This window comes from Zea mays, chromosome 4 (genome assembly GCF_902167145.1).
Source record: "Zea mays cultivar B73 chromosome 4, Zm-B73-REFERENCE-NAM-5.0, whole genome shotgun sequence".
NCBI lineage: Eukaryota > Viridiplantae > Streptophyta > Magnoliopsida > Poales > Poaceae > Zea > Zea mays.
The window spans coordinates 70,992,819-71,130,841 of record NC_050099.1 but is presented as its reverse complement, the minus strand read 5'-3'; the positions used below and the strand labels follow the sequence as shown (position 1 = coordinate 71,130,841).

The 138,023-nt window shown below is 47.8% G+C and overlaps 3 protein-coding genes and 1 pseudogene across 3 annotated transcripts; 1 reads left to right on the top strand and 3 right to left on the bottom strand.

Moving 5' to 3' along the window:
- The first annotated feature begins 25,606 nt into the window (after window positions 1–25,606).
- LOC109945745 (uncharacterized) lies at window positions 25,607–79,382 on the top strand. The gene is made up of 3 exons (XM_020552089.1): window positions 25,607–25,853; window positions 76,928–78,802; window positions 78,967–79,382. Exons 1-3 carry the CDS (start codon window positions 25,607–25,609, stop codon window positions 79,008–79,010), a joined length of 2,166 nt encoding a protein of 721 aa, XP_020407678.1. The 3' UTR covers window positions 79,011–79,382.
- A 4,836-nt stretch (window positions 79,383–84,218) lies between these two features.
- LOC103653378 (ectonucleotide pyrophosphatase/phosphodiesterase family member 1-like) lies at window positions 84,219–85,632 on the bottom strand (annotated as a pseudogene).
- Window positions 85,633–125,417: 39,785 nt separating this feature from the next.
- Window positions 125,418–126,375, bottom strand: LOC118477059 (uncharacterized). Its single transcript, XM_035967601.1, has one exon. It carries the CDS (start codon window positions 126,315–126,317, stop codon window positions 125,418–125,420), a length of 900 nt encoding a protein of 299 aa, XP_035823494.1. The 5' UTR covers window positions 126,318–126,375.
- A 1,660-nt stretch (window positions 126,376–128,035) lies between these two features.
- On the bottom strand, window positions 128,036–132,212 carry LOC103653377 (Enhancer of polycomb-like transcription factor protein). The gene is made up of 4 exons (XM_008680299.4): window positions 130,724–132,212; window positions 129,239–130,645; window positions 128,907–129,021; window positions 128,036–128,565 (listed from the first exon to the last, which is right to left on the bottom strand). Exons 1-4 carry the CDS (start codon window positions 131,456–131,458, stop codon window positions 128,348–128,350), a joined length of 2,475 nt encoding a protein of 824 aa, XP_008678521.1. The 5' UTR covers window positions 131,459–132,212; the 3' UTR covers window positions 128,036–128,347.
- Between the last annotated feature and the right edge of the window lie 5,811 nt (window positions 132,213–138,023).

Below are 138,023 nucleotides of genomic sequence, written 5' to 3'. Positions count from 1 at the left end.
CGAACGGGGAATCGATGGGGACGGTTGTCATGTGTGGGGTCGGAGTACCCTGACATGCCGTGTGTTTAGGTTTACCTTGCAAGGTTTAAAACTCGATTCGAATCGTCTGCTTCTCGCAGCTAATGAGACTGCTTGATTCCTTGTACTGCATCGAGTAAGAAGTGAAATGTGGATTACATGAGATAACTTGTTGATTGAACTAATTGCTTGTTACCATGTATGCTTAGAAGGAGCAATTCTAGCTAAGTTAATGATGGTAGAAATTGAAAAGCTAAAAGTTGATTTTAGAAACAGCTAGTGCTTTTGGCAAACCAAACCCCTCAGCCAAACAGCTGCATAGTCTAGAGGTAGAGGAGTAGACTCCTCACACCGGTTAAGTCTAGCTGAGTATTAGTATACTCAGCCTTGCTTGTGGCACCATTTTTGCAGGTACCATGCAGGATGTAGTTGATGGTGTGACTTGGCCTACCACCCTGCCACCGGGTTGGACGGTCGAGTGGGATGTTGCTCTGGCAGGAGAGGAGCATGAGGAGTAGTGGGCTAGGCCTTGCCCATTTCCTCGTTACCGACGACATCGATTATCCGCTGCACTTTAAGTTGTGAACTTTATTTGCTACTCCAAAAACTCCGATTTATGTAATAACTCCGTACTTAATTTGAGGTTTCCTGTTTTATTGTATTTCTTCTGTGACTCACCTTCGAGTGAGATTGTGGAATTTGATCCTGGTTAAGTGGCTCTATCAGACTAGATCTGAGGGACTGACGGGTTATTCCGATTTAAGTGTGCTACGGCCCCTGAGGCGTGACTTAGGCACTTAAGCTGGAATAATTCGGGTGGTTCTGCCACAGCTGGTATCGAAGCAAATTCCACCACAGAGAAGGACAATAAACCATGAATACCAAATTTTAAAATCTAAAACCTGCCTAGAAACTACTACGGATCGTCAGGACTAGACCGCTAGACCCAGGACGAAAGGCCTTAGGTATAGAGGGAGAAATAGGTGGCTAATTAATTAGGCCCTGTGGGCCAATACTTATATTTTAGGATGCCCTAAAAAGGCACCCTATTTCCCTTTTGAGAGGCAACGTTTCTTTCCGCATGCATGCATTATAAAACACAAAGAGGAATTAAAATTTGAGCTAACCCCTTTTCTTTAAAAATCATCCAGGCTCTCTTTTTCTTTTTCCTTCCACCATAATCTTTATCTTGATTCCCTTCCGCAGATGAATTCACCTACCCCCGCCAGTGGAAGAGACTCTTGTTTCAGTTCTGACTTCCTTTCTCGCGATGGCTTTCCTTCCATCTTGTGGGAAGTGCTTAACTCCGCCGGTTACCCTACGCCCCCTATGTACACGGTGCAGTTGTATGAGGAGCATCGGGTACCTCGTTGTCGGGTCTGGCTAGCTTTGGAGGCTCATCCCCTTCAGCCGGGTTGGCGTTCTCTTGACTCTGAGACGATTGGACTCAGGACGGACGACACCGTTGAAGCAACAGCCATGAAGACTCTGACGACTTTCTGTGGCTACCATCCCCTGGAGATGGTGATGCACCCCTTGGGACTCTTCCCTGCTGAGAAGAAGGATGATCCCATGTGGTGTAACCGCGTGAGCCATGTGAAGGATGTGTGGGCAATGTATCCTGACTTGGTTGGGAGGGTCACTGTTCAGTGCATGAGTGCGCTGTACCGCCTTCAGGCCCTTCAGAGCGATGCTATGACACTTCTTGCTAACACCGCTCAGGCTGCCAAGCTCACTCTCGACAATCGGGAAGATTTTGTGGTCGACCTATCCACAGAGTTGGTGGAGAAGGATCTGCAGGTGGAAAGGCTGAGCCAGCGTATTACCACCCTGGAGCAGCAAGTGGAGATCCGAGATAACACTATTGATGTCTTGGAGAACCAGCTTCACGACGTGCAGAGGGAACTCGAGGAAGCCAATGACCACTTGGACATGCACCACCTGGAGATGGAGGCCAATGAAGCAGGAAGCGAGGGAGAAGAGGCTCCCGAGGAGCTAGGACCAGCCCCTGGTGCCAATGGGACTACCTCCGCGATACCTCCTTCACCCGTATCCAGTGTCGCTTCCACCGCTCAGGGTTAAGCAGTCGCTTTGACATTTCTTTAGGCGGATAGAAACCTATGCGAGCTTAGTAGTATCACATTTTGGACTAGGCTTATGGGTACTTTCCCCCGATTAATGTAACCCTGTAAACTTTTGATATCTGTGGGATCCTTGTCACCATGTTATCTTCATTTTCGAACCTAATATTATGATTATGGCCTTTTCCTTCCATATGAGGTGATATCTTGTCATTCGGAAATATGAGTCGGGATAACATTGGCGACAATCTCTGTTTTCAGATGGCAGCGAGGCAGCGTCGCGGGCAGAATGAGCAAGCTCCCCCGCCACCTCCTCCAGCTCCCACAGTGCAGGAGCTGATGGCCCAGCAGAATGAGATTCTGCGACAGCTCTTGCAGCGCCAGCCCCACCAACAGCATCATGGTGGAGGCCAGCATCAGCGACCTCCGGCTATGGCAACATACCAGGAGTTTCTGAGCACGCAGCCGCCCTTGTTCACCAAGGCAGAGGATCCGTTGGACGCCGACGTGTGGCTTCGCGTCGTCGAGTCCAAGTTTCCCCTCCTCACGGGAGACTGCCCTGATGAGGCCAAGGCTCGCTTCGCCGCACAGCAGCTTCGCGGCCCAGCTCGGACTTGGTGGGACCACTTCCGTGCTATGCTCCCCGCTGATCGTGAAGTATCTTGGGAGGAATTCAAGACTGCCTTCAGAGGACACCACATTCCAGCTGGCATTCTTGATAGGAAGTTGAATGAATTCCTGGCCCTCAATCAAGGAACCCGCACGGTACTGCAGTATGCGCAAGCCTTCAACGACTTATGCGAGTATGCAGGGTATCATGCTGATTCTGATGAAAAGAAGAGGGATCGCTTCCGCAGGGGTCTCAATACCAAGCTGCGGGAACGACTCAACACTGTCCGGGCCGATAGCTTCAATGAGTTGGTCAACATGGCCATCTCTCAGGAGGATTGCATTGTTGCTCACCGGGCAGAGAAGAAGAGGAAGGCACCAATGGCAGCACCATCCGCTCAGGCTCAGAGGTTCCGGATTGTTTCTCACAATCAGAGCAGGGGTTTTCAGCAGCAGGCAGGCAGATGGGTGATCAGGCCACCTCAGCAGCAGCAGCAGCCGGCACCCAACCGCTATCCAGCTCCCGCCCCAAGGAACAATCAGCCTCCGCAGCAGCAGCAGTTCCGCCAGGGCAATGGGAACAAGTGTTTCACTTGTGGCAATGTGGGCCACTATGCCAAGAATTGTCCCAGGAACCAGCAGAGGCAGATGCCAGCACCGAATCAAGACAAGGGAAGAAAGCAGAAGGTGCAAGTCAGGCAAGGGAAGCTCAACTTCACTGCTCTAGAGGAAGTGCCAGAAGGAGTTCCTATCATGACCGGTACCTTTTCAGTTTATAATCAACCTGCTTTAATTCTGTTTGATTCTGGTGCATCTCATAGTTTCATTAGCCAAAAGTTCAGTGCTAATTGCAAACTGCCATTCTCTCACTCAAAGGGTCATTCATGATAGTCACACCTGGGGGTAAAATTGCAACTAATCAATTAAACCAAAGTGTGCCTATTCAACTGGGAAGCCACATTATCAAAACCACTCTTCTTGTGTTGGGATTGGAAAATGTGGACATTATTCTAGGAGCAAATTGGATGACCTTGCACCAAGTTGTACTTGATGTAGCCAGTCGTACCGTGGAAGTTAATTCTCCTTTCTGCGTGAATTTCACTTTGATTCTGCCTAGTCAGGGTTCTTCTCAGTCATGTGCTTTCTCTATGACGGAGTTACCCCTGAAGAAGATCCCAGTGGTCTGTGAGTATGCAGATGTCTTTCCTGATGAATTGCCAGGAATGCCACCGGACCGGGATATTGAATTTGCCATCGAGTTGCAACCGGGAACGGCCCCAATTTCCAAGAGGCCCTACCGAATGCCACCCGCTGAGTTGGCAGAGTTGAAGAAGCAGTTGCAAGAGTTGCTGGATAAGGGATTTATTCGCCCAAGCACTTCGCCTTGGGGATGTCCAGCGCTATTTGTAAAGAAGAAGGATGAAAGCTTGAGGCTGTGTATAGATTACCGCCCTCTTAATGCGGTAACTATCAAGAACAAGTATCCTTTGCCTCGTATTGATGTTCTCTTTGACCAGTTGGTCGGGGCCAAGGTGTTTTCCAAGATAGACCTTCGCTCTGGCTACCATCAGATCAAAATACGAGCAAGCGATATTCCGAAGACGGCATTCTCAACCAGATATGGGCTGTATGAATTCTTGGTGATGTCATTCGGGCTGACAAATGCACCAGCATACTTCATGTATCTGATGAATTCTGTTTTCATGCCAGAATTGGACAAGTTCGTAGTGGTTTTCATCGATGATATTCTGGTGTACTCGAAGAACGAAGAAGAACATGCCGGGCATTTGCATGTAGTGCTTCAACGTCTGCGAGAGCACCACCTTTATGCCAAGCTATCCAAGTGTGATTTTTGGCTAAAGGAAATCAAATTCTTGGGTCACACTATCTCTCAGGATGGAATAGCTGTTGATCCTGATAAAGTGCAAGAGGTGATGAATTGGAAGCCACCAACGACTGTTCGCGAGATTCGGAGTTTTCTGGGATTGGCCGGTTATTACCGAAGATTTATTCCGGACTTCTCTCGAATTGCGAAGCCTATTACTGAGTTGCTGAAGAAAGAAGTCAAGTTTGTGTGGAGTCAGAAGTGCGAAGATGCCTTCCATGCGTTGAGGCAGCATCTGACCACAGCACCAGTATTGGCGCAACCCGACAGCAGCAAGCCTTTTGACGTGTATTGCGATGCCTCTGGCACCGGGCTAGGTTGTGTCTTGATGCAAGACAACCGAGTCATTGCTTACGCCTCAAGAGCACTCAGGCCTCATGAGCAAAATTATCCCACTCATGACCTTGAGTTAGCAGCAGTGGTTCATGCATTGAAGATGTGGAGGCACTATCTAATGGGAACCCACTGCAACATCTTCACTGATCATAAGAGCCTTAAGTACATTTTTACTCAGGCTGATCTCAACATGAGGCAGAGAAGATGGCTAGAGCTGATCAAGGATTATGACCTAGAGGTACATTATCACCCAGGGAAAGCTAATGTAGTAGCTGATGCCTTGAGTCGGAAGTTGCAATGCAACTGTATTCTGATGGATTCTCGTGTTAACACCTTGTGTGATGAGTTGAGCAAGATGCAAATTGAAGTGATTCCTTCTGGTTCTTTGTCTCACATTTCTGTTGAGCCAGCTTTGCAAGACCAGATTATCAGGGCCCAGCTCAGTGACAAGGGAGTGCAGATTATCAAGAAGAATCTCCATCAGAAGGTTGAGAAGTATAATTGTTTCCGCCAGGATGAGAAGGGTGTGTTATGGTTCAAAAGCAGATTGGTAATTCCTAAGGACCAGGATCTCAAGAAGAAAATTTTGGATGAGGCTCACCTCTCCAAATTCTCTATGCATCCGGGAAGCACCAAGATGTACCATGATTTGAAGCTTTTATACTGGTGGACCAGAATGAAGAAGGAGATAGCCCAGTATGTATCAGAGTGTGACACCTGTCAGAGGGTTAAGGCAAGCCACTTGAAGTCCGCTGGAGCTTTGCGACCACTGTCCGTACCTTCGTGGAAGTGGGACGATATCAGCATGGATTTCATTGTGGGTCTACCCAACACCTCTCGTCATCATGATTCAATTTGGGTTATTGTGGACCGATTGACGAAAGTGGCACATTTTCTTCCTGTGCACACCACTGATAAGGCTCAGAAGTATGCAGAATTGTATATCGACCGAATCGTGTGTTTGCATGGATTACCTCGGACCATTGTTTCTGACCGAGGAGCCCAATTTGTTGCCAGATTTTGGGAACAAATGCAAGAGTCTTTGGGAACCAAGCTAATCAGGAGTTCAGCTTACCACCCACAGACTGATGGTCAGACGGAAAGGGTAAACCAGATTCTAGAAGATATGCTGAGAGCTTGTGCGATCGATTGTGGCAAGAACTGGGATAAGCACCTCTCCTTGGCAGAGTTTGCTTATAACAATAGTTATCAGTCCAGCCTAAAGATGGCACCTTTTGAAGCTCTCTATGGAAGAAGGTGCAGGACACCACTCAATTGGTCTCAGCCTGGTGAAAGAGAAGTTTTTGGACCTGATTTGGTAACTGAAGCCGAAAGGAAGGTCAAGCTGATCAGGAAGAATCTAGAAGCTGCTCAGGCCAGGCAGAAGAGCTATCATGACAGAAGAAGGAAACCTCTCCAGTTCGAGGTGGGAAGTTTTGTATACCTCAAGGTATCACCCACCAAGGGAGTGCAGAGGTTTGGAATCAAAGGCAAGCTAGCCCCTCGTTACATTGGACCTTATGAGATCATTGAAGCATGTGGACCAGTGGCATACAAGCTGAAGTTATCTTCAAAGATGTCTGCCATTCACAGTTGTTGGGGACTTGTTCTCAAATGCTAAGAATTAAGAACAAGGCAACACAAAAAATGTTAAGTGTTAAGGTCCTTCGTCCTCCATAACGATATATCCCTTCGGGATATAAAGCATCTTGGACGAAGGTTACAAAGGACATACCTTCGTAAGTATAACAACGAAGAATGAAGCATTCACATAAATCATAGAATATGAAATAAACATTTAAATATTGTCGTAGAATTATCTCTATTTGTACTAATGAATATAAGTGACTTTGAATTACAAATGTACCTTCGGTCCTGCGGAAGGCAAAAGTACAAGCGTGATGCGAAAGCAAATGACAAATTCCCGTGAACAGTACGGGGGTACTGTTCACATATTTATAGGCACGGGGTACAACCCATACAAAATTACATACATGCCCTTCACATTTGGTGATAATTCTATAGCATTCTAACGAGGTCTAAATGGCCTTTTCATCTTTAAGTCGGTTCCCCCTTTCTGCGAACATGCCGAAGCTTTCCTGCTTCACAGCTTCGGCACTGTGTCAACCTTCGTGTCTTTTGAGCTTCTCCCTTTCTGATTCAAGTCCGAAGATACCTGTTCACACATTATACTCCAGAAACATTGTTAAATCATGTTTTTGAGGACCTTCGGAAGCCGAAGGCCCCCAACAGTAGCCCCTCGCAATATTAATTTGTTTGAAATAATAAATTCAGATTGCGATATGAACGAAGGCTTTATGCCGAAGGTCCGAAAAAAACACCTTCCCTTTGCTAGAATAGCAACATTCAATGACAAGTGGGGTCTTTCAACTTTCAACGCATCAAGCGTATAAATACGGCCATGCCGCAAACTTATTTCGCACGCTTTCTGGCCAACCACTCCTGCTCATTCATTTTTTAGCTCTTGTGCACTGTGATCTGCTAAGTTTTTAGCTTTGAAGCTTCGGCTTTTAAAAACAGTTTTTAGCGCTTCCGAAGATGTCTGAAGCTGCTAAGAAGGCTGCTGCTGAGATGAAGTTGAGTCTTGATGAAGAGAAGAACCTAGGGTTTCTTATAGCGATGTCGGAGTCCAACACAGAAAAGATTACCAAGGAAATTCTGGAGGGGCTGTCTGAAAATACTGGTGACAGTGAAAGTTATGATATGGACAGCGGTGGCGAAGACTCCGAAGATCGCCCCTGGCGACCAAGCCATTCAGTTTATGGTAAATCAACTATCAAAGAGAATCATCTTGTTAATATGAGAGGAAGGTATTTCCGGGATCTGTCTATTGTGAGGGTGGACGAAGGGGAAAAAACTTGTCCACACCCTGAAGAAAATGAAGTTGTGGTGTACCGAAGCTTTTTGAAAGCTGGACTGCGATTCCCCTTGAGCAGCTTCGTCGTGGAGGTGTTGAAAATCTTCGAAGTCTATCTTCATCAACTTACTCCCGAGGCAATTATAAGGCTAAATATCTTCGTGTGGGCCGCGAGGAGTCAAGGTCTGAAGCCTGACGCAAGAAGCTTTTGTAATGTTCATGAATTATTATATGAAACAAAGCCTTGGGGCAAAGAACAGTACCATAACAACTTTGGCTGCTACAGCTTCGTTTCTCGGTCCGGGGCAAGCTGTCCCGTACCAACCTTTCGGAAGAGATGGCCCGGGGATTGGATGACAGAATGGTTTTATGTGAAGAATGACTTATCAGCACGAGAAGACATCAAAGGTATAATTATGCGTCCTATTTGGCAAAGCTTCGGCCTTCGGAGGCCGAAGGTTGAAATGAACGAAGCCGCCGAAGAGTGCCAAAGAGCCTTCGGCGTTGTCTGCTCTTTTATAGGAACGAGGGACTTAGTGCAAGAACATATCGCCTTCAGGGTGTGGCCGCTTGCTGAGAAATGGGAAATGCCACAAGAAACCATAAAAGAGGCCGACGAAGGTGAGCTTGTGAGACTGAAGTACACGTTCAAATTTGGAGATAAATTTATTGAGCCAGATGATGAGTGGTTGAAAAGTATTGACAATTTAAGTGATGAGCTACTCGGGACCTACTCGAAGGCTGAAGATAATGCAATGTCAGCAGCCTTCGGAGGCCGAAAAAAGAAGAGACTGAATCGGGTATTTGATGCCATTGGGTTTGTCTACCCTGATTACTGCTATCCCATTCGAAGGCAGAAGAGAAAAAACACAATCTCTGCAAAAGAAGAAGCTGCAGCTGCTCCTAGCGAGCCAGAGCCGAAAAGGAAAAAGATAAAGGTTCTTACGCATCGGCCGCGTTATATTGAACCAGCTTCGGTGCCGGAGTTTACCGGGAAAACTTCTTCAGCCACCGAAGCTGAAAATCTAATCGAGCCAGCCTTGTTTCCAGAGATCGCAGAAACGGCCGAAGTGCCACTAAAGATAGAATCAGAACAATCAAACATTTTGTTGTTAGAAACAAAAGAGAAAACCGAAGCGCCGCTCACAGAAAAATTTGAGGAGGTAAGAGAAGCAACTGAGGGCTCCAAAACATCAGAAGTTTTGAGTCCTACAGCAATCATTGGGACAGCAAAAAACCAAAAGGGGCCATCAGTGACCCCAAAAAGGAAAAGAATGGTAAATGTACTAGACGTCTTGGAGACAATTAAGTCTTCAAGCACAATTCCAAAAAAGAGTGTTGAAGTTGCTGAAGCTTCTACTGAAGCTTCGGCTCAACAAGCTGAAGCTGAAGCTGGGCCTTCAGAGCCCTTCAAAGAACATCCTTTTGAAGCCGAAGCAGTAAAAATTCCGGAACCAATATTAGTTGAAGAAATTGACACCGCCATCCCCGAAGCACCTGCCAGCATGCGTGATTACATGATACGACATGCTTCGGGGAAGAAGCTATCTGAAGAAGAAACTCATGAAGCCATCCATTATGCAAAGGAACTAAAATATCCGAAGGGGGCAGTAATATTCAATGGAACAAATGAAGATGACTTCTTATACTGCCTGCCTGATAACAAAGAGCTATCCGTCTGCCGAGAGATGGCGAGAAGCATAGGCTTTCCGAAGCTTGAAGCTGGGTTAAGTGCCATGACGAAAGAGGATCTCGCAGACAGCCTTGCGTACAACAGCCTGAAGGTACGAGAATTAAACACTTGAGAAAAAACCCCCTATCTTTTTTTTTACGCAACTCATTCCTTTTTTCTTATATGAATTCTTTTTTCATATAGGGCCTGATCCTAAGCAACGCGTTAAGAGCGCAAAAGAGCGCCGAAGATGAAAGTTATGAAATTGCGTTTAATAATTTACGCTCCGAAGTTATCAAACTGAGAAACGAAGCTTTGGAAAAAGATAAAATTCTACTTACACTGGTAGATAAAGTGAAAAAAGACGAAGCTGCTTCAAAGGCCCAGGCCGAAGCTCAAAAACGCGAGATTAAAGATCTTCAGAAACAGCTGGCTAGAGCTAAAGAGGAGCGCGCGCTTGAGGAAACGAAACGAGAACTTAGTGATTTTATGGTCAACAAATTGGAATCAAAAGTTAAGGAGCTTCGCACATCTCAGGGGAAATGCTATGTCAAATCTGTAGAATGCGTGAATAAAATTAAATCCAGCTTCGCCAGCGTAGGCGCCTTTTCCAGCGAAGAGAATTTCTCTCGAGGCAATCCCGAAGGTCCGCTGGAATGGATTAGCCACGAAGCAGAGGCCTTCGAAGAGATTCTGAACAGTCGCGGCGACATATGTGCTTTTTCGGGCGCCAGAGGAATTGCTTCCGTCTTAGAGAAGAAAGGTTGCGAACATGTAAAATTTTTAGCTCAATCCGAAGCTACCTTATCTACCGAAGACATCAAGAACCCCTCGGCCGAAGCGAGCGTGGTTGGTGGCAAATTTTTTACTGATATCTGGAACGACGGCGGCCGAGGAATGGCGCGAGAGATCATTGAAAGGAGCGAAAAGGGCATTCACGATGCTAGAGGAGTGGCAGACGCTGCCGAAAGGAGTAGGGAGCCCGAAGGACAGTTAGGTACCAACTAGTCGTTCTTGTTGCGTTGTAATTTTCATTTTAAACTTTGCTCACGATTTGTAAAAGTACTGAAGAAGTGTTCTCCTCGCTCAGAAACTGTTGGACGATCCGCCGACCCCCACACAAAAGGGGATGAAGAAATTAATCAAATGGCCGAAACTATCATGGACAAGGTTGTTGACCAACTTCTGAATGAAGCCGCCGAAACAGTATTCAGGGAAGATTAGGTGCTATTTGGAAAAAACATTTAAAGTGTAATCTATGCAACACTTTGTACATTTGAATGTAATATACAAGTCTCTTTTCATTATTGAATTCTTTACGATGCATGAAACTTTGAATACATACCACTTTTGAGCCTTCGGCGAAAAAAACACCTTCCCTTCTTTTCATGCGTCGTGAAGAAGATAGCCTTCGCCAAAATTATTCTGATGAATGACATCGATGTCTCGTGAAAACATTTTCCGAAGCTATGCAACTTTGATATTGATCTGATAAAGTTCGCCCATGTTTCGTGAAAATATTCCCCGAAACTGTATTCCGAAGCTATACAATTTCAATGTCACTTTTTCAAAGCATCCCTTCGAAGGTTAAGAGTGTCCCCTTCTCTTGCCAAATGCGATATGATGTATGATGCTTATGCTATGCAAAATGATGTGATGATGTTATGTTATGCATGTGACATTTGTTCCGAAGATACACATAAATATATTCGTAAGCTCTGCATTCCCTTAGGAACGTCTTTGGAGCTTCTTCGTCTTTTACTTAGACGGCATCAGCGTTGACTTTTCGCTGTAAGCCTCCCTTAGGAGCTTCTTCGTCTTTTACTTAGACAGTATCAGCGTTGACTTTTCGCTGTAAGCCTCCCTTAGGAGCTTCTTCGTCTTTTACTTAGACGGTATCAGCGTTGACTTTTCGCTGTAGGCTCTGCATTCCTTTAGGAACGACTTCTGAGCAGAAAACTTACGCTGCGCTCCCTTTGGAACGACTTTTTGTGACTTTATAAACTTACTCTGCGTTCCTTAGAACGACTTTTTGTTACTCCGAAGAATTTTTAGTCCGAAGGTCCTTCTCGGTAACGGAAGAAATTTTAGGCTTCGGCAACTTAGGCCTGTGAATAAATTTTTCTTGTGGAAACAACGAAATTATTACATGGAAACTATCAATGTTTTTTGCTTCACAGAAAACAAAACTGAATAGAAAAGACTGCTATCAAAGGTAGGATATGTCAATAAATGTGCTTCGACTCTGGCACAGTGCTGTTGACTGTGCGAGCTTCGGACTGTTCTCTGAAGTCCCTCTGCTGTGGAGCGTATTGACTCCCTTCTGGCTGTTGACCTTGCTGCAATGGAGGTGGAGGCGGAAGCTGCTGCCAGGAAGCTTGAGGTTGACTTGCCGAAGCTACAGAAGCCGCAGGGTGGTTGTCTATGTATTGTGGGACATAAGGCGGATGAAACGAAGCAGTATGCATAACCTGCTTCGACTGGGCTTGTTGAGATGCAGCTTCGGCTAGTTCCTTTTGCTTCTGGATTGTAACATGGCACGTCCTAGTGGTGTGGCCCTTGCCCTCTCCACAGAATAGGCAAAACAGTCTCCTTGGCTGATCTCCGAATCTTCCGCCGAAGCCCCTGGCGCCTCTGCCTCTTGGAGCTGGTGGCCGAAAGAAAGTTTGTTGTTGCCCCGAAGCCTGTGAGGAGCACAGCGGCCTGTTTTGCTGACTCCCCTTATCATCATTCTGAGTGTTGTGGATGGAACGGACATGCCTCGGGTAGTATCTTCCTCCGAAGCCCCTGGTCATCTCAGAAAACCTGAAGGCCTCCTCCCTTCTTTGGCGAAAGTCATTGTCAGCACGAACGTACTCATCCATCTTTTGGAGCAATTTCTCCAAGGTCTGAGGAGGCTTCCGAGCAAAGTATTGAGCTGCAGGTCCAGGACGGAGCCCCTTGATCATGGCTTCGATAACGATTTCATTGGGCACCGTTGGTGCCTGCGCCCTCAATCGTAAGAACCTTCGGACATACGCCTGAAGGTATTCTTCGTGATCCTGAATACACTGGAAGAGGGCTTGAGCTGTAACTGGCTTCGTTTGAAATCCTTGAAAGTTGGTCAGTAACATATCCTTCAGCTTCTGCCATGAAGTGATTGTTCCTGGCCGAAGGGAGGAATACCAGGTCTGAGCAACATTCCTGACGGCCATGACGAAAGACTTCGCCATGGTTGCAGCGTTGCCCCCGTACGAAGACACTGTTGCTTCGTAGCTCATCAAGAATTGCTTCGGGTCGGAGTGGCCGTCGAACATGGGGAGCTGGGGTGGCTTATAGGATGGAGGCCAAGGAGTAGCCTGCAGCTCAGCAGACAGAGGAGAAGCATCATCAAAAACAAAATTTCCCTGATGGAAATTATCATACCAGTCGTCTTCGTTGACGAAGCCCTCCTGATGAAGGTCTTTCTGATGAGGCCTTCTGTTCTGCTCATCGTGAGTGAGATGGCGAACTTCCTCAGAAGCTTCGTCAATTTGCCTTTGCAACTCAGCTAGGCGGGCCATCTTCTCCTTCTTCCTCTGCACTTGTTGATGTAGCATCTCCATCTCTCTGATTTCTTGGTCTAGCTCTTCTTCCTCAGGCGTCGGGCTAACAGCTTTTCTCTTCTGGCTTCTGGCCTCCCGAAGAGAGACGGTCTCCTGGTTGTGGTCCAGCGGTTGTAGTGCTGCAGCCCCAGCCGCTGAAGCTTTCTTCGGCGCCATAGCGAAGGTCTATAGCTTCCGAAGGTGTTCACGAAGACTCGAAGTGGAAGTGAGTTCACCGGAGGTGGGCGCCAATGTTGGGGACTTGTTCTCAAATGCTAAGAATTAAGAACAAGGCAACACAAAAAATGTTAAGTGTTAAGGTCCTTCGTCCTCCATAACGATATATCCCTTCGGGATATAAAGCATCTTGGACGAAGGTTACAAAGGACATACCTTCGTAAGTATAACAACGAAGAATGAAGCATTCACATAAATCATAGAATATGAAATAAACATTTAAATATTGTCGTAGAATTATCTCTATTTGTACTAATGAATATAAGTGACTTTGAATTACAAATGTACCTTCGGTCCTGCGGAAGGCAAAAGTACAAGCGTGATGCGAAAGCAAATGACAAATTCCCGTGAACAGTACGGGGGTACTGTTCACATATTTATAGGCACGGGGTACAACCCATACAAAATTACATACATGCCCTTCACATTTGGTGATAATTCTATAGCATTCTAACGAGGTCTAAATGGCCTTTTCATCTTTAAGTCGGTTCCCCCTTTCTGCGAACATGCCGAAGCTTTCCTGCTTCACAGCTTCGGCACTGTGTCAACCTTCGTGTCTTTTGAGCTTCTCCCTTTCTGATTCAAGTCCGAAGATACCTGTTCACACATTATACTCCAGAAACATTGTTAAATCATGTTTTTGAGGACCTTCGGAAGCCGAAGGCCCCCAACAACAGTGTATTCCATGTATCTCAGCTAAAGAAGTGTGTTCGATTGCCGACTGAGATTCTAGCAGAGCCAGAATTGGAGATAGAGCCAGATCTCTCGTACCAAGAGTACCCCTCCAAGATTCTGGATTGCAAGGAAAGATCAACTCGGGCTAAATCGATCAAGATGTTCAAGGTCCAGTGGAGTAATCACTCAGAGGAGGAAGCTACTTGGGAAACCGAGGAATTCTTAAGATCCAACTTCCCCGATTGCCTACCTAAGGAAGCTGGTATGTAATCACCCCCAACCCCTCCTCCTGCCTTTCGAATCTAATTCCCAAAAATATGATCTTAATTCAGAATGAAGTAACTATAAAGTAAAACTTAAAAGGACTTCCTTCTGAAGTTGCAAAGAGAATGACATTCGAAGAGCAGTTTATCCTAATAATAACAATCATCACCCTTTTTCCTATCAGTCTCACCCTTCGCTTCACCCCGAGAGGACTCTGGCCTGAATCTCGGGACGAGATTCCTTTAAGGGGGGAAGGCTGTGACACCCCAGTGTCACCTAGGGTTTCTCTTAAAAAGCCACACCAAGAGCCATTATTTTATGTGAACCAAAGTAAGCATGAGCATCAAGATAACTTAAGTGATAAAGAATTCACCAAGTATATGTTTAAAAGTGTCATGATCAAAACAATTGAGTCTTTGAAAAGATAAGAATGTGCAACCCTAATTAAGAACTCTAAGTGAACCCCATGAACAAAATTCAAGAAAATAAGCAAAAGGGAATGAAAAGTTTAAAATTTTGAGTTAAGCCAATTATATAAGTTAAAGTATATTTGATAAGCAACAAAATAGATTGAGAAAGCTTAGCCAAAATAATTCAAGAAAACCCCCAAATCAAGCTTCTTTTGTTGGGACTCATTGGGAATTCTGAATTTCAGAATTCTGAAATTCAGACCTTGAGCCAAAGATCAGGGATGTTCACCTTGATCCCTAACTCGAATCCTAATGGCCCCATTGACAAATTTGTGTCTAACTAACCCCTCTGTCGTGTGCCAGAAGATGGCATTGGGACGCGAGCCCTAGACACGACAAAACTTGGGATTTGCCTCGGGTTTAGGCAGGGAGACAGACCAGATTTCCTGGCTCCATATCTCTGCAACCAGTAGGCAAAATCCTATGACCTCCACACAAGAATGGTAGCTTGTAGGGAGGAGAAGAGGTTTCGTGCACTGACCAAGGCGAGAGCAGGCTCGGATGAGCGACCACACGCGCCAGAGCTTGGGCAGAACGCACGGGCACACGTGTTCGACCCTGGTCGGCACGCCAGAGCTCGCCCAACCCGCGCGCGCGCTCGCCCCGGCGTCCGGTCAAGTCCGCCGCGCGCCCACGCCCTCGGCCGTGCCCGCCCGCGCCTATAAAGCCTCCCCGAGCGCACCTCTCTTCGCCCCGCACTCACCCTCACCGGCCAGCCACCGTTCCTTAGCTCCGGCGAGCATATTTCCGCCCGCCATTGCCGCCAGAGCTACGGCCACCGTGGCCAGCCCACTCCAGCCGCCCTCCAGCCCAACCTGTGCTTCGGCTAGCTCCGCCAGTAGCCCGTGAAGCTCGCCAAGCCCTCGGACCCGACCGGACTTCACCGGAGGCCCGAGATCAACCTCATCGGACTTCGGTCTTCCGCCGCCGCGCGTGGACCGAGCTATCCAGTGAGTCTCCGCCCAATTCCTTTCGCTCATGTCTTCTTTGGCATCCCGTGGACCTCTCTGACCTATTTGATTGAACTACCTCGCCGTGACCAGGCCGGTCTCCTCGCCGCCGACGAGCATCCCCGCCTGCGCGCGTGGACCGACCAACTCCGGCCATCTCCGTCGACGTTCCGCACACCGTTGTGATCCCCGCGACCTCCCCTTCATCCTCGACCACTTCACCGGAACAGTCTCGCCGCCGGTAAGCCCCTCCGCCCTTTTCTTCGCCGCGGCTACTGTTTGAGGTAGAAGAAGGACCTCGGGTTAGGTTTTGTAGAACCCGAGGGGTTTTCTGTAATGTCAGCGACCCATATGAATAGTAACCTAAGGACTGATTCGCGAGGAAAACCTAGAAAAACCGCCAGGGACCCCAGTGCAAAGTGGTTTTCCCTTTAATCAATTCTATTATTCTTTTAAAATAACCAGAGAACTTAGAAAATTCATAACTCGATGAAATCTTAATGAAAAACTGTCAAACCAATTTTGCTAGCTCTGGAATATTATGATCTATCATTTAAAATTATTAAACCATATGCTTTCTGTTCTAAATTTTAGAGTTAAAAATTAAAAACAGAAACCCCCTAAACCTTGTTTAATTAAGGAAAATTAGTTTTTCTTTTGTGCTGAGCTTAAGAAAATTTGTAGATGCTTATACCCTAATTAGACACTGTTTAAAAATAGTAGGATCCCCAGCACTAGAGATTATGATGTAGTTTTTCATTTAAAGCCATTTTGTCCACAATTTAGAGAAAATCAGAAAAGCATTAGAAAATGTTGAACAGTGATTAGTAATATTTTTCCTAGTTTACTTATGCAACCAAAAACCTAGGAAAAATGTAGAGACCATTAATTAGGACTAGTTTCTAATTAAGATGCTTTAATTAGCCTTATGTAGACTGAAAATCAATTATTAGAATTGCAAAACTATAACCAAAGTGGTTAACAAAAATCCAGTGAACTTATAACCACCAGAGCCCCACTACAAAAATACAGAGCACCCCAGCCTAACTTTTTAAGTAAGGAAAATAAATATAAAGTGGTAATAAGGCATTTTCCCAATAAATCATAAACAACCTCAAATAATGAGATAATGGGCAACCAAAAATTAGCTAAGTCCATGATGAGATAAACCACCAGAGAAAAATACAAACCCATGAAAAAGAAGTGAACCCATGCCTTTTGCTAGCAATTTGTGAGAAAGACCATTTGACTTAAATAATGCAAACCACCCCTTCCCTTAAGCAAAAAGAAACCAAACTTTAGAATGATTGCTCTTGCACAAAATACTAGCTAAGAAAAATAAGAACTCTGTTGTTTGATGTTTTTCAAACATAGTGGTAGTAGAAAGCACCCCTTTGGCTAGAAACCTTAAGAAAATCATAGGGAAAGAATTAAAGGGTATTAATGACTAGAAATTTGTATCAAGTCATGTTATGACACCTAAAAGCCAGCAAAAATAAGTTTTAGAGAATTACTCACTGTTAAATAATAGTTGTAGTTCAAAGTACCCCTTCTGCCCTAAAATTTGGTAATTTTGTCCAGAGAAAACCATTCACTTTCTGAACCCCAAATTTTGTGACAGAGAAGCACACACCAGTAGCAAGCCACTGTAATTTTTTCAGAATTTTTGGAATTCTATAAAAGCAACTTGTAGTTCAAACCTACTCCAAAACATTAAAGAGAATAAAAGAAAAGAGAAGAAGGAATAAACCTCATCCCATTAAAACCAACCCAATTTACTAAGTATACCACTAAAAGGGTTTTACATAAGTAAGGTTAACTTGTTTAAATTCAAAAGACCCTACATCTTTAAAAGTTGTAAATTCTAAAGCACATATGGTATCATGCATATATCTTACGCATTACATTCATTAGATTGTAATCTTGCCGACGGAGAGTACGTGCTCATCCCCGAGCAAGGACCTGTCCAAGAGGAGGACCAGGAGCAGGCTTCAGAGGCTGCTATTGAGGATCTCCCCGCAGCCCCAGCAGTTGAAGGCAAGCCCCGGTTTTATGCATAACCATGTTATTATATGCTACTTTACTACACTTAATGCTTGTAGGACTGTAATGTGCACTTAAGTGTAGGAGTTGCTTGAAACCTCTAGTTGCATGAACTTAGGACTCCTTTTTGAGATGAATACTAGTATGCTAGGTCGAGTAGCTGCTTGCTAATCAGGATCTCGGTAGAAGTCGAGTGATTTTTCTAGCACTCGCGCGAGGTCAGGAATTGATTGTATTCATCTTGATAATGGGATATATGTTGGTCTATGGACTTGGATCCAGGGAGGATGCCTTGTCCATGAGATGGGAAAAATGAATTAAGGATTAATGTGTGGATACCTGAGTCAAGCTTTTGAACGTACTAAGCACATGCCGGGAAAAATGGTAACCGGTAAACCTAGTACCTGAGTGAAGCCGGGCGCGGACTTTATCCCTCATGCGACCTGAGACTGGGTCTCCCATGCTAGCTATGGTGGATACAAGTGCGGTCACTGCACGGCGGCAGCCGGGGTCAGTGGAGCATTGTATGCCAAGGCGGTGAGGCCTGGACGCGAACGGGGAATCGATGGGGACGGTTGTCATGTGTGGGGTCGGAGTACCCTGACATGCCGTGTGTTTAGGTTTACCTTGCAAGGTTTAAAACTCGATTCGAATCGTCTGCTTCTCGCAGCTAATGAGACTGCTTGATTCCTTGTACTGCATCGAGTAAGAAGTGAAATGTGGATTACATGAGATAACTTGTTGATTGAACTAATTGCTTGTTACCATGTATGCTTAGAAGGAGCAATTCTAGCTAAGTTAATGATGGTAGAAATTGAAAAGCTAAAAGTTGATTTTAGAAACAGCTAGTGCTTTTGGCAAACCAAACCCCTCAGCCAAATAGCTGCATAGTCTAGAGGTAGAGGAGTAGACTCCTCACACCGGTTAAGTCTAGCTGAGTATTAGTATACTCAGCCTTGCTTGTGGCACCATTTTTGCAGGTACCATGCAGGATGTAGTTGATGGTGTGACTTGGCCTACCACCCTGCCACCGGGTTGGACGGTCGAGTGGGATGTTGCTCCGGCAGGAGAGGAGCATGAGGAGTAGTGGGCTAGGCCTTGCCCATTTCCTCGTTACCGACGACATCGATTATCCGCTGCACTTTAAGTTGTGAACTTTATTTGCTACTCCAAAAACTCCGATTTATGTAATAACTCCGTACTTAATTTGAGGTTTCCTGTTTTATTGTATTTCTTCTGTGACTCACCTTCGAGTGAGATTGTGGAATTTGATCCTGGTTAAGTGGCTCTATCAGACTAGATCTGAGGGACTGACGGGTTATTCCGATTTAAGTGTGCTACGGCCCCTGAGGCGTGACTTAGGCACTTAAGCTGGAATAATTCGGGTGGTTCTGCCACAGTCAAAATCTAGGGTAACCTATTGGGTCCCAGCAAAATTAACCTATGTAGATCATTATGATTAATAAGAACATGAATGGGTAAAAGAAGAGATCAAGGGAACAACTTGCCTTCAATGAGCTCCTGCTCAGCTATCTCTACTTGTTGAACCTCAGATTCCACAGTGGATTGCTCGTCTACTCGCATCAACACAATACATACATAGCATAGCATAAATTAACATCACATCAAACATGAAAATAAAATATACAGTAAAAATCTACACATTAAAATGAGATCATAGGAGCTGGAATTATTAATTTTGGAGGTATAGATTTTAAGTTATGATTTTTCCTAGGTTTTATGTATTTAAAACAAGATTAAGTGCTAGATAAATTTTAAATCATCTTTCATGTTAAAACAGAGGCACTAATGGTTAGACAATAATATTATAAAAATTTAGGAACTGGAATGGTCCAAATTGGAGTTCATAAGAATTTTCTACAAATTAAACAAGTTTTAACATTTATTTATGCATTAAAAATCGATTTCTGTGATTATTTCCTATTTTCCCAAGTCTCTGGATCGGGCCCCAAAATCTGTGAAGCGCAGGGGTCTCTGCGAAATTAATCCAAGACACAGTCTACACTCCTTATGGGACGGCGGGTTTATTTTCACTTTAACTAGGGTCTCTTTAGCAATTCGCACCCGCGAAGGGGTATACATCAATCCTGGCCGTTGAATTAGATTTGAACGCGTTATATCAGATCTGTTAAACTGAAGTATTCCACGCCATCCTAGCCACCCGTGGTAGGATCAACGGTGACTGGCCATCTGACCACGCGCCCAATTCGAAACCCTTGGATCTCCGATCGACGATCATGGGTGAATATGGCCGAATCGGTATCATGATCTAATCCTACCCGCACATCTAGATCGGACGGTCAGGAGTTGTCCGCCCCCTTCCTCCAACGCGACGGCGGCGCCGCCCACGGCATGCGGCGGAGCCCCGCCGGAACTAAGCGATTACGCGCTCCCCGATCCCAACCTCAAGCTAAGCGGGTGCTACACGAAGAGAAGAACATAGTGATTCGTATGGGCAGAGGCTCACCAGAGACGGCGGCCGAGACGGCGCTGCCCACGATGAGGGGCAATTCCGCAGCGGAGGAGGGGCGCGGTGAGGAATTATCGTCACACCGATGGCTCCGAGTGCCGAAGTACGAGCGCGCACAGCCACCCGCCCGTTGGCGAACCTCACTTTCTTCTCTGCGGGCACCGGAAGGAGCAGAAGAAGGAAAGCCAAGGCGGCGGCGTGAGCGCCTACTCCGGCGCGTAGGGCAATAGGCGCAGAGCAACGACTTTCGGGTAATTCGTGATGGAAGAAAGAGGCGAGAGCAAGGAGGGATGTTGTGAGGCTCAAGAGCCCCGGCCTTTAACCCCCCGAGCGTGAAGGAGGCGACCCGGTCATGGCGGCTGTAATCGCGCCATCCGTTGCGCGAGTTAGGCGTAGGAGACGCCTCCGACCGGCCGGGCCTACTGGTCAGCGGGCCACGCCGATCGCGCGGGTGGATCATAGGTGTGGCTGGTAGTGGGTCCCATGGGTCGGCGCTGTCGCCCAGTGCGCGCGGGGAGACTGGTGTGATGACCCCGCGTGTCAGTGCGAGTGGTGCGCGTGTGAGGGTGTTGGTCTTGGCTCATCACTTCACCTTATATTTGTGAAATTAGGGATATTAATTCTGAATATATTTATTTATATATATATATATTATTTATATTTTTTTATATCCCTTCTCTTTTTCTTATTTCCAAACTCTAATTTCCATTTAGGGTTTGATCCAACCTTTAGAATTATTATCTCATTGTTATTATCCTTATTATTTTATTTAATGTGCAAACATATAAAACTCCAACATGATGCATATTCTTTTTATCATTTGTTTTAATTCATCTCCAACTTTTATGTATGCTCTTTTTATGATGCAAATATGGCACATAAAATAAGGAATTCACTATATAATCCTTTTATACAATTTTGAGTATTACAACAACCTACTTGGCCATTGCAAAGATGGGGCCTGGATTTGTTAGGCCCACTTCCACCAGCGCAAGGTAATTTGAAATATGTTGTGGTGGCTGTAGAATACTTCTCCAAATGGATTGAAGCGAAGCCTTTGGCTATAATAACTTCGGTTACAGTTCAAAAATTCTTCTGGCAAAATATTGTTTGTCGCTTCGGCGTACCGAAGGCTATAACAGTGGACAATGGAACACAGTTTGATGCCGAAACGTTCAAGGATTTCTGTGACCAAATTGGCACGAAGATTCATTTTGCATCAGTCAAACGGGCTGGTAGAAAGAGCAAATGACATTATAATGACGGGAATAATGAAGCTAATCTTCAATCAGCCCAGAGAAAAGTGGCCAGATGAGTTAATTAAAGTGGTGTGGAGCCACAATACAACCATATCAAGATCAACAGGTTTTACACCTTTTAAATTATTATTTGGTGACGAAGCTATAACTCCAGAAGAGGCTAAAGCGGGGTCAATAAAAACAGCAGCTTCGACAGAAGACGAAGCTAATTACCACGTAGCAAAAGACACTATAGAAGGGACTAGGCTTCAGGCTATGGAGAACATCAATAAATACCAAGCCGAAACAATAAAATGGCGTGACAGAAAAGTTCGGTTGAAAAATATTAAGCCAGAGCATTTGGTGCTTCGGAGAGTGGCTAATCCGGACACAGTAGGTAAATTGTAGCTGAAGTGGGAAGGACCTTTTCTGGTGCTATCTTCGTCAAGGCCCGGTTCTTACAGATTGAAGGATATGGACGGCAACGACATACCTAGATCTTGGAATGCGGATGAGCTTCGATGATATTATGTGTAATCTGATGTAATTGTCGGCGTTTCGACCTCGGGGGGTCCCTGGACCGACGAGTAAATTTGTCGCTGCGTGTCCCAGCCCAGATTGGTTGGCGCGAGATGGAACACAAGGGGGAAGAACGAGGCTCGTGTTATCCTGCGCCAGGGGGATGCGCTCGTAGTAGGGGTTACAAGCGTTCGTGGGGGAGAGAGAGTGAGCCTGTTCGTCAGCCCATCCTCCCGCGCGACCCTCTCGCATGAAGGCCATGGACCTCCTTTTATAGATGCAAGGAGAGGGTCCAGGTGTACAATGGGGGTGTAGCTATGCGCTAACATGCCCGGCAGAGAGGTGCCTGAGCCCTGTGTACATGCCAACGTGGCTGTCGGAGGGGTGCTAGAGCCCTGTGTACGCGGTAACGTGGCCGTCGGAGGAACGCTTGAGCCCTGTAGAAGCACAGCTGTCGGGGCTGCTGGGATCTTGCTGACGTCTCCTTGCTTCCGTAGGGGCTGAGAACCGTCGTCGTCATGGACGCACGCGGGGAGCCATCATTACCTGTTACCGGGGCGAGCCAGATGGGATGCCGGTCTTGTTCCCCCGTAGCCTGAGCTAGCTAGGGGTAGGGTAATGATGTATCCCTGTGGCGCGGTCGGTCCGAGCCCAAGGTCGGGCGAGGCGGAGACTCCTCCTGAGGCCGAGGCCGGGATCGGGCGAGGACGCGATTCCTCTCGAGGTCGAGGTCGAGGCCGAGCCCTGGGGTCGGGCGAGGCGGAGACCACCTTCCGAGGCCGAGGTTGAGGCCGAGCCCTGGGTTGGGCGAGGCGGAGACCACCTTCTAAGGCCGAGGTTGAGGCTGAGCCCTGGGGTCGGGCAAGGCGGAGACCACCTTCCGAGGCCGAGGTTGAGGTCGAGCCCTGGGGTCGGGCGAGGCGGAGACCACCTTCCGAGGCCGAGCCCTGGGGTCGAGCGAGGCGGAGTTTCCTGTTGCGCCTGAGGCTGAACTTGGCTGTTGTTAGCCTCATCTTGGTGGGTGGCACAACAGTCGGAGCGGAGCGAGCGGCACTGTTTTCCTGTCAGGTCGGTCAGTGAAAGGGCGAAATGACTGCGGTCACTTCGACCTTGCCGACTGAGGCACGCGTGTCAGGATAAGGTGTTGGGCGATCCTCGCATTGAATGCGCCTGCAACACGGTCGGTTGGTGAGGCGATTTGGCCAAGGTTGCTTCTCGACGAAGCCTGCTCGTGTTGGGCCTCGGGCGAGTCGAGGGTGCGCCCGTTGCTTGAGGAGGCCCTCGGGCGAGGCGAGAATTCATCTGGGACTACTGTTCCCGCCCGAGGCTGGGCTCGGGCGAGGCGAGATCGCGTCCCTTGAATAGACGAAGCCTTGATCTGAATCGTGCCCATCAGCTCTTGTGGTTTGTGCTGATGGTGGTTACCAGCCGTATTTAGGAGTGTTGGGGGTACCCCTAATTACGGTACCCGACAGTAGCCCCCGAGCCTCAAAGGGAGTGTTGGTACTCGCTTGGAGGCTTTGTCGCACTTTTTTGCGAGGGGATCGGCCTTTCTCGATCACACTTTGTTCCGGTGGGTGCGCGCGAGCGCACCCGCCGGGTGTAGCCCCCGAGGCCTCGGAGGAGTGTTTTGACTCCTCTGAGGTCTTAATGCCTTTCGTGATGCCTTGGTCGGCCTGGTTGTTCCCTCATGCGACCTGATCGTAGCCCGAGTGCATGGTCGGGTTCCGGGTTTTTAGGCTGGTTTGTTGACGCTATCAACGGTTTGGCCTTAGCCGGGTTTGCGAGAGCAGCCCCCGAGCCTCTGCACAGAGCGAGAGGACGATCAAGGACTGTCTCGACTTTTATTATACGCCCCTTCATCGCCTTTCTGCAAGGACGAAGGGGGGGAAGCGCCATGTTGCCCTCGGAGGGCGCCGAACATGGTGTCTCCAGTGAGTTGCTAACGGGTGATCCGAGTGGACGCACGTGCCCCGTTCGATAAGGGTCGGCTAGTGGCCTAGAGGCGTGCTCCAAAAGTACCTGCAGGTGATTTGCCGGACCCGGACCCGTTCGATAGGGTCCGAGGGCTCGATGCCTCCCTCTGATGGGATTCCGTTACAAAATCACTCATGCTGGTCTCGGAAATGTCCTAGGGTACCTCGAGAGCGTAGCCCGAGCCTCGGCCATGTAACGGACGTACCTAGAGTCATCCCTCACTCTGCGTGCTCTGGGGCGGCTGTCGAACCCTTCCGAGGGGCCAGTCTTCGAACCCCTGATCAGTAGTGGGCACGGAGCCCGAGTGCTCTGGGGCGACTGTCGAACCCTTCCGACGGGCCAGCCTTCGAACCCCTGATCAGTAATGAGGGCTTGGGGCCCGCTTCCTTCGTGGAGAAGGATCCCTTTCGAAATATCCCCTTTCCCGGTCCCTGTAGCAAGAGAGAGAAAGGGGAAGAGGAAAATGATATGAATTTAAACGGTGTGGCGCACCTTTTTTGACGCGGTCATCATGGCGGAGGTGAAACGACGCCTGCTTCGCCTGCCAAAGGTGTTGCTTGCCTTGCCGCAGAGTTAATGCGACAGGACAGGTGGTTCGCTGGGCGGCCGTCGCGCGTGCTCGAGTCATTCGAGGAACGGAACACGGGCGCGTCGTCTTCACGCCGTGGGAGAGGGCTCCCCTGCCGCTCCAGGAGGGGACGTGAGCCTGCAGGCGATTTAACCGCTGCTTCCGCTCGTCTGCTGCCGCCATTACTGCCGGTCCACTTTTGGCCATATCGACCGTCATGCCTCCTCCCGCGGCTGACTGACCCGTGATCGTGGTGCTCGATTGGCACTGTTGGGCCATGCGCAGGGTTGCCTCGAGTTGCGGCACTGGTTCCGCAGTCGAGAAGGCGTGGCATTGGCGCATGTGGCGGTGCGGTTGCTTGCTCGTAGTAACCGGCGCGCCGGTTACATGACGTGTGGGCCTTGGCCTCCATGCTGGATGCGACAAAGCCGAAGGGGTGCGCCACTGCGGTGCGGTTGCACGCCACCTGCATGGCAGTCCGCCCTTTCGACTGCTGGTTTCGGTGAGGACGGAGGAGTGCCTGTAACCGCAGGGCGGTTACACGCTCCGCGTGCGGCGGTTTGGCTTCTTCCGTCTCGGGTTAGCTTGCATGACATGTGGGACCCAGCCCCCGTGTCGTAGGGGGAGGACCTTGGAGCACGTCGGTGAAGACTTCGCCCGCAACACTTGAGGACGCGAGTGGGGAGAGCCGTCTTTAAAAAGGGATCGATCCCCTGGGCGGTAGCCATGCCTTCGCACTCTCCTCATGCATCGCGCCCCTCCACCTTCCGAGCCCCCGGATGGGGAGCGCCCGTGTTGCCTTCATCTTGCTGCTGTTGGAGGACCACGACCTTGCGGGGGTTGGCGCCTTTCAGCCATCGCTCGGCTTCAAGGATTTTCATCATGCAGCCCGGCTGCACTCCCTCACCAATGGTCATCCAGGATGATGACCACCAGTTCGGTGGTGGGGAGAAGCAAGCCGGGTTGCGGCCTCTGCCTCGCCCTTAGCTTCAAGGATCTTCATCATCCTCGCTGGGAAGGAGGGCGGGGCGAGTTGGGGCCTACCTCCGCGTGGGCCGGCGACCCGCTTCTTCCTCTGGCATCTGGGGGAGGAAGACATCCTCCAGCTCTGCAGAGGAGGCGTCCTCCAGCCATGCGGGGGAAGGCGAACTGCTGCTTCCTGGACAGGGTGCAACTATCTGTCCTCCACCCGGGCGACTGTGGCCGGCTGCACCGGAGGGTCGCACAACACGTCGTACGCCGCGAGGGCGGTACTCATGTTCTGGGACAGTCCCGTTCTCGTTCTCGTGGCGAGAACGGGAGTGAGGACCTGCCGGTGCACTTTGGAGCGGCCGCCGCTTGCTGGTGCGGTGTTAGTGGGCAGGTGGCTGCCGGAGAAGGTTTCTCCGCCGACAAGACCGTCGGCGCCACCTTCGGTCCGGGCCTCCGGCTCTTTGGCTTTAATGGCTGGTTCTCGTCCCTCGCGAGGGGACGTGAACGAGGGCCTTTCAGCAGCAGCATTTGCCCTGAGGCCGTCGCTGCAGCTGTCTTGCTGCCCGAGATGGAGGACGTTGTCGCTGCTGCAGTGGTCGACGGTGAGCCGCCTGGAGTTTGTTATCCCGCAGGCCCTCTGGTGTGGAGGTTGTTCATACCCGCGGGAGTGGAACCGGAGTTCCGTTTGTAATGGCACCCTAAATGTGGGTGTATGTTCATTATGGCTGTCGAGGCCTGAACATCTCGGTATTTGAGTGTAATACCGTGTTTCATCCTCATTTCGAGCACTAGGACTCGCCTGTCGGCTAGCTGAACTGCTTAACCGAGTGTGAGTTGCCCTGCGCGGAAGGTGACGAGTGAGGTATCCGTATCCCGGAGGCGTAGGAGTCCCTCGGCTCGGTCGGCCTTGCCACTTAAGGCCTCTCTTGCTCAGTTATAGAACCTTCGGCCACTCTGCGATGAGCTGGAGCCGGAGGCAGCGATGTTGGCGTGGACAGAGGCAGAGTCGACTCGAAAAGAGGCTTCGTCGGCCCGGGAGCACGTGGCTTCCCTGGTCGAGGAGGTGCAGCAGCGGCGGCAGGAGCCTGGCCAAGTTGTCCGCTAGCGGGACCAACCCCGGAGTCATGCTGCCGAGGCCGTGAGCCGGGCTGAGGTCCTCGGGGGACAGCTGGCTGCGGCTACAGAGCGACCAGCCGAGGTGTCTGCTCAGGTCGGGACCCTGGAGGAGACCCTGGCTGCGATGGCCCAAGCGTGGTGCTGGCGTCCTCCTTCGAGGTGGAGATCCTTCCGCCCGTGTCGCCGTCGGAGGCCGGGCCAGATTCCGCCGAAGGTGGAAATGATGTCGAGGGTGCTGCTGCTCCCTCTGTCGACGTCTGAACCTACAGGAACAGTTTGTCTGTAGTATGCGTATGTTTTTTGCGGCCGCCAAGGCCTAAACATCTTATTGTCATGTTATAAAGCTGTGTTTCCTTTCCTCTTGTTTCGAGTATCAGGACTTGTTCGTCGGTAGCAGAATCGCTTATCTGAGCGAGAGTTACTTTTTGCGGAAGGTGATGAGTGAGGTATCCGTATCCCGGAGGCGTAGGAGTCCCTCGGCTCGGTCGGCCTTGCCGCTTACGTGCACTCTTACTCGTTCGCAGGATTCTGTTATCGATATAGTCAAGAAGGCACGAAAAATCGTTCTGGCAGAAAAGTTTTCGAGCGTTAGGACTTGTTCGGCAGCAGAATCGCTTATCCGAGCGTGAGTTACTTATCACGGAAGGTGATGAGTGAGGTATCCGTATCCCGGAGGCGTAGGAGTCCCTCGGCTCGGTCGACCTTGCCGCTTACGTGTACTCTCGTCGTTTTCAGGATCCTGCTATCGAAGCAGTCGAAAAAGCGCGAAAGACGTTCTCGTAGAAAGACCTTTTTCGAGGAAAATTTTGACGCAGAGGAGGGGGTTCCCCCCTTCTAGCCCCCGATGGAGGGTCGGGCTTTGCCGAGGCAAGGCTGACCCTTCCTTGACGGTTAGACTTTATTTTTGTGTGTAAAGAGAACGAGGTATATGAACGACTTGAAACATCTTAAGGGTAAAAGCAACGTAGCTGTTGGATGTTCCAAGCGTTGCTGTAGACCTCGCCTTGATCGTTGGCTAGCTTGTATGTTCAGGGCTTCAAAATCTTGGCGATGATGAATGGCCCTTCCCAAGGAGGAGTAAGCTTGTGGCGCCCTCGGGCGTTCTGCCGCAACCGAAGTACCAAGTCTCCCACCTGGAAGCCTCGGGATCGGACCCCTCGGGCGTGGTAGCGTCGCAGGGACTACTGATACTGTGCCGAGTGTAGTAAGGCCATGTCCCGAGCCTCTTCGAGCTGGTCCAGTGAGTCTTCTCGGCTGGTCTGGTTGCTTCGGCCGTCGTACGCCTTTGTCCTCGGGGAACCGTATTCTAAGTCTGTGGGTAAGATAGCCTCGGCCCCATAGACTAGAAAGAACGGCGAGAAACCCGTGGCCCGGCTCGGCATTGTCCTCAAACTCCAGACCATCGAGGGTAGCTCCTTCATCCACCGCTTGCGGAACTTGTTGAGGTCGTTGTAGATCCTCAGTTTAAGTCCCTGTAGAATCATACCGTTGGCATGCTCCACCTGCCCATTCGTCATGGGGTGAGCTACGGCGGCCCAGTCCACACGGATGTAGTGGTCCTCGCAGAAGTCCAGGAACTTCTTCCCAGTAAATTGTGTGCCATTGTCGGTGATGATGGAGTTCGGGACCCCAAAGCGATAGATGATGTTGGTGAAGAACGCCACTGCATGCTCGAACCTGATGCTGGTTAGGGGTCGGACCTCGATCCACTTGGAAAATTTGTCTATGGCGACCAGCAGGTGTGAGAAGCCCCCGGGTGCCTTCTGCAAGGGACCGACGAGGTCCAGACCCCACACAGCAAACAACCAGGTGATGGGTATTGTCTGCAGGGCCTGAGCAGGCAGGTGCATCTGTCTTGCGTAGAATTGACACCCTTGGTAGGAGCGTACAATCCTAGTGGCATCGGCCACCGTGGTCGACCAGTAGAAGCCTTGTCAGAAAGCGTTTCCCACGAGGGCTCGAGGTGCTGCATGGTGACCGCAAGCCCCCGAGTGTATTTCTTGCAATAGCTCCTGTCCTTCAGCGACGGATATGCATCGTTGGAGAATGCCCGAGGGGCTGCGGTGGTAGAGCTCCTTTTCGTCCCCCAGTAAGACAAATGACTTGGCGCGCCGCGCCAGTCGCCGAGCCTCGACCTTGTCGAGGGGTAGCTCTCCTCGGTGGAGATATTGCAGGTATGGGGTCTGCCAGTTTCGATTTGGCGCAACCCCATTCCACTCTCCCTCGACACGCAGGGCCTCACCTTCGGCGGCCGAGGGTGCCTCGGGCTGGGCCGAGGCCTCCTCGGGCTCGGGCGTGCCATCGATCTTGACGGAGGGTTGATGTATGTCTCTGGAGAAGACGTCGGGGGGAACCATTGTCCGCCCCAAGGCTATTTTCGCCAGCTCATCCGCAGTCTCGTTGTACCGTCGAATGATGTGGTTGAGCTCGAGCCCGTAGAACTTGTCTTCCAGGCGTCGAACTTCGTCGCAGTAGGCCTCCATCTTCCGGTCACGACAGTGGGAGTTCTTCATGACTTGGTCGATGACAAGCTGTGAGTCGCCACGAGCGTCGAGGCACCGAACCCCTAGCTCGATGGCGATGTGCAACCCATTAACCAGAGCCTCATACTCGGCCACGTTGTTTGACGCCGCGAAATGGAGGCGTAGCACGTAGCGGAGATGTTTCCCGAGGGGTGAGATGAAGAGCAGGCCAGCACCTGCTCCTGTTTTCATCAGCGACCCATCGAAGTACATGGTCCAAAGCTCGGGTTGGATCGGAGCTATTGGCAGTTGGATATCGACCCATTCAGCCACAAAGTCCGCCAAGACTTGGGACTTTATGGCCTTCCGAGGAGCGAACGAGATTACCTTGCCCATGAGTTCCACTGCCCACTTTGCTATTCTACCCGAGGCCTCTCTGCACTGGATGATCTCCCCCAGGGGGAAGGATGTCACCACAGTCACCGGATGAGACTCGAAGTAGTGTCGCAACTTTCGCCGCGTCAGAATTACTGCGTACAGTAGCTTCTGAATTTGCGGGTAGCGGATCTTGGTCTCGGATAGCACTTCACTGATGAAGTAGACCGGCCTCTGGACGAGTAGTGCATGCCCTTCTTCTCGTCTCTCGACTACGATCGTGGCGCTGACCACCTGAGTGGTTGCGACTACGTAGATCAAGAGGGCTTCTCCCGCAACGGGGGCACCAAGATGGGCGCATTTGTAAGGAGCGCCTTTAAGTTTCCGAGGGCTTCCTCGGCCTCGGGGGTCCAAGTGAAGCGCTTGGTCTTCCTTAAGAGGCAGTACAAGGGTAGGCCCTTTTCGCTGAGGCACGAGATGAAGCGGCTCAGAGCCGCAAGGCATCCCATGACCCTTTGTACTCCTCTCAAGTCTTTGATAGGCCCCATGTTGGTGATGGCCGCGATTTTCTCCGGGTTGGCCTCGATGCCCCGCTCGGAGATGATGAACCCCATGAGCATGCCTCGGGGGACTCCGAAGACACAGTTCTCGGGATTGAGTTTCACGCCCTTCGCTCTCAGACACTTGAATGTCATTCCAAGGTCAGAGAGGAGGTCAGAGGCTTTCCTCGTCTTGACAATGATGTCATCGACGTAAGCCTCGACCGTTTGGCTGATGTGCTCTCCAAACACGTGGTTCATGCACCTTTGGTATGTTGCACCTGCATTCCTCAAGCCAAATGGCATAGTAGTGTAATAGTACATGCCGAAAGGTGTGATGAAAGAAGTCGCGAGCTGGTCGGACTCTTTCATCTTGATTTGGTGATAACCTGAATAGGTGTCGAGGAATGACAGGGTTTCGCACCCAGCAGTGGAGTCCACAATTTGATCGATGCGAGGCAGAGGGTGGGGAACCTTCGGACATGCTTTGTTTAGACCAGTGTAGTCTACGCACATCCTCCACTTCCCACCTTTCTTTTTTACAAGCACAGGGTTAGCTAGCCATTCGGGATGGAATACCTCTTTGATGAACCCTGCAACCATCAGCTTGTGGATCTCCTCGCCTATGGCTCTGCGCTTTTCTTCGTCGAAACGACGTAGAGGCTTCTTGACGGGTCGGGTACCGGCTCGGATGTCCAGTGAGTGCTCGGCGACATCCCTCGGTATGCCCGGCATGTCCGAGGGACTCCACGCGAAGACTTCGGCGTTCGCGCGGAGAAAGTCGATGAGCACTGCTTCCTATTTGGGGTCGAGCTCGGAGCCGATCCGGACTTGCTTGCCGGCGTCGTTGCTGGGGTCGAGAGGGACGGACTTCGCGTCAGGAACCTCCTTGGAGAGGCACTCTAGGTCGGCGATGAGGGCCTCGGACTCGGCGAGGGCCTCAGCGTACTCCACGCACTCCATGTCGCATTCGTACGTGTGTCGGTACGTGGATCCGACAGTGATGACCTCGTTGGGGCCTGACATCTTGAGCTTGAGGTAGGTGTAGTTAGGTACGGCCATGAACTTGGCGTAGCACGGTCTCCCCAGCACCGCGTGGTAGGTTCCTCGGAACCCGACCACCTCGAACGTGAGGGTTTTCTTTTGGAAGTTGGAGGGAGTTCCAAAGTAGACGGGCAGATCGAGTTGTCCAAGGGGTAGGACGCGCTTCCCGGAGATGATCCCATGAAAGGGCGCCGCACCGGCCCGGATCGTGGACAGATCAATTTCCAAGAGCCCGAGGGTCTCAGCATAGATGATGTTGAGGCTGCTGCCTTCGTCCATGAGGACCTTGATGAGCCTGACGTTGCCGATGACGGGGTCGACAACGAGCGAGTACTTTCCTGGGCTCGGCACACAGTCGGGGTGGTTGCCTTGGTCGAAGGTGATGGGCTTGTCGGACCAGTCTAGGTAGACTGGCGCCGCCACCTTTACCGAGCAGACCTCTCGGCGCTCCTGCTTGCGGTGCCGAGCCGAGGCGTTCGCCACATGCCCACCGTAGGTCATGAAGCAGCCGTGGACCTCGGGGAACTCCTCTGCCTTGTCGCCCTCCTTCTTGTCGTTGTCTTGGCCTTTGCCATCTCCCGTCGGTGGCCCGACCTTATGGAAGTAGCGCTGAAGCATGACGCATTCCTCAAGGGTGTGCTTGACGGGGCCCTGGTGATAGGGGCATGACTCCTTGAGCATCTTGTCGAACAGGTTGGCCCCTCTGGGAGGCTTCCGAGGGTTCCTGTGCTCGGCGGCAGCAACGAGATCTGCGTCGGCGGCGCCGCGCTTCGCTTGCGCCTTCTTCTTCGCGCCCCGCTGGGCGGACGCCTCGGGGACGTCTTCCTGCTGGAGCCCCTGAGGCTGCTTGTCCTTCCGGAAGATGGCTTCGACCGCCTCCTGACCAGAGGCGAACTTGGTGGCGATGTCCATCAACTCGCTCGCCTTGGTGGGAGTCTTGCGGCCCAGTTTGCTCACCAGGTCGCGGCAAGTGGTGCCGGCGAGGAACGCCCCAATGACATCCGAGTCGGTGATGTTGGGCAGCTCGGTGCGCTGCTTCGAAAACCACCGGATGTACTCTCGCAGGGATTCCCCTAGCTGCTGGCGGCAGCTTCGGAGATCCCAGGAGTTCCCAGGGCGCACGTACGTGCCCTGGAAGTTTCCAGCGAAGGCTTTGACCAGGTCGTCCCAGTTGGAGATCTGCGCAGGAGGCAGATGCTCCAGCCAGGCCCGGGCGACGTCGGAGAGAAATAGGGGGAGGTTGCGGATGATGAGGTTGTCATCGTCCGTTCCACCCAGCTGGCAGGCCAGCCGGTAGTCCGCAAGCCACAGCTCTGGCCTCGTTTCCCCTAAGTACTTAGTGATGGTAGTCGGGGCCCGGAATCGGGTCAGGAACGGCGCCCGTCGTATGGCCCGGCTAAAGGCTTGCAGACCTGGTGGTTCGGGAAAGGGGCTCCGATCCTCCTCACTGTCGTAGCGTCCCCACACCTGGGGTGGTAGCCTCGGCGCACCTTCTCGTCAATTCGGGCTCGACGGTCGCGGCGGTGGTGCTCCTTGCCGAGGCGACCTAGGGCTGCAGGCGTCGCGTCCCGCGGGCGCCCGGTGTGGACCGAGGCCTCCCGCATGAGTCGGGAAGTCGTTGCACGATGCTCCGGGGGGCACCCTTGCCTTCGGGAGGCAGAGCTTTCGGCCCGTCGGACCGTGGCATCCTCCAGGAGATTCTTGAGTTCTCCCTGGATACACCGCCCCTCGGTGGTGGATGGCTCCAGCATCGCTCGGAGTAGTATCGCCGCTGCAGCCAGATTCTGGCCGACCTCGCTGGAGGCCAGGGGCAGCCTTGCCCTGGCATCATCAATGATACGGCGCTGGACGTCCCGAGCCTGATGACGTGCTTCTCCGGCGAGTGCTCGGCCTGCCCATTCTTGCTCGATGTTTTGCTGAAGCTGCACAAGTTGCCTTGCTTCCTCGTCGAGCTTGGCCTGCATCTCGCGGATTTGCTTGAGCTGTGTGTCATGACCCACCGTAGGGACTGGGACCACAGCTAGCTCCCGCAGGATGTCAACGCGAGGCGCAGGCCAGGGGGATTGTCATCCTCCGGCATACCGAGGTGGTTTCCTTCGTCGTGACCCCCTAGATCGACGTGGAAACATTCGCGACTTGGGCCACAACCCTCGTCGTCAAGGTTGTGGCCATCATCGGAGCAATTGGAGAGGCAGTAGTCACATGCGGTCATGAAGTATCGCATGGCACTAGGAGCGCGGAGCCCGGAGAAATCCCAACCAGAGTCAGGCACGTCTTCTTCCTCGGAACCCGGGGGTCCGTAGGTTGAGACGACCGTCAGTTGGTCCCAAGATGACCACATATGGTACCCCAGAAGGTTAGGGTATGCCTTTACGAAAGCGCTCACCGAAGCAGGGTCGCTTGGTGGATCGAAGCTGAATCTAAAAGGCACAGAGTGGAAAACGGACGGTACCTCTTGATCGATGGACGGTGATGAAGTCGCGTCGGGGACGGACTGCACCGTTATCTCAGGTACAAGGCTAACGCCCAGCAAGCCCTTTGCGAGTGTGCTGGCGTCATCTGCCCGCTTGGGGTTGGCACGTTGCGGGGAAACAACATCCGTCGTTGTGTCAGGCGCGAGGACAACGCCCGACATGTCCCCCGCTGGGGTGCCGGTGCCGTCGACTCGGTCGACAGCCGATGAGGTGCCGCCTCCTGCCTGGCCACGGTTGCCCCGCCTCCTCCTCCTGCGGCGAAGAGGGTGGCGGGACAGACCCGGATGCTACTCTTCTACCATAGGAGAGAGACGTCATCGAGTTCGCCGCCGCCGGGCGAGCTGACGGCCGTCGTGGCTGCTGTCGCGCTAACGTGCCTGGCAGAGAGGTGCCTGAACCCTGTGTACATGCCAACGTGGCTGTCGGAGGGGTGCTAGAGCCCTGTGTACGCGGTAATGTGGCCGTCGGAGGAACGCCTGAGCCCTGTAGAAGCACAGCTGTCGGGGCTGCTGGGATCTTGCTGACGTCTCCTTGCTTCCGTAGGGGGCTGAGAATCGTCGTCGTCATGGACGCACGCGGGGAGCCATCATTACCTGTTACCGGGGCGAGCCAGATGGGACGCCGGTCTTGTTCCCTCGTAGCCTGAGCTAGCTAGGGGTAGGGTAATGATGTATCCCCGTGGCGCGGTCGGTCCGAGCCCAAGGTCAGGCGAGGTAGAGACTCCTCCTGAGGCCGAGGCCGGGGTCGGGCGAGGACGCGATTCCTCCCGAGGTCGAGGTCGAGGCCGAGCCCTGGGGTCGGGCGAGGCGGAGACCACCTTCCGAGGCCGAGGTTGAGGCCGAGCCCTGGGGTCGGGCGAGGCGGAGACCACCTTCCGAGGCCGAGGTTGAGGCCGAGCCCTAGGGTCGGGCGAGGCAGAGACCACCTTCCGAGGCCGAGGTTGAGGCCGAGCCCTAGGGTCGGGTGAGACGGAGCTTCCTGTTGCGCCTGAGGCTAAACTTGGTTGTTGTCAGCCTCATCCTGGTGGGTGGCACAACAGTCGGAGCGGAGCGAGCGGCACTGTTTTCCTGTCAGGTCGGTCAGTGAAAGGGCAAAATGACTACGGTCACTTGGACCTTGCCGACTGAGGCACGCGTGTCAGGATAAGGTGTTGGGCGATCCTCGCATTGAATGCGCCTGCGACACGGTCGGTTGGTGAGGCGATTTGGCCAAGGTTGCTTCTCGACGAAGCCTGCTCGTGTTGGGCCTCGGGCGAGTCGAGGGTGCGCCCGTTGCTTGAGGAGGCCCTCGGGCGAGGCGAGAATTCGTCTGGGACTACTGTTCCCGCCCGAGGCTGGGCTCGGGCGAGGCGAGATCGCGTCCCTTGAATAGACGAAGCCTTGATCTGAATCGTGCCCATCAGCCCTTGTGGTTTGTGCTGATGGTGGTTACCAACCGTGTTTAGGAGTGTTGGGGGTACCCCTAATTACGGTACCCGACAGTAATCTTTTTTCATTTTTTTCTATGGCTCCCTTTTCCTTTCCAAAGGGGGAGAAAGGTTTTTAATGGGGCCATAGCTTGTAATTTTTTCTTTCTTATTTAGCTCCACGAGAGCCAAATCCCCCAAAAGAATGTAAAATGTAAAATCTGAGCATGCACCATCGAGTGCAGAAAAAGAAAAAAAAGTAAGCAGGGAGAAGCTCAAAAGTCATCCCCAAGAGGATGCAGAGCACGATGAAGCTACAAAAAGTCGTTCCTAAGGGAGCGCAGCGTAAGTTTTCTGCTCAAAAGTCGTTCCTAAGGGAATGCAGAGCCAAATACCGCTGAAATATAAGGCGAAGAAGTTCAAAAGTCGTTCCTAAGGGGATGCAGAACTTATACCGCCAAAATAAAAGGCGAAGAAGTTCAAAAGACGTTCCTAAGGGGATGCAGAACTTATAACACCGAAATAGAAGGTGAAGAAGCTCAAAAGACGTTCCTAAGGGGATGCAGAGCTTAAGACTTAAAAGGCGTTCCTAAGGGGATGCAAAGTCTAGGTGTGGCTTCGTATGCGTGCGTTTGGACATTCATTTGTGTTGGAACTTGCTCTCAGTAGCAAGGGGATCCAACAAGGGTGAACAATGACGTTAACAGGGTTCTCGCGTAAGATGGCAATAGCTCTGTTAATCTGGCCTCTCACGGGCACTGTGCGGGGGTATTTATAGGTATCTGAGCGCCCAGCGTCTTGTGTCAAGGACGCATGTGCCCTCAGACACCTAGGTTATCCCCAGAATATTCCCATAAAGCAGGGTTACAGACTGTAATTACAGGAATGCCTTTACAATTTAGGCCCGTAACACGCAGCGGCCACGCAGGGCCCGTTACAATGGGCCGGATCGTACGTGGGCCTCCGAGCTGGACGAGGCCGCATGGTAGGATGACCTCGTCGCAGGCCTTCGTCTGATGTCGTATTCAGCGAAGGGTGTCCCTGCCCGTTTTGTCTCTGTCGGACCAACGACTGCAGCGAAGGCCTCGAGCGAAGGGTGGCGTCTTTGCCTTCGCCCCAACATTTGCCCTCCGAGGGACCAGTTCGACAAAGTCATCTGGTGCCGAAGACGTCGCTAGATGGTGGAGACGCTGCCCTCGCTCGAAGTGGTTCCGCGGGGGTTTTTGACATGACCGTTGATTGGCACCGTACTGTTGGACTGCGGGTTTCCCGAAGCGCCGCGCCCTGTGTATAAAAGGGGGCGGGGGTCAGCGCTTTTTGGACTCCACTTTCCACGCTCCGTGAAAACCCTAGCCGCCTTTTCCACCGTCTTGCTGCTCGTCTGCCCTCCCTGCTCCTGTTCGCCGGAGATCTGGCTCGAGTGAAGCAAACCGCCCGCCGCCGCCGACGGTACGTAGCGATGCCGACCTCCTCTTCTTCTGCTGCCGCCACGCCGCCGGCCGACGCCTCGCCGCCGGCCGACGCCTCGTCTGAGGAGACGCTGAGTACTTTTGTGGCGGAGGAGTTGCGCGCCGGCGACACGGTGGATTTTGGTGTGTCGCGGATGTCGTCGGTCCGCGTGCAAGATATGCAGCGGCTGGGTTACTTTGGCGGCGGAGTTGCTCGTGTCCCGGGGACGGAGGAAGTCCCCGAGCCGGAAGGCGAGTTTGTTGTGTTCGAGGCGTTCTTCGCCGCCGGTCTCCGCCTTCCTGCGCACCGATTTGTTGGAGAAGTCCTGCGCAGATTCAACGTTCAGATACATCAGCTGACGCCGAATGCCATGGTGGCTCTGTCGAAGTATGTCTGGGCGACGACTTCGTACGACGGAAAGCCATCAGTCGAGGTCTTTGCGAAGTACTATTGCCTGCACTGGCAGAAGAGGATGATTGGAGACGAAGTTGCCCAGTTTGGGTCCTGTACGTTTACGCCGAAGACCGGCAAGACCACGATGGACGTAGTCGAGTTGGTGCCTTGCGCCCGCAACAAGTGGGGCAATTGGAATGAGTTTTGGTTTTACGTCGCGGAGGGTACCGTCGAAGGCCATGAGGGGCTCCCCGTGTCCGAGATGTGTTCGCACTTTTACTCAGCGTATCCGCCCTTTGAGGTGGCGGAGGAGGATGCGGACGAAGGGGCCCTTCGGTGCGCCGCCGGCCTGAGCAGTGGGCGCGACTTGGTTGAAGAATTTGTGGCGTACGGGGTATGGCCCTTGGCGCATGGCTGGGCGTTGGGCGAAGTGTGCCCTCGCCAGATGCCTTCCCATGGTGGGAAGATGGTGTGAAGTCCTGCCTGTGGGAGGACTTGGGGTTTCCGATGTTTTTGCTAGAGAGTTGATGAGGACATGCGCGACCCCGGGGGGAAGGATGTCTTCGCCCGAGCTCCGGGAGTCTTCGGCGCGGATGCTGAGGGTTACCGGGGGTTGGTGGCCTAGGAATGTTCCTATCCCCCGCGCGGCCGGCGAAGACTTTTTTACATCTCGCATGGTTCGTGAGTGGAAAGTGTTTCCTTACGGGCGGAATATTGCTGCTGTTGTGTCGGCAGTGATGGACAAGGATCGCCAGGGAGCTGCTCAGAAGCGCCAGGCGGTTGTCAGGCTTCACGAAGCCAGGCCGAAGAGGCAGCGAGGGGCTGCGAGGGCTGCTGCCCCCGGTGGAGGCAAGCCGCCGCTAGCGGAGAAGTCGGCCGTTCCTGCATCCAGCAAGGCGCCGGAGCCTGCGGCTGGTGCCGGTGGCTCCAGGCTCACGAAGGCTTTGCCGGCGTCCAGCAGGGTGCCGGAGGTCGCGAAGGCGGCCCGAGGGTTGTCGTCGCCGGGCAAGGCCGTCGCCGACTTCGCCACTGATATTAGCGTGGACGACTATCTTGGTGGTAAGCCACCGCTCGTCGTTTTTTTTCTTTTTTTTAATTCGTTGATGCGTCGCAGGGTCGGACGAAGGCCAACTTTTTATAGTTGCGCCTGCCGCGGCGACCATGGCGGCCGCCGGAGTGTCGAAGGCAAAGGGCGGTGCTCTTAGTGCCGGAGGCGAGATGCCGGCACTCGCGGCTGTCAGGGACGAGGCGGGCGCTGTGTCCCGCCGGCTGAAGGAGATGAAGGAGGCGCTGAGTCAGGTCCGTTGAGCTAGACTTTGGGTTTTTTTACCGGCTTTGTTGGGGCCGCGGTCTTACGTGTGTTTTGCAGGCGACTGACTTCGCAGACCGCGCGGCGTCGGGGGCCCTCACGGCAGTTGTGTCTGCCGAAGTCGAGAGACTTCGGACGCAACATGCTGACGCCGTCCGGGAAAAATCGGCCGCCGACAGTAAGTGTCGCAAGCTGGCGGACAAGGTGGCCGCACTGGAGGGGGAGAAGACTGACCTCCGGCGCCAACTGGCGGGGGAGAGGAGGGAGGCCAACGAGGCCCTCGCCAAGGCGCAGGCTGCGCAGGCGGAGGTCAATCTGGCGCGGGCGAAGGGCAATCTTGCCAGGGAGCGCGCCGAGCAGTTGCAGGAGCGGCTCAGCGCCCTGGAGAGCCGTGTGGAGAGGGCCGAGGCCGCGTCACGCGCGGAGGCTGAGCGGACGCGCAAACAGCTTATGGATTCATACCATGAGCTGGGCGCGCGGACCGGTGACTTTGAAGTGCTGGACCGAGAGCCCGGACTTCGCTGCCTGGAGTGGGTACAGGAGGAGTTGTAGGCACTCCCCACTATCGTGGAGGGGTTCATGTCGTATGCCTCCCTGGTCACCTGCGAGGGGGCGATGAACGCACTCTCTCGTGAAGGGTGCCGGCACTTTGAGGTCTTCGACCAAGCTGATGAAGATTTTGAGCGAGATATCTACAAGGTCGAGGACCCCATAGTGAAGGAATCCGCTGGAGCCATCTACGACCGGATGTGGGGTCCGCACGGTCGCGAGGTGGTCAGGGAGCGGGCCGAGACGGCGAGGGCTCAGGTAACGTTTGGCTTTTGTTTGATGTTTGCTGGATGTGGGCTATGTGCGGGTTTCCTAAATTTGTGTGCTGTGTCTTAGGCGGCGCGTGGCGAGAGGGTGGATGACTTCGGGGCGTTGAACAGCGCGCTGCCTGACCCGGAGCCGATCCCGGCGGAGGCCGTGTCCGGGGCCGCCCTAGAGCCGCCCCGGAGACTGCGGAAGGCGCTCCGGATGCCCCCGCAGCTGCTGCGGCCGGCGGAGACCCGCCCCCAGAGACCGCCGAAGGCGCTCCCGATGCCCCCGCAGTCGCTGCGCCGAGGGCTGAAGATCCTGCGACGGTGGCGGTGGAGGCGACAGCGGAGGCAACGGCGGAGGCTCCCGCGACGGCTGGGTCTTCGCAGGTGGCGTAGTGGGTGTGGATAGTTAGGGAATTTTGGATATGTTGCTGAATTTTGGTTGCTGCGCAGGTTCAAGATTTTGGGCCTGCGCACGCAACCGCCACTACTAATTTTTTGGCGGCTTCGACCGTGGATGGTGGTAATAAATATGATGGGTCTGCATCTGAGTTTTCTGATTTTGCTGACTCTGGGAGCTCGGTTGAGTGGTCTGAGGAGTCGTCAGAGGAGGACTTGGACTACTTTGCGGCCTTGGATGTGGCAGCGGTGGAGGCTTCGCCGCACGCTGCGGACACAGAAGATGTGCCCGGTCCAAGTACTGGGCGCAGGCGGCGAAGGGCGGTTGCGAAGCGTAGGGTGAGCGGGGTGGAGGGCGGTCAGCTTCGTGTGAGTAGGGCTGGCCGGCAGGAACTATTGTCCTTGCCTGCCGCCGCGAGTACAGGTGAAGGGGAATTGCGAAGTCTTTTTGCGGGTGAGGAGCTTAGGATAATGTTATTTAACTATAGGGAGATGGTAATTATTCCGAAGGTTGAGCCGATGTAGAGTGTGATGCCCTCGCTTGTACATGTGTAAAGGATTGTGTGATGAAGTTGTGTGCCCTCGCACATTTGGCTATGCTCGTGAAGGCGTTACGTGCTTGGTCAGGTGTATTTGTTATGCTGGGCTGGTGCGTATGTATTAGGTCTTGGCGCGGACAGTTTGGTGTGGTCGTTTTTGCTTTTGTTGCGCTTTGTCCGGCTATGCCCTCGGGCAACTTAGGCGTGGATAGTCTTTGCAGTGGACTTCGGTTTTTCGTACTTGCTGTGCTAATCCGGCTGCACCCTTAGGCGACTTCTGCACGGTAAGTCTTCGCGGTAGACTTCGATTTTTCGCACTTGTTGTGCTAATCCGGCTGCACCCTTAGGCGACTTCTGCACGGTAAGTCTTCGCGCTAGACTTCGATTTTCCGCACTTGTGCTAATCCGGCTGCACCCTTAGGCGACTTCTGTACGGTAAGTCTTCGCGGTAGACTTCGATTTTTCGCACTTGTTGTGCTAATCCGGCTGCACCCTTAGGCGACTTCTGTACGGTAAGTCTTCGCGGTAGACTTCGATTTTTCGCACTTGTTGTGCTAATCCGGCTGCAGCCTTAGGCGACTTCTGCACGGTAAGTCTTCGCGGTAGACTTCGATTTTTCGCACTTGTTGTGCTAATCCGGCTGCACCTTTAGGCGACTTCTGCACGGAGTTGTCGCACGCGAGGGTGGCTAGCACTGAGCCTCGCGGTGACGTGGTATTGGTCGAATGTCGAAGACCGTCGTCGCGGTCTTTTTTCGACGCATGTTTTTGCGGGGGATTTTTCACTTGTATATTACATGGCTCCGCCTCGTTAAAAACCTCACCCCCCCGGGAGGAAAAGAGTGCGGGCCAGAATAAAATTGTTTTTGCTAATTGAATCAGCCCTGATGAGTCAAACAAAAAATTTGCGGAGGTTGTCAATGTTCCAAGAGTGCTCCAGGTCTTCGCCGCTTGGCGTTGTGAGCCTGTAGGCGTTGGGGGAAGCTTTCGTCTTGACTATGAAGGGGCCCTCCCACCTGGGCTCTAGCTTGCCCCTGGACTCTGTCCGGGCTGTTCGGACGAGTACGAGGTCCCCTTCGCTGAATTCCCTTGGGATGACTGCATGGTCGCGCCATGCTTTTGTCTGGGCTTGATATTTGTTTAGAGCTTGCAAGGCGAAGACTCGGTCCCCATCGATGAGATCCTTTGAAGTGGGCTCATCCACATCGGGGACTGCTGAAGGAACTGTTCACGGGGACCCATGTTTAATTTCTTGTGGGGTCATGGCCTCCGATCCGTATAGAAGGCGGAAAGGAGTGAACCCAGTCGCCCTGCACTCAGTCGTGTTTAGTGCCTAGACCGCCTCGGGTAACAAATCGGCCCACTTGCCCTTTTTTCGTCGAGGAGCATCTTTTTGACAGCTGTGAAGATTTTTCCATTGGCGCGTTCCACAACCCCGTTGGACTGCGGGTGATAGACTAAGGCGAAGGCAAGCTTAGTGCCGATGGAGAAGCAAAAGTCCTTGAAGTCTTGGCTATCAAACTGTTTGCCGTTGTCGACTGTTAGTTCAGACGGTACTCCGAAGCGGCAAACAATGTTTTGCCAGAAGATTTTTTGGGCAGTCTTTGATGTTATTGTGGAGACAGCCCTTGCCTCGATCCATTTGGTGAAGTATTCAACAGCGACGAAGGCGAACTTAAGATTCCCCTGAGCCGTGGGTAGGGGCCCGACGATGTCTAGGCCCCAGCGCTGGAGAGGCCATGTGTGGGCGATCAGCTTTGTAAATTGCGAAGGGCTGCTTGATCGAGGGGAAAACTTCTGGCAGGCTTCGCAGGACCTTGTGACCCGATTTGCGGCGCAAATCATTGCGGGCCAATAGAAACCTTGGCGGATCACCTTAGCAGCTAGGGCCCTTGGCCCTGCGTGAGAGCCGCAGGTACCACTGTGGACTTCGCGTAGGATCTGGACACCTTCGGTTTCGGTGACGCATTTGAGCATTGGCTGACTGATCCCTTCTTGTAGAGCTGGCCCTCAATCAGTGCGAAGTCCCGGCTTCGATGTTTGAGGCGCTTGGCCTCGTTGATGTCGGTTGGGTGATAATACCCCTGTAGGAACAGAGTTATTGGTGCCCGCCAGTCTTCGGTCATGGTAAGATTGACTATTCGGTGGCCCTCGCTGTCGTTGGTTATTTGGAGCCCTTCGGGGCTCCGGACGGCTGGTGTGTCGATGACGTGGTAGAACACGTCGGAGGGCAGGGGCTCGCCTCTGGCAGCGGCCTTGGCCAATTCGTCGGCCTCTTCATTCTTGGCCCGGTCCACATGCTGCAAAGTGAATCCCTTGAACTGTCTCTCGAGACTTCGGATGGCCGCGAGGTATTGCGTGAGTGCGGGGTCCTTTGCTGCATAGTCTTTCTCGACCTGGCCAGCAACTACCTTGGAGTGTGTTCTGATGATGCAGGTGGTGACCCCAAGGGCCCTCAGCTTGCGGAGACCGAGGATGACTGCTTCGTATTCTGCTATGTTATTTGTGCATCTGTCGGATTCCAGAGCGAAGCTGAGGCGAGCCGCATATCTGTGCTTGACTCCGGTTGGCGAGGTGATGACTGCCGCGGCGCCTGCCCCTGCATGGCACCATGTGCCGTCGCAGTGGATCGTCCAAACCTTTTCTGCGGGCGGTTCCGGCTGTGTGATTGACCCAGTCCAGTCGACGACGAAGTCAACCAGGACTTGTGACTTGATGGCTGTCCTGGGCTCGAAATTGATGTGGTAGCCGGAGAGTTCGGCCGCCCACTTGGCAATCCTCACCGATGCTTCCAGGTTTCTGAAAAATTCGTCGAGTCCCCTGTCTGAGGTGACCCGGACCTTGAATGCTTCAAAATAATGGCGCAATTTGTGCGAGGACATAACGACTGCGTAGGCAATCTTCTCTAGCTCTGTCATGTTGCATTTGGACGGCGTCAGCACTTCGGAGACGTAATAAATTGGGCACTGCCTGATCGCGCCCTCAACTATCTGCTCCTGTACCAGTGCTGCGCTGACCGCATGCGGCGAAGCCGCAACATAGAGCAATAGAGGTAGTGAAGAGTCGGGGCTTGTGAGGACTGCCAACTCCGACAGGTACTGTTTTAGCGAGGCGAAGGTCGTTGCCTGCTCTGGTCCCCAAGCGAAGTCTCTTGCGCCATGGAGAGTTTTGAGGAAAGGGAGACTTCGCTCAGCGGATCTGGAGATGAATCTGTTGAGGGCGGCCAATCTCCCCGTCAAGCGCTGGACGTCTCTGGCGGACTGCGGAGGCCTCATGTTTATGATGGCTTGAATTTTGGTTGGGTTGGCCTCGATGCCGCGGTGCGATACCAGGTAGCCCAATATTTTGCCTTGGCGAACACCGAAGACGCACTTTTCCGGGTTTAGGCGGAGTCGTGCGTCTCGCATGTTCGCGAATGTCTCGGCGAGGTCAGCGAGATGGTCCGCCTTGCTCTTGCTATCGACGACGATGTCGTCCACATATGTGAATATATTTCTGCCAACCTGCCCGTTGAGCACTGTCTTGGTAAGCCTGGAGAAGGTGGACCCGACGTTCTTGAGTCCCTCCGGCATTCTGATGAAGCAATATGTGCCGAAGGGTGTTATAAAGCTGGTGCTAGCCTTGTCTTCCTCCTTCATGTATATCTGGTGGTAACCGGAGAAGCAGTCGAGGAGTGACATGACTTCGCATCCAGCCGCGCTATCGACTATTTTGTCGATCCGCGGCAACGGGAAATTGTCCTTTGGGCAGGCCTTATTGAGACTGGTGAAGTCGATGCACATTCGCCACTTCCCGCTCTTTTTCTGCACCATCACAACATTGGAGAGCCACGTGGGGTAAGCCACTGGCTCGATGAATTTGGCTTCCAGGAGGCGGTGGACTTCTGCCTTGGCGGCCTCTGTCTTCTCGTCGGACATCTTGCGAAGCCACTGTTTTTTCGGCCTTACCGAAGGGTCGATTCCCAAGCTGTGCTCAATTATGGAACGGCTGACCCCGACCAGATCGAGGGCTGACCAGGCGAAGACATCTTTGTTCTTGGATAGGCAGCAGAGGAGCTTCTCCTCTTCATGCGAAGTGAGGTCTTCGCTGATAGTGATTGTCTGCTTGGGCGTGGCCTGGTCGAGGGGGACAGTCTTGGTCCCGTCGTTGCTCTGCAGCTGTGCCTTGTCGTGCTGCTTATTGGTTGGGCTGGCGGGCGCAGGGACCTCACGCTGGGCCGTGAGGTAGTGCACGTTTCTCTGACCGGGCACGAAGTCCCGCTCTATGTTGCGCGCAGTCTGTTGATTGCCGTAGACCGTAATAACGCCTAACGGACCTGGTATCTTCATACATAGGTACAGTCCGTGAATGGCTGCTTCGAACTTATTGATGGAGCCCCGGCCCATGATGGCATTGTATGGATATACCATATCCACGATATCAAAGGTTACTTGCTCACTTCAGGCATTGGGTGCTACACCGAAGGAGAGAGGCAGCTCTATTTTGCCGACAGGAAAGGTGCCCTTGCCGCCGAAGCCATACAACGGGTTGTCCGAAGGCTTGAGCAGGCTGTGGCTTATGCCCATGCGATCGAAGGCGTGGAGGAAGATGATGTCCGCCTGACTGCCATTGTCAACTAGGACTTTGTGCAGGTCCCAGTCTGCCACGCTGCAATTGATAACCATGGCGTCGCAGTGGGGGGCGTTGCGCAGGTCGACGTCTCGTGCGTCGAAGGTTAGCGGTATGTGGGACCACTTTGTCTACACGACTGGGCCAGTGACGGCGACGTGGTTGATGCTGCGGTAGTGGTCCCGCTTCTGCCGCTTTGTGTCGAAGTCAGTGCTGGACCCCCCAGTTATCATGTGAATGACTCCGCGATATGGCTGATCGGCGAAGTCTTCCTGCTTTGGAGCATGGGGGATGTTTTGATGTTGCTGGTGTGGTGGTGGGGGTGGGGGAGGTACGATTTGTACTTCCTGATGGTGTTGGTAAGCGTGGTGCGGTGGATGCGGGGCGGGGGCGTGTATATATGGTGGAGGGGGTTGCTGGTAAGTGTGTGCGACAACTCTGGGGTTGTCGGCTGGTTGCGCCCGTGCCATCCTGTCTCTGGTGGCCTTCGTTTCTGGGCAGTCTTTGGTTTGGTGGGCGCAGTCTTCGCCGTGGAAGAGGCAGTAGAATCGGCGCGGCGGCTGCGCATGCCTCCGACCCCTACCGCGAGTTCCATTTCCGCGGCCCTGGGGGGGATACTCCTGGCGACGAGGGGCGTCAGCAGCGGGGTGCTGGTTGGCGATGGTATGCACTTGCTGTTGATTGCGGCCGTCTCGACCGGAGTCAGACTGCGGAGTCCTCATCCACGTGCGGCTGGACTGTGGAGCATCTTTTGGCTTCCTTTGGGACTCAACCTTGCGCTGGTGGAGCTCTTCGGATTTGGCGTATTTTTCAAACAGCTAATATAATTCCTGGAGGTTCTTGGGCGGATCTCTGATGCAGTGGCTGTAAAGGACGCCGGCGCGAAGGCCACTGATAGCGTAGTGGATAGCGATCTGGTCATCGACTGAGGGCAGCTGTGACTTGAGTGTTAAAAATTTGCGGTAATACTCCCGCAGAGTCTCCTTTTCCAGCTGCTTGCAGAGCGAGAGTTCGGCCAAGGCGTCGGTGTCTGGGCGGCACCCTTGGAAGTTGAGCAGGAACTTGTCCCGGAGGCTTCTCCAGGAATCAATGGACAGCGGAGGCAACCTGGTGAACCAGGTGAGAGCTAGGCCCTCTAGGGCGATGATGAAAGACTTCGCCATTGTGGCGTCGTCCCCTCCGGAAGATGCAATGGCGATCTGATAACTCATTATGTATTGTGTCGGGTCGGTGCTGTCGTTGTACTTGGGATAGGTCCCTGCTCGGAAGTTAGTTGGCCAAGGCGTCACTTGCAGGTGTGGCGCCAGGGGACTTCGCTCGTCGAGATAGTTGACCCCTTGGAATGGTGCGGCGTGCGGGAAGGTGTGGTCGCGCTGGGGGAAACGCGGGTCTTCCGGTTGTGCGCGGTGTTGCAGGGGTGGCCCATGCAGGTCGAGGTGGCCTTCGCGCGTGTCTTCCAGTTGTGCGCGCTGCTGGAGGGGTGGCCCGTGCTGCAGGCCAAGGTGGCCTTCGCGCTGCATTAGCGCGATCTCCCGCTCGAGGTCCTGGGCCTTCTGCTCTTCGTCGCGTATCATTTGCCGCACTTTGGCTAGTGCGGACACGCGCTGGTGCTTGGCCTCCAGTATCTCTTTCTGCCTCTGGAGATTGCGGTTCTTGAGGCGCAGGGCGCGCAGCTGTAGTTGTTCTTCCGCTGAGACGCCGAGGACTTCACCGTCCTCGGTGAGGTCCGCGCCCTCCAGTGGTGCGAAGCCTGGGGGTGTCTGCGATTGTCCTTTAGGGCCGCAGGTGCGGAGAGTGTTGTCTTCGCAGGTGCGGGGAATGTTGTCTTCAGTGGCCTCTTGGTGGGTGGATTGGGTGAGGGCGAGGGCCTTGCCCTTTCTTGCGGCAAGCAGTGCTGCCTTCGCAGCCTCGTCAGCCTTCGGGTTAGCTCTCTTGGGTGCCATCGCGGGTGGTTTTCTCGTAGCACGAACGGTGGGCGCCAAATGTTGGAACTTGCTCTCAGTAGCAAGGGGATCCAACAAGGGTGAACAATGACGTTAACAGGGTTCTCGCGTAAGATGGCAATAGCTCTGTTAATTTGGCCTCTCACGGGCACTGTGCGGGGGTATTTATAGGTATCTGAGCGCCCAGCGTCTTGTGTCAAGGACGCATGTGCCCTCATACACCTAGGTTATCCCCAGAATATTCCCATAAAGCAGGGTTACAGACTATAATTACAGGAATGCCTTTACAATTTAGGCCCGTAACACGCAGCGGCCACGCAGGGCCCGTTACAATGGGCCGGATCGTACGTGGGCCTCCGAGCTGGACGAGGCCGCATGGTAGGATGACCTCGTCGCAGGCCTTCATCTGATGTCGTATTCAGCGAAGGGTGTCCCTGCCCGTTTTGTCTCCGTCGGACCAACGACTGCAGCGATGGCCTCGAGCGAAGGGTGGCGTCTTTGCCTTCGCCCCAACAATTTGCACATTACATCACATCATTCATTGCATTCATACACATTCATTTAGACATTCGTAGGATCATCATCATCATAACATATAGTACAAACATATGCTTCGACTCTGATGGCAAGGCTTCGATGAAGTATAAAAGAAGCAAAGTTATGCTTCGTTGTGTACGAAAAGAAGGGAAGGTGTTTTTCGCCTTCGGCTCAAAAAGTATAAGTTTCGTCCACATCACAGCAATCCGTACAAGGATGGAAAGGTAAAAATATATTACAAGGTATGGATAAATTTACAGAGCAATGTTTGATTCCTAAATTACAATATTTGTTACGAAGATAATTCAAATTTCTCTAGAGCCTTTTTGCAGCAGCTTCGTCAGTATCCGTCAAGCTTCGGATCATTGACCTTTGGCTTCGACATCCTGTACACAACAAAGCAGTATAAGGTAAAAAAGAAATCTCAGGAAAAGGTAAGCAATAGGTGCAAAGTTTAATACCGGCTTAAGATGACTTCGAGCTTCGTCACCAGCTAAGTCTCGCCCACCCTTCGTCTAAATTTGTGTTATTAATCTATTTCCAATGCTTTGGGCCAAGCTGGGGATATCAGTTAAGTCCGCTGGTGATAAGCTAAAGTTCGGTCTGTTGACAATCTTCCCATGCGTGCAACCAGCCTTCATGAAAGCTACAGCTGTGCCGCGAGAAGCTAGCAGGGCACAGAAGTCACCATGCCCAGCTATAACTTCGTCAAATGCCTCAACTTTGCCCTCAATATGTTCGAAGGTGCTTGACAGGTCTTCAACCGAAGGTTCAAATTTTTTAGAACTGGCTCCCACCGAATTGAAGACCTGTTTCAGCCGTTGCACGCACCGGTTGCCGAAGTTTAGGCATTTGTCCTGAAGCTCCTTCAAAGATTTTTGCAAATTCAAACTTTTTTCAATTTCGGCTACAAGCTTCATATCAAAATTCTTCTTTTCTTGCTTGAAGCTTTCCGACTTTAGGAGGAGTTCACTGTTTAATCTGGCAATTTCAGCTTGGGCCTCTGCCAATGAACTCTCCATTGTTTGAAGAACAAAATCTTTCTTTTCAAGATCAGCTTCATGGTCTTTGATTTTACTTTCCAAGCCTTCAATTATAACCTCATTGAGGTCCTGTTGCATCCTCAAGGCTTTACTTAGTAGCATACTTTGTGCAAAATAACCTTCATAAAAAATCACCTTCATCGCAAAATAATAAAAAGTTGAGGAAAAAACTTTACCTTAAAATTAGAATAGAATAAGCTGCCGACGACATGCTGTCGTCGGTAGTGACTGATGTCGGCTTCAAGCTTCGGAAAGCCAACACTCTTCGACAGAGTGTTGATAATCTTTGCTCTAGTTCGATCTCGAATACATCCTAAGGCTTCTTCATTAATTCCGCCGAAGAGCATCGCTCCTAGCTGGTAGCCACAGGATATAGCATATTCCTGTAGCTCCTCCTTCTCAGCCCTGGATAATTCTTGACCAATTATATTATGAAAGTTGAAGCCCTTTTCTTTCGAAATATCTTCGGCAACTTCCTTCCCTTTTTTAGGCACTGTGGCCAGGACTTCTTCTGCAGAAGCAGCAGCCTCCTCCGCAGCCAAATCCAAGAGCACTTTATCGATATCAGATAATGTACTTTCCAGGTTGGTAGCTTCGGCAGTTGCAGCTTCGGCAGAAGCAGCAACTTCGACAGCTGGTGTTATTTTTGATGCTGAGGTCGGCGGTGGCGTTTCCTCAATAGCTTGCATAATGGTAACAATTCTTCGCCTTTTTGGCCCAACCGCCTTTTTTGCTGCCCAAGGCTCGTCCTTCTTCTGTAAAAGCTTCATCAGTTGTGGCCCCAGAGAACTTAGCATCTTGATAGGTAAGGATTCGGTCATTACCTTTAAAATTTCTTCTACTTCAGCAGCAGAAGGCATCGAAGGAGCTTCCTCTTCTATCTCAGCTATCTTCAGCTCTGGAGTTGCAATTTTTCTCTTCTTCGAGGTTGCCACCTTCAGCTCAGGACTGGTTTTCCTCTTTTTCAGAGTTTTTTCATCTTCTTTTACCATCCTAGCAGCCTATCTACTCAAAACACTAACAACTCTCTTCCTTTTTGCCCCTTCGGCACCCTTGTTGAGACGCTCGTAATCAGGATATTCAAAATTCAGAGCGTCCATTACGCGGTTTAACCTTCGTTTTGGTCAGGTACCGAAGGCCGCAGTCATTAGTTGATCCTCTTTTTTGGTGTAATTTCCTAGCACTTCATTACACACTGTTTCAATCATTTCCAGCCATTCTTGGCAAGGTTCTTTAAACTGTTTCTCAAATTTAAACCGATAAGGAAGTCGCACAAGTTCAAGTGCCTTCTTCGTTCCTTTTAGCTTCGGCATGTTAAATTCGCTCAAAGTCGGAGACGTTCTGTTAGCCAAATATTCTTGAACTAGATCTTTGGTGCTGATCTGTTCGGCTACCACCCTGAATTCTGCTACAGCTTGTTGGCATGGTGACCCCGACATCATGCGGCACAAGGGCCTAGTCAGCCCGAAGCTTAAACTCAGTGGGCTCATGACCATCGTCTTCAACTTCTCCCTTTTCTTCTCATCAGCCTTGATATAGAATCACTCACTTTTCCAGCCAGTTGGCCACTTGGTACGATAGCTCAACACTAGAGCCTTCATATCTTTGCGATATGCAAAGTTATAACAGCCAAAATTTTCATGTAGACCGTCTTCTCTGGCCTTTGTTTGGTAATATAGTTCATGAACTCGGTAAAAAGCTTTGGCATTTGGGTCCATCCCTTGGCTTCGAAGGGCCCAGATGAAAATGCTGAGCCTAAGGATAGCGTTAGGGGTCAGCTGATGAAGATAGATTTCATAATTATCCAAAACTTCCCCAATCATCTCGTTCAGGGGAAACCACAAGCCCGCTCTGAAAAAACTTTTGAAAACTACCACATCATCATCTTTCGGTGTCGGAGTGGTTTCTTCCCCGGCAAAGCGAATCAGCTTCTTCTCAGCTTCTCTGAAGTAACCTAGCTTCATCATCATAGGCATATCAGCTTCAGAAACGGTAGATTTTCCAAAATCCAAGTGGCTGGGTTTTGACGGGATCAGAATGCTATAATCTTCTTCTTCTTCTTCATCAGCGATTTCTTCCTCAACATCTTGTTCAGATTCGGCAGCAGGTGCACCTTCTTCAATGGCTCCCTCTGTCACAACTAGTCCCGATTGTCTCATCATTTCGGAGATCGGAGCAGTCTCGGTGGCTTCGGCCTCCTCTCCGTCACGGATCACCCTTGCAGTTGAGCGTACTCTGGCCATCTGATGTTGAATTTCTTGCAGTTCTTACGAAGTTGATGTTTTTTACAGTTTTGTGACTGTTGGGACTATGCTTCGTCGCTGAAGGTCTGGTAGGAAGAAACAACTTCGGCTGAAGCTGTCTGCATGTGATGACCGAAGGTTCCTCTTCATGAAGCTTCGGAATTACAAACCGACATAAAAGTAGAATGACCTTTTAGTCCATAAATGTTTGAGTCGCTGTTGTAATCCCTTATGAGGGGCATGATTGTAATTCCTCACAGGCTGTGTCCTGTGCCTATAAATAGTGAACAGTATTCCTTTACTGTTCACGCATTCCTGTAATAGTGATCGCATCATTTGGGAATCAACCTTTTGCCAAGGCAGAGGTATTACTGTACCTAATGCTTAAATATATTAAATAAATATAATATTAAAGTAATGTTGTTCGTTTATAATTTATTCATCTTTGACGCTTCATATTTTATACTACTTTATTCAATCTGTTAGAATTCAATTACGAAGATTTAACCTTCGTAATCATATTGTCTTTAACCTTCGTCCAAAGTTCATTAATCCTTAAGGGAATAATGCTTCGTTGGACGAAGGGCATTAACATTTAACATTTTATGTTGCCTTGTTCTTGATTCATAGCATTTGAGAACAAGTCCCCAACATTGGCGCCCACCTCCGGTCAACTCACTTCCACTTTTTGAGCTGATGGCTTCGATTAACGATCAAGTTGGAGCTGCTTCGGCCCCGAAGCTGGTGCTCCCGATAACAGGTGGTTCGTGCTCAGAACCAGCCAACAAAAAGCAGAAGAAAGAGGCGCAGAGAAGGGTACAACATGTTGGAGTGCAGGGACCCTTCATCAAGTCACGATGGTCCCACATTCCAATCACCTTCTCCCAAGAGGACCTTCAGCTCAAGGATTTTCCTCATAACGATGCTATGGTTATTTCTTGTGTTATCAAAGGGTTTCTGGTCCACAATGTTTTGGTTGATATAGGCAGTGCAGCTGATATTATATTTGCTAAGGCCTTCAGACAAATGCAAGAGCCAGAAGATAAGATTCATGATGCTACACACCCTCTCTGTGGCTTCGGAGGAAGACATATTGTAGCACTGGGCAAAATCACCATGCCAGTGACCTTCGGATTCATCAACAACACCATAACTGAGCAAGTTGTGTTTGACATTATTGACATGGAATACCCTTACAATGCAATTATTGGTCGTGGCACCCTCAATGCTTTCGAAGCAATTCTTCATCCTGCTTACCTTTGCATGAAGATACCTTCGGATCAAGGACCCATTGCTATTCATGGAAGTCAGGAAGCTGCCAGAAGGGCCGAGGGAAACTGGACTGACTCAAAAGCAATCCATAATATAGATGGAGCTGAAGCTTGTGAACAGTACAAATTCAGAAGGGAGAAAGCAGCTTCGGCAGATCAGCCGAAGCCCATGCTCTTATATGAGGACATAGCAGAGCAGAAGGTGCTGTTGGGCTCCCAATTATCCGAAGAACAGGAGAAAACCTTGATAAGGTTTTTGTTCAACAACAAAGATGTTTTTGCATGGTCAGCCAATGATCTTTGCGGAGTTAACAGGGATGTTATTGAACACTCGCTCAATGTTGACCCATCCTTTAGACCCAGAAAGCAGAGGCTTCGGAAAATGTCTGAAGACAAGGCCGAAGGAGCTCGGAACGAAGTCAAAAGACTCCTCAGTGCAGGAGTTATCAGAGAAGTAAAGTACCCAGAGTGGCTAGCTAACACTATTATGGTAAAAAAGGCCAATGGCAAATGGAGAATGTGTATCGACTTTACGGATCTCAACAAGGCCTGTCCGAAGGACGAATTCTCATTGCCAAGGATAGACTCCTTAGTTGATGCTGCAGCTTCGTCAGAGCTTATGAGTCTTCTAGATTGTTATTCAGGCTATCATCAAATTTGGATGAAGAAGGAGGATGAGCCGAAGACCAGTTTCATAACCCCCAGTGGAACATATTGTTACCTTCGGATGCCCGAGGGGCTCAAGAACGCTGGAGGAAGTTTCAGCCGAATGACTGCGAAGGTTCTTCAGTCTCAGATAGGCAGAAATGTGCTAACTTATGTTGATGATATCATTGTAAAAAGCACGAAACAAGAAAATCACATTGCTGATTTGCAGGAGACCTTCGCCAGTTTTAGACAAGCTGGTCTGAAGCTGAATCCAGAAAAATGTGTCTTTGGAGTAAAGAAGGGGAAATTTCTTGGATGTTTGGTTTCAACAAAGGGAATTGAAGCTAATCCAAGTAAAATTGAAGCTATACTTCGAATGGAGCCACCAAATACAAAAAAGGGGGCCCAAAGACTGACGGGGAGGTTGGCATCTCTCAATAGATTCATATCCAGATCAACAGAGAGAAATTTACCATTCTTCGAAGTGCTGAAATCAGCCGAAGTCTTTCAATGGGGACCAAGCCAACAAAAAGCCTTTGAGGAACTGAAGCAATATTTGATAGATTTAACAACATTAACTCCACCAACACCAGGGGCTCCTTTGTTATTATATGTGGCAGCTTCGTACTCAGCGGTAAGTGCAGCACTTGTCCAGGAGAAGCTTGATGGCCAAGTCAAGAAGCAGGTCCCAGTATATTTTGTATCTGAGGTTCTTAGTTTATCGAAGAAAAACTATACAGAATTGGAGAAGGTGTTATATGCTGTTTTGATGGCGTCCAGGAAGCTTCGGCATTACTTTCAAGCATACAATATTGTTGTTCCTTCTTCGCAACCGCTGAAGAATATTATGAGAAATAGAGAAGCTACTGGACGGATTGGAAAATGGGCTGCAGAGCTCAATGAATTTTGCATTGATTATGTGCATAGATCTTCGATCCAGTCTCAAGCGTTGGCAGATTTCATTGCTGACTGGACGCCAGGGGCTCAGGATGAAGAAACAAATAAAGATGCCGAAGTATGGACAGTGTTTTGCGATGGGTCTTGGGGAACCTTCGGAGCAGGAGCAGCCGCTGTGTTGGTCTCACCATCCAAAGTTAAAACTTGTTATGCGGCAAGACTCGATTTTAGTTGTACAAACAATATTACTGAGTACGAAGCCCTGCTTTTGGGCCTTCGGAAGTTAAAAGCAATGGGAATCAGAAGGGCCATTCTTAAAACTGATTCCCAGGTTGTTTCGGGTCATATCGACAAGAGTTGTAAGGCTAAAGATCCGAAGCTTGAAAAATATCTAGATACGGTCCGAAGGATTGAAGCTTCCTTCGAAGGATTTTCTGTCAAAAATATCCCTCGAGGACAAAATGAGCATGCTGATTTGCTAGCTAAGTCAGCAGCACAGGGGCTGCCCTTACCTTCGGATGTGTTCTTCGAAACAATAAAGGCACCTTCAGTGGAACTTCTTGAAAGAGCAGTCCTCAATATATCTCCTGTTTATAGTGAAGACTGGAGAACTGAGATCATCTCTTACCTTCAGGGTAACTTCCTTTCAGATGATGAAACTTATAACAGGAGTATAGAGGCAAGAGCTCGTCCATATGTCATGATAGAAGGGGAGTTGTACAAACATGGAGTTTGTGCTCCATTACTCAAGTGTTTATCTAGAGCCGAAGGCATAGAATTGATGAAAGAAATACATGCAGGCCTGTGTGGATCTCACATTGGGTCTAGGCCGTTACTTGGAAAAGTTTTCCGTCAAGGGTTTTATTGGCCGAAGGCAGCTTCGGATGCAGCGGAATTAGTTCAAAAGTGCGAAGGTTGTCAGAAATGTGCAAGAGATCAAAAACAACCTTCGTCTCTAACTCAGCTGATACAACCCATCTGGCCATTGCAAAGGTGGGGCCTTGACTTGTTAGGTCCGTTACCACCGGCCCAAGGAAACTTAAGATATGTTGTAGTGGCTGTGGAATATTTTTCTAAATGGATTGAGGCAAAGCCTTTAGCCACGATAACTTTGGCCACCATTCAAAAGTTTTTCTGGCAGAATATTGTTTGTCGTTTCGGGGTACCAAAGGCCATCACTGTAGATAATGGAACACAATTCGACTCCGAAGCTTTCAGAGAATTCTGTGATCAAATTGGCACGAAGATCCATTTTGCATCAGTCAGGCATCCGGAGTCAAATGGACTTGTTGAAAGAGCCAATGGCATCATAATGACAGGAATAATGAAGTTAATCTTCAATCAACCCAGGGGAAAGTGGCCAGATCAATTAATCAAAGTGGTATGGAGCCACAACACAACAACATCAAGGTCAACAGGCTTTACTCCATTCAAATTATTGTTTGGTGACGAAGCAATAACTCCGGAGGAAGCTAAAACTGGATCAATAAGAGTAGTAGCTTCGACAGAATCAGATTCTGAAGCTGATCATTCTGTGGAAAAAGATGCTATAGAAGGGATCAGGCTTCAAGCTGTGGAGAACATCAATAAATATCAAGCCGAAACAATCAAATGGCGTGATAGAAAGGTTCGGCTAAAGAATATTGAGCCAGGACATTTGGTGCTTCGGAGAGTAGCTAACCCAGATACAGTGGGCAAGTTGCAGTTGAAATGGGAGGGACCTTTTTTGGTAGCATCTTCGTCAAGACCCGGTTCATATAGATTGAAGGATATGGACGGCAACGACATTCCTAGATCTTGGAATGCGGATGAGCTTCAGCGATATTATGTATAACTCGATGTAATTTTTTATATTTTTTATTTTTCTTTCATGGCACCCTTTTCCTTTCTAAAGGGGGAGAAAGGTTTTTAATGGGGCCATCACATGTAATTTCCTTTTTTAGCTCTATAAGAGCAAAATCCCCCAAAGATGTAAATGTAAAAACTGAGAACGCACCATCGAGTGCCGAAAAGAAACATGGAAGAAGCTCGAAAGCCGTCCCTAAGGGGATGCGGAGCACGACGAAGCTACTAAAGAAGTCGCTCCAAAGGGAGCGCAGTGTAAGTTTTCTGCTCAAAAGTCGTTCCAAAGGGAATGCAGAGCTTACAGCGAAAAGTCAACGCTGATACCGCCGAAAGTAAAAGGCGAAGAAGCTCCTAAGGGAGGCTTACAGCGAAAAGTCAACGCTGATACCGCCGAAAGTAAAAGGCGAAGAAGCTCCTAAGGGAGGCTTACAGCGAAAAGTCAACGCTGATTCCGCTGAAGTAAAAGGCGAAGAAGCTCCTAAGGGAGGCTTACAGCGAAAAGTCATCGCTGATATGTGATTGTTTCTAAGGAAATAACGGTTGTGATTATGGCTTCGGATATGTGTTTGGACATTCATTTGCACACCACATTACATCATAACATTTGCATTCATAAACATTCATCCAGGCATATGTAGGATAACCATCGTCATAGCATAAGTGGTTGCTTCGGCAAAAAGGAAAAAACTGTCTTTTGTGCTTCGTTGTGTACGAAAAGAAGAGCTTCGGCAAAAAAAAAAGCTGTTTTTATGCTTCGCTGTGTACGAAAAGAAGGGAAGGTGTTTTTTCGCCTTCGTCTCAAAAAGATAATTTCGTCCACATCAAAGCACCTCATACATTAATGGAAGGGTAAGAGCATATTACAAGGTATGAACAAAGTTCATTAAGAACTGTTTAGCCATATTTACAAAAGTTATTTCAAAAGTCTCTTGAGTTTTTCTACAGTCTACTCCTAATGATCTTCATGGGGCCTCAGCTTTGGCGTCGTACTCTAAGCATCGGTCTCGGCTTCGTCATCCTACATGAATTAAGTTGTTGAGAGTCAAAACCAAGTTTGAAGGAAAAGGTAAGCACAAGGTATGATTTCTTACTGGTTCAAGATGACTCCGAGCTTCGTCTCCAGCCTTTTCTCGCCCGCCTTTTGTCCATATCATCTTTACAAATCTATTAGAAATGCTTCGGGCGAGGTCAGAAATATCATCTAAAATTGATAGTGATAGAGTGAAATTGGGCCTATTAACAATTTTTCCATGGTCGCAGCCAGCTTTCAGAAAAGCTGCAACAGTGCCCCGAGAAGCTACCCAGGCACAGAAGTCACCGTGCCCGGCTATAACTTCGTCAAGCTCATCAATTTCACCCTCAATATGTTCGAAGGTTTTTGGTAAATCTTCAGTTGACGGGGTGAACTTCCCACTGCTAGCCCCGACTGAGTGGAAGATTTTTCTCAGTCGTTGAATACATTTATTGCTAAACTCCAAACATTTTTCTTGAAGGCTTGCCAATAATTTTTTCAAATCTGAATTTTGTTGGACTTCGGTTTCAAGTTTCGCATTAAGTTCTTGCTTTTCTTGTTCAAACTGTTCAGATTGGCAGAGAAGCTTCGTATTCAATTCTGCTATTTTAGCTTCGGCTTCTGCCAATAAGCCTTCAGTTGTCTGAAGCTCGAAGTTTTTCTTTTCAATAGTATCTGATTGCTCTTTTAATTTGCTCTCTAAATTTTCAATTATAACCTCGTGTTTTTTGTCTTCCAGATCCTGCTGCATTTTCAAGGCTTTACTCAACAGCATACTCTGCACATAAACAACCTTCGTTAGAAATGTCTTCGTTATTAAAAACAATAAAAGTCAAGGGGAAAATAGTTCACCTTGAAATTGGAATAGAATAAACTACCAACGATATGTTGTCGTCGGTAGCGGCTAATATCCGTTTCTAGCTTCGGAAAACCGATACTCTTTGATAGAGTACCGATAATCTTAGCCCCAGTTTGATCCCGGATACAGTCTAATTTTTCATCGTCAATACCCCCGAAGAGGAGTGCTCCTGGTTTATATCCGCAAGATTTGGCATATTCTTTAAGCTCTTCTATTTCGGTTTTTGACAATTCTTGTCCAACTAAATTTTGAAACATGAAGGCTTCGTCCTCTGAAGTTTCGTCAGAGATTTCCTTTTCTTTCCCAGACACTGCGGCCATGGTCTCCTCGGCGGCAGTCGTAGCTTCTTATGTCGCCATGTTTAGCAGTATTTTGTCGATATGTTCGATTGTGGTTTCCAAGTTCAAATCTTCGGTTGAGGTAGCTTCGGTAGCCGCGATCTCCGAAGGTGCGACTTCAATATTTGTTACTTCCTCAGCCGCTGGTATCTTCCGAGCTGAGGCTCTCGGTGGTGTCTTGTCAATGACTTCTGTCACTGCGATGATTCTTTGTCTCTTTGTTTTAGTTGTTTCCTTCGTTTTTTCGGGCTCCTTTTCCTTCTGAAAAAACTTCGTCAGTTGAGGCCCTAATGGACTTAGCTTCACAGGCAGGGATTCAGTCATTACCTTCAAAATCTCTTCCACGTCAGTGGCAGAGCGTGATGCGGGAGTCTCTTCTTCGTCGGATACTTTTCGCTTCGGAGATGATACTTTTCTCTTCTTCGGAATTTTCTTCTCTTTTGGTGGTTCTTTCTCACCTTCATTTAAAGCTTCGGCTACCCTTTTCCTTTTCCGGCCTTCGACACCTTTATTCAGTTGTTCGTAATCAGGGTATTCAAAACCCAAGGCGTCCAGCACTCGATTCAGTCTTCGCTTCGGACGGGTACCGAAAGCCGCAGTCATCAACTGATCTTCTTTTTTGGAGTAATTACCGAGTATTTCATTGCACATTATTTCAATTGTGTCCAGCCACTCTTGGCAAGGTGTTTTAAAGTATTTCTTAAATTTGTAATAGTAAGGTAACCGCACAAGTTCCCCTTCTTTCTTCTCCCCCTCTAGCTTCGGCATTTCCCATTCTTTTAAAGTAGGAAAAACCCTGAAGGCCAAGAACTCTTGAACCAGGTCTCTTGTGCCGATATGCTCTAAAATAATTTTAAACTCACCCAGTGCAGCCCAAGTGGGACCTTCTAATGACATTTGGCATCGCGGTCTTGTTTCTCCGAAGATCAATTCAAGAGGGCTTTGTACCAGCTTCTCTTTGTCTTCGTCAACTTTCACATAAAACCATTCCGACTTCCAGCCTGCCGGCCATTTGCTTCGGTAGCTGATTACAGGAAATTTTGTGGTTTTCCGATAAGCAAAATTATAGCAACCAAAGTTATCATGCAATCCATCTTTTCTAGCCTTCGTCTGGTAATGCAGCTCATGAACTCGACAAAAGCTATCGGCAAACGGTTCCACCGCTTGGCTTCGGAGGGCCCAGATATAAACACTAAGCCTAACGATAGCGTTAGGAGTCAGCTGATGAAAGTAGATCCCAAACTTCTTCAATACATCTGCAATAATCCCATGAAGGGGGAATCTCAACCCAGCCTTTAGAAAGCTCTTGAAAATGACTATTTCATCCTTCTCCGGCTTCGGAGTAGTTTCTTCCCCCCTGAAGCGAAGTATCTTCTTCTGACTCTCACTGAAATAACCCGACTTCACCAATTTTGGAGAGATCAGCTTTAGAGACAGTCGACTTTCCGAAGTCCAAGTGGCTGGGCTTACTGGGCATGGCAATATGATAATCATCTTCGGAATCAGTTTCCTCAATGTCTCCTTCTTCCGCTTCGGCAGTTGCCTGTTCTGTTTCAGCAGTGGGGATTTCTTCCGGGATTACCAGTCCGGATCGTTGCATCGCTTCGGAGATGGGAACAGTCTCCGATCCTTCAGCTTTGCCTCCCTCACGTTCAACCCTAGCGGTAGAGCGCACTCTAGCCATTTAATTCTGGATTTTTTGGGAATTAAATACTTTTCTTCCGAAGTTTTTCTTCTTCTGACGAAGTAGGCTTCAAGCTGGAGCTTCGTTTGGTTTCGAGAGTCAAGCTTCAGCTATGGTTAAAAATTTTGGCAGCAAAACAGTGCAAATAGCAATGAATGCTGTGGTAACTTCACACCTACCCGTCTGTTTATATAGTGATGCAGGTAAGAAGGTGAATCGCCAGGATTTTTACACCAGGCGAACAGCTGCTCGCACCCGCTGCGCGGTAGACCGCAGAGACCAAATAGTAACTCTGCAAGGTGGGACCGTTACGCGCTCGGAAACTGAATCGTTTCTTGACAACGAGCTCAGGGAAGGTGTTTTTTGGACCTTCGGCTTCCTGAAGCCTAAGATACTTTTTTCACGGATCAAGCTCGTTACGAAAAACGATCTAGCACCGCGAAGGGGCTACTGTTGGGACTATGCTTCGTCGCCGAAGGTCTGGTAGGAAGAAACAGCTTCGACTGAAGCTGTCCGCATGTGATGACCGAAGGTTCCTCTTCATGAAGCTTCGGAATTACAAACCGACATAAAAGTAGAATGACCTTTTAGTCCATAAATGTTTGAGTCGCTGTTGTAATCCCTTATGAGGGGCATGATTGTAATTCCTCACAGGCTATGTCCTGTGCCTATAAATAGTGAACAATATTCCTTTACTATTCACGCATTCCTGTAATAGTGATCGCATCATTCGGGAATCAACCTTTTGCCAAGGCAGAGGTATTACTGTACCTAATGCTTAAATATATTAAATAAATATAATATTAAAGTAATGTTGTTCGTTTATAATTTATTCATCTTTGACGCTTCATATTTTATACTACTTTATTCAATCTGTTAGAATTCAATTACGAAGATTTAACCTTCGTAATCATATTGTCTTTAACCTTCGTCCAAAGTTCATTAATCCTTAAGGGAATAATGCTTCGTTGGACGAAGGGCATTAACATTTAACATTTTATGTTGCCTTGTTCTTGATTCATAGCATTTGAGAACAAGTCCCCAACAGTGACGAAGGTCCCTCTTTTGACGAAGCTAATTCAAGACGATGGCTTGCTCGAAAATGCAGTGAAAAATCTTCGGCTATGGTTAAAATTTTCAACAGCACAACAGTGCAATGGCAATGAATGTTGTGGTAACTTCACACCTACCCGTCTGTTTATATAGTGCTGCAGGTGGGAAGGCGAATCGCCAAGTTGCTCGCACCCGCTGAACAGTTACTCGCACCCGCTGAACGGTGGACCACCCAGAGCTTGGGAGGAGAATCGCTAGACCGTGCGTACCCGCCGCATGGTGGGCCACCTCGTACTCGGAATATTTTAATCGTTTCTCGACAATGAGCTCAGTGAAGGTGTTTTTTGGAACTTCGGCATTCCGAAGCCTTGGAGATATTTTCATGGATCAAGCTCGTTACGAAAAATGATCTAGCACCGTGAAGAGGCTACTGTTGGGGGTCTGCTTCGTCGCCGAAGGTCCTTCAAGAAGAAACACCTTCAGAAGATCAGCATAGAAGCAAACATAGCGCGAAGGTACACGCCGAAGCTACCTTCCAGGGAGCTTCGGCATAGCAAATGCCTTAATACGAAGGGCTGCACCGACTTAAAGAGGAAAAGACCGCTTAGTCCCTGATAGTTTGTGTCATGGTTATGATTAGTTATCAAGGACATAAATGTAATTTTGACCGGGCTGCGTCCCGTGCCTATAAATAGGTGAACAGTACCCTTTTACTGTTCACGCTGGACTGGTACTCGCTCGTGTGTCACGCTGGTACCTTTGCCTTCTGTCAAGCCGAAGGTACAAATGTAATTCAATATTGTTCTTATTCATTCATGATCATATAATAAAAGATATATTAACGGTGTCATATGATTATTCATGTTATTTCTCATGTTTCATATGCTTCGTCTTTCATTAATATATGTTGTGATGATGAAGGTACGTCCTTTATGACCTTCGTCCGAAGATCATTATATCCTTAGAGAAATAATGCTTCGAAGGACGAAGGACATTAACCATTAACCTATTTTTGTGTTGCCTTGTTCTTAATTCATAGCATTTGAGAATAAGTCCCCAACAATGTTATAACAATATTAAACCTTTTTAACCTTTTAGAAAAGATATAAGTTATATATCTAAGGTTAATGGGCTACGAAACACGTTATTAATTTTAGAAGCATTATGGAACATATTATAATTCATTGTTAAACATTCACTTATGATAAACTAAGATATAAGTCTAAATAGGTTTTATATGAAAAGATCATTATTAAACACCTATTTTATGAAAAACTAGGTTATAGGCCTTTAAGTGGATTTTCATGTAAAAGGCAATGAACAAATAACTATCTTTTATTTTTATTAGAAAGTATATGGTCTATATTCTTTATTAAGAAAGCTATATACAAAATAATATATAAACTAACATTTCAATTATAAAAAGAACATGAACACTAATTTAGTTATTTTATCCTTTAGGAAAAACTATGTGATATATATATATATATATATATATATATATATATATATATATATATATATATATATATATATATATATATATATAATATGAATTCAATGTGATGAACAGATTAATCATGCTTATATTACTAGTTATGGATAAATTGAAATGTAAGTCTAATTAATAAATTGTGAGAAAATATAAATAATCTATTGATTATATTTAGTTTCAATTTAGGGACATATGACCTAAATCATTTGAAATGAATATTATATTCATTGGTATATTATTAACTATCATTTTAGTTATGACGGTGTGAGCACTTAATTAAGCAATTATATCATTATTAGAAAAGTTATATGACATGTTTCTATTGTAAAGCATGTAATATGGATACTTAAATATCAGACTAAATGAGTTTTATGTGAAGGGATAATAAATGATTATCATTCTATTAGGAAAACACCAAATCTATATTTGTTGAGAAAACTACATTTAAACCGATAGGTCATCATTTTAAAGATATGAACACCAATTCTATCATTTTAGTATCTTTAGAAAACTCTATTCTTTCTGTTTTCTCCTTTCTTTTCTAAATAGAAATTATATGTATAACTAAAAATTGTTTATAATTCTTCTAACAATAATATTCTAAGAAGTAATTGTAAATTACTAAATGGGACTTTTAATAACATATTCATGGTTGTTATGACATAAATAAATATTTTACTCATTCTAAGTAATTTAAGTGCTATACTTATGAATACAAATAGTAAAATCTATATCTTATTTGACCGGAAATACGTGACTTAGTACCTATTTCCATTTCTTACTAGGTATGTGCCCGTGTGTTGCGACGGAACACAAATTAATGAGCCTCCAATTGCTCAAGGTTCTAGCGATGGACGGCGTGAACGCAATAGTGACGGGAGCCCTTATGGGGAACAGTGCATTGTTGCAGAGAAGAGCGAGCCTGAGCGCACTACGGGCTCCATCGTCGTGTTGCGGCGCTGCCATTGCCACGAGCTCCATATATAAAATGGGTTGTTCAGATCATAATAACTAAAACAATGACGTGCCAAGACTTTTGCTACTACACTTAAAGACTCATACAATATTGACAGTGCATTGTTGCAACGGGAACATATAATACCACGATAACTTATATACAAAATATGTGTTATATTGTTATGAGAAAATATTTCATAATCTATTGTGGGCTATTTTAATTTAGTTGTTTCACTACTACAAATTTCTCCACATGGCCATAACTTGTAGAAAGAGATAGCTAATGGTAATCATAAATAATAATGTTTTGCCAATTATGTTATATGTAATAAAAATCATAGAAAAAGATAAAATTGATAAGAAGGTGGTACGAAGAAAATTCTTATTTAAGTCAACTGGCCGAATTGTATGTCTCACTTAAAAATATCCTCTGCCTATTCAGAATGTTCCTTACTGTACGCAATTTTATATTTCTTTGAAAACATGATAATCATTTTCGGGAACCTCTTTTATGGCATGTGCTTTAGAACAAAATAACTTGTCTTTACCAGAATATATTCGCACCACAAAAGAATATATGAATTACCAATCCAGTCTTGCGCCTCGTTTTGTTTAATAATTAATTCATAAAAGATGTGTTGTTGTCAAACAAATGAGAGAACATAGAATCAGAAAATGGTTCGACTAACTTTAACAAAACATCGTAGATTACAAGAGAATGCACACATCCATGAGGGATGATAAGGTCTTCCTTCATATAAAGTAGATTCTCAACTGATGTTGTCCATACTTCACGAATTTCATGGACAAGCTGTTGTTGCATAGCCATCAGGAATTCTCCATTGGTGTCACCTTAAAGGACCTGGCATCATGATAGGTTGTGTTTTCATTGTACAGTCCACATAAAAAACTCCGAGCAAGCAAATAATAAGCATGTTCATCATTTGTTAGAAATTACCATGGATAACTCTCTTGTGCCCAGTCCCATCCCGGTAAGAGTAAATAACTGGAACTCTGGAAGTGGTTCATCTAGAATGTGACATAAAAATGATTATCAGCTAGGAAGAAATTTTATCCAAAAGTTGTGACTTACGGTAGATTGATTAATTTAAAGTTGAGTACTCATATCAGAATGTGGCAGTACTTTCAATCGATTCCTCCTCAAGCAACCATTGTTTCTTTAGTCATTCTCGTTCTGTTTTGTTCCCATGTCCCCCTTTCTCTGAAGGATCACTGTTAGCAAACAACTTGCGGGTCTAACAAAGATTGGAATGGAGAACGAATCAACTTTCCTGAGTGGTAGTCATAAACTAACATAAATACATCTTGGCCGCTAACAAATGAAATGTGAAATCACAAGCTATAACCAGTCCAACAAGTGGGGGATATAGAAGAGCAAAAAGTCAATGCAATATACAGAGATGTATGCAGCACATGCCAAAATGAATAGATCTGCTTGAGGAATACACATAAATGTGGTACAAAAAAAACAAAAAAAGTGAGACCACAGATAGGTAAGAAGAACCATATATGTTTCTCAAAATCATCTTCATCGGTTCCATTTTTAATGTCATCACAAAAAGATAAGAGTGGATCACCCTTCACCCTTTTTTCTTTGGGACAATAAAGAAAAATCATTGACATAAAAAGCAGAACAAGGAGTAAACATAACCATGGACAATAATTTGAAAAACTTGAGATCAATGGGTAAACCTAAATACATTAAGGTGGTGCAAATGCAACATAAGTACCATAGTGCCCACCTTCTATAGAACATCAAAAATAACCAATTGTATATTCCTTAGAGATCTTCTTGGCGGGTGTACGTGGAATTAGACAGAAGCTAACATGTGGGTAGCCCAAGAACCAGCACAGTGCCCTAAGCAATAACTCACGAGAGCCAAAAGATGCAATATAAGTTCACATACCAAATACTCATTTGGTAGTTCAATAGATCATTAATCTAGAATATAAATATGATAATTTCTCTAATATCCTACAGTAACTAAAACATGTCTTGAAGCCATTACCCTGGTCATGGAGCATCCATGGCAACTTCTTGTCATCTGCTGCACCAGTCCTCACATCCCTTGCATTAGGCTTTACTTCCGCGACCCTTCAATCAACCATGGTTTCATCAAGATTCCTCTCATCCTCTAGTGAATCATCTAAACCAACAGACTCATACTGATCATGCTCATCCATCCTTCGGTAATCACTGCAATCAGGAAAAAAGAAAAGGACTGAATATGGATACGAAATGACAAACATCATCGTGATATGCAAACTTTTTTTTTTCTGCTAAACCATTTGGTAAGGCTCGTTCACAGAGCAACAGCGAATCCCTAACAAACAGGCCCGTATAGAGCAAGCAACGAGGTCTTCTTAATGATACAACTGGGGCCTGGCCCTATTAAAACTCTAAAAAAATATACAATGCAAGCAATGAAGCAATCCATTCTCGTTGACAAGTCACTAACATATTATACAAACATCTAGGAGAAGACAAACAATAAATCAAGTGCCTGTAAACTGTAAAGGTGAGACAAAGAACATTCTGCTTTGCGTGGCTAAACTTCTGTTATCTATTAGGAATAGAAAAAAATCTAACTGATTGTGATAGATAGTACATTAGTACAACATCATTCTACCTAGTATGAGCTGTGCATCCAGTGGCATATCAAAGTTCAGCAAGACTGGATAAACTGCCGAAGGAGTGCAACAAATGGAAACTCAAAATTTACTCAAAAATTGGCATCTCAACATTCAGAGTACAGCCTGACCAACTTCAGTGACTCGAACGGCGTCTGCAACCTCCATTCCCTCTGCTTCTTGCTCAGGGGCTTGCCCTTGCTAGACTGCTGCCGGTTTATCTTCACATCTACTATGCCCCAGGTGCACTCTCGCAGGTCCATGTCATAGGAAATTAGCGTTAGCACGCCGTCACCTTCCTGAGGCGTGGTTGCCTCATCGCTTGTTGTACTGTATCTGACATTTACCCTCTGCTTATGATGAACTAATAACAAAGTAAATGGTTAAGGGTTATAGCATTAGCATGATCGACCAAGAAATAAGCTCCAATTATGTTAAATGGCAAATACAGCTAATTAATATAATGCTTCCAAGTCCCACCCGATGGCAAATGTTTCAGAGTTAGCCTATTCACACTGAAATATGGTTATCCACTACATATTCCCCCAATAAATGTAAACACATGGATTTAGAATTATCACTGGAATAGCTATTATGATAATACCACCAGTGCCCTAGCAAGATATTTGTGAATTCAGATAGCTAATTAATAGCTAAAAGTGGTATAGACATACAGCTTTCCACCCAGAATGATTGTTTTAACAACTTTTGATCAATTAAAAGAACTGCGATAAGCTGTCTAGTCCTAAATTGCGCCAATTTCTAAAGTAATACAGCATAGGAAATGAATTAGCAACCCCATATGGTTGGCAACATGTAAATGGTAAATATTATTTTGATTGAGATAGAAAAGGCTTAGATTAAAAAACATTCAGGCATGGAAAACGTATGTGTGTCATGGACAGCCATATAAATGAATAGTGAAGATAATTACAGTTACAACTGTAAATGCTTTCAGACATTTCGGTATCAAATTTGAATATAGTGTACAATAACCCACCAGTGACATGACTGGATTAGCAGAATTAATAAATGGAATCTAGTTTCCAGGTTGGCTACCTTGATGGAAGCAAAGTGAACAAATCATCAGTCAAAAATATAGAACCCCAATACATTTTGTAACCATGAATACTGAAACATAACAGAACTAAGAAGTTTGCTAGTTGAACAAATAGAAAACACTTGAAGTACTACCATTGGAATCTGAATGCAAAAATCCACTGCTTTGCATTCCAGATGGAAGGGATGCTTCTGGCACTTCAATGTTCTCTAACAAACCATCTGCCACCGGGAGACGAATGAAATGGTGAATACATTGTGCTTTTGATTTTGTCCCAACATGACCTGCGATATGATTCCAGTTATCATTGAACTTTTCTATGCCCTTCAACAATAGCAAAGTTTCCTGATTTGTCCATCTGTCCCCATCAGTGTCTAATCCATCTTTCATCGCATCCACTCTCTGAAAATCTAAGCTTGAATGCCCAGTAACAAATTTTGCATTGTGGAAGCAGTCTGAACAAAGAGCAATGTCTGTCTGCTCCACCAGTTAAAATAAGATAGCTTGTTAGTCTGGTTTATATGCTTCTTTGATAAAGAGGGCTATTTTGAAATAAAACATTCCAGTAAACTGGACAAAGTATTTTGAACTTAAAGAAGCATTTAATAAATACACATCCATTTTCCTAACTCATGACCGATAATACTAAAAGCCCCTGAGAAAATTAGGTACATACATGCAGTAAAAAAGGGGGGTCAGCTAAACTCTTCAAACATGTTTAAAAACCGAAACATAAGCAACTTAACTTTATTCAGGCCTATTTGTATTTGGTTACCTAGATGAGAATTACCCTGTATTAATATTCAGTTGTATAGGTTGATACTCTACAATGCCTTTTAACCAAATCATGATTTCAATCTAATGGGCTCTTGGTACTTCAATCACAGGTTTAATAATTTAAAATACCATTATTATAACTTGAAATTTGAGGCGCAAGATATAAAATTGTTTGTAAATGACTAAATTCCTAAGCAAAACTATATAATATATTCCAAATGCTATAATCTAGTACCTAAGAAGAAATGTTTATGCTAATGCTATAACCTAGTACCTATTCCAAATGGTTAAGGGTTTTATCAGTCCAATCACCAGTCTTCATCCGTTGCAAATTTGCAACATTGTTTATGGCTACTTTGTTAATAGATAAAGGAGACCTCCACTTTGCTGAACTGAGAGAACTACCACTGATAATAGATACAGAAGGCCCATGATCTGTTCTCCTAAAAGAAGTATCTCTTGATCCTCCATCATGTATACTTCTGGTGTCATGATGGTCTCCAAAGTAGTTCTATGTGAGAAGCCATTGATGGGCAATAGAAAATAAGCTTAGTTAGGGACTGCGATTAACTAAAGAGTAAAGACAAAATGCATAAACAATAAAGAGGACATGTGAAAAGAGACAGTAGAAGGATCTCATTAGCTAGCAGCATTACATGTTAATTGTTAAGGCCCATTAGGCCCAGGTCTACTGCCTATATATATATTATATAGTCCTTAGGGACTAATCATCATTTGTCAATCCTAAGGTTAGTAACATGGTATCAAGCTGAAAGGGAATTAGGCTTACACCTAGTTCCTATATAATTTTGGTGGTTGAATTGCCCAACACAAATCTTTGGACTAACTTGTTTGCCCAAGTGTATAGTGTATACAGGTGTAAAAGGTTCACACTCAGCCAATAAAAAGACCAAGTTTTGGATTCAACAAAGGAGCAAAGGGGCAACCGAAGGCACCTCTGGTCTGGCGCACCGGACTGTCCGGTGTGCCACCGGACAGTGAACAGTACCTGTCCGGTGCACCAGGGGACCCAGACTCAAACTCGCCACCTTCGGGAATTTCCAAGGCGACTCGGCTATAATTCACCGGACTGTCCGGTGTACACCGGACAGTGTCCGGTGCGCCAAGGAAGGTCGGCCTCAGGAACTCGCCAGCCTCGGGTTCGCGCGGCAGCCGCTCCGCTAAAATTCACCGGACTGTCCGGTGTGCACCGGACTGTCCGGTGTGCCAGCGGAGCAACGGCTCCCTGCAGCGCCAACGGCTCCCTGCGGTGCATTTATTGCGCGCGCAGCGCGCGCAGACGTCAGGCACGCCCATACCGGTGCACCGGACATCAAACAGTACATGTCCGGTGTGCACCGGACACCCAGGCGGGCCCACAAGTCAGAAGCTCCAACGGCTAGAATCCAACGGCAGTGATGACGTGGCAGGGGGCACCGGACTGTCCGGTGCGCCATCGAGCAGACAGCCTCCCAACGGCCACATTTGGTGGTTGGGGCTATAAATACCCCAACCACCCCACCATTCATTGTATCCAAGTTTTCCACTTCCCAACCACTTACAAGAGCTAGGCATTCAATTCTAGACACATACAAAGAGATCAAATCCTCTCCAATTCATCACAAAGCCCTAGTGACTAGAGAGAGTGATTTGCCGTGTTCATTTGAGCTCTTGCGCTTGGATTGCTTCTTTTCTTTCTCACTTGTTCTTGAGATCAAAACTCCATTGTAATCAAGGCAAGAGGCACCAATTGTGTGGTGGCCCTTGCGGGGAAGTTTTGTTCCCGGCTTTGATTTGAGAAGAGAAGCTCACTCGATCCGTGGATCGTTTGAGAGAGGGAAGGGTTGAAAGAGACCCGGCCTTTGTGGCCTCCTCAACGGGGAGTAGGTTTGCAAGAACCGAACCTCGGTAAAACAAATCTCCGTGTCTCACTTGCTTATTCGCTTGGGATTTGTTTTGCGCCCTCTCTTGCAGACTCATTCCTTATTACTAACGCTAACCCCGGCTTGTAGTTGTGTTTATATTTGTAAATTTCAGTTTCGCCCTATTCACCCCCCCTCTAGGCGACTATCAATTGGTATCAAAGCGCGGTGCTTCATTAGAGCCTAACAGCTCGAAGTGATGTCGGGAGATCACGCCAAGAAGGAGATGGAAACCGGCGAAAAGCCCACTACAAGCCACGGGAGCACTTCATCGGAAGAGTCCCGCACCAAAAGGAGGGAGAAGAAGAAGAGCTCCTCCAACAAAGGGAAGGAGAAGAAATCTTCTTCTCACCACAAAGAGAAGAAGGAAAAATCTTCTTCCCACAAGCCGCATCGGAAAGGCGACAAGCACAAGAGGATGAGGAAGGTGGTCTACTACGAGACCGACACTTCATCAACATCGACCTCCGACTCCGATGCGCCCTCCGTCACTTCTAAGCGCCAAGAGCGCAAGAAGTATAGTAAGATCCCCCTACGCTACCCTCACATTTCCAAACATACACCTTTACTTTCCGTCCCATTAGGCAAACCACCAACTTTTGATGGTGAAGATTACGCTAGGTGGAGCGATTTAATGCGATTTCATCTAACCTCGCTCCACAAAAGCATATGGGATGTTGTTGAGTTTGGCGTGCAGGTACCATCCGTAGGGGATGAGGACTATGATGAGGATGAGGTGGCCCAAATCGAGCACTTCAACTCTCAAGCAACAACAATACTCCTCGCCTCTCTAAGTAGAGAGGAGTATAACAAAGTACAAGGGTTGAAGAGCGCCAAGGAGATTTGGAATGTGCTCAAAACCGCGCACGAGGGAGATGAGCTCACCAAGATCACCAAGCGGGAAACGATCGAGGGGGAGCTCGGTCGGTTCCGGCTTCACAAAGGAGAGGAGCCACAACACATGTACAACCGGCTCAAGACTTTGGTGAACCAAGTGCGCAACCTCGGGAGCAAGAAGTGGGACGACCACGAAGTGGTAAATGTTATTTTAAGATCTCTCATTTTTCTTAATCCCACTCAAGTTCAATTGATTCGTGGTAATCCTAGATATACTAAAATGACCCCCGAGGAAGTTATCGGGCATTTTGTAAGTTTTGAGTGCATGATAGAAGGCTCGAGGAAAATCAACGAGCTTGGCGACCCATCCGAAGCCCAACCCGTTGCATTCAAGGCAACAGAGGAGAAGAAGGAGGAGTCTACACCAAGTCGACAACCAATAGACGCCTCCAAACTCGACAATGAGGAAATGGCGCTCGTCATCAAGAGCTTCCGCCAAATCCTCAAGCAAAGGAGGGGGAAGGATTACAAGTCCCGCTCCAAGAAGGTTTGCTACAAGTGTGGTAAGCCCGGTCATTTTATTGCTAAATGTCCTATATCTAGCGACAGTGACCGAGGCGACGACAAGAAGGGGAGAAGAAAGGAGAAGAAAAGGTACTACAAGAAGAAGGGCGGCGATGCCCATGTTTGTCGGGAATGGGATTCCGACGAAAGCTCAAGCGACTCCTCCGACGACGAGGACGCCGCCAACATCGCCGTCACCAAGGGACTCCTCTTCCCCAACGTCGGCCACAAGTGCCTCATGGCAAAGGACGGCAAACGGAAAAAGGTTAAATCTAACTCCTCCACTAAATATGAATCCTCTAGTGATGATAATGCTAGTGATGAGGAGGATAATTTGCGTTCCCTTTTTGCCAACCTTAACATAGCTCAAAAGGAAAAATTGAATGAATTGGTTAGTGCTATTCATGAAAAGGATGACCTTTTGGATTCCCAAGAGGATTGTCTAATTAAAGAAAACAAAAAACATGTTAAGGTTAAAAAGGCTTATGCTCTTGAAATTGAGAAATGTGAAAAATTATCTAGTGAGCTAAGCACTTGTCATGAGATGATTGACAACCTTAGAAATGAAAATGCCATTTTAAATGCTAAGGTTGATTCACATGTTTGTAATGTTTCAATTCCCAATCTTAGAGATGATAATGTTGACTTGCTTGCTAAGATTGATGAATTGAATGTTTCTCTTGCTAGCCTTAGAAATGAAAATGAAAAATTGCTTGCTAAGGCTAAGGATTTTGATGTTTGCAATACTACTATTTCCGATCTTAGAGATAAGAATGATATTCTTCATGCTAAGATTGTTGAACTTAATTCTTGCAAACCCTCTACATCTATTGTTGAGCATGTATCTATTTGTACTAGATGTAGAGATGTTGATATTAATGCTATTCATGATCATATGGCTTTAATTAAACAACAAAATGATCATATAGCAAAACTAGATGCTAAAATTGCCGAGCACAACTTAGAAAATGAGAAATTTAAATTTGCTCGTAGCATGCTTTATAATGGGAGACGCCCGGGCATTAAGGATGGCATTGGCTTCCAAAGGGGAGACAATGTCAAAATTAGTGCCCCTCCTAAAAGATTGTCAAATTTTGTTAAGGGTAAGGCTCCCATGCCTCAGGATAACGAGGGTTACATTTTATACCCTGTCGGTTATCCCGAGAGCAAAATTAGGAGAATTCATTCTAGGAAGTCTCACTCTGGCCCTAATCATGCTTTCATGTATAAGGGTGAGACATCTAGCTCTAGGCAACTAACCCGTGCTAAGTTGCCTAGAAAGAAAACTCCTAGTGCATCAAATGATCATGATATTTCATTTAAGACTTTTGATGCTTCTTATGTGTTGACTAACAAATCCGGCAAAGTAGTTGCCAAATATGTTGGGGGGCAAGCACAAGGGGTCAAAGACTTGTGTTTGGGTACCCAAAGTTCTTGTGTCTAATGCCAAAGGACCCAAAACCATTTGGGTACCTAAAGTCAAGAACTAAATTTGTTTTGTAGGTTTATGCATCTGGGGGCTCAAGTTGGATACTCGACAGCGGGTGCACAAACCACATGACCGGGGAGAAAAGGATGTTCTCCTCATATGAGAAAAACCAAGATCCCCAACGAGCTATCACTTTCGGGGATGGAAATCAAGGTTTGGTCAAAGGATTGGGTAAAATTGCTATATCACCTGACCATACTATTTCCAATGTTTTTCTTGTTGATTCATTAGATTACAACTTGCTTTCTGTTTCCCAATTGTGTCAAATGGGCTACAACTGTCTTTTTACTGAGGTAGGTGTCACTGTCTTTAGAAGAAGTGATGATTCAATAGCATTTAAGGGTGTGTTAGAGGGTCAGCTATACTTAGTAGATTTTGATAGAGCTGAACTCGACACATGCTTAATTGCTAAGACTAACATGGGTTGGCTCTGGCACCGCCGACTAGCCCATGTTGGGATGAAGAATCTTCATAAGCTTCTAAAGGGAGAGCACATTTTAGGATTAACGAATGTTCATTTTGAGAAAGACAGGATTTGTAGCGCATGCCAAGCAGGGAAGCAAGTTGGGAATCATCATCCACACAAGAACATAATGACGACTGACAGGCCACTGGAGCTCCTACACATGGATCTATTCGGCCCGATCGCTTACATAAGCATCGGCGGGAGTAAGTACTGTCTAGTTATTATGGATGATTATTCTCGCTTCACTTGGGTATTCTTTTTACAGGAAAAATCTCAAACCCAAGAGACCTTAAAGGGATTCTTGAGACGGGCTCAAAATGAGTTTGACTTAAGGATCAAGAAAATAAGAAGCGACAACGGGACGGAGTTCAAGAACTCTCAAATTGAAGGCTTCCTTGAGGAGGAGGGCATCAAGCATGAGTTCTCTTCTCCCTACACGCCACAACAAAATGGTGTAGTGGAGAGGAAGAATAGAACTCTATTGGACATGGCAAGGACCATGCTTGATGAGTACAAAACTTCGGATCGGTTTTGGGCGGAGGCAGTCAACACCGCTTGCTACGCCATCAACCGGTTATATCTACACCGAATCCTCAAGAAGACATCATATGAACTCCTAACCGGTAAAAAGCCCAACATTTCATATTTTAGAGTCTTTGGTAGCAAATGCTTTATTCTTGTTAAAAGAAGTAGAAAATCTAAATTTGCTCCTAAGACTGTAGAAGGCTTTTTACTTGGTTATGACTCAAACACAAGGGCATATAGAGTCTTTAACAAGTCCACTGGACTAGTTGAAGTCTCATGTGACGTTGTGTTTGATGAAACTAACGGCTCTCAAGTAGAGCAAGTCGATCTTGATGAGATAGGTGAAGAACAGGCTCCATGCATAGCGCTAAGGAACATGTCCATTGGGGATGTATGTCCTAAGGAATCCGAAGAGCCTCCACATGCACAAGATCAACCATCCTCCTCCATGCAAGCATCTCCACCAACTCAAGATGAGGAAGAGGCTCAAATCGATGAAGAAGAAGATCAATCAAATGAGCCACCTCAAGATGATGGCAACGATCAAGGGGGAGATGCAAATAATCAAGAAAAGGAGGATGAGCAAGAACCAAGGCCGCCACACCCAAGAGTCCACCAAGCAATCCAACGAGATCACCCCGTCGACACCATCCTCGGCGACATTCATAAGGGGGTAACCACTCGATCTCGTGTTGCACATTTTTGTGAACATTACTCTTTTGTTTCCTCTATTGAGCCACATAGGATAGAGGAAGCACTTCAAGATTCGGATTGGGTGGTGGCAATGCAAGAGGAGCTCAACAATTTCACAAGGAACGAGGTATGGCATTTGGTTCCACGTCCTAACCAAAATGTTGTAGGAACCAAATGGGTCTTCCGCAACAAGCAAGATGAGCATGGTGTGGTGACAAGGAATAAAGCTCGACTCGTGGCCAAAGGGTATTCACAAGTCGAAGGTTTGGATTTCGGTGAAACCTATGCACCCGTAGCTAGGCTTGAGTCAATTCGCATATTATTGGCCTATGCTACTTACCATGGCTTTAAGCTTTATCAAATGGACGTGAAGAGTGCCTTCCTCAACGGACCAATCAAGGAAGAGGTCTATGTTGAGCAACCTCCCGGCTTTGAAGACAGTGAGTATCCTAATCATGTTTATAGGCTCTCTAAGGCGCTTTATGGGCTCAAGCAAGCCCCAAGAGCATGGTATGAATGCCTTAGAGATTTCCTTATTGCAAATGGCTTCAAAGTCGGCAAGGCCGATCCTACACTCTTTACTAAAACTCTTGAAAATGACTTGTTTGTATGCCAAATTTATGTTGATGATATTATATTTGGGTCTACTAACGAGTCTACATGTGAAGAGTTTAGTAGGATTATGACACAGAAATTCGAGATGTCTATGATGGGGGAGTTGAAGTATTTCCTAGGATTCCAAGTGAAGCAACTCCAAGAGGGCACCTTCATTAGCCAAACGAAGTATACTCAAGACATTCTAAACAAGTTTGGGATGAAGGATGCCAAGCCCATCAAGACACCCATGGGAACCAATGGGCATCTCGACCTCGACACGGGAGGTAAGTCCGTGGATCAAAAGGTATACCGGTCGATGATAGGTTCTTTACTCTACTTATGTGCATCTCGACCGGATATTATGCTTTCCGTATGCATGTGTGCAAGATTCCAAGCCGACCCTAAGGAAGCTCACCTTACGGCCGTGAAACGAATCTTGAGATATTTGGCTTATACTTCTAAGTTTGGGCTTTGGTATCCTAGGGGATCCACATTTGATTTGATTGGTTATTCGGATGCCGATTGGGCGGGGTGCAAAATCAATAGGAAGAGCACATCGGGGACTTGCCAGTTCTTGGGAAGATCCTTGGTGTCTTGGGCTTCAAAGAAGCAAAATTCGGTCGCTCTTTCCACCGCCGAAGCCGAGTACATTGCCGCAGGTCATTGTTGCGCGCAACTACTTTGGATGAGGCAAACCCTGCAGGACTACGGTTACAAATTAACCAAAGTCCCTTTGCTATGTGATAATGAGAGTGCAATCAAAATGGCCGACAATCCCGTCGAGCATAGCCGCACTAAGCACATAGCCATTCGGTATCACTTTCTTAGGGATCACCAACAAAAGGGAGATATCGAGATTTCTTATATTAACACTAAAGATCAATTAGCCGATATCTTTACCTAGCCTCTTGATGAACAAACTTTTACCAAACTTAGGCATGAGCTCAATATTCTTGATTCTCGCAACTTCTTTTGCTAGATTGCACACATAGCTCATTTCTATACCTTTGATCATATCTCTTTTACATGCTATGACTAATGTGTTTTCAAGTCTATTTCAAACCAAGTCATAGGTATATTGAAAGGAAATTGGAGTCTTCGGCGACGACAAAGGCTTCCACTCCGTAACTCATACTTCGCCATCACTCCAAGCAACTCTCCATCCTTGGGGGAGAAAGCAAAAGGACTTCGTCTTTGGTATAATCCTAACTCATTTGTTTATGACCAAAGGGGAAGAAACTACTTCGAGGGCTCTAATGATTCCGTTTTTGGCGATTCATGCCAAAAAGGGGGAGAAAGGAGCCCAAAGCAAAAGGACCGCACCACCACCAAAATTCAACAACTTAGTGTTTTTCAAGAAGTATTTATCAATTGGGATCCTGTTGTGTTCAAAAGGGGGAGAAAGTAGTATTTCAAAATGGTATATCAAAACCCTCTTGAACACTAAGAGGAGGATTTAATTTAGGGGGAGTTTTGTTTAGTCAAAGGAAAAGCATTTGGAACAGGGGGAGAAAACTTCAAAATCTTGAAAATGCTTTGCAAAATCTTATTCACTCACCTTTGACTATTTGCAAAAGATCTTTGAAATGGAATTACAAAAGAATTTGCAAAAACAAAACATGTGGTGCAAACGTGGTCCAAAATGCTAAATAAAGAAAGAAACATTCCATGCATATCTTGTAAGTAGTTATATTGGCTCAATTCCAAGCAACCTTTACACTTACATCATGCAAACTAGTTCAATTATGCACTTCTATACTTGCTTTGGTTTGTGTTGGCATCAATCACCAAAAAGGGGGAGATTGAAAGGGAATTAGGCTTACACCTAGTTCCTATATAATTTTGGTGGTTGAATTGCCCAACACAAATCTTTGGACTAACTTGTTTGCCCAAGTGTATAGTGTATACAGGTGTAAAAGGTTCACACTCAGCCAATAAAAAGACCAAGTTTTGGATTCAACAAAGGAGCAAAGGGGCAACCGAAGGCACCTCTGGTCTGGCGCACCGGACTGTCCGGTGTGCCACCGGACAGTGAACAGTACCTGTCCAGTGCACCAGGGGACTCAGACTCAAACTCGCCACCTTCGGGAATTTCCAAGGCGACTCGGCTATAATTCACCGGACTGTCCGGTGTACACCGGACAGTGTCCGGTGCGCCAAGGAAGGTCGGCCTCAGGAACTCGCCAGCCTCGGGTTCGCGCGGCAGCCGCTCCGCTAAAATTCACCGGACTGTCCGGTGTGCACCGGACTGTCCGGTGTGCCAGCGGAGCAACGGCTCCCTGCAGCGCCAACAGCTCCCTGCGGTGCATTTATTGCGCGCGCAGCGCGCGCAGACGTCAGGCACGCCCATACCGGTGCACCGGACATCAAACAGTACATGTCCGGTGTGCACCGGACACCCAGGCGGGCCCACAAGTCAGAAGCTCCAACGGCTAGAATCCAACGGCAGTGATGACGTGGCAGGGGGCACCGGACTGTCCGGTGTGCACCGGACTGTCCGGTGCGCCATCGAGCAGACAGCCTCCCAACGGCCACATTTGGTGGTTGGGGCTATAAATACCCCAACCACCCCACCATTCATTGTATCCAAGTTTTCCACTTCCCAACCACTTACAAGAGCTAGGCATTCAATTCTAGACACATACAAAGAGATCAAATCCTCTCCAATTCATCACAAAGCCCTAGTGACTAGAGAGAGTGATTTGCCGTGTTCATTTGAGCTCTTGCGCTTGGATTGCTTCTTTTCTTTCTCACTTGTTCTTGAGATCAAAACTCCATTGTAATCAAGGCAAGAGGCACCAATTGTGTGGTGGCCCTTGCGGGGAAGTTTTGTTCCCGGCTTTGATTTGAGAAGAGAAGCTCACTCGATCCGTGGATCGTTTGAGAGAGGGAAGGGTTGAAAGAGACCCGGCCTTTGTGGCCTCCTCAACGGGGAGTAGGTTTGCAAGAACCGAACCTCGGTAAAACAAATCTCCGTGTCTCACTTGCTTATTCGCTTGGGATTTGTTTTGCGCCCTCTCTTGCAGACTCATTCCTTATTACTAACGCTAACCCCGGCTTGTAGTTGTGTTTATATTTGTAAATTTCAGTTTCGCCCTATTCACCCCCCCTCTAGGCGACTATCACAAGCAGGTTACGATTAGGGTTTTTCCTAATTTTTTAGCCGCCGTCGCGGCCTTCCCATCCTCAGCCGCCGGCCGCCGTCGCGGCCTTCCCATCCTCAGCCGCCGGACGCCGTCGCGGCCTCCCTATCCTCAGCTGCCGTCCGCCGTCGCGGCCTTCCATCCTCAGCCGCCGTCGCGGTCCCCCCATCCTCCGCTGCAGTCGCGGCGCCGCCGTCCCTGCGCGGATCTCCGTCCCGCGCTGCGGCCCGCGCGGATCTCCGCCCTGCGCTGCGCCGTCGGCTGCGGATCTGTCGCGGCCACCCATCCTCCGCTGCAGTCGCGGCGCCGCCGTCTCTGCGCGGATCTCCGTCCCGCGTTGTGGCCCGCGCGGATCTTCGCCCTGCGCTGCGCCGTCGGCTGCTGCGGCCTGCTGTCGCGGCCACCCGGTGCCGCCGCTCCTGCGCGAACTCCGCCCCGTGCTGCGCCGTCGGCTTCTGCGGCGGCTCCTGCGCGGACTCCGCTCCGCGCTGCGCCGTTGGCTTCTGCGGCGCCATCTCCTGCACGGATCTCCGCCCCGCTGCTCTGCGTCATCCATCTGCGCTGGTCGCCTGCACCGTTGTGGATCTGCCCCGCCACTCTGCGTGGATCTCTGCCCCTGCGCGGATCCTTCTTTCTGCGCGGATCTCTGCCCGTCTGCTGCGCCGTTGCTGTCGCTGCAGTCTCCTGCGCGCTGTCCCCGCAGGCTCCTGCACGGATCCGTCCGGACTCCTGCGTGCCATCAGCCGCACACAGGCCTGTGCACTGTCTGCAGCGCCGGTCAGATCTGCTGCTGCAGCCCCGGCCAGATCTGCTGCAGCAGCCCCCGTCAGATCTGCTGCTGTCCTGTGACTTCGCACAGTCTCGGACTCTCGGTACCATCAAGCCAGTTTTTTTTTCAGATCTGCTAATCTTCAGCATTTTATTGCTATTCACTATGTCGACCAACGCTATTGTTGTCAATATTGTGCTTGATGGGCAGAATTATCCAGAATGGGCTTTTTGTGTCCAGACTGCATTAAGAGGTCACAGATTACTATTTCATTTGACTGAAGATTCTCCAGTTTTAGCAGCTGATAGAAGCAATGCTGCTGCAATCAAGACTTGGCAGATAAATGATGGCAAGGTAATGGCTGCAATGGTCAACAGCACTAAACCAACTATGATTATGAGTCTGTCCAAATTTACCACTGCTAAGGCTATCTGGTCACATCTGAAGGATCGATTTGTTCAGGATAGTGGTGCTCTTCTACATACCCTTATGCAACAGACTCATGTGATTGAGCAACATGATATGTCCATTGATGAATATTATTCAGCTTTTGATCGGATTATGAGTGCATTGACCTCCATGGTGCCCGCTTGTACCGCTGTGCCTTGTCCAGCCCACAAGTTCATTGACAAGTTCTTTACCTACAGATTTGTTATGGGAGTTCGACCTGAATTTGATTCCCTTCGTGCAAGGCTCCTTCACAGTTCAGATACTCTCACCATGGCTCAGGCTTTGTCCGAATTGCTTGCTGAAGAGACTCGTCTGAAGTCTATGTCCTCTATTACTGGTGTGAGTTCTCATAGTGTGTTGGCTGCTACTCAGAGGTCTAGGAACACTTCCTTTCCGCCTTGTGAACACTGCCAAAAGACCACTCATCGGTCTGAGAACTGTTTTGCTAAGTTTCCAGAGAAGCTGGCTGATTTTCGTGTCCGTCGTGCTACTCGTGGTCGTGGTACAGGACCATCTTCTAGAGGCTCAGTTGCGGTTGCTGCTACTTCATCTGCTGGTGCTTTGTCATCATCTTGGGTTCTTGATTCTGGAGCTTCCTTTCATGTGACATCTGATAAGTCACGGCTGACGTCTACTACACCTGTCACCGAGGGTACTTCTGTTCAGACTGCTGATGGTACTTTATGTCATGTCACCCACAAGGGTTCTCTTTCTGATTCAACTTATACTGTCCCAAATATATTTTTTGTACCTCAATTATCCATGGATCTACTATCAGTTGGTCAAATTACCGATCACAATTGTTTTGTTGGATTTGATGACTCATCTTGTTTTGTACAGGATCGCAAAACAGGGGATGTGATTGGGACTGGCCGTCGCCGTAAATCTTCGCCTCGCCTTTACATCTTGGACACCTTGCGCCTTCCTTCATCCCCTACAACTACACCTCATGTGCTCGCTGCTTCGGGCCCCACGACGTCATTCGCCCAGTGGCATCATCGTCTAGGTCACTTATGTGGATCCCGTCTGTCTACTCTAATAAAGTCAGGATGTTTAGGCTCTACTCATGTTGAGTCTAGTTTTCATTGTAAAGGTTGTCATCTTGGAAAACAAATACAACTTCCATATTTTACTAGTAATTCCCATTCTGCTAAACCTTTTGATCTAATTCACTCTGATGTTTGGGGTCCAGCTCCGTTTGTTTCTAAAGGTGGTCATAAATATTATGTCATTTTTATTGATGATCATTCTCGTTATACTTGGCTTTACTTCATGAAATGTCGCTCGGAATTGCCTTCTATTTACAAGTCCTTCACTCGCATGGTTCACACCCAGTTTTCTGCTACTATTAAAGTTTTTCGTTCAGATTCTGGTGGTGAATTCCTATCTGATCATTTTCGCCAGATATTGACCATAGAGGGTACTCTAGCTCAACTTTCTTGTCCTGGTGCTCATGCCCAAAATGGTGTTGCTGAACGCAAACACCGTCATATTATTGAGAGTGCTCGTACTCTTTTGATATCTTCTTTTGTGCCTTCACACTTTTGGAGTGAAGCTGTTTCCACTGCCGTGTATCTCATTAATAGACAACCTTCATCAAAACTTTCTGGTAAATCACCGGGTGAAGTTCTTTTTGGGACTTCTCCACGATATGATCATCTTCGAGTGTTTGGATGTATATGCTATGTCTTGTTACCACCACGTGAGCGGACTAAATTGACTGCTCAATCTGTAGAGTGTGTATTCCTTGGATACAGTCCTGAACACAAAGGCTATCGTTGTTATGATCCATCTACTCGTCGTATTCGGATTTCTAGAGATGTGAGTTTCAATGAAAATCGCCCCTTCTTTCACAACCAGTCTACTCACTCCACCTATTATCCCACAGAATCTACTTCTTTCATGTGTCTTCCTTCCATTCCTCCATCTGAACCATCATCTTCTACATCCACATCTGATATTCTCATTCCCATAACACCACCTTCCACCTCCACGTCATCCACCTCTTTCTCTTCCAAACCACCTATCATCCAAACCTACATTCGTCGTTCCCGCTCTATCCCTACGGCCGGTCCTGATACTGATCCTGTACCTGAGTCTTGTACTAACAACTCTGAGTCTAATGATGTTTTTAATCAGGGATATCGTCTTCGTGATCGTGGTACTATTGAACCTCCAGATCGTTATGGTTTCCCTCGGACTGCTGTGGCAATTGTTGAACCCACTACTTATCAGGAAGCTTCTGGGATTCTTGAGTGGCAGCTAGCAATGATTGATGAATTGGCTGCTCTTGAACGCACTGGTACATGGGATATTGTTCCTTTACCCTCACATGTTGTTCCTATCACATGTAAATGGGTCTTCAAAGTTAAAACAAAATCCGATGGTTCCATTGAGAGGTATAAAGCTCGTCTTGTGGCTCGTGGTTTCCAACAGACTCAAGGACTTGATTATGATGAGACTTTTGCACCTGTTGCACATATGACTACTGTTCGAACCTTGATTGCAGTTGCAGCCTCATCTTCTTGGACTATCTCCCAGATGGATGTTAAGAATGCTTTTCTCAATGGTGATCTACATGAAGAAGTTTATATGCATCCTCCTTCGGGGGTTGATACTCCATCAGGGCACGTTTGTCGTCTTCGTCGTGCATTGTATGGGCTGAAACAAGCTCCTCGTGCTTGGTTTGAGAGATTCATCTCTGCCATCACAGCTGCTGGTTTTTCTTCTAGTGAACATGATCCTGCATTGTTCGTTCATGTCTCTCCAAAAGGCCGCACTTTACTTCTATTATATGTGGATGATATGCTGATTACAGGCGATAACTCAGAACATATTTCTCATGTCAAGCAGCATCTTAGTAAGGAATTTCAGATGTCTGATTTGGGTCCACTTAGCTATTTCTTGGGCATTGAAGTTCAGCAGACTCCAAAAGGTTTTTACCTGTCGCAGTCCAAGTATATACAAGACCTTCTTGATCGCTCTGGAATTACTGATACTCGCACAGCTGCAACACCAATGGATATTCATTTAAAACTTCGTCCGAAGGATGGGACACCTCTAGCAGACCCCACTCGATATCGTCATATTGTGGGTAGTCTTGTTTATCTCACCATCACCAGACCTGATATTGCTCATGCTGTTCATATGTTGAGTCAATTTGTATCTACACCAACTTCAGTTCATTATGGTCATTTGCTTCGGGTGCTTCGATATTTACGTGGGACACGATCCAGATGTTTACTCTATGCTTTTGATAGCCCCCTTCGGCTACATGCGTATTCTGATGCCACTTGGGCAAGTGATCCTGTTGATCGTTGTTCTACTACTGGTTACTGTATTCTTCTTGGATCCTCTCCTATTGCTTGGAAATCCAAGAAGCAAGCGGCCATATCTCGTTCCAGTGCGGAAGCCGAACTTCGTGCCCTTGCTACTACCACTGCTGAAATTATTTGGCTCCGCTGGCTATTGGCTGATCTTGGTGTCTCTTGTGACACTCCTACACCTCTGTTATGTGATAACTTGAGTGCTATACAGATTTCTCATGATCCAGTGAAGCATGAACTTACTAAACACATTGGTGTTGATGCATCATTTACTCGGTCTCATTGTCAGCAGAAGACTATTGATCTTCAATATGTACCCTCAGAATCTCAATGAGCAGATTTCTTCACCAAAGCACAAACAAGAGCACAACATCAGTTCCACTTGATCAAACTCAATGCTTCAGATCCTCCATTTCCACATTGAGTTTGAGGAGGGGTGTTAAGGCCCATTAGGCCCAGGTCTACTGCCTATATATATATTATATAGTCCTTAGGGACTAATCATCATTTGTCAATCCTAAGGTTAGTAACATTAATCACAAAAGCATAAGGTATTAACATGGTATTGTGGTATTCTTTATAGCCATTTAAACTCACATTTTTTGAATAATAGAACTCACAAAGAAAAGTTTGGAATCCATGGAATGTGTAATATTAGCCATGATCCACGAAAAAAAACTAAGAGCAATAACATTGCTGCCTCATCAGCAACTCGAATACTTTTGTAGTTAAATATGTGTAAATAATTAAGGGGTACTAAGGACCCTATCATATTTGATTCTTTTAGTTGATTACCTCTGAATTAAGATGCATAATCTTGGAATCCATGGAACGCTGCGGCTACTGCTTGCCACCGTCGCGGTTGAGCACCTCCTTGTAGTTGAGCAGCGAGTTTAGTCGTTGTAGCTGTAGCTGCTGCCTGAACTTGTTGATGAAGTCGTCCGCGCGCGCGTTCACGCACTGATGCGCCTCCGCCTCTGCCACGATGCCGCTCAAGCTCGACTTGCTCATCCTCGCGTCCTGCTTCTTGCCCTGCTCCCGCGCCGGCTCCGCCCGTAGTGCGTTGCCTGCTGCTTCTCATTCTTCTTCATAAGATACTTGTGCATCCATTCCTGTAGTATGTTCGAATTATGACTATCATGGTTACTAACCTTTTCCGATTTATACTTCAAGCAGGAATACATAAGGATTCACTGGGACATCATAATTCCCTATTAGAAATGACAAATGTTTGCATCTACTATAGTGTCGATACACCATCAAACATTCCTTAGGAAAAAAAATTATGGTTCAAAGTGGTAGAATAAGCAGACTACAGAGAACTCTTACCAAGCAAAAATAATTTCAGAATCCTCCACAGAATGTGTGGTATACTGGTATCCTTCCTGAAAAACAAAATCAATATGACATTGATCTATATTATATATGGCACACATCTGAAAGGTGTTTCTTACCAAATTGAGTCGCAAGCTGATACACGGTGGAAAGACTGTAAAAATGTGGAAGATCTAAGGGAGCAATAAGATCACATGGGCTTTCCTGTGGAATTCACATCCTCATGATGATATGCCAACTGAAACAGAAAAATACAACTACAAGTTGAATTGAGTGTTTTCTTTCATACTCTAAACATTGCTAACTCAAAACAATAGAAGCCTACAACGGGGATTGCAGCCCCACCCTGGTGCGGATTAGCTTAAAGAAAAAACACTAAACCTAGATGGCTAGGTGTGGCTTACCAGACTTCAACTGAGCATACTTATATACATGAAGAAATTAATCCTAGAAGCATCAGGATGAACAGAATCTCACATCAGGCTTTAGCACTCCACCACATTGATGGCAGCTAGGAATTTCAAAATCTTGCTCCCAGAACTTCTCATCAATCTCAACATCACCATCAGGTCGTTGCTACATTCCAAAACTTTTGCCTGAACCTGGTTGTCCTACTTCCAAACTATCGATAGCTTGAGCCCACTGCAAAAACAGTAATCGTCCGTTGTCAGGGGCTATAGAATGATCGGTTCAAATCAAAAAAGAATAAGCATTACACCACTTTAAAATTTGAGTAGAAAGTGGCAACAATCATCTACATAAAAATGTATTGTTCTTCGGATCAACAATAACATCTAATGTAGAAGCTGACGAAATGGTCATTACAGTGGAATCGTGTCTGAATGATTCCAAAAGCAAAGGCAACAAATACCAAATTATACAATAAGCCAACAACTTCAAAGGAACATCAAAAAATCCACTTTAACTTATTGTATGGCAAATGCATTATCCAAAGGGTTCATGTCAAACATGTACAATTAAAATGATAAACATAATTGGTATAAAATAGACAACATACCTTTGGGTTTAGGTTCTTCACTTCCTCCTGGAATGATTCTCGGCTGATGGATGTACCACATTCTAAACAAATTACCTCATATACACTCCCATGCAGCTCAAATGGATTACTCCCAGCACGATGATGCAACCTAAGTTACATGTCCAACAAGTGAAGGTGAAAAATACACTTATGTTACCTATGAAGAAACACAGGCCCAGCTCACTACCTATCCACATTTTGGGTAACCATTGAGTGAACATGACCAATCCTTTCTAGAGACGCAAGAGCGTAATGGGCTGCATTTGGTTGTGCTCTCCTAAACCAGTGATACAGTGATGTGGCAGAAGTCTAATTTAAGAGGTACAACAACAACCAAATGAGAACACCACCATATATCCATGTGCCCTTACTCCTACAAAACCAATCCATGATCATTTGTTCGGCAACAAAATCGTGCCAGGGAAAGAAGCTAAACCATTGTTTGGAGCAGGCTTCAAATTGAGAATGGAAGCCATGACATTGTATATCTCCACATTCTCAAATGAGGGCACAGTTCTACCACCCTGAAAAACGAGGTCCATGTGCGGCAAATATGGTCCTCATTGAGAAGAAGGCATTGTCGTACCCATGGGCTCCTCCACACTCATTTCTCTTGGAGCGCTTCATCTCGATCATATACCCTTCCCCAATCAACCCGATGATTGGCGGGATCCTGTAACTCTCTGAATAATGCAGGCAAGTAGGCAACTCCTATTTTAAGTACGTCTTCAAATATTCCCCATTCTTCACCTTCCCAGATCCAAGCCCCTCATTCATCTTGGCCACAACCTCAGCTGGCGACACACCATCCGGCGGCCTGATTGCCAGCAATGGCGTCATTGACAGAACCCAATCTGACTTCAACTCGATCCATGGAGCCAACTCTTCGAGAAACACAAGCTTCCTATCGCAGGTCCTAACCATACCATGGTCACCTACCAATATAATGTTCACATCCTCAAACATTCCCCTAGCCTCCAAACCAGCAATGAGCCTCCCGAGCATCTCATCGATATGTACGACCGCATCGGTGATTGAAGGATCGTCAGGACCCACCTGGTGCCCCTGGTGATCAGGATCCTCAAAGTACAACGTCAGGAACTATGGCATTTGGTTAGGCGGGAGATCAAAATAGCCAAGGATGGTGTCGACCCTCTCCTCAAACGGCACCGAGCCATTGTAGTGGCGACAGTACTTGTCGGGGAAGTTCCAGGAACCCTTCGTAACCTCCGAACCCGGCCAGAAGAATGTGGCAGACAGGACCCCCTGGGCGGCAGCGGTGGCCCAGAGTGGCTCCCCGAGCCACCACTTGGGATCGTGGTTTTTCATGGTGAAGTAGTCCCCCAAGATGGGATCGGGGAAGTAGTTGTTGATGATGTCGTGGGAGGAGGGGTAGAGGTCGGTGACGATGGAGTAGTGGTTGGGGAAGGTGAGCGTGGGGAAGACGGGGATCAGGCCCTCAGCGGCGGATGTGCCGTTGGCGAAGAGGTGGCGGATGTGCAGGAGGGGGGCCTTGTACTGGTACCCGAAGCGGAAGCCATCCGAGGAAATGAGCAGCACCACGGGCTTGGAGAGCTTGGAGAGCGGACGCACGGTGGTGGACGTCGCGGTCACGACGGTGATGGGCAGGCGGAGCAGGACAAAGGCCATAGCGGCGGCGACGGCCGCGGTGAGGAGGAGCAGGAGGCGGGAGGCGGTGGAGGGCTGGGGTGCGGCCACGGAGGGGGAGAGGAGAGCGGCGGTGGGCCGCGGCGAGTCGCCGGGGGTCCGGACCTCGACTGAGTGGGGCGGAGACGCCATCGACGGGCGATGCTTTGGCTACTAGACTTGGGGGAACGGGAGTGGAGTAGTGGACTGGATTGGGATACTGGGCTGGCAGAACGTGCGGCCATGTGGGTGGCGGCTGCGCACGAAGTCCCGACGACGAGTCGTGTTTGAATTAAACTTCACTTGTACTTCCTTGGGCCTTGTACGAATAACTCAGCCCACGCAGGCGCAGCGCAAATATAATGTACCATATCGGCTAGCCAAAGGTTGTGATAGCAACTTATAAACCTTCCTGCTACAGAAGAAGCAGTTAGCTTGTGTAATCAGCTCTTGGTATTGTCAACTTGTGTCGATTTTTTGCGCGAAGCGAGCACGTGGCGCGGCTAGCAGGATAGTGTGGCGATGGATGATCCAGATTGAACAACAGCGATGAACGATCCAGATTGAACAAAGGCAGAACGGCAGGCTACCCTTAGAGCCTTAATAAGTAGTAGAGATATCACTACTAACCAATATCATTCCATGTGCTAGAGCGAGATTTTATTGTAAACGTATTCTAGTATAAAAATCATCGCGGTAGTGAATAGTGACTGTAATCATTTTTAAAATTATAAAATCATACACATATTCAAAGCATTGTCGCAGGGTTCGATTTTGGCTACACGTATACATCAAAATCTCTAAAATCATACACGTGAATCGCCAAATCATCTCAATATTTCAACGATAATTCACAAGATCCATAAATTAATTCAAAACATGATTTAGAAATTAAATCAACATTTTGGGGTTGTCTTCAACGTTGTGTTCTTACTCATGCGCTGGGATGAACGTCGACGAGCAGGGAGGGTTCGGCGATCTTGGCGAGCAAGGAACGGTAGAGAGGCTCCGACTGGGGACGCGGACGGTGAGCACGAGCTCCGGCGAGTCTCCACGGACGGTGGGGCGGACTGCGACGGCATGGGCGAGCACGGGAGCGAGGAGCGCTTGAGAGATAGAGGGAGCTCGGGGAGGGAGAGCTCGTGTAGGGAGGAGCAAGGGCTCGCGCGGATTTTATAGGGAGAGGGCGCCGGGGGAGTGATGAGAAACGGCGGCCAACGGGTTCAAGGCGCCATTGATGGCGTTCATCAATGGGGAGAGGGAGTAATAGGGGAGAGAAAACGGACGCATTGCAACTCCATGAACGCAGAGGAGGAACGGTTGCGGGATCTTCGGGCGGGTCGGCTGCTCGGGCGCGGTCCTCGGCTTGGGCGCAGGGCGTTGGGTGGCTCGGGTCCTAACTGGTAGGGGCGCGGGTGGCCAGGGTCGGGGCGCGCCTGGGCGGGACGTCGGGCGACTGCTCGGCTTCTGCTCGCGTGCAGGGGCACGCTTGGCGGCCTGGGCATCGGGTTGCGCAGCTTGGGCGCCTGGGCGCGGGCGGCGTCCTGGCAGGGCGCGTCGGCTCGGGTGGCTACAGGGGCGCGGTCCTGGCGTGTTGCTCCTGGCGTCGGGCTGCACGTGGGAGAGAAAGGGGAAAGGGAGGAGAGAAGGTCGGGTGGGCCCGGTGCGTCTATGAGAGAAGAGGGGGAGAGGGAACGGTTCCTGGCAGCGGTGGCTAGGAGACCAGGGAGGCGGCTGGCTTGTGATGGGCCTAATGGGCTTTTAGGGTTAGGTTAGGTTTCTCTTTTTCTTTTTTCTATTTCCTTTTCTAAATTCAAAATATATTTATAAATAACCCTAAAAATTATAATAATTAAAACAAAATTATTTTTAAATAAAATATTTATTTTTTGACTAATTATTATATTATTTATTTGGATTTTTATTTAACAAGAAATGCTATTCAATAACCAAAATCAATCATGAGCAATCAAAAATCATTTCAAATATAAATAAATAACAAACACTTAAAATAAAATTTATTACCATAAATATCATTAATAAGCTAATTGCATTATTTTTATTTAATGATTTTTATAGTGTTACAAATTGGTATCATTTAACTTATATGTGTCGAAGCTCGGATTATAGATAATTTCCCCTCTTCATATCAAATCAATGTGCATGTCTCCTACAAGTATTCAAAACTTGTATGCACACTTTCAGGGGGAGGTTACTCTATAATCTAAGTCTTTAAGACTAATACCTGTTTTCAAGTTTATTTCATGTAGTAGTCTCATTGAAAGAAAAATGGAGTCCTCGAAGAAAGACAATAAAGCTTCCACTGCAAATCTACAAGAACTCTTAAGTCCCTCAAGCCTGCCATTGGTCTTCAATTGGTCCGCAATTGACTTTCAATTGGTATCTTTGAGACTACATTTGGTATCATTTACATGTCTTCTCCAAAATTTGGTTAGACTATATTTCATATCCTATACTTCCCATGTTGCTATACATGCATAAGTTGTTAACTCATATTTGTTACCTATGCATAAGAGAAGTCAGTCTAATCAAATCATGTCTTGCACCTCTATTTTTCACATGCTTTTTGCTAAGTAGATCTCTGGCAAGGGGGTATTTCTTCGTCTCTAAAGGGGGAGAAGTTTCTTCCAAATGGAGAACACTCATTTATCGGGAGTAATAATTTTTACTGCTTCAATCGGTATCATTGATAAATCTTTTATGAGGGCAAGTCTTATTTTCTTCCTACATGCTTTTAATGTCTTCCTTTTCGGTGGTCGATGCCAAAGGGGGAGAAGTTTAGGGACCAAAGCAATGAAAATTGTATCAAACACCAAACACCACCAAATTAAAAGTTTTCATCCGTCAAGTGCTTTTGGTTCTTTGGTCTAAATAGGAAGTACGTGAATTATGAAGTTAGGGGGAGGCTTAAGTCCATAATCTCACCTTAAGGGGACACTCATGCATAATAGCAAGTAGATTGCATATTTTCACTCAAATGTTTGATTATATTTGTTTGCTTTGGTTGTGTTTTCATCAATCACCAAAAAGGGGAGATTGTAAGGAAAATGGACCCCGGACCATTTGGCTCAATAGGTTTTGGTGTTTGATGATCAACACAGCCTCTGGACTAATGTATTTGCTAGTGTTTATGTTTGTAGTTCATAGGATGCTAAAGTTACTTGGACTAAGTGAAAGTTTCTTAGACGGGGGTGAATAGGCAAGCAGAATTATTTTTCAACAAAACTAAAAACAAACTGGGTAAAATTGGTTCAACCAGTGTCAAAACCGGTTTAACCGGTTTGCACGAGCGCAACTAAAGAATGAGATATAAAACCTAATTGATCTCAAAATTCATCCAGTTAACTTTGCAAATGGGATGTCCTAGATGATCCATAGGGTTCAAAGTAGTAGATCTGAGAAGGGCACATCTCAAAATCCACACACCAAAAAGATATGAACAATTCTTCCACGGAATGGTGAGAGAACGAAGAACACGAACAAACACAATGAACAAGAACACAAGAGACACAAGATTTATCCCGAGGTTCGGTCACACCACAAAAGGTGCTCTACTTCCTCGTTGAGGCACCCACAAAGAGTCGGGTCTCTTTCAACCCTAATCCTCCCTTTGTCGACCACAAAGGTCAAGCCCACACACTAATCTTTGCTCAAACAAGTGGGTAATACAAACTTTCTTTTGGTCTTCCATAAGATTTGGAGACTCACAAGAGACACCTAGTCGTCTAGGAGCTAGAAGCTCCAAGAGTAATGAATCCACAAAGAACTCGATGTACTACCAAAGTTCAAATCAAGAACAGCAAGAGAGATTTGGAGATGAAGCACAAAAACTGCAGCTCTCAATCTCACTCAAAGATTTCTCTCCAAAGATTTGAAATGGGAGAGGCAGGAGGTGTGTGAGAGAGTGTGTGTCGGCGTTTTGACCCCGGGGGTCCCTGGACCGACGAGTAAATTTGTCGCTGCGTGTCCCAGCCCAGATGGGTTGGCGCGAGATGGAACACAAGGGGGGAAAACGCGGCTCGTGTTATCCTGTGCCAGGGGGATGCGCTCGTAGTAGGGGTTACAAGCATTCGCGCGAGAGAGAGAGAGAGTGAGCCTGTTAGTCAGCTCGTTCTCCCGCGCGACCCTCCCGCATGGAGGCCCTGGACCTTCCTTTTATAGATGCAAGGAGAGGGTCCAGGTGTACAATGGGGGGTGTAGCTAGGCGCTAACGTGTCCGGCAGAGAGGTGCCGGAGCCCTGTGTACATGCCAACGTGGCTGTCGGAGAAGTGCTTGAGCCCTGCGTAGGCGATAACGTGGCCGTCGGAGAAGTGCTTGAGCCCTGCGTAGGCGATAACGTGGCCGTCGGAGAAGTGCTTGAGCCCTGTAGAAGTACAGCTGTTGGTGCTGCTGGGATCTTGTTGACGTTTCCCTGCTTCCGTAGGAGGCTGAGAACCGCCGTCGTCATGATGCACGCGGGGAGCCATCATTACTCGTTACCGGGGCGAGCCAGATGGGACGCCGGTCTTGTTCCCCGTAGCCTGAGCTAGCTAGGGGTAGGGTAATGATGTATCCTCCATGGCGCGGCCGGTCCGAGCCCAAGGTCGGGCGAGGCGGAGACTTCTCCCGAGGCCGAGCCCTGAGGTCGGGCGAGGCGGAGACCACCTTCCGAGGCCGAGGTTGAGGCCGAGCCCTGGGGTCGGGCGAGGCGGAGACCATCTTCCGAGGCCGAGGTTGAGGCTGAGCCCTGGGGTCGGGCGAGGCGGAGCTTCCTGTTGCGCCTGAGGCTGAACTTGGCTGTTGTCAGACTCATCCTGGTGGGTGGCACAGCAGTCGGAGCGAAGCGAGCGGCGCTGTTTTCCTGTCAGGTCGGTCAGTGAAAGGGCAAAGTGACTGCGGTCACTTCGACCTTGCCGACTGAGGCACGCGTGTCAGGATAAGGTGTCAGGCGATCCTTGCATTGAATGCGCCTGCGATACGGTCGGTTGGAGAGGCGATTTGGCCAAGGTTGGTTCTCGACAAAGCCTGCTCGAGTTGGGCCTCGGGCGTGCCGAGGGTGTGCCCACTGCCTGAGGAGGCCCTCGGGCGAGGCGTAACTTCGTCCTGGGCTACAGTTCCAGCCCGAGGCTGGGCTCAGGCGAGGCGAGATCGCGCCCCTTGGGTAGACGAAGCCTTGACCTGAACCGCGCCCATCAGTCTCTGCAGCTTGTACTAATGGTGGTTACCAGCTGTGTTTAGGAGTGCTGGGGGTACCCCTAATTACGGTACCCGACAGTAGCCCCTGAGCCTCAAAGGGAGTGTTGTCACTCGCTTGGAGGCTTTGCCGCATTTTTTTGCGAGGGGACCGGCCTTTATCGGTTACACTTTGTTCCGGTGGGTGCGCGCGAGCGCACCCGCCAGGTGTAGCCCCTGTTGGGAGTATGCTTCGTAGCCGAAGATCCTAAAGAAGGAGAACATCTTCGGAAGATCTTCTCAGAAGTAAGGGCCGAAGCTATTACCTATAGAGCTTCGGCACAATGACAGATCTCAAGACGAAGGGCCGAACCGACTTAAAGACTCATGATGTTTTGTGTCATTATTGTAGTCGATTGTAAAGGACATAAATGTAATTTTACGTAGGTTGCACCCTGTGCCTATAAATAGATGAACAGTACTCCAGCACTGTTCACGCAATCCTGTAATCGCTAACGCATTACGCTGAGATTATTACTTTCTGTCAAGGCGAAGGTATAAACGTACCTGAATATTATGTCTTAATATTTAAGCTCATATTATAAGATATGTGAATAATGTTTTCAATAAATCTTTCTCTAATGTTTAATATTTTACATTTTATTTCGAACTGTTTTATGTTTGATCACGAAGGTATGACCTTCGTGATATTCTGTCTGTGGCCTTCGTCCGAAGTTCATTAAATCCTTGGGGAAATAATGCTTCAGCGGACGAAGGGCATCATTATTTAACATTTTGTGTTGCCTTGTTCTTAATTCATAGCATTTGAGGACAAGTCCCCAACATTGGCGCCCACCTCCGGTGAACTCACTTCCACTTTCTAAGCTGATGGCTTCGTTCAACAACCAAGCTGGAGCTGCTTCGGCTCCGAAGCTCGTACTCCCAATAACAGGCGGTTCATGCTCAGAACCGGCCAACAAGAAACAGAAGAAGGAGGCACAGAGAAGGGTACAACATGTTGGGGTGCAAGGACCCTTCATCAAATCAAGATGGTCCCACATCCCAATTACCTTTTCTCAAAAGGACCTTCAGCTCAAGGATTACCCTCACAACGATGCTATGGTTATTTCTTGTGTTATCAAAGGATTTCTAGTCCACAATGTTTTGGTTGACATAGGCAGTGCAGCGGATATTATATTTGCTAAGGCCTTCAGACAGATGCAAGAGCCCGAAGATAAGATCCATGATGCTACACATCCCCTTTGTGGCTTCGGAGGAAGGCAGATTGTAGCACTCGGCAAGATCACGATGTCAGTGACTTTTGGATTTATCAACAATACAAGGACTGAACAAGTTGTGTTTGATATTGTTGACATGGAATACCCTTACAACACAATCATTGGTCGTGGGACACTCAATGCTTTCGAAGCAATTCTTCATCCAGCATATCTTTGCATGAAGATACCTTCGGATCAAGGGCCTATTGCTATTCATGGAAGTCAGGAAGCTGTCAGAAAGGCCGAAGGAAACTGGACAGATTCAAAAGCAATCCATAACATAGATGGAGCTGAAGCTTGTGAGCAATACAAGTACAGAAGGGAGAAGGCTGCTTCGGCTGATCAGCCGAAGCCCATGCTCTTATGTGACGATATAGCAGAGCAGAAGGTGCTATTGGGATCTCAATTGTCTGAGGAGCAGGAGAAAACCCTAATAAGGTTTATGTTCAACAACAAAGATGTCTTCGCATGGTCAGCTAATGATCTCTGTGGTGTAAACGGGGATGTTATTGAACACTCGCTCAATGTTGATCCATCCTTCAGACCCAGAAAGCAGAGGCTTCGGAAGATGTCCGATGACAAAGCCGAAGGTGCTCGGAATGAAGTGAAAAGACTCCTCAGCGCTGGAGTCATCAGAGAAGTAAAATACCCAGAATGGATAGCTAACACTGTTATGGTGAAGAAGGCCAATGGTAAATGGAGAATGTGCATTGATTTTACTGATCTTAACAAGGCTTGTCCGAAGGATGAATTTCCATTACCAAGGATAGATTCTCTGGTAGATGCAGCAGCTTCGTCAGAGCTCATGAGTCTACTAGATTATTATTCAGGCTATCATCAAATCTGGATGAAGAAGGAAGATGAGCCAAAAACCAGCTTCATCACCCCCAGTGGTACATATTATTACCTTCGGATGCCTGAGGGGCTCAAGAATGCTGGAGGAAGCTTCAACAGAATGACAGCAAAGGTCCTTCATTCTCAGATAGGCAGAAACGTGCTAACATATGTTGATGATATTATAGTAAAAAGCACGAAGCAAGAAAATCACATTGCTGATCTGCATGAGACATTCGCTAATTTTAGGCAAGCTGGTCTGAAGTTGAATCCAGAAAAATGTGTCTTTGGAGTAAAGAAGGGGAAATTCCTTGGTTGTTTGGTTTCAACAAAAGGGATCGAAGCCAATCCAAATAAAATCGAAGCTATCCTTCGCATGGAACTGCCAAGCACAAAGAAAGGGGCTCAACGGCTAACAGGAAGACTGGCATCTTTAAATCGATTTATATCCAGATCAGCAGAGAGAAATTTACCATTATTTGAAGTGCTGAAGTCAGCCGAAGTTTTTCAATGGGGATTAGCTCAACAAAAAGCCTTCGAAGAGCTGAAGCAGTATTTGATAGATTTAACAACTCTAACTCCACCAGCGCCAGGGGCTCCTCTGCTGCTGTATGTGGCAGCTTCGCACTCTGCAGTAAGTGCGGCGCTCGTCCAGGAGAAGCTTGAAGGGCAATTGAAAAAGCAGGCTCCAGTATACTTTGTCTTCGAAGTCCTCAGTTTATCAAAGAAAAACTATACAGAATTGGAGAAGGTGTTGTATGCTGTTTTAATGGCCTCCAGGAAGCTTCGACATTATTTTCAAGCATACCATATAATAGTTCCTTCATCACAGCCCTTGAAGGATATTATGAGAAACAGAGAAGCTACTGGAAGGATTGGAAAGTGGGCTGCGGAACTCAATGAGTTTAGCATCGATTATGTGCATAGATCTTCGATTCAGTCCTAGGCGTTAGCAGACTTCATTACCGACTGGACGCCAGGGGCTCAGGAGGAAGAAGCAAGTAAAGATGTCGAAGCTTGGACAGTGTTCTGCGACGGTTCCTAGGGAACCTTCGGGGAAGGTGCAGCTGCTGTTTTAATTGCACCTTCCAAAGTCAGAACATGCTACGTAGTGAAACTTGATTTCAGTTGCACAAATAATATTGCTGAATACGAAGCCTTGGTTTTGGGGCTTCGGAAGTTGAAGGCAATGGGGATAAGAAGGGCGATTCTCAAAACTGATTCCCAAGTTATTTCTGGCCATGTTGACAAAAGTTGCAAAGCAAGAGATCCGAAGCTTGAGAAATATTTGGATATAGTTCGAAGGCTTGAAGCTTCCTTCGAAGGGTTTTCTGTCAAGAATATTCCACGAGGAGAAAATGAGGATGCTGATCTACTAGCCAAGTTAGCGGCATAGGGGCTGCCCTTACCTTCGGAAGTATTCTTTGAAACAATAAAAGCACCTTCGGTTGACCTTCTTGAAAGAGCAGTGCTCAATATATCTCCTGTTTATAGCGAAGATTGGAGAACTGAGATCATGTCTTTTCTTCAGGGCAATTTCCTTTCGGATGACGAAGCTTATCATAAGAGAATAGCGGCAAGAGCCCGTCCATATGTAATAATAGAAGGGGAGTTATACAAGCATGGAGTCTGTTCTCCATTACTCAAGTGTTTATCCAGAGCTGAAGGTATAGAGCTGATGAAAGAAATATATGCATGCCTGTGTGGATCTCACATCGGATCTAGGCCTTTGTTGGGTAAAGTTTTTCGTCAAGGATTTTATTGGCCGAAGGCAGCTTCGGATGCAGCAGAATTAGTCCAAAAATGCGAAGGTTGTCAAAAATGTGCAAGAGATAAAAAACAACCTTCGTCTCTAACTCAATTAATACAGCCCACTTGGGCATTGCAAAGGTGGGGCCTTGATTTGCTAGGCCCACTTCCACCAGCACAAGGGAATTTAAGATATGTTGTAGTGGCAGTAGAATATTTATCTAAGTGGATTGAGGCGAAGCCTTTAGCCACAATAACTTCGGTCACCGTTCAAAAGTTTTTCTGGCAAAATATTGTGTGTCGCTTCGGAGTGCCAAAGGCCATCACCGTGGACAATGGAATGCAATTTGATGCCGAAGCTTTCAGAGAGTTCTGTGAACAAATTGGCACGAAGATCCATTTTGCATCGGTTCGGCATCCGGAGTCAAATGGACTTGTCGAAAGAGCTAATGGCATTATAATGACAGGAATAATGAAGTTAATCTTCAACCAGCCCAGGGGGAAGTGGCCAGACAAATTAATCAAAGTGGTGTGGAGTCACAACACAACAATGTCAAGGTCAACAGGTTTTACACCATTCAAATTGCTGTTTGGTGACGAAGCAATAACCCCAGAAGAAGCTAAAGCAGGATCAATAAGAACAGTGGCTTCAGCAGAGGACGAAGCTGATTATTCTGTAGCAAAAGATGCTATAGAAGGGATCAGGCTTCAGGCTGTGGAGAATATCAATAAATATCAAGCCGAAACAATAAAATGGCGTGACAGAAAGGTTCGGTTAAAAAATATTAAGCCAGGACACTTGGTACTTCGGAGAGTTGCCAACCCAGATACAGTAGGCAAGCTACAGTTGAAGTGGGAAGGACCTTTCCTGGTAGTATCTTCGTCAAGACCCGGTTCCTACAGATTGAAGGATATGGACGGCAACGACATCCCCAGATCTTGGAATGCGGATGAGCTTTGACGGTATTATGTGTAATCTTATGTAATCTTTTTTATTCTTTCCTATGGCACCCTTTTCCTTTCCAAAGGGGGAGAAAGTTTTTAATGGGGCCATAGCATGTAATTTCTCTTTTTCTTATATCAGCTCTACAAGAGCAGTATCCCTCGAAGATGTAAATGTAAAAACTGGGCATGCACCATCGAGTGCAAAGAGAAAAAGGAAAAACAAGGTGAAGCTCGAAAGACGTCCCTAAGGGGATGCAGAGCACGACGAAGTTACAAAAAGCCGTTCCTAAGGGAGCACAGCATAAGTTTTCTGCTCAAAAGTCGTTCCTAAGGGAATGCAGAGCTTACAGCGGAAAGTCAACGCTGACTCCGCCGAAATATAAGGCGAAGCGCGAAAAGTCAACGCGAATACCGCCGAAATAAAAGGCGAAGAAGCTCCTAAGGGAGGCTTACAGCGAAAAGTCAGCGCTGATAAACCGAAAAATAAGCGGTGAAGCCAAAAAATAAACGGCAAAAATTTGTTATTCCTAAGGGAATAAGAGTTGTGATTATGGTTTCATATGTGTCTTTGAACATTCATTTGCACGATACATTACATCATACATTTGCATTCATAAACATTCACTTAGACATACATAGGATCATCATCATCATAACATACACACTTGCTTCGGCTTTGAAAGAAAAGGCTTCGGAAAAAAGGGAAAAAGATGCAATTTTATGCTTCGCTGTGTACGCAAAGAAGGGAAGATGTTTTTCGCCTTCGGCTCAAAAATATTAATTTCGTCCACACCAAAGCACTTTATACATTGACGGAAAGGTAAGATTATATTACAAGGTATAGATAAAGTCCACAAAGTGAAATTTAATTACATCATACTTTATACAAGTTATCACAGGAGTTTTTTGAGCTATTTCTACAGACTACTCGAGCTTCGTCAGCATTCATGGAGCTTCGCCTTTTTACTCCGTAGCTTTGGCTTGGTCATCCTGTATGTAAGTATTATAAGCTAAATTCAAAAGAAAAGGTAAGCATAAGGTATGATTTTGTTACCGGCTTAAGGTGGCTTCGAGCTTCGTCACCAGCTTTGCTTCGTCCACCCTTTGTCCATACTAATTTTATAAATCTATTCGCAATACTTCGGGCCAGGTTGGGAATGTTATCTAAGTCTGCCGGTGACAAGCTGAAGTTGGGTCTATTAACAATTTTTCCGTGTTCACAGCCAGACTTCAGAAAGGCAACAGCTGTGCCCCGAGAAGCTACCAGGGCACAGAAGTCACCATGCCCAGCTATAACTTCGTCAAGATCATTAATTTCACCTTCAATATGCTCGAAGGCACCAGGCAGGTCTTCAGCCGAAGGAGTGAACTTCTCGCTACTGGCTCCAACAAAATGGAACACCTGCTTCAGCTGTTGAATGCATCGATTGCTGAACTCCATGCACTTATTATGAAGACTTGTCAAAGATTCTTTCAACTCCGAACTTTTTTGGACTTCGGCCTCAAGCTTTGCATCAAGTTTCAGCTTTTCTTGTTTGAAATTTTCTGATTGAGAAAGAAGCTTCGAATTTCATTTTGTTATTTTGGCTTCAGCATCCGCTAATAAGCCTTCGGTTGTTTGAAGCTCGAAGTCTTTCTTTTCGATGGCAGCTGATTGCTCTTTTATCTTGTTCTCTAAGTTCTCAATTATAACTTCGTGCCTTTTATCCTCTAAGTCCTGCTGCATTTTTAAAGCCTTGCTCAAAAGCATACTCTGTGGACAAATAACCTTCGTTAGAAAATATTTATGTTATTACAAATAATAAAGGTTAGACACAAGTTGTTTGCCTTAAAATTGGAAAAGAACAAACTACCGACAATGTGTTGTCGTCGATAACGGCTGATATCTGCTTCAAGCTTCGGGAAACCGATACTCTTTGATAGAGTACCGATAACTTTCGCACCGGTCTGATCTCGTATGCAGCCTAACCTTTCATCATCAATGCCACCGAAGAGAAGCGCTCCCGGCCGATACCCGCAAGATATTGCATATTCTTTTAGTTCTTCTTTTTCATCTTTTGTCAGCTCTTGGCCAACTAAGTTTTGAAAGTCAAAGTTCTCATCTTCTGAAGTATCTTCGGTCATCTCTCCCTTCTCGGGTTTTGCGGCCGTAGTCTCTTCGGTGGCTGCGCTAGCTTCTTCCGCGGCCATGTTTAGTAGCATTTTGTCTATATCAGCAGCTATGCTTTCTAAATTAATATCTTCGGATTTGGCATCTTCGACTCTGGCTTCTGCTGCGGCAACTTCCGAAGGTACAGCTTCAATAGCTGTCATGCTTTCAATAGCTGGCACCTTCGGAGCTGAAGCTCCTGGTGGCGTTGCTTCAATGACTTCTGTCACAGTAATGATTCTTTGCCTCTTTGGCCTAGGTGCCTCGTTTTTGTGGGCTCCTTTTCCTTCTGAAAAAGCTTTGTCAGATGTAGTCCCAATGAACTTAGTTTGACAGGCAAAGTTTCAGTCATTACCTTTAAGATTTCCTCTATTTTAATAGCAGAGGATGTCGCAGAAGTCCTTTCTTTTTCATCAATTGATTTTTGCTTCAGAGTCGAAGCCTTTCTTTTCTTCAGAGCAACTGTTTTTGCCTCAGACTCTTGTTTTTTCTTCTTTGGTTGATCTTCATCGTTCTTATTCAGAGCACTAGCTACTCTTTTCCTTTTTTGGCCTTCGGCACCCTTGTCCAGCCGCTCGTAGTCAGGATATTCAAAACCTATAGCATCCATCATTCGGTTTAGCCTTCGTTTCGGACGGGTGCCGAAGGCCACAGTCATCAATTGATCTTCTTTTTTAGAATAATTTCCAAGTATTTCGTTGCACATTACTTCAATTGTATCCAGCCATTCTTGGTAGGGCACTTTGAAATGTCTCTTGAATTTGTAATGGTATGGTAGCCGGACAAGTTCTCCCTCCTTCTTTTTTCCTTCAGGCTTCGGCATGGCCCACTCTTTCATAGTTGGAAACACTTTGAAAGCCAAAAATTCCTGCACCAAGTACCTAGTGCCGATGTGCTCTGCGATAACCCTAAATTCAGCCAGTGCAATTTGGGTTGGACCCTCTGGTGTCATATTGCACGGGGGTCTGGTCTCTCCGAAGATCAGCTCTAATGGACTTTGGACCAGCTTCTCCTTATCATCGTCAACTTTGACGTAGAACCATTCCGATTTCCAACCAGCCGGCCACTTGCTTCGGTAGCTGATTACGGGAAATTTTGTAGTTTTGCGGTAGGCAAAATTGTAGCACCCGAAGTTTTCATCTAACCCATCTTTTCTTGCCTTGGTTTGGTAGTGCAGCTCATGTACTCGGCAGAAACCTTCGGCAAACGGCTCTACCCCTTGGCTTCGGAGAGCCCAAATGTAAACGCTAAGCCTAACGATAGCGTTAGGAGTTAGCTGATGAAAGTAGATCCCAAACTTCTTCAGCACATCAGCAATCATCTTATTCAAAGGGAATCTCAAACCAGCTTTGAAGAAACTCTTAAAAACTACTACTTCGTCTTTTCCTGGCTTCAGAGTAGTTTCCTCTCCACCAAAGCGAACCAGCTCTTTCTTTTCTTCATTAAAATAGCCCAATTTCAACATCTTAGGTAGGTCACCTTCGGAGATCGTGGATTTTCCAAAATCCAGATGGCTGGGTTTGCTCGGTACCGCGCTGCTATAATCATCTTCAGAACTGGTCTCTTCAACATCAGCTTGCTCTGCTTCAGCGGCAGGGACGTCCTCCAGTGTTACCAGCCCGGAGCGCTTCATTGCTTCCGAAATCGAAACAGTCTCAGTAGCTTCGGTCTCATCTCCCTCACGATCAACCCTAGCAGTAGAGCGAACTCTAGCCATTTGATTATGACTTTCTTGAAATTTTTGTTGTTGACTTTTCTGATTCCCGAAGATCTTCCTCTTGTGACGAAGCAGAATCAAAAGCGAAGTTTCGTCTGAGCACGATGATTAAGCTTTAGCTATGACTAAAATTTTGGCAGCAAAACAGTGCAATAGCAATGAATGTTGTGGTAACTTCACACCTACCCGTCTGTTTATATAGTGCCGTAGGTGGGAAGGTAAATCGTCAAGGTCTCCAGCACCGAACAAACAGTCACCCGCACTCGCTGAACGGTGGGCCACAGGGTCCGAGAAGGTGAATCGCTGGGGCGCGCGTAATTGCTGCAAGATAGGGCCACCGCGCGCGCGACAATTATTTTAATCGTTTCTCGCCAACAAGCTCAGGGAAGGTGTTTTTTGGATCTTTGATGTCCCGAAGCCTAGAAGACTTTTTCACGGATCAAGCTCGTTACGAAAAACGATCTAGCACCGCGAAGGGGCTACTGTTGGGAGTATGCTTCGTAGCCGAAGATCCTAAAGAAGGAGAACATCTTCGGAAGATCTTCTCAGAAGTAAGGGCCGAAGCTATTACCTATAGAGCTTCGGCACAATGACAGATCTCAAGACGAAGGGTCGAACCGACTTAAAGATGGATTGACTTAAAGACCCATGATGTTTTGTGTCATTATTGTAGTTGATTGTAAAGGACATAAATGTAATTTTACACAGGTTGCACCCTGTGCCTATAAATAGATGAACAGTACTCCAGCACTGTTCACGCAATCCTGTAATCGCTAACGCATTACGCTGAGATTATTACTTTCTGTCAAGGCAAAGGTATAAACATACCTGAATATTATGTCTTAATATTTAAGCTCGTATTATAAGATATGTGAATAATGTTTTCAATAAATCTTTCTCTAATGTTTAATATTTTACATTTTATTTCGAACTGTTTTATGTTTGATCACAAAGGTATGACCTTCGTGATATTCTATCTGTGGCCTTCGTCCGAAGTTCATTAAATCCTTGGGGAAATAATGCTTCAGCGGACGAAGGGCATCGTTATTTAACATTTTGTGTTGCCTTGTTCTTAATTCATAGCATTTGAGGACAAGTCCCCAACAGCCCCCGAGACCTCGGAGGAGTGGTTTGACTCCTCTGAGGTCTTAATGCCTTGCGTGATGCCTTGGCCGGCCTGGTTTTTCCCTCATGCGACCTGATTGTAGCCCGGGTGCATGGTCGGGTTCCGAGTTTTTAGGCTGGTTTGTTGACGCTGTCAACGGTTTGGTCGTAGCTAGGTTGCGAGAGCAGCCCCCGAGCCTCTGCACGGAGCGAGAGGACGATCAAGGACCGTCTCGACTTTTATTATACGCCCCTTCGTCACCTTTCTGCAAGGAGGAAGGGGGGAAAGCGCCATGTTGCCCTCGGAGGGCGCCGAACATGGTGTCTCCAGTGAGTTGCTAACGGGTGATCCGAGTGGACGCTCGTGCCCCATTCGATAAGGGTCGGCTAGTGGCTCAGAGGTGCGCTCCAAAAGTACCTGCAGGTGATTTGCCGGACCCGGACCCATTCGATAGGGTCCGAGGGCTCGATGCCTCCCTCTAATGGGATTTCGTTACAAAATCGCTCCTGCTGGTCTCGGAAATGTCCTAGGGTACCTCGGGAGTGTAGCCCGAGCCTCGGCCATGTAACGGACGTACCCAGAGTCATCCCTCGCTCTCCGTGCTCTGGGGCGGCTGTCGAACCCTTCCGAGGGGCCAGCCTTCGAACCCCTGATCAGTAGTGGGCACGGAGCCCGAGTGCTCTGAGGCGGCTGTCGAACCCTTCCGAGGGGCCAGCCTTCGAACCCCTGATCAGTAATGAGCTTGAAGCCCGAGTGCTCTGGGGCAGCTGTCGAACCCTTCCGAGGGGCCAGCCTTCGAACCCCTGATCAGTAGGAGGGCTCGGGGCCCGCTTCCTTCGCGGAGAAGGATCCCTTTCGAAATATCCCCTATCCCGGTCCCTGTAGCAAGAGAGAGAAAGGGGAAGAGGAAAAGGATATGAATTTAAACGGCGTGGCGCACCTTTTTTGACGCAGTCATCGTGGCGGAGGTGAAACGACGCCCGCTTCGCCTGCCAAAGGTGTCGCCTGCCCTGCCGAGGAGTTAATGCGACGAGACAGGCGATTCGCGGGGCGGCCGTTGCGCGTGCGCGAGTCGTTCGAGGAACGGGCGTTTCGCCTTCGAGTTTGAATTTCGCGGCGGGTTCGGGCGAAGTTTTGAAGGGATCTCGCCCGGGTCTTTATATACCCGGAAGAGGGGCCGGCCGTGGTTCTTTACTCTGCCATTTGTGCTTGCCTTCTGCTTTGGTTTTTTCCTCCGTGTGTCTTGATCTTGTCTTCTCTCCTTCTTTCAGCAAGCGGAGACAGAGCTCGACTGGTCTGGCCCCCAGGAAGGCCCTTAAGATGGGGCTGGCCTCTGCAGCTGGTGTCGCGGCGCACCAGGCCGGTTGGCTGGCCTCCGCACAAAGCGCCCTCGAGCAGGGGGCCCAGGTGGCACGAGTTGCCATGGGGCAAGTCCCCCGGGCCGACCCCCCTGTCGGGGCGGCCATCGTGCCGGAAAAGATTGCCAACGCGACTGTGGCCCTAAGCCCGCCTGACCTGTTGCCGGCGCTGGCGTCGACTCCTGCCGGGGCTGTCGCTGATTCGCCCGTGGAGCCGCCCGTCGCTCCTGACGTTGGGATGGCTGAGGAGCCGCTGCTCGAGGTCACCCCCGACCTCCCCAGTCTCGGCCACAAGGAGAGGGCGGCCGCTGTTGCCGAGGTCGGTGATCGGGGGCCCGCCTCCTTGGCCGAGGGGAGGCCCAGCACGTCGACAGCGATGGTACCCGAAGCGTTGACTGCAGGGGGGGCCGACGCCTTGGGGGAGGGCCACGCAGAACCGCGACCCATCTTGGGGAGCAGCGTCCTTATCCCCAAGCGGCGCAACCCCAATGAGTGGTGTGGGCCGGCATTCCGGTTCTGGAGCCACGGTGCCTCGGAACCCCTCTTCCTCCTCAACGATGAGTGGTAGGAGCAGTCTCGGGATGAGCTCCGTGAGCATGCTGAGGCGGCGATGGGGTTAGCTGGCTGAGGCTACGGAGCAGCTAGCTGAGGCGTCCGCTCGGGCCGGGACCCTTGCTGAGGGCCTGGCCGTAGCCGTGGGGTCTACCCAGTCTACCTAGGCCGTGGCCTCGCAGGAGCGCGCCCGGGCTGAAGGTATGTTTCGACCGCTTTGTGACCTCGATTCAGCCTCATTCTTCAGCCCGTGTCTGAAGAATTTTGTTCGGCTCCCTGTAGAGTCCATCAAGGCGCTCGCCCAGGCGGTCAAGCAGAAGGAGGCCGACCGCGTGGCTATGTCCGAGGCCATCTCGAACTTTTGTCGGGCCTTTGACCTTGACGACGTCCCCTCGGGTAGCTCCCCCCAGAGTCACCTACGGGCCTTGGGCGGCCATGTGCGCAGCAGACTCCGCGGGGCACTGCACCACGGCGTTAGGCGGGCCTTCGCCGTGCTTGCTTCCCACTACGATGTGGATCTGGAGCGGGTCAGTGAGGGGTACTGCCTACCCGACGAAGACGAGGTGGCGTTGGCCGAGGTCCAGAGGCTTGACATGGCTGCGGCGGGCCCAAGCACGGTGCTGGCGTCCTCCTTTGAGGTGGAGAAACTTCTGCCTGCATCGCCGTCTGGGGCTAGGCCAGATCTTGCCGAGGGAGGAGACGACGCTGAGGGTGGCTCTGCCAATGTCTGATCCTACCGGAACAGTTTGTCTGCAGCGTGTGTGTGTTTCTCGCGGCCGCTGAGGCCTAAACACTTTTATCGTTATGTTATAAAGTTGCGTTTCCTTTCCTCCCGTTTCGAGTATCAGGACTTGTTCGTCGGTAGCAGAATCGCTTACCCGAGCGAGAGTTGCTTTTCGCGGAAGGTGATGAGTGAGGTATCCGTATCCCGGAGGCGTAGGAGTCCCTCGGCTCGGTCGACCTTGCCGCTTACGCGCACTCTTACCCGTTTGCAGGATTCTGTTATCGATATAGTCGAGAAGGCACGAAAGTCGTTTTGGTAGAAAATCTTTCTTAGTAGAAAAAATTTTCCGAGGAAGACGCAGAGGGGGTTCCCCCCTTCTAGCCCCCGAGGGAGGGTCGGGCTTTGCCGAGGCAAGGCTGATCCTTCCTTGACGGTTAGACTTTATTTGTGTATGTAAAGAAAAAACGAGGTATATGAACGACTTGAAACATCTTAAGGGTAGAAGCGACGTAGTTGTTGGATGTTCCAAGCGTTGCTGTAGACCTCGCCTTGATCGTTGGCCAGCTTGTATGTTCTGGGCTTCAAAATCTTGGCGATGATGAACGGCCCTTCCTAGGGAGGAGTAAGCTTGTGGCGCCCTCGGGCGTCTTGCCGCAGCCGAAGTACCAAGTCTCCCACCTGGAAGCCTCGAGGCCGAACCCCTCGGGCGTGGTAGCGTCGTAGAGACTGCTGATACCGTGCCGAGTGTAGTAAGGCCACGTCCCGAGCCTCTTCCAGTTGGTCCAGTGAGTCTTCTCGGCTGGTCTGGTTGCTTCGGCCGTCGTACGCCTTTGTCCTCGGGGAACCGTATTCTAAGTTTGTGGGTAAGATAGCCTCGGCCCCATAGACTAGAAAGAACGGCGAGAAACCCGTGGCTCGGCTTGGCGTCATCCTCAGAATCCAGACCACCGAGGGTAGCTCTTTCATCCACCGCTTGCCGAACTTGTTGAGGTCGTTGTAGATCCTCGGTTTAAGTCCCTGTAGAATCATACAGTTGGCACGCTCCACCTGCCCATTCGTCATGGGGTGAGCTACGACGGCCCAGTCCACACGGATGTGGTGGTCCTCGCAGAAGTCCAGGAACTTCTTCCTAGTGAACTGCGTGTCATTATCGGTGATGATGGAGTTCGGGACCCCAAAGCGATGGATGATGTTGGTGAAGAACGCCACTGCCTGCTCGGACCTGATGCTGGTTAGGGGTCGGACCTCGATCCACTTGGAGAATTTGTCGATGGCGACCAGCAGGTGCGAGAAGCCCCTGGGTGCCTTCTGCAAGGGACCAACGAGGTCCAGACCCCACACAGCAAATGGCCAGGTGATGGGTATTGTTTGCAGGGCTTGAGCGGGCAGGTGCGTCTGTCTTGCGTAGAATTGACACCCTTGGCAGGAGCGTACAATCCTAGTGGCGTCGGCCACCACGGTCGGCCAGTAGAAGCCTTGTCGGAAGGTGTTTCCCACGAGGGCTCGAGGTGCTGCGTGGTGACCGCAAGCCCCCGAGTGTATTTCTTGCAATAGCTCCTGTCCTTCGGCGACGGATATGCACCATTGGAGAATGCCAGAGGGGCTGTGGTGGTAGAGCTCCTTTTCATCACCCAGTAAGACGAACGACTTGGCGCGCCGCGCCAGTCGCTGAGCCTCGGCCTTGTCGAGGGGTAGCTCTCCTTGGTGGAGATATTGCAGGTACGGGGTCTGCCAGTTTCGATCTGGCGCAACCCCATTCCACTCTCCCTCGACATGCAGGGCCTCACCTTCGGCGGCTGAGGGTACCTCGGGCTGGGCCGAGGTCTCCTCGGGCTCGGGCGTGTCGTCGATCTTGACGGAGGGTTGATGTATATCTCTGGAGAAGACGTCGGGGGAACCGTTGTTCGCCCCGAGGCTATTTTCGCCAGCACATCCACAGTCTCGTTGTACCGTCGAGCGACGTGGTTGAGCTCCAGCCCGTAGAACTTGTCTTCCAGGCATCGAACTTCGTCGCAGTAGGCCTCCATCTTTGGGTCGCGGCAGTGGGAGTTCTTCATGACTTGGTCGATGACAAGCTGCGAGTCGCCACGAGCATCGAGGCACCAAACCCCTAGCTCAATGGCGATGTGCAACCCATTAACTAGAGCCTCGTACTCGGCCACGTTGTTTGATTCCGGGAAATGGAGGCGCAGCACGTAGCGTAGATGTTTCCCGAGGGGTGAGATGAAGAGCAGGCCAGCACCTGCTCCCGTTTTCATCAGCGACCCATCAAAGTACATGGTCTAGAGTTCCAGTTGGATCAGAGCTGTTGGCAACTGGGTGTCGACCCATTCAGCCACGAAGTCCGCCAAGACTTGGGACTTTATGGCCTTTCGAGGAGCGAACGAGATTGTCTCGCCCATGAGTTCCACTGCCCACTTTGCTATCCTACCCGAGGCCTCTCGGCACTAGATGATCTCCCCTAGGGGGAAGGATGACACCACAGTCACCGGATGAGACTCGAAGTAGTGTCGCAATTTTCACCGCGTCAGAATTACTGCGTATAGTAGCTTCTGAATTTGCGGGTAGCGGAACTTGGTCTCGGATAGCACTTCACTGATGAAGTAGACCGGCCTCTGGACGAGCAGTGTATGCCCTTCTTCTCGTCTCTCGACTACGATCGCGGCGCTGACCACCTGAGTGGTTGCGGCTACGTAGATCAAGAGGGCTTCTCCCGCAGCGGGGGGCACCAAGATGGGCGTGTTTGTAAGGAGCACCTTTAAGTTTCCGAGGGCTTCCTCGGCCTCGGGGGTCCAAGTGAAGCGCTCGGACTTCCTTAAGAGGCGGTACAAGGGCAGGCCTTTTTCACCGAGGCGTGAGATGAAGCGGCTTAGAGCCGCAAGGCATCCCATGACCCTTTGTACTCCTTTCAAATCTTTGATAGGCCCCATGTTGGTGATGACCGCGATTTTCTCTGGGTTGGCCTCGATGCCCCGCTCGGAGACGATGAACCCCAGGAGCTTGCCTCGGGGGACTCCGAAGACACACTTCTCGGGATTGAGTTTCACGCCTTTCGCTCTCAGACACTTGAATGTCATTTCAAGGTCGGAGAGGAGGTCGGAGGCTTTCCTCGTCTTGACAACGATGTCATCGACGTAATCCTCGACCGTTCGGCCGATGTGCTGTCCGAACACGTGGTTCATGCACCTTTGGTATGTTGCACCTGCATTCCTCAAGCCAAATGGCATAGTAGTATAACAGTACATGCCAAAAGGTGTGATGAAAGAAGTCACGAGCTGGTCGGACTCTTTCATCTTGATTTGGTGATACCCTGAGTAGGCGTCGAGGAATGACAGGGTTTCACACCCAGCAGTGAAGTCCACAATTTGATCGATGCGAGGCAGAGGGTAGGGAACCTTCGGACATGCTTTGTTTAGACCAGTGTAGTCTACGCACATCCTCCACTTCCCACCTTTCTTTTTCACAAGCACAGGGTTAGCTAACCATTCAAGATGGAATACCTCTTTGATGAACCCTGTAGCCAGTAGCTTGTGGATCTCCTCGCCTATGGCTCTGCGCTTTTCTTCGTCGAAACGGTGCAGAGGCTGCTTCACGGGTCGGGCACCAGCTCGGATATCCAGTGAGTGCTCGGCGACATCCCTCGGTATGCCGGGAATGTCTGAGGGACTCCACGCAAAAACTTTGGCGTTTGTGCGGAGAAAGTCGACGAGCACTGCCTCCTATTTGGGGTCGAGCTCGGAGCCGATCCGGACTTGCTTGCAGGCATCGTTGCTGGGGTCGAGAGGGATGGACTTAACCGCCTCAGCCGGTTCGAAGTTGCCGGCGTGGCGCTTCGCATCAGGAACCTCCTTGGAGAGGCACTCTAGGTCGGCGATGAGGGCCTCAGACTCGGCGAGGGCCTCAGCGTACTCCACGCACTCCACGTCGCATTCGTACTCGTGTCGGTATGTGGATCCGACGGTGATGACCCCATTGGGGCCTAGCATCTTGAGCTTGAGGTAGGTGTAGTTGGGGACGGCCATGAACTTGCATAGCATGGTCTCCCCAGCACTGTGTGGTAGGTTCCTCGGAACCCGACCACCTCGAACGTGAGGGTTTCCTTTCGGAAGTTGGAGGGAGTTCCGAAGCAGACGGGTAGATCGAGTTGTCCAAGGGGCAGGACGCGCTTCCCGGGGATGATCTCGTGAAAGGGCGCCGCACTGGCCCAGATCATGGACAGATCGATCTCCAAGAGCCCGAGGGTCTCGGCGTAGATGATGTTGAGGCTGCTGCCTCCGTCCATGAGGACCTTGGTGAGCCTGGTGTTGCCGATGACAGGGTCGACGACGAGCGGGTACTTTCCTGGGCTCGACACACAGTCGGGGTGGTCGCCTTGGTCGAAGGTGATGGGATTGTCGGACCAGTCTAGGTAGACTGGCGCCGCCACCTTTACCGAGCAGACCTCCTGGCGCTCCTGCTTGCGGTGCCGAGCCGAGGCGTTCGCCACTTGCCCACCATAGATCATGAAACAGCCATGGACCTCGGGGAACTCCCCTGCCTTGTCGCCCTCCTTCTTGTCGTTGTCTTGGCCTTTGCCACCTTCCGCCGGGGGCCCGGCCTTATGGAAGTAGCGCCGAAGCATGACGCATTCCTCAAGGGTGTGCTTGACGGGACCATGGTGATAGGGGCACAACTCCTTGAGCATCTTGTCGAACAGGTTGGCCCCCCCGGGAGGCTTCCGAGGGTTCCTGTGTTCGACAGCAGCGACAAGATCTGCGTCGGTGGCGTCGCGCTTCACTTGCGACTTCTTTTTCGCCTTCTTCTTCGTGCCCCGCTGGGCGGACGCCTCAGGGACGTCTTCCTGCTGGTGCCCCTAAGGCTGCTTGTCCTTCCGGAAGATAGCTTCGACCGCCTCCTGCCTAGAGGCGAACTTGGTGGCGATGTCCATCAACTCGCTCGCCTTGGTGGGAGTCTTGCGGCCCAGTTTGCTCACCAGGTCTCGGCAGGTGGTGCCGGCGAGGAACGCCCCGATGACATCCGAGTCGGTGATGTTGGGTAGCTCGGTGCGCTGCTTCAAAAACCGTCGGATGTATTCTTGCAGGGATTCCCCTGGCTGCTGGCGGCAGCTTCGGAGATCCCAAGAGTTCCCAGGGCGCACGTACGTGCCCTGGAAGTTTCCAGCGAAAGCCTTGACCAGGTCGTCCCAGTTGGAGATCTGCGCAGGAGGCAGATGCTCGAGCCAGGCCCGGGCGGCGTCGGAGAGGAACAGGGGGAGGTTACGAATGATGAGGTTGTCATCATCCGTCCCTCCCAGCTGGCAGGCCAGCCGGTAGTCCGCAAGCCAACCCTCCGGCCTTGTTTCCCTCGAGTACTTGGTGATGGTAGTCGGGGCCTGGAACCAGGTCAAGAACGGTGCCCGTCGTATGGCCTGGCTGAAGGCTTGTGGACCTAGTGGTTCGAGTGAGGGGCTCTGATCCTCCTCGCTGTCGTGGCGTCCCCCACGCCTGGGGTGGTAGCCTCGGCGCACCTTCTCATCAAGTCAAGCTCGACCGTCGCGGCGGTGGTGCTCGTTCCGAGGCGACCCGGGGCTGCAGGCGTCGCGTCCCGCGTGCGCCCGGTGTGGACCGAGGCCTCCCGCATGAGTCGGGAAGTCGTTGCGCGATGCTCCGAGGGGCACCCTTGCCTTCGGGAGGCAGAGCTTTTGGCCCGTCGGACCGCGGCATCCTCCAGGAGATTCTTGAGTTCTCCCTGGATACGCCGCCCCTCGGTGGTGGATGGCTCTGGCATTGCTCGGAGTAGTATTGCCGTTGCAGCCAGATTCTGGCCGACCCCGCTGGAGGCCGGGGGCAGCCTTGCCCTGGCATCATCGACGATACGGCGCTGGACATCTCGGGCCTGATGACGCGCTTCTCCGGCGAGTGCTCGGCCTGCCCACTGCTGCTTGATGTTTTGCCGAAGCTGCACAAGTTGCCCTGCTTCCTCGTCGAGCTTGGTCTGCATCTCGCGGATTTGCTCGAGCTGTGTGTCCTGACCCCCCGCAGGGACTGGGACCACAGCTAGCTCCCGCAGGATGTAAACGCGAGAAGCAGGCCCAGGGGGATCATCATCCTCCGGCATACCGAGGTGGTTTCCTTCGTCGTGACCCCCTAGATCGACGTGGAAACATTCGCGGCTTGGGCCACAACCCTCGTCGTCAAGGCTGTGGCCATCATCGGAGCAATCGGAGAGGCAGTAGTCACATGCGGTCATGAAGTCTCACATGGCACTAGGAGCGCGGAGCCCGGAGAAATCCCAACCAGAGTCGGGCTCGTCTTCTTCCTCGGAACCGGGGGGTCCGTAGGTTGAGACGGTCGTCAGTCAGTCCCAGGATGACCACATATGGTACCACAGAAGGTTAGGATATGCCTTTACGAAAGCGCTCACCAAAGCAGGGTCGCTTGGTGGATCGAAGCTGAATCTAAAAGGCACAGGGTGGAAAACGGACGGTACCTCTTGATCGATGGACGGTGGCGAAGTCACGTCGGGGACGGACAGCACCGTTATCTCAGGTACAAGGCTAACGCCCATCAAGCCCTTCGCGAGTGTGCTGGCGTCATCTGTCCGCTTGGGGTTGGCATGTTGCGAAGAAACGACATCCGTCGTTGTCGCAGGTGCGAGGACAACGCCCGACATGTCCCCCACTGGGGCGTCGGTGTCGTCGACTCGCTCGACAGCCGACGAGGTGCCGCCTCCTGCCTGGCCACGGTTGCCCCACCTCCTCTTCCTGCGGAGAGGAAGACGGCGGGACAAACCTGGATGCTGCTCTTCTGCCACGGGGGGAAGACATCGTCGAGTTCGCTGTCGCCAGGCGAGCTGACGACCGTCGTTGTCGCTGTCGCGCTGCGGGGGGGGGGGAGTACCAAGTCGTAGCTGCCGTCGAGGGACATGAACTCGAGACTCCCGAAACGGAGCAGCGTCCCGGGCTGAAGAGGTTGCTGGAGACTACCCATCTGGAACTCAACGGGAAGTTGTTCGTCAACACGCAGCAGGCCCCTACCTGGCGCGCCAACTATCGGCGTTTCAACCCCGGGGGTCCCTGGACCGACGAGTAAATTTGTCGCTGCGTGTCCTAGCCCAGATGGGTTGGCGCGAGATGGAACACAAGGGGGGAAAACGCGGCTCGTGTTATCCTGTGCCAGGGGGATGCACTCGTAGTAGGGGTTACAAGCGTTCGCGAGAGAGAGAGAGAGAGTGAGCCTGTTCGTCAGCTCGTTCTCCTGTGCGACCCTCCCGCATGGAGGCCCTGGACCTTCCTTTTATAGATGCAAGGAGAGGGTCCAGGTGTACAATGGGGGTGTAGCTAGGCGCTAACGTGTCCGGCAGAGAGGTGCCGGAGCCCTGTGTACATGCCAACGTGGCTATCGGAGAAGTGCTTGAGCCCTGCGTAGGCGATAACGTGGCCGTCGGAGAAGTACTTAAGCCCTGCGTAGGCGATAACGTGGCCATGGGAGAAGTGCTTGAGCCTTGTAGAAGTACAATTGTTGGTGCTGCTGGGATCTTGCTGACGTTTCCCTGCTTCCGTAGGGGGATGAGAACTGCCGTCGTCATGGACGCACGCGGGGAGCCATCATTACTCGTTACCGGGGCGAGCCAGATGGGACGCCGGTCTTGTTCCCCGTAGCCTGAGCTAGCTAGGGGTAGGGTAATGATGTATCCCCCATGGCGCGGTCGGTCCGAGTCCAAGGTCGGGCGAGGCGGAGACTTCTCCCGAGGCCGAGCCCTGAGGTCGAGCGAGGCGGAGACCACCTTCCGAGGCCGAGGTTGAGGCCGAGCCCTGGGGTCGGGCGAGGCGGAGACCATCTTCCAAGGCCGAGGTTGAGGCCGAGCCCTGGGGTCGGGCGAGGCGGAGCTTCCTGTTGCGCCTAAGGCTGAACTTGGCTGTTGTCAGCCTCATCCTGGTGGGTGGCACAGCAGTCGGAGCGGAGCGAGCGACGCTGTTTTCCTGTCAGGTCAGTCAGTGAAAGGGCGAAGTGACTGCGGTCACTTCGACCTTGCTGACTGAGGCACGCGTGTCAGGATAAGGTGTCAGGCGATCCTTGCATTGAATGCGCCTGCGATACGGTCGTTTGGAGAGGCGATTTGGCCAAGGTTGGTTCTCGACAAAGCCTGCTCGAGTTGGGCCTCGGGCGTGCCGAGGGTGCGCCCACTGCCTGAGGAGGCCCTCGGGCGAGACGTAACTTCGTCCGGGGCTACAGTTCCCGCCCGAAGCTGGGCTCGGGTGAGGCAAGATCGCGCCCCTTGGGTAGACGAAGCCTTGACCTGAACCGCGCCCATCAGTCTCTGCAGCTTGTACTGATGGTGGTTACCAGTCGTGTTTAGGAGTGTTGGGGGTACCCCTAATTACGGTACCCAACAGTGTGGGAGGTGTTTCTCAAGTTAGAAATGGTGTTCAAGTCGTGCTCTACTATTGGGAAAGAGGTAGGAGTGAGTATATATAGGTGGGGCTTCAAAACTAGCCGTTGGGCTGAATTTTCCGGGGAGGACCGGTTGAACCGCCCCTGGTCTAACTATCAGTCAGTCTACCAGTCTGACTGGCAAAATGCTTCACAGTCTGGTCAAACTTACAGAGACCGGTTGAACCGCCCCAGCTAGACCTATCAGTCTGACTCCCAATCTGACTGGCAGACTGCTGCACGGTCTGGTCAGTGTGACAGAGACCGGTTGAACCGTCCTAGGGGTGATTGAACCACCCTTGGTCAGACCTGGCACCCTGTGTGCTAGTCTGACTCGCAAACTGTCGGTTCGTCTGAGCAGAGGAGTCAAAGACAGGTTGAACTGCCCCTAGGGACCAGTTCAAATGGTCTTGAACAGAAAGTTTAGAAGAGAAAACCCAGTTCAATTGGCCAAGAGGCAAGTTCAATTGGTGTATGGTCAAAGAGGTTCATAGTTGAAGTTGAAGTTCAAATATAGTTGAAAAAGCTCAACTGCAGTTGAAGAAGTTCAACTCAGCTCAAAAAGCTCAACTGCAGCTGAAGAAGCTCAACTCAGCTGAAGTTCAACTCAGTTGAAAAAGCTCAACTGCAGTTGAAGAAGCTCAACTACTTTTCAATAGGAACACTCTCAGTTTCTCAATCCTAACAACAGTCAGACACAGAGTGTCCAAGGGATTTTCGTTTTTTGAAATATCTTTTGAATATATGTGATATCCTGGCCCTGGGATGGTGATATTCTGGCCCAAGGCTTAATAGAATTAATAGAGTATTCATACCAACAAGGTGCATCTTCTTTTTCGGAAGCCTATCTCGAAAGAACCTCCAAGTTAAGCGTGCTTGGCTTGGAGCAATTTGGGATGGGTGACTGATCGGGAAGTTTTCTCGGGTGCGCATGAGTGAGGACAAAGTGCAAACAAAAGACTCGTGTTGGTATGTGGGGACAATATATGATCCTAGCGAGCTGCCAGGAGTAAGTACCGCCAGTCCAGGAATTGGACGAGGTGTTACAAGTGGTATCAGAGCCGACCCTCGTGGTTTCACGGGTGTGTGTGTGTTAGGGGGTTTGGGTACATGGTGCATGGCGCATGTGGGCCTGGAGTGGTCACATGGCATGACATATGACAACAATAGACACACAGACGTGGCTAAGAGGGGAGGTTTCTGAATTGGGGTTGACCAATGAGGACGTCAATCTTCTAAGGGGGGTGGATTGTGATATCCTGGCTCCTGGGATGGTGATATCCTAGCCCAAGGCTTAATAGAATTAATAAAGTATCCATACCAACAAGGTGCATCTTCTTTTTCAGAAACCTATCTCAAAAGAACCTCCAAGTTAAGCGTGCTTGACTTGGATCAATTTGGGATGGGTGACCGACCAGGAAGTTTTCTCGGGTGCGCATGAGTGAGGACAAAGTGCGCACAAAAGATTCGTGTTGGTCTATGGGGACAATATATGGTCCTAGCGAGCTGCCAGGTGTAAGTATCGTCGGTCCAGGGATTGGACGGGGTGTTACAATATAGAGGCTTGAGCTTTGGCAATCACCAAACTTCTTCTTGGATCCCCCTTGATAGTACGACGATTCCTATACTCAAGTTAAATAAAATATAATTAAGTAAACTCCTTGAGTAATTGGCGTCTCATGTGTGATTTCTCCATGGCGTTGCTTCATAAGGATCACAAACATCTTTGTCTCACCTTTTGAAGCAAACACAAATCAAACCCTGTGACTTTTACCATTTCACCATATATGAGTTCAAATCATGGCTTCAAGTCACCTTACTGATGCATCAACATATTTTAGTCTTCATAGCTGATTAGTTTATCGACTTAGTGCAAGTACTCCCTTCTTCACCTTAGCAATGGTACCTCGGTCCACAAGTCGTCGCTTGGCCTTCACCTTCGCTTAGTTCCTCAAAGCCCTTTCCTTGCTATCTTCACCCTATCAAGCCATTCTTGAGTCACATCATATTGAGCGTCCATTGATAGAATCATTTCTTCAATATTATGAACCTTGCTTTAATGTCATGTAGATATAAATGCTAAGATAAATCAAGCTCTAGTATGATTCTCATAGACGCATATATGGACTAATAGTAACATGGTCAAGCCAATTCACGATTCCTCATATCTTATTCACTTTGGCTTGACCAATCTTATTAATCACTTCAACCTCTATTCTGATCATATTTATGCATAGTGATTTCTCTAGTCTTGTCCATATATTCAAACCAATATAGAGACTATATTATATCCATTTGCATGGTCTCACTGGTTATTTAACCTTGTGTTGAACCTTTGTTCACTGATCATTATATACTATTCAAGTATGTTCATCATACTAAATTTCATGTTCAACAGTTAGCAAACTTGTTAGAGCTTTAAATGTGTTGTTATCCAAATCACCAAAACCCACAAAAGGGATGAATGCACTTTCACTAAGGCATTGGGAAAAGCAACACTTCAAAAGAAAGACATTATGAAGATCACAAGTGACGCTCAACAAGTATCAAGCAAAGTCCAAGAAATGAAGAATAAGTGTTGCCATTGGTGGTCTGTCTGGTTGAGAGCACCGGACTATCCGATGGCACACCGGACTGTCCGTTGCACCAGGGAACAGGAGTCCAACATCTAGTTCCAGGTGGCACTGGCGGAGAGAATCCATCGGAATGTCCGGTGTGACGTCCGGACTGTCCGGTGTAAAAGCTTGCTGCGCCAACGGTCACCTGCGGTGTCAGATCCAACGGCTAGGCGCACCGGACTGTCCGGTGTGCCGCAAAGAGCAGCAGCTTTTCTCCAACGGCTAGAATTGTGTTGGGGCCTATAAATACCACCCTAACCGGAGCCCAAGCAACATACCAAAGCATATAGTAGATATTTACAAGTGCTCCTACACCCAAGTGCTTAATAGAATTACTCGGTGATTAGCGTCGGTGCTTTATGAAGTGCCTAGGTTAGTTGGACCGCTTTAGCGCTTGCTCTAGGTGAATCCTAGTTGGTTGAGTGAGTTTTAGAAAAACCACACAACCCTTCGGCTCTTGCACGAGCCGTTGTAATTGTACCGAGTGGGGCGAGAGTCTTGTGAGACCATGACAACCGTGTTTGTGTCACGGCCGCCACCGTGTACCGGAGGAAATGAGGCACGCGGCGTTTCAGCCGGAAACTCGTTAGTGGAGACGGCGGGGAGCGTCCAAAAGGAGCTGGAAGCGGAGCACCACTTGCACGTGGAGAAGGCCCGCGACTCTCTATAGAGTTACTCGACCGTGGTGCTTGGCCCTCGCGTGGGCTTCCCTTTGCGTAGAGGCACCAACAAGGATTAGTTGGGACCTTGCGTGGTTCCGGATACCTCGGTAAAAATACCGGCGTCATCCACGAGAGTTTGCATCTCTACCTTGCTATTTAGCTTCCGCATTTATATTAAGCATTTTAAGTTTCAATCTTGTCTTTGTACTTAGATTGTTTAGGATTGAAACTTAGACATTGCGGTAGAGATAGCAACACTTAGACAAAATCTAGTTTGAACATTCTAGTTTGATTATTTGCATAGGTTTTGCTCTAGGGATTTATTTGTTGCCTAGTTTAGAGAAAGTTTTAGAAGTCCTAATTCACCCCCCTTAGACGTCACATGTTTCCTTCAATGAGATATGTTGTGCCCTCAAGGGACTCCATGCCCCTTCTTTTATAGACCAAAAAGGTTATCTATAACGACATGAATGAGGCAGTTCTGAGTTGTACATTAGACAAACTCTATCCTCTTACAAACGTTTTGTATCTTCTAAGATTTGTCTTGTCTGTTGGGATCTCATCTATTGGGATCTCGATTATAATTTTCTATTTAGATAAGATATTGTTGGGGACTTGTTCTCAAAGGCTATGAGTCAAGAACAAGGCAACATAGAAAAAATGTTAATCGGTAAAGTCCTTCGTCCTTCGAAGCATTATTCCTCTCGGGATATAATGGATTTCGGACGAAGGTTATGAAGGGCATACCTTCATAAATATATTATATAATGACGAAGGATGAATTATAAGAAATATAATGAACAACATAAACAATTATATCTTATTATTATATATAAACAGAAATAATCATTGGATTACAAATGTACCTTCAACTTGAAGGAAAGTACAAGCGTGACGCAAAAGTGAATGCCAAATCAGCCCCCCCACCGTACGGGGGTACTGTTCACCTATTTATAGGCACAGGTCACAGCCTATGCAAAATTACATTCATGCCCTTTACATTTGATAATAATTCTATTGTAATCTATCGAGGTCTGAATAGCCTTTTCATCTTTAAGTCGGTTTCATTTTGTTGCTATCATGCCGAAGCTTTCCTGCTCACACCTTCGGCGCTGTATCAACCTTCGTATTATTCTGGTCTGCTGTGATACCGACTTGAGTCCGAAGATACCTGTTCACACATTAAACTCCAGAAATACTGTTAAATCCTGTTTTTGAGGACCTTCGTAAGCCGAAGGCCCCCAACAGTAGCCCCTCGCAATATTAATTTGTTTAAAACAATAAATTAAGATTGCGATATGGACGAAGGCTTTACGCCGAAGGTCCGAAAAAACACCTTCCCTTTGCTAGAATAGCAACATTCACTGACAAGCGGGGTCTTTCAATTTTCAACGCACTGGGCGTATAAATACGGTCATACCGCAAACTCATTTGGCACGCTTTCTTGTCAACTGCTCTCGCTGACTCAATTTTTAGCTTTTGTGCACTAAGAATTTCTGAGCTTTTAGTTTTGAAGCTTCGGCTTTGAAAACAGTTTTTTAGTGTTTCCGAAGATGTCTGGAGATAAGAAGGCTGCTGCTGAGACGAAGCTGAGTCTTGACGAAGAGAAAAACTTGGGGTTTCTTATAGCGATGTCGAAGACCAACACGGAAAAAATCACCAAGGAGATTCTAGAAGGTTTGTCTGAGGATACTGGTGACAGCGACAGTTATGATGTGGACAGCGGTGGTGAAGACTCCGAAGATCGTCCCTGGCGACCAAGCCACTCAGTTTATGGTAAATCAACTATCAAAGAGAATCATCTTGTCAACATGAGAGGGAGGTATTTCCGGGATTTGTCCATTGTGAGGGCCGACGAAGGGGAGAAGACTTGTCCACACCCTGAAGAGAATGAAGTCGTAGTGTACCGAAGCTTTTTGAAAGCTGGGCTGCGATTTCCCTTGAGCAACTTCGTCGTGGAGGTGTTGAAAATCTTCGAAGTCTATCTTCACCAACTTACCCCCGAGGCAATTATAAGGCTGAATATCTTCGTGTGGGCCGTGAGAAGCCAAGGTCTGAAGCCTGATGCAAAAAGCTTCTGCAATATACACGAATTATCCTACGAAACAAAACCTTGGGGTAAAGAACAGTATCATAATAATTTTGGCTGCTACAGTTTCGTTTCTCGCTCCGGGTCAAGCTGTCCCGTGCCAACCTTTCGGAAGAGATGGCCCGGTGACTGGATGATGGAATGGTTTTATGTGAAGAATGACCTGTCATTACGAGAAGATATCAAAGGTATAATTATGCGCCCTATTTGACAAAGCTTCGGCCTTCGGAGGCCGAAGGTTGAAATGAATGCAGCTGCCGAAGAATGCCAGAGGGCCTTCGGCGTTATCTGTTCTTTTATTGGAACGAGAGATTTAGTACAAGAGCATATTGCCTTCCGGGTATGGCCGCTCGCGGAGGAATGGGAAATGCCGCAAGAAATCATAAAAGAGGCCGACGAAGGTGGACTTGTCAGACTAAAGTACACCTTCAAGTTCGGAGATAAATTCGTTGAGCCAGATGATGACTGGTTAAAAAGCATTGAAAATTTAAGTGATGAGCTGCTTGGGGCTTATTCGAAGGCCGAAGATACTGCGATGTCAGCAGCCTTCGGAGGCCGAAAAAAGAAGAGGCTGAATCGGGTATTTGATGCAATTGGGTTTGTCTACCCTGACTATTGCTATCTCATTCGAAGGCAGAAGAGAAAAAACACAACCTCTGCAAAAGAAGAAGCTGAAACTGATCCTAGCGAGCCTGAACCGAAAAGAAAGAAGATGAAGGTCCTCACACATCGGCCGCGCTATATTGAACCAGCTTCGGTGCCTGAGTTTACCGGGAAAACTTCTTCGGCCACCGAGGCTAAAAGGCCAACCAAACCAACCTTGCTGCCAGTAGTTGCAGAAATGGCTGAAACGCCAAAAAGGATAGAATTGGAAGAACCGAAGATTTTGCTACTAGAAACCGAAAAAATGGCCGAAGCGCCGTCCACAGAAAAAATGGAAGAAGTGAAAAAACCATCTGAAGAAAAAGCACCAGAAGTTGTGAGCCCTGCAGCAAATATTGAGACAGTAAAAAATCCAAAAATGCCATCAGTGACTCCGAAAAGAAAGAGAATGGCTAATGTGCTAGATGTACTGGAAACAATCAAATCTTCAAGCACACCTCCGAAGAAGGCTGCTGCCACTCCTGAAACAACAACTGAAATTTCTGATACAAAAGCTCCAGAGCAAGAAACTAAAGCCGAAGCTGGGGCCTCAGAGCCCGTAAAGATAAAATCCTTGGAAACTGAGGAAGAAAAAATGACAAAGCCAACTTTTGTTGAAGAAATCGGTGTCGTTGCCCCCGAAGCATCCTCCAAAATTCATGATTATATTGTTCGTCATGCTTCGGGGAAAAAACTATCAGAAAAAGAAGAGCAAGAGGCCCAGCGCTACGCCCAAAAACTGAAGTATCCAAAGGGGGCGCTAATATTCAATGGTAGTAGAGAAGAAGACTTTTTGTATTGTCTCCCTGACAGCAAGGAGATTTCTGTCTGCCGGGAGATGAGCAAGAGCTTCGGATTCCCAACTTTAGAAGACGGGCTCTCGGTGCTGTCGAAGAACGATCTGGCCGACAGCCTGGCCTATAATAGCTTAAAGGTGCGACAAATAGGATCCTTGTGTTTTTTGTTGAGACCAAAATTTTTCGTTTGTGTAAATTTATTGATACACACATATTTCGCTTTGCAGGGTCTGATACTTAGCAATGCCCTCAGGGCACAGAAAGATGCTGAAGACGAAGGGTGTGCTATAGCCCTGAGCAACCTTCGTTCCGAAGTAATTGAACTGAGGAACGAAGGCCTGGAAAAAGATAAAATATTACACTCATTGATAAATAAAATAAAAGAAGACGAAGCTTCTTTTAAGGGTCAAGCTGAAGCTCAGAAGCGCGAAATTGAAGATCTTCGGAAACAACTGGCCAGAGCCAAGGAAGAACGCATACTTGAAGAAACAAGGCGAGAACTCAGCGACCAATGGGCAGATCACTTAGAAGTAACTGTTGAAGAGCTTCGTTCGTCCAAGAAAAGATGCTATAACAAATCTATAGAGTGTGTTAAGAAGTTAAAAGCTAGCTTCGCCAGGTTCGGTGCCTTCTCAAGCGAAGAAAACTTCACAAGAGGCAATCCCGAAGATCCCATCGAATGGATCGACCACGAAGCTGAGGCCTTCGAAGAAATTTTAAATAGCCGTGGAGATATATGTGCTTTCTCTGGTGCCAGAGGAATTGCCACCATTTTAGAGAAGAAAGGCTGCGGACATGTAAAAATTTTAGCACAATCCGAAGCTGCTTTGTCCTTTGAAGATGCAAGAGATCCTTCGGCCGAAGCTAGCATGATCGGTGGAAAATTTTTCACCGATATCTAGGATAATGGCGGCCGAGAAATGGCCGGAGAAATTATTCAAAAAAGTGAAAAGGGCATTCACGATGCTAGAGAAGTGGCTGAGGCTGCTGAAAAGAGCGCAGAGCCCGAAGGTCAATTAGGTAGTAACTAATAGTTTTTATTGTGTTGTAATTTTTGGTTTTAAGCTTCGTTTGCCATTTGTAATAGCAATGTAGCCGTATCCTGTCCTTCTTCAGATCCTGCTGAAGCGTCTCCGGGCCCTCAGCCGAAAGGGGACGACGAAATTAAAAAGATGGCTGAAGCCATTATGGACGAAGTCGTCAATCGGCTCCTGAATGAGGCTGCAGAAGTTGTTCTGAGAGAAGATTAAATACTATTGTAAATTAAACTTCTGAAATGTAATATATTGTAACATTTTGTAATCCTGAATGTAATATATCCGTTTTTATTGCTCAACTCTTTACGATGCATGAAACTTTACACGTACCGCTTTTGAGTCTTTGACGAAAAAACACCTTCCCTTCTTTTCATGCTTCGTGAAGAGGAATTTTTCTTTGTCACAACAATATCCAATGTTCTAATAAATAATATCCAGGCTTCGTGAAGATACTTTCCGAAGCTATACTTCCGAAGATCAATAATGTATCTCCTTGTGACATTATGATTTTTCCCTTTTTCCAAAACGTTCTTCTGTAGATTAATATGATGTCCACCTCTTGTGCCATATGCAACATGATGTATGATGCTTATGCTATGCGAAATGATGCGATGATGTTATGCTGTGTAAGATGGTGTTTATTCCGAAGATACACACATTCCTGCGACAAAACACATAATCTTTTGAATCAGCATTGTCTTTTTACTATAAGCCTCCCTTAGGAGCTTCTTCGCCTTTTACTTCGGCGGAATCAGCGTTTATTTTTCGCTGCAAGCCTCCCTTAGGAGCTTCTTCGCCTTTTACTTTCAGCGGTATTCGCGTTGACTTTTCGTGCTTCGCCTTTTACTTAGGCGGTATCAGCGTTGACTTTTCGCTGTATGCTCTGCATTCCCTTTGGAACGACTTTGGAGCAGAAAACTTACACTGCGCTCCCTTTGGAACGACTTTTTTGTGACTTCGGCAAACTTACTCTGCGTTCTTTAGAACGACTTTTTGTTGCTTCGAAGAATTTTCGATAGTTCGAAGGTCCTCTTTGTTATCACAAGTCTTTCAACAATTTAATCCTGTGAAGAAAATATATTTTCCTTGTGGGAATCAACGAAACTATTTACATGAAACCTGAACAATGTCCTTTATTACAGAAAATAAAACTGAATGAAAAAGATTGCTATTAAGGTAGGATATTTGTCAATAGATGTGCTTTGACTCTGGCACAGTGCTGTTGACTGTGCGAGCTTCGGACTGTTCTCTGAAATCCCTTTGATGTGGAGCATATTGGCTCCCTTCTGGCTGCTGACCTTGTTGCAGCGGTGGTGGAGGCGGAGGTTGTTGCCAGGAAGCCTGAGGTTGACTCGCCGAAGCAACAGAAACTGCAGGGTGATTGCCTACATACTCTGGGATGTAAGGCGAATGATACGAAGCAGTGTGCATGACCTGCTTCGGCTGAGCCTGTTGTGCTGCCGCTTCGGCTATTTCTTTTTGCTTCTGGATGGTAACATGGCACATCCTGGTGGTATGACCTTTGTTCTCACCACAGAATAAGCAAAAGATTCTTCTCGGTTGATCGCCAAATCTTCCTCCGAAGCCCCTGGCGCCTCTGCCTCTTGGAGCTGGTGGTCGGAAGGAGCCTTGCTGTTGCCCCGAAGCCTGTGAGGAACATTGTGGCCTTTGCTGTTGGCTCCCTCTATCATCATTTTGTGTAGAGTTATGAATTGATCTAACATGCCTCGGGTAGAACCTCCCTCCGAAGCCCCTGGTCATTTCAGAAAACCTGAAAGCCTCCTCCCTTCTTTGGCGAAAATCATTATCGGCCCGAATGTACTCGTCCATCTTTTGGAGCAGCTGTACGCTTCTGAAATCTTTCTAGATGTAGACCTTGTTTAAATTAGGTCAGCTTGGATCAAGGAGGACAAGACCATCAAGATTGTGGAGTAGTCTAAGCTAGCATCAACTATATGTACCCTTAATCAAAAGTGTTGCCTCATGCAAAAGTCTTCAAAGATGTATTATGAAGTTTGTATTATCTGTCTTTAATCTATTTTTGACCGTGCATAATCTTATGTGCTATTTTGTTCATATAATATAATTGTAACGTGGAGAGTAATAGATAATGTTAAATCATATTTGTTTAAATCCAACTGTAATCAAATACCACACTAAAAACTGATACGAGTCTTTTCAAACTTAGGCCCCGTTTGGTTTGGGGTGACTAAAGTTTAGTCACTTTTATTCTCTAAAGAAGCAAACATAGTGATTAAAGTGGGGTGACTAAACTTTAGTTCTTTAGTCACCAAGGGGTGACTAAAAGGTACTAAAGTAGGATTTTTACCTTATTTGTCCTCTCCACTTTCTTGCAGCAAACATCCACTAATTAATAGGGGCAATACAGTCATTATTTATAACAATTAATGCTCTTTAGTTCGGTTTAGTCACTGCAACCAAACGGGGTACTTTAGCGACTAAGTCTAGTGACTAAAGGAACCAAACAGGGCCTTATTACCGGTGTCACTCGAGTGTGAATCGTTATCGTTGCTATTTACGTTACAATTCGTGGACTAAACAACGCCTTAGTGCTTCCACGTAATGCCCTGTTTGGATCCTTGGAATTGAATTTCATTCTAATAATAGTAATTTAGACACATATCATTGAAGCTAATTTAATTTTATACAAAATATATTTGTATACTATTATTAGCAATATGTTGGAGATATATATATGCTACATTTTTACTATAGAGGAGTGAACTAAAGAGCGTCCTATAAGTTGCAGAGTAGAAATAAATTCTACTGATATATAAAATTATTTCTCATCCTTTATCACATGAATTTGAGATAAGCTTATATCTTAACTTTGAAAAGTGGTGGAATGTTAAATTCCAAGATAAATAGGTTACTTTATTAAGTAAACTTTAGTTCCTCTAAAATGAATAGATCTAAACACGCTGTAAGCGAAAAGTTAGTTTGTTCCTTTTATGAAGTACGAAAACAATTATTATAACTTTGGCCAAATAATTTGGCAGTTATGAATTTAACCAAATGATAATGGCAGGGAGCTCGAAGGCCGAAGTAATAAGTGGATAGAAAAGCATAAAGTAACAGCTAAAATCAATACAACGATGGAGGGTTTCTACACAAGATGACAAATCAAAAGGGCGTTACTGTGGTCTTTCGTTCAATGATTCCATAGTTGCCAACTTTTTATCAATGTCTCAAATGCTTTACTCCACCTGTCCACCATGTCAAATTGTCAATAAAAACCGCATGAGTCAGCACACCATCATCAGTAGTAAAACAAATAAACAGCAAAAAAAAACGTACGCACAAAAGAAAAGAGATAGAGAATTGAAAAAAAACTGAGTCAATAAGCATAGGATAAGTGATGGGTCAACAGAAATACTATTTACCTTTACTTCACTACTACTTAGAGCATCTCCAATAGTTGCCTAAAGAATTCCCTAAACAAGAAATTTAGAGAGTTTTCATAAAATTTCCTCTCCAACAGCTCCTTAAATCAACTTGCTAAATTTACTAAGTTACTATCCCAGCCAATTTAGTTTGTACATGTAGCAACTAGTTTCCCACTCCCGAAGAGCCCACTCGCGCCTTTTTTCGGTGCATTCTTCACGCGCTGGCCTTGTGCCCACAAACCACTCGCGCCATTTTTTTCTCTTCTAGCCAGATTCCTCCCAAAGGCCATCATCCCCCGCCGCCGGTGCCTAGCCTTGCCTTCCTCGACGCCTCCGCCTGGACGTTGTCCGCCTGGCCTCCTCCGCGACACCACCGCTTGGATCCTGTCGACAGGTATTTTAGCTCCGCCTCCCAGGCCATCGTCCGTCGTCCCTGTCGCTTGACCCCATCCCCTCCGCCAGTGCCTAACTTTTCCTTCTCTGACGTCTCAGTCTCGTTCTTGTCCGCCTGGCATCCTCCCCAAACCACCACCAGATTTCATCGGCTGGGTTGTACAGCCCCCCAGAAAGCAATAAGATAACACGTCTGTCCATTCTACACTTTGGCTGAATGTTTTTTTGCCCCCTTTAAACTTAAGTTTTGTATATGCTAGTGAGCAATGGCACTCAAGCAGGGGCACACACGTTCTGATTAAGTGGCTACTTAAATAAGAAAACAAAAGAACATGCTTTCCATGTCATGTAGTATATTAAAAAAATTTGAAGCGCCTTCCGAACATGTGAAGCAAGTGCCCCTGTTTCTAAGGTTGTTACAGAACATAAGAACATGATTTATCTGTTTCTCAGGTCACTACATAATGTGAAGTGCCTCCCGAGAAAATTACAAAAAAAAAGGACTCCCAGTATGCTACTTATTTAGATCCGAAAGGAAGGAGACCTAGCTGGGTTTTTTTATCAACTATGTTCTTGGTGATGTTTGAACTGAACTCATTTTCAGACTGAACAAACTTGGCTACTTCAAGCTCAAATTTATAGTAATTCTAATGGTTAGGAAGTGTAGCTTTGATATGCGTTCAGCAATTGTCATTTACATATATTTTACTATTTGCAGGTATGGAAGGGGATGGTTCTTACTTTACCAATCTTGTGAATGGAGCTTTTGAAACTTTTGAAGATGTATCTGAAACACCAGATGAGTTGCAGTCTATGTCCCCAATAAAGGATATCAACAAGTCATCAAAGTCAAACCTGAAGCAAAAGGGTAAAAAATTTACTGAGGAAGAAGATAGACTTCTTGTTGCGGCTTGGTTGAATGTCAGTACAGATCCTACTCAAGGGACAAATCAAACTAGAGGCACATTTTGGAGAAGGATCTAGTTATTCTTTGAGGATAACAGAGGAAAGTTTGCAGAACGTAGCGAGGGATCATTGTTGCATCGTTGGAGTTCTATCCAAGATGCAGTTAGCAAATTGTGTGGATGTATCAACAGTATCGAAAGTAGAAATCAAAGTGGGGTGACAATTCACGATAGGGTACGACATCACCGAGGTTTTGTGTCAGTGCCTCGGTCATTTTCTAATTGTTTCTGATTTGTTATGTAATTTATCAATTATGAAATTTTATTACTTGATTGAGTTTATTGTTCCCTTTCAGGTGGAGCAGGCTGAGAAGCTTTTTAAAGCTCAAGATCCCCAGAACAAGAGCTTTCAGTTTAGACACTGTTGGATGTTATTAAGAAATCAACCAAAATGGCACGATAAACTGCAACAATTAGTATCCACGAAAAATAGTACCAAAAAGCGGAAGACATCAAAGGAATCAAGTCTAAGAAATGTTCATGTTGCATCTCAGGATACAAATGGTGTTGGCCCAGCAGAAGTTAGCATTCCAGAGCTAGAAGCACCAGAAAGACCACTAGGGAAGAAGAAGGCAAAAGAAGCATCACGTCGAGGTGGTAGTGATGTCTGCAAAGAAGCATTGGACATTCTCTGGGCAAAGAAGGTTGAAGCTGACCAAGAGAAAGAGATGAAAAGAGAGGAAAGGTATGCCAAGTCATATGCTCTTGAAAAAGAAAGGCTTGAGCTTGACAAAGAGAGAATGGCACTAGAGAGGGAGAAGCTTAGCAATAAAGCCAACAATACTTACTTGAAGAGACTTGCCGAAGAAGAGAGAATTATGAACATCGATCTCAGTTCTTTAAATGAGATGCGGCAGCAATATTACATGAACCTTCAGTCTGAAATTATTAGTCGTCGCACTTAGATAGTGGTCCACTTTTCCTTTAAAACATACTTGTGAGATTTTATTGGGTGAACTATGTGGCTTCAGTCATTTCATTTTTAGACAGATGTTGGTGTGTATCGTCTGACCTTTCATTTTCATACTAATGAAGGTTGTCCTGTGTCTTTCCTACTCAGTCATTTCTTACTCGCGGTGTGCAGTTTTCTTGCAATAAAGGTGTGTCTAGTTTGCTTGCAATAGAGTCCTTATGGAAGGCATAGATGCTTCATGGGCGGGTATGTCGCTTGGACTGAAAGACCTAAGCTACTGGCATCAAAAGTGTGATAGCTCACTGCTAGCCCCAGTGCAGGTTTGGACCACGATGAGTGAGAGGAAAACATATTTATAAAATCTGGACATAGGAAATACTTAGACTAATAATTTCTAGAAATGTAAAAAAAACTTTAACAAATGACATTAACAATATAAATCTGGGTGGTGTTGCCACAAGTGCTCAACTAGGTCTTCTCGAAGTTGATAATGTGTTTCTTGGTTCCTAATTTTCTTGTGATTCTCAAGGAATTCATCAAAATCTGCTGTCATCTCATGGGAAGGCTCCACATTTTCTCCTCCATTCTCAAAACGTTCATTTGGATCGACTCTACCCTCATCTTCAATAATCATGTTGTGCATAATTATACATGCTATCATTATGTTGCTTAGTGTCTCCTCGTCCCATAATCGAGTTGGACCGCGAACAATGGCAAAACGAGATTGGAGGACCCCAAAGGCTCGTTCTACATCCTTCTGTGCCGCTTCTTGTGCTTTTGCATAGTAGATCCTTTTATTGCCTCCTGGTTCTGGTATGGTCTTAACCAATGTTGCCCAAGAAGGATATATTCCATCTGCAAGGTAGTATCCCATTGAATACTCATGGTTATTTATTCTATAATTCACTTGTGGACTTTCTCCATTTGATAATTTTGCGAAGAGGGTAGATCGATGAAGAACATTGATGTCATTGAGAGAGCCAGGTAATCCAAAAAAAGCATGCCAAATCCATAAATCTTGTGAGGCAACTGCTTCTAAAATTATAGTAGGTGTGTGATGATGGCCCAAAAACTGGCCTTGTAAGGCTGACGGGCAATTCTTCCACCTCCAATGCATGCAATCAAGTGAACCAAGCATACCAGGAAAACCTCTTTCATTACCAAGTGCAAGTAACCGATGTATATCATTTTCATTAGGTGATCTTAAATACTCACCAAAAACCTCTATTACAGCTTTAACGAACCTTCTTAGACTTTGCAGTGCAGTACTTTCTCCAATACGTACATACTCATCCGTAGCATCTGCTGCCACTCCATAAGTTAGCATACGGAAGACTGCAGTAAGCTTCTGCAAACAACTTAAACCTTGTTGTTGAGTTGCGTTTCTCTTCTGCTCGAAGTAATTATCATGTTGTTCAACAGCATTCATTATGCGAATAAATAGTGGTCGATGCATCCTGAACCTGTGGCAAGGAAAATAACGAGGCATCTATAAGACAATTGAGACACAAACTAACCATACAAATCAAATATATTGTTACCTCCGCCGAAACAAGTTCGGGCCATAAGTAGGACTGTCAGGCAAGTAATCTTGGTATAATCTCGTGTGTCCCGCTTCTCTATCCCGATAAATATATGCACGACCTAGAACGGAGCCTCCTGGCTTTCTACGAACTTGTGAAACATTATGAATGATTTGAGCAGCACAAAATATAAAATCCTCGTCGTCATCCGACGAAGATTCATCAAGTACTCGTGACGACAACAATCTATTTGAACCCATCACCTGGATTTGCAAAAAACAGCCTACATAAGTTTAACAGAAGATAAACTAAACCTTGAGATGAACATCCCAATGCATGTGGGTGGGGTTCGGTGCTTGTGGATAGGCTACTTTCCTTGCTGCTACACAGGGATGAAGCCTTCGTCCGCCGCTGTGACGGTGTGAGATTGTGACGACGAACGAAGCTTGCCATGTACGATGTACATATACACCTAGTGGCCCAAGTGCTACAAGCTTGCCATGAATTTTGGCAAAAGGAATTTCTATTTCAGATGCGCCAAGTTGGGGACGTGTGAACATACCAAATGGTGCAGACTTCGTCCGTTAGGGCAAGTTGTATTTGTCTTTCGCACAAGGCTGCTGGCGGCGCAGGAATAAATGGCCCCACCAAAGATTCAAAACAGTTTTAGCTTCCTATATATCAGCAATTGTTGGAGACCGATCCTTTTTTTACTCGTAAAACAAATTTAGCAGCTTAGTAAACATCAATTTAAGGAGCTATTATTTAGACAACCACTGGAGTTGCTCTTAAATAATTATGGGCACAAATTTCAGTGGCTCAATTACAATACTATGGATCTGTTTGGAACCACTCAATTTTTAAGAAATTGGTTTATAAAATTGAGGTGGTTCCAAACATATCAGTTTATGTCTTAGTTTATAGAGATTGGATTCTCGGTTTCTTAAAGACTAAGAAATTGGCTTCTCCTAGCTAAAAAATAAAAACTAGTTTATTAGAAACTGAATTGTTCCAAACAAGACTTATATGGCAAATAGCATTTGCAAAATATAAAGCAAATACTTTTGGAGAAGTGACGCTACATAACACACGGATAAAAACACAAAAAAGGGACAAGTTATAGACAACATATATGTAAGGGTGGATATTGAACCAGTTCAGCTCAGCTCGACCGAGCTAGCTCGTTAAGACAAAGAGCTAGCTCGGCTCAACTTGTTTACATGCTGGAGCTAGCTCGTTTAGCTCACGAGACACAACAAAAACAATATATCGTATATATACAACAATATAATCAATTGTATATATACAACAATATAATCAATTACTAGTTAATTTATTACTAATAGAAAAGACTAATAAGACTCATAATTTCATATATCACATCATTTAAATTCTAAATTAATATATTTCATTACTTATTAATTTATCCAATACAAATATAAGCTTTATTTTGCTTATATATATATATATATATATATATATATATATATATATATATAGACACACACACACACACAAAAAGGATGCAAACAGATGCTTGATTTCGCTTCATCTCATGCATTTTTTTTACCTTTTCCTTTCATCATTTCTACATATCAGATCCCATAAGATACAGAACCTAGCTAGCTACTTTAATTTATACAAGGAATTACAGTTTTCAGTTCAAGCATTCCACCTCAAAATTGGCTTGACAAAGTTGACAACCCGAGGGGAGGGCGAAAAAATAGCCCCACAGCTTGTCGAAAAGCCAACATCATGGGCAATGATGCAACCAAAGAAAAAAAAAGAGTATTCCCCATGCCCTCCACACAAATCGATCAGCCCATATCCATCTTTAGTCGAGGATTGTACAAACAATATCTCGGGAAGAGTCAGATATCCTAGCAGCCTCAGCGATCCTGAGAGCCATGATGGATTTGTATGCTGCGAGCTCTGCGTTTGTCATGAGAGACTGGGCTCTGTTGCGCAGTTGAATAGCTGTTTCTAGAGCCCGTTTTGCTGCACGATCAGCTTGGGCAACTCTCTGCAAAGCTGCCTCATCTTCAGCATTGTCTGTAAACCATAATGCACAAACAAATGAAATAAGATTAATCTACCTCAGCAGAACCATAGTGATGTGATAAATACTAGATTGGACACCACTTCAGCAATTTAATGGTGTTTGACATATCATTTTTAGGGTACATATTATTTTTTTTTATTGTCAAGTGCACAATAAGGTTGACCGAAGAAGTCCATAACAAGGTTTTGTTTTGGTTGGGGTGCGTGGGTGGTCATCAGACAGCGCAATAATTGAAGGTAGAGATTAAGATCTGCCTCCAGTTTGGATCTCCATATTATCAGATTTATTAAATGTATTGCTGAGTAGGGCTCGTTATGCAGGTAGTAATTACCTTGCAATAAAGCTTCATGCTTTCCACGGCCAGCTCGGCTTTTTTGTCTCTTGAAAGATCTCTTTCGCTTCATGGCAGACTTTTGTGGTAGATGTCCTCGCCTTATGGGTGCGCCCTAAGATTTAAACACTATCAATTAGATAATATACAATAAATGAAAACTTGACAAAAAGAGAAACAACAGGGAATAGCTGTAAAAAGAATTAATCTTTGGTATTAGGTAACTGGTATCAGTTAGATGGTGTAAACAAGGCTAGACAGTAGAAAAGGGAAACGATATAACAAAGTATCGATGAGCATGGAAATGGGTATGACAAACCCCACAAAATTACCTGAAATACCCTTAGCAATGGTGCAGCTCTCTTGGACCTCTTACTCGTCCAATACCCATACACAGCATGCACGTTATCATCCTTTAGTAAAGCAGGATATCTGGAAAGAAGCTCGCTCAAATCATTTTTCCCTTGGGGATTGTTGTAGGCATCCTTTTCAAATATGCTTATTAACACTTCAAAGTCTTCGTAAGAGATATGATTCCTTTGAGAGCTGTTTGGATCAGAATCTGAATGGTTCAACTGAATGAGCCATTGTTCATCTTCTGAGTCCATGTCATAAATAGAATCCCTTGAGAGAGCTCGCCCAACTTCATCATCCACCATCCTGATATAGTCTGGCACAGGGCGTAAGAAAGGATCTGTAACAATCCCTTCCATCTCACCAGAAACTTCATGTACCCCAGGAATTGGGATTGCCTTTCCCTGAGAATTACGCTCACAGCCCACAACATGCAACTCTTTGAATAACAGCCAGTCCCACCTATCAGTGAACTCAAGCTTCCATGCATCATCAACTGTCCACATGTAGGCTTGAGTATGACGATTAATGACATATGACCTCATATCTGAAGGTTTAAGCAAGTACCTAGTAACACCTTGTATCTTCACAACTATACACCACTTATTGGTTTCTGATAGTTCTAGCATAACTTCGGCACCTTCCTCCCTCCAGCACCTATCAGCTTGAAAAACTAAAAGGTTTGCTTTGCTGTGAACAGAATCTATGTCCTGTCTCACCTCAGCCAAGGCCAGCTTTTCATTCATTCTCTCAACAGGGCTCTTCAAAGATCTCTTTCTCCTAGTTGATCCCATGGGAGTTGAAACATCACTTTCGTCCATGTTTTCAAGCAAATCAAGAGAAATTCCTAATGCTGCTTTAGGTTGGACAGGCTCCACAGGAGATTCTTGCCTGCTTGACCGCAGCTTTACTCCTGTTTGCATGGCAGACGTGCTCTGCTTCATCCCAATTCCATTGTAAGGTAATCTTGCTATAAGACACCGCCAATTTTGGGGATGCCTCATAGTTCTCCTCCGCCTTTGATGCTTCTTTAGCCTCAGACCATGAACCACTAGACCAGCACCCTGTTCAAGGGGCATGTAGTTTGGAACCACTCTGCAAGGTTCATTGCTGTCCATGTTCGTAGTGGCAAAACCACTGCTCTGAGCCCCAGAATCCACATACAAAGGAGTGTGAGGATAGATTTCTTCAGATCCCCCAACCAGCAGCCAGCTGTGCCGAATCATAGGTGGCAGATACATCGAATCAAGAGCTACGGCATAATGCAAGCTCCAAAAGTATGAAGGAAGTGCTGAGAAATCGACTGACAAAAGTGGTTCAGATTTCGTGGAACCATGAAGCGCACACCACCCACAATGCGCAAGAGGCCTATGTAACAATGCAGACTGTAGGAAGAAGCACAAATGTTACACCAATTGCACCAGAAACTAAAACAGGGCAGATGAAGGCTGTAGAAAGCTTACGGCACTCTGGAGCTTGACAAAGTGCACCCCGTGGGATGCAAACGCAACCGCCACACCAGCAGACAAAATGAAAGTGGCAAGGTTCTGGAACTTTCCCCGCTGCCTACTGTGGCGCATCCACCACAGCACGGGTAGAAGAAATCCAAGGAGCCGGTGAGAGCTCCCAGAGCAAGACGTATCAACAAGGACAACGAGCGTCTGAACCCCAGAGTGAGTGGAGACACCATCTACCAGGGCCGAGAAATGGGCATCCAAGAAGCCAGTTCGTGAAGCAAACTCCCGGGAGGAGGAGCATGGAATCGCAGCGGCGAGGTCACAGGGGGCCTCTGGCTCTTGCGGGAGCAGGAGAGGGCTGACCTTGGATCGCTTGCCCTTCTTCCTGGTGTATACTATCCCAAACCTCCTGATGCCGTCCTCGTCCTCGGGGACAACCTCAGCGGTGGGGTGCCTCCGGCGGCGCCGTTTTCTTCTGTACACGATACCGAAGGACTTCGTCAGAGGTGGCAATCCCGGTTTGGGAAAATCCTCTTTTTGGCGCTTCTGGACGTGGCCGTGGTTGATGTCGACGTGAAAGGCTGCGGCCTCCTTGGCGTCCCAGCGGATCCTGTCGGCGGCTAGGCGCTTACCGGAGCGAAGGACCCGGGTGGCGCGGTCGGCCTGGTCCTGGGATTGCGGCGGCTTGGGGGCCTTGGGCATGAAGACGCGAGTGAATCGGCGGGAACCGGCGGCCGGCATGGGCTTCCCCTCCTCCGCCTCGTCGTCCTCCTCGCCTCCGTCGTCTACCCTCGCCTCCGTCTCTTCGAGCCCGGGGCTCCTCCCCGGAGAGGCGGCCGCGGCGGAAGAGAGGGATCCGATTGCGATCAGATCCCACCAGGTGGATTGAGGGGTCCTCCTGAGCGCCAAGGAGAAGAAATACGGGGCGGAGTGGGGAAGGGGGCGGGGGAGAGGCGAGCAGCGGCGGTGAGGTTGGGAGGCTAAAGTAGGAGATGGGGGCGGGTGGCCGCCGACTGGCCGCGCCGCCCGCGGCCGCCGCAAGGAGAAGGACGGGGAAGCTTCGGGGGGCAGGTAGGGTTACAGCGGGGCGACGGCGACGTGCGCGTGCGTTTGCGATGAGACTGGGCCGATCGTGGGCTGTCTGGGCTATTTCTTTCGAGTTTCTGATGCCCAGAGATCAAGCTTGCATTTAATGCCGCGTACTGGTCAGGGCAGGCGAGCAGCCGCCGCCGGTTCGGTTCAGCCGTTCTGGTTCGATGTTTGTTTGATCTTCTCAACGTGAAAAGTAGGTAGCTTCTTGTTTAGGAATTTCATTGAACTCATACAGGGCGTGTTTAGTTCGGTTTTTTTCTGACCAGCTTATCTGAAAAGCTGGCTGTGGGGAAAAGCTGGCTGTTGGGAAAAGCTGGTGGTTAGAATTTAGGTGTTTAGTTCGTCAGCTGTGCAGAAAAGCTGTTCGTGAGAATCTACGTGTTTGGATAATCAGATTCTCATATTGCAGATTCTGTTCGAAGAAACTATAAAATGAAACCCATAACGAAGAAAAGGTCATTACACATTAATTAGTGGAGTTGATTACATCATAAGTACCGTTACATTGACATACTTAACTACGACACTAATGCATTAGCAATTGCATCTCGAAAAGCACTCATGTCTAACTCATCAGATGTGCTACTACTACTCTCACCTAAAGGTACATCATGACTGATGCTACTAGGTCCTAGTTCATCAAAGTCTCTATCGTGTAGAGCACTCTCTCTAATGAAGTTATGCAATGTCATACAAGCAATAATTATCTTGGATTGTTTGGTAAGCGAAAAAGAAGGGAGACTTAATAGAACTCTCCACTTCATTTTAAGCACCCCAAACGGTCGCTCTATAACATTGCGTAGCGAAGAGTGTGCATAGTTGAATACTTCTTTGCTCCCAATAGGTTGCCTCGCATTTTGCCATTTAGAAATGTGGTACTTCTGACCCTTATAAGGTGCAAGGTAGCCCTTTCTATTTGGATAACCTGAATCCACAAGATAGTATTTACCTGCACAAACATGAAATACAAAAGTTAAATACTTAAGCCATTAATTAATAGCATATGTCATAAAAACAAGGTATATAATTATATACCTTCTGGTGGCTGGGGGAACCTGTCCGCATAAGTTATCAAAGTATCTTGTAATACTCTAGTGTCATGTACGGATCCTGGCCATCCTGTGACAACAAATGTGAACCTCATATCGAAGTCACAAACGGCCATTACATTCTGCGATGCGTAACTGTGTCGTCCAATATATTTGGCTTGCTCCGAGGCCGGGACTGCCGCTGGAAAGTGACTACCATCAATTGCTCCTATGCAATCCTTGAAGTGTGGCCAAAATCTCGCCTCTCGCAAACGAGGATGAATCTCGATGAAATATGGGTCTTTGGGCTTAATTATGTCAGATGACATCTTAAACAGTGCATCGAGGACTTCACTATACTTGCGACTAATTGTTTCCAAGGAGTGACCAAACTTATTCCTTATCTGCCTAAATGACTGTGGACCCCCACATGCCCACAAGAAAATGCCAAGTGCTTCCATAGTACTGACACCCCGACTTGGAAGCAGACCATAATTGTCCACCAATGTGTCATGCAATCGTCTAAAAACAGTTCGTCGCATGCGAAACATATCGAAGCAGTCGTTACTATTCTCCAACGTTCTCTCCACCCATTGAATACCAGTTTCAACCAATGTTCTTCTAGGAACCTGACTGAAAGTCCTGCCCCAAACGTCTACAGCACATATAGCAACCACCAATTCTGCATCTGTGTCATCCATTTCATTATCATATGTGTGTGCAGCAGGGTCACACATTTGCATGCACACAAACAACAGACACATATTCATATGTAACCACAGTTTATAAGTCACATAATAATGTACAACCACAGTTTACAAGCCACATATATTCACTATTCAAAGGAGACAGAAAGTTCACAGATTCACATTGTTCACAAGCTGACAACTCAGATTATTGAAATACAAGTTCAACTCGAATATCTAGAAAACTGTTTCAAAGGGAAAAATGAAGCGCACGACAAGTTTATTCCTCACAACAATGAAACGACAAGACTCATAAAACAGACAGAAACAACGATAATACTGAACATAAGCCTCTGTTGTCGGACGACCAGCAGCTAAGTGCACTTTTTAAGATCTATCTCGTAAGCATTGCGAAGCCAAGCGATCCTTCCTTCTTTTGTCTGCAAGTTTGCAAAAACATCTCTATACTTTTTCTCAATCAATAGATGAGTGGCAAACAAATGTAGTTGGCTGCCTTCTGGTGATCCATCATCCATAACTTGTTGCAACTGCTTTTTAATCTCAAGTCGAACTGGGTCATTGTCAGCAGAGGTAATGGACTTGTTAGTGGTCATTGAACGCGACTCAAAAGCCTCCACTAGTCTTCTCATGTACTCTTCCCTCGAATCTTTTTTCTTCTTTGGTTTAGGAGAATCATACCGCATCTTACGCTTCCCACTAGCATTTGTGCAGGGGTCAGGTGTGCTGTTTTCACCCCCACCTAAAGTGGCTTCGAAATGATCATCAGATGATGAATTAGCATCCTCGACGCCAGGAACCAGGGTTCTTTCATTTGTGCAGACAATGGGTCCAAACATAACCTTTAGCTCGTCCTCATTCTCTAGGGGGGTTGTTTTGAACATAATACAACCTGGCATTGCCTGCACCAACATGGTAGTTCCTAGTTTCAGATGGCAAATACTATTGTTAGTCTACAAAAAAAAGTGAGACTTACTTCATTTTGCTTGGCCCACCACTCATCTGGCGCACTGATTGAACCAGTATGAGGGTCTCGACCAAGACCTGTAGCCCTTTCATTAAGAGTTTTCCACTGGGTGAACATTCTCTTCAACGAATCCCACCTATTCTTCATTTGATCCCTTGTGTAAGTGCGACCAGTGCGTTCCTTAAACTTTCTTATGAGGTTAGCATACCCTTCGGCGTTTAGGAATTGTTGTGGCCTGTTCCGTGCATTGACCTCTTCTACACATATTTCTGTGTAATTTTTTGTTGCTCTACTATCCCACTTAGCAATCACTTTGCTAGACTTGTCCATCTAGTGCGAAAGAGTGTACACGATTCATATTACGTATTGAAGTTCAGTTACTACGACATCAAATATAAGAGGAAACTGACCATAATAAAAGTAGTACCATAAGCAGTCACATTCGTTTGCCATAATTACATATAGGGACTGACGAAATAAAAGTGCTACTGATCACAAAAGCACAACGAAACAGTGTAGAAAGTCGCAAGAACCAAAAGCCTGATCTATCTCAGTCACACTAACACCTGACTCTAACATTATCCAACTTATACTTCATTGTCACTAAACGATGGCATCTGGTCGGAGTCATATTCAAGACCCCAGAAGTTTTCGAAGTGCTCAGCAAAGTCCCAATCCGGACTAAGGTACTCGTCAGCAGGGGGTGGTGAGGACAAGGCTGACGATTCGTAGCTGCTTTCACCAGGGTTGTTTACGTTGTTCACGTTGTCCAAATTCTCTTGCAACACCAGAGAGTCTTGCTCAAGCATGCAAGCAATGTCCTCCAATGCTACACGTAATTTGGTAGCCTCAAATGAGGTCAACCCGCGTCCTGGACGGATTGTTTCACGAGCTACGGAAAATATCTTGTCTGCAATCTCTTGCATCCTTCCAATTGCCTTGTCGGCTATGGAGTCTGCTGAATCCATCTGATGTGGATTTAGTTCGTTAGTGTACTAGACAAGGGGAGTATCTACTAACTTCCATGTTATGACATGAATTGCGTGGAAACATGGACAAACTGAGGTGGTACCAACTAACATTCGGGTGCTGACATAGACAAACTTTGAAATAAACCTAGATCAAAAATAAGCGATAAAACACAACAATGGTATCCCTATCACCGAGAACAAAATTTGCTATCACCTCATCTATGCTCAAACTATTGTAACTAACAAATACATATTGACAATACCTTTGCTTCAGGGGATCTTGGAACCGAACAGGAAGGACCGAGTTGATGGGAAAATCTGAAGTATACATTACACAACAAAATCGTGAGTACATCGCTCGAAACAAAAGTATGTAGTGAATAAACTGGACATGGGGACATTGTAGTTAAATCCAGTAATTGAAACTAATTACTACCTCGGCTGCTAACATACAAAGGTATGATTCAATTAACAAAGACACAAATCTATGCTTCAATACAGGGGGATACTTAACCACTACAGAGGAGATTGTGAGACGGGGCGGGATGGAGGATACAATCGGTTGGTAACAAACAAATTTACATGGGGGGCAATCGGATCCGTACTAGGTTGAGACGTGAGATATCGAAACGACGGCGTCGGCAGAGTAGATTGTGAGAGGTGCGGGATGGAGGAGAGGAAGTACCTTCGAAGACGACGAGAGGCGATGTTGGGACGACTCGCAGCTTGACGATCCGCGGTCAAACCCCTAGAGAACTGAAAGGGTCACGGAACCTTCGAAACGAACTCCGCGGCGGAGGACAAACAAGAAAGGGTCGCCATGGATGAGAGGTGCTTACCTGCGAAGACGACGAGCGCGGCGGCGGGAGATGCGATGGGGGATGGGACGAGCGCCGCGGGTGTCGCGAATGAGGCCGGCTTTCGGCCAACAACGAGCGCGGGGGGGGGGGGGGAGATGCGAGTGGGAGGACAGCGGCGGCGGCGAGTTGCGTCGGGGACGAGAGCGTCGTGAGGGATGCGGGTTGCGAACCCTAGGAATGTGAGCGGCTTTCTGCGGACGCGGCGTGAGGGCGGCTTCTGGCGTCGCGTAGGCGCCTGGCTTCTCGTCCAAGCGTGGCGCGCAAAAGCGGGTCAAGAATTTAGGCGTTTGGGAGCCGCTTCGGCTTCTAGCGGCCAGAATCCGGCCAGAAGCTGAACCAAACGGCACCATATAAATTTTGTACGGAAAATACAGGAAATGGGAAAAAAATCAAGGGGTCTTAACCTCTGATAATTAAAAGCATATAAAACTAGGTTAATATGACAAAAGTCTGATTTTATAGATTTTGTAAGTTTAGAAAAGTAGTAGCATCTATTGGTACTGGTTCGGACGCCAATCACTGCGATGAGAACCGACCATGGTGCTCTCTGCGGGGCCGCGGACGGTCCGTGTCCAGGAGCCCAACGGTCTGCGATCTGGCGCAGAGGCTAGGTTCCTGCCTAACGAGCCGGGCGGTTCGTGCCTAGTGGTCGGACGGTCCGCACGTCCGCAGGGGCGGTGGAGTTCGTCGACGGTGCCTGAATCTTGCTCCCGGGAGGGACCCCGTCGGGGAGGAGAGATCCTAGGCTTTGTTTTGGGATCGGCAGACCATCCAAGATGTCTCTAAATGACGTAGAACCGGAGAGAGATGAAGATTAGAGAGAGGGATCTAAGTTATTGTCTATTACTAGGGCAAAATATAAAGAACTAGATGTATATTGATTGATTGATCCATTGTTGGGGGTTCAATTTGAAGGATTATGAGGAGGCTACACTAGCGCAAAACAAAAATTTTGACCCCATAAAACCAGGAACTACTGCGGTTATAGATCATGGAATTACCACTAGACGTGTAGGGCAGCGGAGGACGTCTCGATGTAGATGAACGCGTCGAGCAGTGTTGTGCAGTCACTGGCGACCTTCACGTCCTCACGCGATTTGTCCTAGTACTCTAGATGCAGCACCTCCGAGGTATCCACACGTACAGTGAGGAAGCGTCGCTTTCCGAACTGCTAGGTTCGCGACGGTGGCTAGACGAGGGTGAGGGGCAGGCGACTGCTCGTTTACTGGTGGCCAATTAGGATTCTCTTAATCGCGCCCCTGCCCCTCATTATATAGGCGTTCTGGTGGGATTCTAACTCCGAGGCCCATCAGTAACCCTAAAGCCCTATCTAATTTTAGATCTAATCCAAGTTAAGCTTCCTTCCCCTTAAGTATGTGACCATATAGGTTCACATACATATAGACATAGCCCAAGTACTCTTACTTGGCCCAATAATTGACAGCAACCTCTAGCAAGACATGTCAACTCCTATATGCACATAAAGATCATACCAGACGAACCATTGCAGCATTACGTGCATGTTGTTCCCTTTGTCTTATGATATTTGGTCTGGCTCTAAGCTGACATCTCTTTCTCAATACTGTCAATTGGAATCCTTTCATTGGTTAACACTTAACCCTAGCACGTGCATTTCTTGATCCAATCACGTGAAGGGTCTAGAGATATCTCTCTAAAGAAGAGA

What these genes read in the sequence shown, in the direction of transcription:
- LOC118477059 (XM_035967601.1), bottom strand. Translation starts at nt 126,317, where the DNA reads ATGCTAACTTATGGAGTGGCAGCAGATGCTACGGATGAGTATGTACGT.
- LOC109945745 (XM_020552089.1), top strand. Translation starts at nt 25,607, where the DNA reads ATGCGGGGGAAGGCGAACTGCTGCTTCCTGGACAGGGTGCAACTATCT. An exon ending in GCAGGTGGCTGCCGGAGAAG is followed by an intron (nt 25,854 to 76,927) that starts GTTTCTCCGCCG and finishes CTAATTTTTTAG; the next exon opens with CCGCCGTCGCGGCCTTCCCA. An exon ending in TTCTGTTCAGACTGCTGATG is followed by an intron (nt 78,803 to 78,966) that starts GTACTTTATGTC and finishes TGTTTTGTACAG; the next exon opens with GATCGCAAAACAGGGGATGT.
- LOC103653377 (XM_008680299.4), bottom strand. Translation starts at nt 131,458, where the DNA reads ATGCCGGCCGCCGGTTCCCGCCGATTCACTCGCGTCTTCATGCCCAAG. An exon ending in TTGTCAAGCTCCAGAGTGCC is followed by an intron (nt 130,646 to 130,723) that starts GTAAGCTTTCTA and finishes TTCTTCCTACAG; the next exon opens with TCTGCATTGTTACATAGGCC. An exon ending in GCATGAAGCTTTATTGCAAG is followed by an intron (nt 128,566 to 128,906) that starts GTAATTACTACC and finishes TATGGTTTACAG; the next exon opens with ACAATGCTGAAGATGAGGCA.